General features: G+C 45.8%; 2 protein-coding genes across 19 annotated transcripts; both read right to left on the bottom strand.

Moving 5' to 3' along the window:
- Positions 1 to 2,014: 2,014 nt before the first annotated feature.
- On the bottom strand, positions 2,015 to 110,139 carry LOC130541832 (thyroid receptor-interacting protein 11-like). 18 transcript variants are annotated; one of them, XM_057307587.1, is made up of 11 exons: positions 50,730 to 53,574; positions 36,949 to 37,028; positions 24,941 to 25,032; positions 23,727 to 23,863; positions 22,948 to 23,068; positions 22,150 to 22,359; positions 20,781 to 20,903; positions 18,530 to 18,604; positions 16,946 to 17,007; positions 14,962 to 15,067; positions 2,015 to 7,587 (listed from the first exon to the last, which is right to left on the bottom strand). In XM_057307587.1, the coding sequence occupies exon 11, from the start codon at positions 7,485 to 7,487 to the stop codon at positions 6,006 to 6,008; it is 1,482 nt and encodes a 493-aa protein (XP_057163570.1). In that variant the 5' UTR covers positions 7,488 to 7,587; positions 14,962 to 15,067; positions 16,946 to 17,007; positions 18,530 to 18,604; positions 20,781 to 20,903; positions 22,150 to 22,359; positions 22,948 to 23,068; positions 23,727 to 23,863; positions 24,941 to 25,032; positions 36,949 to 37,028; positions 50,730 to 53,574; the 3' UTR covers positions 2,015 to 6,005. The 18 variants fall into 18 exon arrangements, with proteins under 18 accessions (XP_057163570.1, XP_057163569.1, XP_057163571.1 ...); XM_057307586.1 differs by lacking the exon at positions 23,727 to 23,863 and having other exon boundaries at positions 20,781 to 20,898; XM_057307588.1 differs by lacking the exons at positions 20,781 to 20,903; positions 22,150 to 22,359; positions 23,727 to 23,863.
- On the bottom strand, positions 59,899 to 67,225 carry LOC130542816 (thyroid receptor-interacting protein 11-like). Its single transcript, XM_057307539.1, has one exon. The coding sequence runs from the start codon at positions 64,233 to 64,235 to the stop codon at positions 60,042 to 60,044; it is 4,194 nt and encodes a 1,397-aa protein (XP_057163522.1). The 5' UTR covers positions 64,236 to 67,225; the 3' UTR covers positions 59,899 to 60,041.
- Positions 110,140 to 111,451: the final 1,312 nt, after the last annotated feature.

Raw genomic sequence — 111,451 nt, 5'->3', positions numbered from 1 at the left:
TAAGCCGAAGGCAAATGCCTGACTTAGCCACCCAGGCGCCCCTAGCCATCTTCCTTTTTTTTAGAAGAAATGAACAAGTTGATTCTAAAATGTACATGGAAATGCAAAGGTCTAGAATAGCCTAAAAGGTCTGCAAAAGAAGAACACAGTTGAAGAATGTACACTGCTTATTCCTGCTTAATTTTAAGACTGACAGTAACGGGGGCGCCTGGGTGGCACAGCAGTTAAGCGTCTGCCTTCGGCTCAGGGCGTGATCCCGGCGATCTGGGATCGAGCCCCACATCAGGCTCTTCTGCTATGAGCCTGCTTCTTCCTCTCCCACTCCCCCTGCTTGTGTTCCCTCTCTCGCTGGCTGTCTCTATCTCTGTCGAATAAATAAAAGAAAAAATCTTAAAAAAAAAAAAAAACTGACAGTAACGCCACAGTAATCAAAGTCTTTGGTATAAAGATAGATCAATGAAATAGAATAGAGTCCAAAAGTAGACCAATCACAAGTACTGTCGATTGATTTTTGCCCAGAGGTCAAGTCAGTTCAGTGGGAGAAAGGAAAGTCTTTTTAGTGAATAATTCTGGGTGAACTGGATATTCAGGTGGAAACAAAACGGACCTTGACCCTTAGCTCATTCTGTACACACACATTAATTTGGGATGGATCATAAACCCAAATACAAAACCTTGCACCAGGGGCACCTGGCTGGCTCAGTCCCTTAAGGGTCTGACTCTTGATTTTGGCTCAGGTCACGATCTCAGGGGGGATCGAGCCCTATATCAAGCCCTGAGTGGAGCCCCCTGTGGAGTCAAGCACTGTATCAGGCTCCACGCTCAACGGGGGTCTCCTTGAGATTCTTTCTCTAGGCCCTTCCCCCTGCACACTCGCTCTCAAATAAATAAATCTTTAAAAAAAGAAGCTAGAGCCATAAAACTTTAGTATGAAAACATGAGAAAATATCTTGACAACTTTGGGGTAGGCAAATGTTTTGTATACAGAACACAAAAAGCACTAATTACAAAGGAAAAATAGATACACTAAGAAAATGAACAGGCAAGACAGACTGGGAGAAAATATTCAGAATACGTGTTCTTTAAAATTTTATTTCGGGGCGCCTGCGTGGCTCAGTCGTTAAGCATCTGCCTTCGGCTCAGGGCGTGATCCCGGAGTTCTGGGATCATGCCCCACGTCGGGCTCTTCCGCTAGGAGCCTGCTTCTTTCTCTCCCACTCCCCCTGCTTGTGTTCCCTCTCTCGCTGGCTGTCTCTCTGTGTCAAATAAATAAATAAAATCTTTAAAAAAAAAAGTTTTATTTTTTCCAAAAGGACTTTAGATCATTACTCAGATCCATGGCGTCCTATTATTCTATTCTGCATTATCTGTTTTTTTTTTTTATTGCTTAAGACAGATATGAGACATTGTACCACAAGAACTTTCTGATTGGCTTCTCCTCCTCATCCCTCTCGTGAATGTTGGTTCTTTTTCCATTAATGTCTTCTACAGTGCTCAGAGACTACTTGCAACAGAGAGAGTAGATTTTAGATCCTGTTAATCCTTGTGAAGTAATTGGCTGTTAGATGAAGCCAGAAGGCAATTCCAGTAGCTTCCATTGGGAGGAAAAGATACCTTTGAGTCTTAATTAATTGAGGCCCAGCGTTGTTTTTTTTTTTTTTTTTTTTGAATTTTTGATTATGTTAGTCCCAGTGCTGTTTTTTGTTTTTGTTTTTTAATATTTATTTATTTATTTATTTGAGAGAGAGAGAGAAAGATCGGGATGGGGGGAAGGGCAGAGGGACAAGCACAGTCTGCACTGAGCATGGAGCCTGATCACGGGGCTTGATCTCACGACCCTGAGGTCATGACCTGGGCCAAAATCAAGAGTCAGACACGTCATCAATTGAGCCACACAGTGCCCCTGTTTTTCGTAGTGTTTTCTTTTTGCTTTTTAAGATAATTAAACACTTAAGGCCTTGCGGATCTGCTGAGGAAAGCAACGGCGCTCACAAGAAGGGAAACAAACTGAAAGTCTGTGTAGGTACAAAGTTTATTGCCCTTAAGACTTTGCTTCCTGCCTTCCATTTATAACCAAGAACGAAACCAACAAGAAATAGAAACCAAACACTGAGACTAGTCCATGCAAAAGAACAACGATAAAAATGAGAGGTAGAGCAATATCTTACAGGCCAGTATGCAGCCTGCAGTTAACATTCCAAACTTGAAAACCGATGCGAAGAGTATCGGATTGATTTTTGCAATTGCATAAATATACATCGTAGGTACGTATATATGTACGTACCCTGCGTATAAATACACACACACATCCACACAGACACCGTTTGCGCAACTGAAGTGTTGGGGGAGGGATGGAAGTCCAAGTGGGTAAGTAGGTTTGAAAAGCAATAGAATGAAGTTTCCTGCAAGGTTGCACAGCTTGAGGAAACAGCCTTGACCTCTGTCTGTAAAGCGGTGCCTTCCACATAGGCTGCTTCCGAGGGTTGTACGTGTTCCTGTTTGTCCAGCATGCGGAGTAATGCCTGGCACTGGAGTCAGCACTCAGCACTGTTGATTAGAAGTGAAATGAAGCAGCCCCAGCCTCGACCCTCACTGGCTGGGAGAGCGGGGAGGGCGCCTTCCCATTCCCTCAGACGAAGAACTGCCCGCTGGAGGGCATGTCACACCTCTCCTGGCAAGTTCCCACTGTTGCAGGTGACACTCCTGCCGATAGGGCAAAGTCAGTCAGTGCTTCTTGAATGAACAGGTGGCTGGACCAGATCCGCGTTTCCCACGGGAGAAATGTGAGATGACTTTAGGTGGCACCCCGGTAGATGTGTTACATTTTCAAAGGTATTGATTACAGGGTGTGTTAGAAGAAAATATTAGGTAGCACGTCAGAGCTGGGTGCTAAAAGAAGTGAGTTGATCTAAAGGACTATTAAATGCAGCAGGTGGTATGTGAATGTCATGAACATTTCAGGGCAATAGTGGATTGAATGAACGCTGTTAAAAGGTCTTTCTAAATCTGAAATCTTTCATTCTTTGCACTTTATTTCAATGTATATTTATTTAACTTTCTGAGAGAGAGAGTGAGAACACATGTGAGCACTGGTGGGGAGGGCAGGGGAGAGAGAAAGATCCCAAGCAGGCTCCACGCCCATTGCAGAGCCAGACATGGGCCTCAATCTCAAGAGTCTGAGATCACAATCTGAGCCACAACCAGGGGTCGGCTGCCCAACAGACTGTGCCACCCAGGCGCCCCTGATTTCTTCCTGGTGTGTCCTGCAGTCACTGGAGCATCGTGTTAGAGTTGTCATTACGTGTGCACATGGACGTGCTCAGTCTTCCTCGTGGAGTGGTTGGACTGCTGCACCCACAGCCCGTGGGTTCCTCAGTCCACGTACCATCTAGGGGCCATTTGAAGAAGGGGCACAAATCCTAATTGCTGTTCGAGAACCATCCATCGATACCTTCTGATCAGACCAAGAAAGACTCAGTAACACAGCCTACACCTGGAGGGTCAGGAGCTTGGAAAGAAATCTCAGAGCCGATGATGGCGATCTCTTCAGAAGCGCAGCCTCGCCAGTGTGCTTGGCTGCACGAAGGTCAATGCTGTGTGGAAACTCCCAGATATCCTGAAAGGGAAGACCTAACCAACCCATGTCACTCATCTTTTTCCTTTCATTCTGTTCAAATAAGTCTAAAAGGGCTTTTTCATAAACACAAAATTAGAATTCTAAGCAATAAAAACACTGGCAGTGTTTCTTCTTTTCTCAGTCTTGCAGTCGATGGTGTCTTAGAATGAAATATGACATATGGTTAGTGTAGAAAAATTTTAAACAGAGAAGTTAAAACACATATGTACACACCCCAGAAATCTCTGATGTTTCTCCTGTTTCTCTGCTGTTCTTCAGCCTCCCTGCCTGCCTTCTGCTACTGGAACATTCCAAGGCGCTTCCTGCCCCAGAGCATTTCTATCTGTTGTGTGTCCTGTCTGGAATGCCTTTTGCACAGCTCTCTCCGATTCTGTGGGGCTCCACGTGGCCTTCCCTTTTCAGGGAGGCCTCCCTTTTACCTTCTCTAGTGCAGGTCCTTCCATCCCCCATGCTGTTGTCCTTCATCTGGCATAAGCTCTTATGTCTCTTTGTGTCTGCTCTTCCCGGGCTCCCCACGGTATCCCCAATGCCTGGCACTTAGCAGACACTGGACAGGTATTGCTTGAACTGGATCCATAGTGTTAAACTGAGGGCGAATGCAGCAGCTGCTCCTTGTCATCCAGGAGAGGGCAGTAGGAAGTACAGGGAGGAGCTCCTAGAGGAAGGCAGCTTGGTCAGCTTTTCAGCAGGTAGAGCTGCTGAGTGGTGGAGCGAGTGCCTTCTTTGTGGGGCGTGCTCAGGGAGTGGCTTGGTGTTGTTGAAGGGTTCTGGCACCGGATGTCAGGGTTGGCCAGTCATTTGGAATGTTCCTTCCAACCAGACATCCATGTTTGAGGACTGTTCTCATCACTGGTCTGTGGTTCTTGCTTCAACTGCAGATGTGGCTTTTACCACTAGATGGCACTAGATGATGCCTCTGAGGACAGTGCTCATCAAAGCACCAACAGTGAGAACACAATTTTCTTTTAATTACTGAAGTATCGTTGATCTGTACAATGTTATGTCACTTCCAGTTGTGCAACATAGTGATTCGATAAGTCTGTACATTACTAAGCGCTCACCACAACTCAATACAGTCACTGTTACGGTACAGTTGTTACTATATTATTTACAATATTCCAACATCTGCTTTTGTTTTTGTGAGTTATTTCTCTAACTGGAAGTTTGTACGTCTTAATCCCCTTCACCAATTTCACCCATCCTCCCCCTTTCCCTCTGGTAACTATGCATTTTGTTTTGTTTGGAGAACAGATTTTTCATGGCACTTATACCCTGAACACACACTTCAACAAAAGCTTCAGAAAACAGTCTTTAACTCTTACAGTGTGTAATGGATACGGATATTTTCTATTTACTCTGGTTGACAGCATTTTCTAAGATGGGGATTTGCAGACTACTACGTTGATTTTATGATATGGATGGATAACAATTCTTTGTTTGAAAAGCACTGTTTCAAACAACAGAAGCTGTTCACCCGTGTAAAACTCTGTGGGTCGGTTTTCCTTGGGACAGTCTGGTCTTGTAGGTAACTGTGTCCCTTAATGCATACGCTGTGTGTTTCTGTGTTGAGTTACTGCCTTGAGTAGCCGAAGGTATGTGCTTCCTTATGGGTGTCTGTGGATGTGGGCACATGGCTGTCTGTGGGAGACGGGGGAGGACATGTTCGTACAGGATTAGCACCAACTGTACTCAAGGCAGCAGTAAGCCCTGTCAGTGGATATGAAGAGAAGATATAATATCTATGTGCTTCTGGGAGCTCAGACTGAGCTGGGTGACATCGCGCGCACACACACACACAGGCAACCTCTACCCCTTTCAGCTTACTCCTCAAGCAAATGGAAATGAGCTAATGTGCTCAGGATATCACTTAGGATGTTTCAGGGTGTAAGTAACAGAAGACCAACTCCATTTGGTTTATTACTTTTTTAAAAGGTTGATTTATTTGAGAGAGAGCGAGAGAGTGGGGGGGGGAGTAGAGGGAGAGAGAATCCTGGAACAGCCCCCTTGCTGAGTGAGGAGCATGACACAGGGCTCGATCCCAGGACCCTGAGATCATGACCTGAGCCGAAAACAAGAGTTGGCCTCTCAACCGACTGAGCCTACCCGGTGCCCCTCCATTTGGTTTAAATGGTAAAGACATTAACTCACAAGATACTCATTGAGAGGTGGAGCAGGGTCCAATGCCCACAGTGCGTTGGCGTGGCCTTGGGATCTTGGCTTCTTCCACTATTTCTCCTTTTCCGAAGGCTGATTCCACGCCTAGTTGCCTTGATTGACTTCTGAATCCAAACTGATGTTTCCTGTAGCTGGCAATGACTTCTTGCTCCTTGATAGTTTAAGTTCTTCCTCTTCTTGACTTAATAATAAATCATACTTTTTCACTTCCGTTCTCTCCAGGAAGAGGCTGACTGCTTGTGACTTGAACGTCGTCACAGTGCTCTGCTGGAATGTGCTGGCTTTTGTCAGGTAGCTGGGCTTTCATTTGGTCTGTGAGGTCCTGCAAATTCTGAATCCCCTGGTCTTTCGCTGAAAGGAGCTGAGCGCGTTCAATATGCAGCTGCTCCTGCTGGGATTGAAGATGGTCCACTTTCTGCTTCTGCTCCTGTAGAGACTGAAGCAGTCTTATCTTCCCCTGCTGCTGGTTGTGAATGATCTTCTGTTGTTCCTTTACTTCCTCCTCGAGGTCATCTTTTAACTCGTTCAGTTGGAAGACTTCACACTCCAGTTCGAGGATTTTAGGGTCAGGTACAGGGCGACTCTGTTGTCTCAGGCGCTCCAGTTCTTCTTTCAGATGATGATTTTCGTCGGTCACGGAGGTGAGACGCATGTCTTTGTCCTCCACGGTTTGCTCTAAAAGGTCATTGCTTCTTGAGGCTTTTTCTTTAATGACCTGTGTCAATTGCTTCTGCTCCTCCAAAGCAGAGGACAGCATGTCCTTGGTTTCTCTGTGGTCGGCGTCCATCTGCTCGATCTTCTTTTGGAGGTGGAATATTTCCAGGTCTTTCTCTTGCATGAGTTGGATCAAACGTGCGTGCTCTAAAGGTAACAATTTCTTGATGGTTTGCTTGTACTTCCTCTTCTCTTCCAACGCCTTCTTCTCAGCCCGACACAATTTTGCTACTAACCGCCCTTTTTCGATCTTTAAAGCCCTCACAGCAATGTTGTTTTCCAGACACTCCTCGTTGTTACGGAGAATCGATTCTTCCAGCTGGTGTCTTGCATCTTGGAGTGCCAAAACCAACTTCTGGTTTTCTGCTCTGAGATCAGAAGCAACGTTGTTCAGATTGTCGTCCAGCCGCTCCATCTCTGCAAGTTGTTGCTCCATCCTTCTAAGCTCAGTTTCCCTTTCTTGAAGTAAGTCATCTTTCCCATTCCCGGGAGACTCTTGATGTTGGAGGTCTTCGATCCATTGTTCATACTCGCATAGTTGTTTGCGGTGCCTGTCAATGACGTCTGCCAGTTGCTTCTGGTGGATATTCTGTAACACTGCTACTTCAAGTTGGTGTTCGTCTAGCTCCCTCATCCGTTGTTGTTCTAGGTCCCTGATGGTGGTCTTCAGTTTCCAAATTTCATTTGAGTCTAAGCTCTTTGGTCCCTGGGATGAAGACTGGAACAAATGCTTCCATTGTCTCACTTCAGCCTCCAGTGTTTCAATGTCCTTGAGGAGTCTATTGATTTGTGTCTGGGATGCAATGACATAAGCAAAGTCCATGTCATTGCCATGGAAAGTTCCCTTTCTCAGCACATGTCCAGTGAAAGCGATGTGGCTGGTGAAAGAAGTCTCACTGCCATCCACTTCCCCCAGGGAATGGCCTAGGCCGGAGCCCAGGCCACCAACCCAAGGCAGCATCTCTGTGGGTCATAAAACTGACCTGGTCTGCTCTGCGAAATGAATCCAGTGCAGTCGGACTACCCCACCACGTGTCCCAGTACTGCTGCCCACAGGAGGCCTAGAATCAAAAGACAGCAGGCAATTGTGGGCAACGCTCATGTGGTACCCAACCACTGCAGGCCAGGTGGCTAGGAAAGGTCAAGACCTGGGGTCTTCAGTAGGCCAGCTCTGGCCACTGGTCTTGGTCCTCTCCGCTTATCCCCACAACTTCCCATACCAGAGCTGCGCTCCTTCCCCTTCTCCCCCTGCTTGGGTGGCTGTCCCAGGTGGGCCCCAAGTGCATGCCTGCCGATGGAAAATGCACCTGGCCCTCCACTTCCCCCCTAAGTGGTATCACCATATGCAAACTCCTGTGGTGTGTGCTTTCCACACCTTATTTTTTTTTAAGTGAGGTGAAATGTGATGTGGGAAACAAAGCAGAAGAGAAATTAATAAATTTCCTACTACCTACAGCCCATTGATAACTCCTTGAAACAGGCAAGGGACATTCCTCTAGGGACTCAACTGCCTCGGTGTTGACACTTTGCTAAGGGCAAAAGACAGTCCTAGCCCAACTCCCACTCACAGGATCCTATAAGCCTATTTTAATGTATAAACATTATTTTGGAAATTTCCTTTATCTCTATCCCCCAAGATACATGTTGGGAATCATCCCTCAAGCATATGGCCCACTGATATACAGCTGAAGAGTCTCATGACTAAGGTTTTATTTGACGGTAATAAATGACCTTTTGCCAACAATAGCTAGCCCCCTCAAAGTCCTGGAAACCTTTCTTCCAAAATTCCTTAGAGACTTACACTATCCCAAACCCCCTCCCAACTTGAAAGTATGTAATGGGCCACTCCTCATGATCTCATGGCAGGTCTCTCTGCCCACGGGTCCTGTCCCCGTGCTTTAATAAAACCACCTTTTTGCAGCACCAAAGACATCTCAAGAATTCTGTCCTGGCTATCAGCTTCTAACCCTAATGTCTTTCCTACATCATATGGTGCCCGATCATGGGGCTTGAGTCCAGAGTCTCATCTTGGTGAGTACTTTTTCTTCCTTTACTCTCATTCCAGGGGCTCTTGAAGGAGTCCGGTCTTATAGAAACACTTTCCTGTCGATAGGTCCGGCTGCAATCCTCTAGCCCGTGGCTATTCTACAGGGAAGAGAAAGCCTGCCTTTTTGGCTGGAAGTTAGTACCCTGGCCGGGATGGTAAAAAGACCCAGAAACTGGATGCCCTCTCTTTATTCCCATCCTTATACCAAGTTGTCTGTCTTGTGCAGGGGACAGCCATTTAAGTGACTAGCACGGCTGCCAATCTTTTTTTTTTTTTTTTTAAGATTTTATTTATTTATTCGACAGAGATAGAGACGGCCAGCAAGAGAGGGAACGCAAGCAGGGGGAGTGGGAGAGGAAGAAGCAGGCTCATAGCAGAGGAGCCTGATGTGGGGCTCGATCCCAGAACGCCGGGATCATGCCCTGAGCCGAAGGCAGACGCTTAACCGCTGCGCCACCCAGGCGCCCCACGGCTGCCAATCTTAAGACTCCTGTGAGGTGTACTCCTGATTGATCTAATGTGATCCCCTCCACATCCCTGGTCTAGTAGCTTCTGGCCGTGGGATCTCCACTGGGAGCTGGCCGAAACCAGTAGCCGACTGAACTAAAACCCAACTGGGGACCATTTCTTAGGGAAGTTGGCTCTAAAGACCACATGTGTTGGAATGTCCCTTAGACTATGATGGATTTCTGTCTTTACTGTTTTCTGTCAATGTCCTTTATTAACGACTTAAATTACAAAATTGGGTAAGCCCCTTGTAAAACTTTTCTAGTGTTTTCCATGGGTTAAAAATGGCAGGGCAATAACACTACCTTCAGGGCACAGGACTGTAGGGCATGGTATTTCAGTCCATTCACCAGGCACCTATTGGTAGCCTAACATGCCACTGCATGGGAAGGCGAGGGACACCGGCATTCTTCCGAATGCCTTCGTGGTAAGGCAGGATGGTGATCAATAGCGATTCTTTGTTTGAGGGATGCCTCTGGTCGCTTTTGACACACGGAACCTCTGACATCCTGCGTGGGATGCCATCTGGGATGGGGGGGATTTGGTAACGGACCTTCTTTACTTTCCTGGGAGCATGGCCTCGGTAGGCTTCTTCAGTTCCCAAGGACTCTTCCTTAGGATGACTTTTAACTGGAAACAATTCAGATTGTAAAATTTAGGAAAGGACTTATCTCCTATAACACTGCATGCCCTCAGTAGGATCTGTCAGCTCTCCTCTGCAGGGAACAGGGCAGAATGTGTTTGCCCATGTCTGGCTAGTAAACTCCCTCCCAACATATTGGATGATAATTATCTGAGTACACCTAGGCTGCTGGAGGAGACACAGGCCATCCCAGACGAAGGGGACTCGACTTTCTCACTATTCCTCCTCCTAATAGATGTGGGGGCTTCTCCCTCTTTTCCCAGGTTAATGGCTGTAATTGGAGCCAGTTGTGGTTAGTCTGCCTCCGGATGGGGACTTTAAGGAACCTTCCCAAGCTGCTGCTGAAACTCCCTTTGTTTCAGGGAGATTCCTTGTCTTCTCCAGCCTGGCATGGACTGCCTGTTCCCCCTTGTTGGTGGGAAAACATGGCGTCTGCTCCTCTGTTGGAGCTGCTGAGCTCTGCAACTGGGAACCCTTTCTCTGTCTTCTGGCAGCACTTCACCTCTTCTGTCTCCCCCACCTGCCATTGCTGCACCACCTTGGGTGCAGCCTGCATAACTGGCTTCTAAACCATCCTCAGTGCCTCCAGCACCATTGGCTTCTCCTCCTACCCTATCAAGGAACGAAGAAGACCTAACATTGCCCACTCCAGATTCCCCCACCAGCGTCTCAGGTAAAAAGGGGCAATAGGGAGGATCCAGGTGGAACATAATTCAGTATTTAAGTGTGATGGTTTAATTAAGATAGACATGTCTTTAAAGTTATCAGCACTAAACATGAAACTTTTATTCTATCGAGGTTTGCTGCAGGTCAAATAAGCTCATGTTATTTGTTAGTAAAAAGATGACTAAAATGATGGTTCATTGTTCATCAGAGTTTTCATAGGTAATTGTTAAGATAGCTTTCAAAGTCTTTGGTAACCTGAAACTTTAAAGTTTTGCTTGGATGATAAATGGGATTAAATTCATTGGACATCTAGGTCTTTTCCAAATAGGATAAAATGCTAAAAAAGCATTGAGTACTAGATGTAGGTTTGTGCTTTTGACTTTTTATTGCAAAGAAACTAAGAATATTTGGGTCTGTTGGTAAACATGCTTTGTGTTTAACTGGATCATAAAATTGCCATCTAAACAGTTCTGGTGAAAACAGTTCACAACCGGTTACTACTTAGTTTTCACTGGAGACTAAGAGTGAAAAATTCTGCTAAATTAAGACTGGAAATAAGAAAAAACAACTCTCTAAGTGTAAGAAAGACACAAGGAATGGAAATGCATTTCTGTTGAAGGTAAAAGAAGGTAATTTTGTCCTAAACGAGACTGGTCATTGGGAAAGAAATGGCTTGGGACAAAATGTGAATGCAAAAGGGAAGTTGTAGGTTTATGATGGGAAAACTTTGGAAAGGATTTTAGGCGTGATCAGGATGGACTAAGATTGAAATGAATGGATTTTAAAGTATACTGGTATAAGATTGAAAGTCTGCTTTCTCTCCGTTCAAAAAGACAAGTTTTCTTAAATTGTTGGTCGGCTCTTTTTTAAACTGTATATTGGCCAATTTAGTAATACAGTCACCATTTTTAGGAATAATATTTTATAAAAAATCGTGTTTAAAATTACAGCTGAGAGAATGGCATAGGTTTAAAATCACTTTATGTTGGTCTGCTCTTGATAAGAAAATGTAGTAAATAGTTGTTTTCCCTTTGCCCAGAAAAACCAGTTTCTGTGTTATGCCTTTATCAGGTCTTTAACATCCCTCATCCTATTTAGGCATGTGCCTTAAATTTTTCTACAGTTTTAACAAACTTCCCCAAGATTTACATCGTGAACAGAGTCTCCTTGACTAATGAGGCTTGTTTGTTTGGTATACGGTCATCATCACTGGATGTTCTGGCCATTGAAGTGTTACGTGTCACAGAAATAACCGAGTTTCCTTGTCAGTTGCATCATAATGAATTCTCGGATCATTAACAATGTCCATTTCTGAGTGTTTGTCATTTATAATTGTTCTTATTCTCCTGCAAAAGGAGTTTCATCTTCAAGGAGGTTCATAAAAAGGACTTTTAGGAAAAAAATACAGGTATTCAGTATCTTTAAGATCAAAGATTTGTTCATTTGTGAACAAATTCAAGTCTTTAACTTGTCTGTCTACCCGAACCCTCTGAAATTCAAAAGGTCTCAGTAAGTTTTCTTTCTTCCATGGTGGTCATAATCATTTGCATAAATTCAGCAAGAATCTGTTCTCCTTGTAACAGGACACCATTGGAAACACTGGTTATTTTACCAAGGCTTTGACTGGAATGTCCTATCTGAGAGAGACATGCATAGACTCAGATATGACCAGACAGCTTTAAGGAATCAAGGTCGACTTTATGAAACCTGGAGCCATGAAGCCCCTTGGAACTGTTGGCCTGATACCTTGCTTACAGAGTTCCCAGCAGCCTCACCAGGTGAGTAAAGAATGTCACTTCCTGGCAGGTGCAGGAACCTCAGGATCTATTGGGGACCTCATGAAGAGGATGGCAAGTACGCGGCTTGGCTTCTGGCCTGGAGAGGCTACTGAAAGTTCAACCTAGAGATTCCTTATAAAAGTTCCAGCAAAGCAGATTCTAAAAGATCTGTATGATCAATCCTTATTCTTGCTGAGCTTATGTGAATAATTAGGCCAAGTTTGGACTTGTTTTTCAAATAAATTAGTCTTGATTTGGCTGTCTCTGGAAACGAGGGTGATTTTAGAAAAATTATGTTTCAATAACATACCTTTGCAGATGTTAAATTCTAGTTTTGATGGTCTTTGAATGTTGTTTACCTAAGCTAGACAACTTGAGGTAAACTTGAGAGAAATTGCTACAGTAGCTCATGTGTAGAGACAATCTCCTTGTTATTCTGTGGGGATAATAACAGGACCCCATGGGCATATGATTATTTGAACAGCTGAAAAATGGGATTGAGTCCCCAACAATTGTGTAACTCAGCTATCACCGTGACCAATTCTGTGTGGCTGGGATGACAAAATCACTCCTAAAAAGCCAGAGCACACCCCACTCAGCGGGGTTACTATGGACTTGTGGAGATCATGGATGACCCCACTTTCCCTATGATTGGATGGGATGATGCACTTGGGAATGCCCTTATCTCCTGAGACAAGTCTTCTCCCACTTGCCAGTGATTCCTTAGATTCCTTATAATTGGGACATTGTTAAGGCTGGACCTCAAAGAGGGCTTCTTGATGGTTTTATCCGTTAGTCATATTTATTCTAGAAGCCACCTCTTTCGCTATAAAATTGCAAGTAAAGGCTTTAGCCAAGCATACAACAGCCCTCCTGGTAAAACGAGCCTCTAAGCTCACTACGGGACAGTCCCTGACTGTAATGACTTCATATCAGGTCCAGAGTGTCTTAGAGGAGGCCGACTTATTAAATACCGGGTTATGCTTACAGATATATGCCTGAAATAATACTTAAAACCTGTCGGACTTTAAACCCATCTGCCCTTATGCCTGGACCTGACCATTGTACTTCTACAGAGCATAACTGTTCAGAGGTTATTGATCTGCTTGATTCTGGTCAACCAGATTTAAAAGATTCCCCTATCACAAATGTAGATGACAGTTGGTTTCCTGATGGCAAGAGTTTCATGGGAGAGGGAATAAAAAAAGCTGGGCATGCTATAGTGCTCACTCGTGATTGGCAATTGCCAAAGCCTTAAAAATTTATATTTGTACTGATCCAAATATGCTTTCCTAGTCCTGCATGCTCATGGAGCAATTTGGAAGAAAAGGGGATTATTATCAAGCCATACCTCCCCAATCAAATATGGGCCTGAAATTAAGGCTGTACACCTACCACCTAAGGAGGGAGCTGTACTCACTTCAAAGGATATGGAAACAATTCACTAGACCGTGCAGCCAAGCACACAGCATAAAATAAACATTAACTCTTTTGCCAGACTGAACTCCAATAAATCCCATAAGTCCGGTCTATTCAGACCAAGAAATGCACAGGATTGGCTTGTTAATAATGCGGGGGAAAATCTTTATACTCAAAAATAACCAATGGAAGCTAATACAGGGTTTATACCAAACTACTGATTTGGTAAAAAGGCCACATTGGTATGACCACCTAACATTCATTTTTGTTTCCTCTTTGGGACCAGAGGATGTTGTCTGGCACATGGAAGCTCTTTAATACGTACACGGTCAAAGCCCTAGTGATACTCTACAAAAGAGAATGGCATCAGAGGTCTTCACTGCTACACAAGGTGGCAGGTGTGCTAGCATAAAAACAGAATGCTGTGTGTACATTCCAAATTACCACCAAAGTATTTCTGCCTTTCTGACAGGGATACTCTAAACTCCTGGACTGGAGAGGGACTTTTGTCAACTATCAAAGGACTCTTATTGGGGCTTCTTTTTGTTATACTAATCGTGTTTTGCTGTTTTCTGCCTTGTCTCTCTGCTTGGTGCCAAGACTCCTTCCCTGCCATAACTTTGAGCCAACAGATATCCTTTCCACTTGGGAAGATCCACACTTGCAGTCCCCTTTGGATTCAGCTGCCTCTCTGCAATTCATCACTCCTATATCTGTAGAAGCCCCAACTGACCAACGTTGACCCACGGGTAGGGACATCTCTACGGCCCTATTCAGCAGGAAGAAGTTACCGAAGATGAGACCTTCCACCCTCAGCAACCTTAAAGGTTTAAGGGTCAAAATTGTTCAGGGGGAAATGATATGGGACACAAAGCAGAAGAGATATTATTAAATTTCCTACTACCTATAGCCCATTGACAACTCCTTGAAACAGGCAAAGGACATTCCTCTATGGACTCAACTGCCTCAGTGTTGACACTTTGCTAAGTAGCGGCAAAAGACAATCCTCACCCAGCTCCCACTCCCGGGATCCTGTAAGCCTACTTTCACATACAAAAATTCTTTTTAGAAACTTCCTTTATCTCTACCCCCGCCAAGATACATGTTCGCAATCATCCCTCAAGCATATGGCCTCACTTGATAATATAGCTGAAGGGTCTCATGACTAAGGTTTTATGAGACAGCAATCAATGACCTTTTGCCAACAATAGCTAGCCCCCTCAAAGTCCTGGAAACCTTTCTTCCAAAATTCCTTAGAGACTTACACTATCCCAAACCCCCTCCCAACTTGAAAGTATATAATGGGCCACTCCTCATGACCCCATGACAGCTCTTTCTACCCATGGGTCCTGTCCCCATGCTTTAATAAAATCACCTTTTTGCGACACCAAAGACATCTCATGAATTCTTTCTTGGTCGTCAGCTCTGGACAGTATGATGGCAAGATCAGAAACTATAAAGCACGGGACCAGAAAATGTGCCTACAAGGATATAAACACACAGTTCAAAAGCAAGCGAAGGACTAACCAAAAAAACTGCCCCAAAAAGGCTGATGAGGGACTTTTATCAAAGAAGGTATCTTTATTTTCTAAAGGATTCCTACCAACTGAAAAGAAAAACTGACACATTTCCAACGGACATTTTATAAAGAAATCCCACAGGCCAATAAAAGGAAGGAAAGCTATTCCATCTCAGTAGCACAAAGTTACTTCCCATTTAAAACAAATTCTGCCCATCTGCCAAACCTATTAATTAAAAAAATTGTAACAGCCAGTGTTAATGAGGGTGTAGGGAAAGAGAACCCTCATCTACTCTCATGAAAATACAAATTTGTAAAGAGGGTTTCAAAGAATAGTTTGGCAGTAGCTATTAGAATTCGCAAGGGACAATTCCTTAAGCCAACAAATACACACGTGTCCCTGTGCTTTCTACAACACTGTTTAACAGAAAACCATAAAAAACACAGCTATCTAAAGGACCATTGGTCCTGAATACAATAAGGAAAATGGAATTTCCAGGACAAGGAGAACTAGAAAGCCATCAGGAATAATGAGGGAGACCTATATATGACGACAGAAACACAGCCACGAGTCACTAGGACACAGAAGGAGCGAGTTAGAAAACAGGATGTGTAAATTACTCACCTTATTATAATTGCGCGTAAATCTATTTTGAAAAACATAGATTCACTCATTCAACAAATATATATTGAACTACAACCTATGTATTTATTCAGTGTGTATGTACAGTCTTTCAGCAAACACGTACCGACCCTTCTAGGTGCCAGGCACTGGACTGTATTTGTGTGATATTTATCCGTCTCTAGGTGTACTGTTCATCCATAGGAGAAAACACTCTGAACACTGGTTATCTTGGTGGGGGGAGAGATTATGCAGGGTCTTTACTTTCTACTTCATACATTTCTGCATCGATGGATCAAAGGTAATGCAAAGCGTTAGCTCCTTCATTATAGGTAATCATTCCGACACAAGTATTCACCAAATATACAGAAGGTTATGACAGCGACAGTGTGGAGAAAACAGCCAGGCCAGCACATGGCAAAGCCTGCACAGGTTCTACTTATAATCTGTAGGAGGGAAACGAAGGATGGGGGAGATGTTCTTTCTGGGAGTCTCTTCACCAGGAGCATGACTGTGGCACTGTGGTTGCACAGAGGCCTGTCTCGCTGTCTCATGTTTCCTGTGTTATCTGTGTCCACCATCCCAGAAGGCCATCCTCTCTGGGCATGTCCTCTGACCTGAATTATTAGTAAGCCCCCTGAATACTCTGCCAGACACAGACTGAAAACGATGGAACATTCTGGAAGAGGTTTACCTTGGACTGAAAGGCTTAGAGGTGAGCAGGGAGTTGCTGGAAACACTCATACTTAAAACGTGAGGGGAAACCCGGAGCACAGGGGCCGAGGAGGTGATATAACAGGTGGAGCAGGTCAGGTACAAGACAGCGGGGAGCAGTGCGGGGGGACTGGAGGATGACAGCCCCCCTCCATGAAGCAGCCACCTAGGACTTAGGGTCTGATGCTGCCAGATTGGATGTTCCCAAGGAAAGCTGGAAACAGAGATTTTCAGGAAAAAATCTATTTTGCACTGGTTGTAAATCACTGAAACCTGTTTTGTAGAGATTGAAGAACGGGGACCTATGGACATCTGTTTTAAATCCCTTCACGGTAAATGCGATGCGGTATAAACGTATCAGCAGAAGCATATGCTGTGTGACATCATGGGCGCTCACACGCAGGTGCAGACAGACACACACACACCCCTTTTAAAAGGAAAAGGGGAAAAAAGCAAAGAGTGTTCTGTAGTGCACATCGTACCACGTAGGTTAAGGGTACTTGCCGATTTGAAGTGGATCCTCCGAATGTAGTTCTGTAATGGGTTGTGATAAGAAAGGCTTGACTCTGTGGGAAGATGGGAAAGAGAGAAATGAGTCAAGGAGCTCAGTTTCAGCAGAACCGCAAACACCCACTCCAGGAACGGCAAATACATCCTGCTCCTGTTCAAAGCAAGGGCCACTCACTCCACAGGGCCTTCTGCTTCCTGACGTCTGGCCCTCGGCACACGCACTCACACTTCAGTGGATCCGGGCTCTGGCGAGGTCACTAAGCAGGACACTCCGAATCGGATGCCCACTCACAATCTCATCATGAAATACTGAACACTCAGAAATCGCTCAGGATACGTCAGCAAGGATTTTCCTGATGTTCCAGGTTTTCCAAGTCGTCTCCAGTTTTCTGCCTCTTCTCAAACAAAATCTTTAACACAGTGCTCACCGCTCACAGTTCACTGAAAAAAGGACTCCTATTCAGACTTGAAGTCAGTAACGTTGATGCGATGACTCCCTCCTCCAGGATATGCAAAAAATCAGACCTCAGAGAGCCGAATCCTCCATCACAACAACCATACACAAAGGCCAATGCGTTTTTCAGCCCAGAAGCACCTCTGGGCTTGAGTGAGAGCCCGCTTCCTCTTAGTTCACTCGGGGTCCCAACAGGCTAGGACATCGTCTGCAGAGGCACAGCCTCAGATGCCAGACGGCAACCGAACAGCATATTTTCTGTAACGGAATCCTGTATTTGGAAAGGGTGAAAACCTTGTTTTCATAGGGTAAACTAGATCAACCTCATACTTGAAAACTATTTCCAGATGATGAGAATTAGAAATCCTTGAAGGACAAGCTGAAACTTTTATGCTCACCAAAATTTTTTTTAAAGGCAATTCTTGGCATTTTATTGAAATCACTCATTTAAAAAGAAGGAAGGGAGTTCCCTTCCAAACCCTCGGGCTTGAGGCCAGGGCTTAAATCTCAGCTCCGCCCCTTCCTTCACAGGTGCCGAGATGGAAATTCGCTTCACTGCTTTGTGCCTCGGTTTCCCCACCAGAATTCACGAGGCTGCTCTGAGCACTGAGTGAGATGATGCATGGGAAGCATTGCACACGGTGCTACAAAAGCTCCCAGCAGAGATTCACAAACTCGCCCTCTACAACTCTGCAAACTCCTTAAAACCTGGTCAGCGTGGCCCCCGGAATATCTCACAGACCGTAAATGACTAAGTTCAGCCTCCCATTCATTCGCTCAAACAATATTTATGACGCATCTGCTCTGGGCTGGGCACCTCTCTATGCCCTGGAGATAACGAAGTAGACAAAATACACAGAACAATTCAGATCATGAAACTAGTGTAGGTCATTTCAAGGTTCAGAGAAATGACGTTCATGGACAGAACAGTCACAAGGGAGAGTGTACTGCATGTGGAAGACTGCTCGACAGGTTGGAATGAGGTCCCGGGGCCAGCAAGAAAGCGGGGAGGGGGTCCAAGGGGAGGGCCCCCTAAAATGAGGTCTCCAGCATGCATCCGGCCCCCTCCCGACCGCTGCCACTGACTCTGCCCGGCTCTGTCCTCTAGTCCAAGCCACACTTACTGGATGCTGGGCAGCTTTCTCACGACAATCACTGCAAAGTCGACCTCAAAAATATTTTCATGGGAGATCTTCATCCTGAGGAAAAATACACAGCAAGTTTGCTAATTCTGTATTCCCGCATACATTTACTGACCATCTTCACGTACCGAGTACTAAGCCCCAAACAGCAACGGGCTATTTCAGGGATTTAAATCAGGAATGATATGGTCAGAAAGGTACTTTTCAGGTGACTTTGGTCTCTGTGTGGAGAATGGATAGAGGACAAATGTTAGGAGATTCTCAGAGCCGTCCAGGAAGAAGGTCCAGGGAAGAAGTCACAGGGAGCCTGAACTGGGGGAGCAGCCACTGGCATGGAGGTGGGGAGGCACTGAGAGGCGCTGGGGAAGTAGGAGCTAACAGATTTTCCAAAAAGCAGACTGAGACAGATTAGAGAGGGTCAGGAAACAATTGTGTGTTTGCGGGGGAGGGGTCGGGGCCAGCATGTGCGGGATCAAATAGGATACAACAGCAAACATCACAAAGCATCCCCGTCAGTGAGGGCGAGCACTGTCTTGTGGTACATTTACGTTTTTCTGTGAGAGTCGCCTACGGTGGGTGGGAAAGGGCAGGCGTCTGCAGCCAGGGAATGGGGGTCAGATCCCATCCACCACGTGTCTGCTGTGAGGCGCTGCAAGTCACTAAACTCCCTGGGCCAAGCTTTCCTCGTGTGCACAGTAGAGAAATTGACTGCACCTCACGGGGTTGTGAGGACTCATGAGGAAATAAATATACAAGCCACACGCACAGCAGGACCTGCGCTAGTAAGCGCCAAGGGTGTGCCTTTGATTTACTGACACGGGTACACAGATGTGGGGCCTGGCCTGGGCTGTACATGTATTTTTACTGTGGGCTGCAGCAGAGAGTGTGAAAGCCACACACAGAGACACACACACACAAACATACACACTGAGTTAGACAAAGACAGTCATACGCACAGAGACGCAAAGACCCACACACAGCGGCACACAGACAGAAGAGACAGACACAGAGAAACAGAGATACAAAATACAGACATGTAGACACACAGACCCCTACACACAGACACACAGAGAGGCAGAGACACAAAGACACAAACACAGAGACACAGACACACACACGCAGAGACTCACAGAGAACGACACACACACACACACACACATAGAGAGACACACTAACGGCCCTGCTCCACCACCTGCCTCCCCAGCCTGGTCACCCTCTGGGCTCCTAGCACATTCTCTCCATCTCTGTCATGTCCACTCACTCACTCAGCCCTGAGGAGGATTCTCGAACGCATTCTCTCCTCAGCTCACCAACTGCAAGGACACCCCTTTCTGGCCTGTTTCAACCACACACTGCGTGTCTCCTGCAACAGCTCCTCACACCCCTGAGGCCTGGCAAGAAACAAGGCGCTCCACAACCTGCTGACTGTTCGGCATCCCCCCCGCCATGCATGCTTTTAACACCCTCGTGTCCACCTTACTTCTATTCCAGAAATACAGAACCAGTTGGTCAAAGGGGAAAGACAAAGAGAAACACAGATGCCGGTGTCCAGAATCCGGTGGTGGTGTCGCCGGTGCAGGCTGGGCCAAAGGAAAAGCGGGGGTCAGGATGATACCCCTGTTTCTGATGTGAACAACTGCGCAGGGAAGAGCACCGTGTATGTAGACGGTAGTATGTAGTATGTATATTAACTCACCTATGTAGACAGTCAGGAGCGATGGGAAGCAGGGATGGGGGAGGGTCGCTGTCTTAGGGGTTGGCATGATGGGGTCAGAAATCAGAAGCAAGCATTTTCTAGTAGGAGGTGATCCCTATGGGTTAAGTGTCAGAACTATAGGTCCAGCTACCCCCAACCTAGTGGAAAAATCAGAGGGTCTGGTTTGGGGGAGAGGGAGGGTGACAGAGGGACACAGGAGGAGAGAGTAAAGGACCGCTTCGTGATGTATCAGAAAAGACAGGCTCACCCATCTCAACCGTTCACTCTCAGAGCTGCCACACATGCCTGCCCGTCTGCAGAGCGCGGCGATGGACGAGCTAGCTGAGGCTACTGGGAGGAAAGGCTTAGGGCAGACGAGAACTAACTTCTGCTAGGAAACTCCACAGCACCCTTCCAGAACATTACTCCCACGACAGGAAAGGGTAAGGAGAGCCTAAAATTCCCAAAGACAATGAGAACAATTAAAAGCAGATGAAGGACAGCATACACTCCCACATCTTCTGTAGGACTTCTTACTTTAGTATAAAGAGCTTCCCCTTGGGGCGCCTGGCTGGCTCAGTCGGGTGAGCGGCCAACGATGATTTCGGTTCAGGCCACGATCTCAGGGTCCTGGGATCCAGCGCAGCATCGGGCTCTGTGCTTAGAGGGGAGTCTGCTTAAGATTCTTCCTCTGCCTCTGCCCCTCCCCCCCCAATAAAAGTCAAATCTTTAAAAAAAAAAAAAAGCGCTCCCCATGCATCAGCTACTTGACCCTCAGAAGAACTGACTAAGGGGTCACTGGGGAGGGAAAGCTACCAAAAGGCACACCTCGAGCCTCTAAGGAACAGACAGCTTTTTTCTGGGCTTTCGAAAAGGAGCTAAATGGCTGCAGCACATGTTTCCACTTTGGACTCTGGGATTCCCTGAGTCTGTCTGACACGCCACTCAGTGAAAGCTGGCGAGTCACAGGAGGCAAGAAAGACACCGAAGACAGGACCGGCTCCTGGATGGCAGCTGGGGACCGCCGTGAGGAAGCACAGCCCTTGGACTGGAAGAGGATCCCGCAGGGCCAACCGCAGCACAGGCTGCCTGAGGTGAGACCCACCCTCTGCGTCCTTGATCCTTGGGTTGTGTGAAAACAGAAGTCGGGAGACACCGATCAGCTGAGGTCCCTTAAAGGGGTTCACTGCCCCTTTATTCTGTTTCTGTGATGGTACTGGCTTTCCTGGGCCCTCCTGGTGCCCGCTGCCCGAAGTGGGGAGCCTTCAACTGCCCAAAGTCTTGGGCCCCTGAGATCAAACAGAACGAGCTCCCACGATGGTGGCAGCAAAAAGCCTGTGACCCGCTGCCTCTGCTGGTGCAGCTAGGGGAACATCCCCGGGGGAAGGTGCATGAGACAATGAGACTGGCAGCCAAAATTTTCCCTGCCCCGTTCTACAAGCACATACCTCTCAATACAGGGATTAGCAAATTTACTGTAAATGGCCAGAAAGTATTTTAGTCTTTGCAGGCCAGACAGCCTCTCTTGGAACTACTCAACTCTGCTGTCATGCTGGTAAAGCAGCCATGGAGAAGATGCAGCTAAATGGGAGTGGCTGTGTTGCAATAAAACTTTATTTACGACGATAGCTGAGTGGGCTAAATTTGGCCCGACAGGCCCAGGCTCCAAGAAGCAAAGAAGCATTGTTTATTTTTTATTATTTAAGAAACATATATATTTAAAAAAACCCTTTGGACCAATATAATTATCAAACAAAACAAAACACCTCCACAATATCTTACTGACCCTGTGCTGTTCGCCTTCCTCACTCCTGAGAGAGAACCTTTTTCTTGGAAGGGGTACCTAAGTCTCAATGTACCTTGTTCCCAGGAATAAAAATGTCAGATTTGTTCATTATTAACCCACCTACATGACAGCGGGGAGAATCCAAATGTCGGGACCAAGTCGAAACGGTGTCGGGCCGAGAGGAGGCATTTCTCCAATGCCTTCCACTCACACTGCACACGTTCTGCCACTGCCTTCTGCTCCCGTTCCTTCCACCACACCATGGTCACTGAGGTACAGACGCACCACAGCCCAACAGACCGCAGAGACCCCCCTGAACAAGCACAGGCTCTGTGTAGAGAACAGGGAAGGAACCTGGATTTGGAGGAGCTGCAGCCCATTTGGTCCCACTTCTGCCACTAACCAGACTCGTCTCCTTTCCTGTGAGTGAGCGCAGTTACACCTGTTCTTGCTCCCTAACAGAGCAGGTGAGGGACCAAATCAGGGAATAGCTGCAAAAGGCCTTTGTGTCATCGCACAATCACCCAGCCGTGTGCACCTCCAGCCTGTACCAAAGACACTAGCAGGATGACAATAAAATCTTCGTTATTGCCAATATGGCAGATGCAGGGGCTCTGGCTCTCATAATTCCACGGGCAGGGTTCTTCCACCCATGCAGAGGAAATGTCTACTAGGATTTTTATCCTAAGCCCTGTTTGTAACAGCAAAGGATGAGATGAAAGGCACCCATCCTTCACCAGAGCTCTGGGGACACTAAGTATGTGGCTGACGGGGGCAGCAGGCGCAAGCATCTGGGGACGGGGGCGCGAGACAGACCGTCACTGCATTCCCTCTGAATATATTTTAACATTTCTGAACCAGGCGGGCACCTTCACAGGTGAAACAATTTGGGAAAGAAGAGGCAGAATTTTCATTTACCTTTAATCTCCAGAGGTGGTATCCACCCCAGTCCCAAGATTTAGAATTTGACAATGACATTCTGTCTTCCGTAGAAATGCCTTTATAAGCGGACTCACGCCATGGACGTGAGCGAAATGTCCTGAGAGAGAGACAGAGACAAGCTATTGCTCAGTGAGGTGGGATATCATCCCTGCAGAGCACACGCCAGGAGAAAAGCAAATCAGGACACTTCTGCTCTTCCTCCGGGTCAGCAGGTTATTGTGGACTTCATGGGAGAAAGAGTGACTTTCACATTCTCTTCCTTTTTTAAATTTAATTCAAAGCTGCTACAAGCAAAGTAAGTACAATCTATTTAATGATTTAATGGAATGAACGATCTTACAAATAAATTGCCCCTTGGGGCACCCGGGTGGCTGTTGGTTAAGCGTCTGCCTTTGGCTCAGGTCAGGATCTCAGGGTCCTGGGATCAAGCCCTGCATCGGGCTCCCTGCTCAGCTGGGAGCCTGCTTCTCCCTCTGCCTCTGCCCCTCCTGCTCATGGTCTCTCTTTCCAATAAAGAAATAAAATCTTTAAAAATTAAAATAAAATGTCCCATTATTTTACATGGGAAAGACAAGTGTTTTACATCAAAATGTCAGATCTAAATGTTCCTTTTGGAAACGCGCTTTTTCATAGCTAGGTAAAGCTACTTAGGACTCGACTAATACTCAGAATTGCGAGATCATGACAAAAATAATATTTTGGGGTCAGGAAATGGGGCAGATAAATGTCAAAAAAAAAAAAAAAGTATTTCTTACCGTGTTCCCTTCATCTCCATTCTGTGTGGGTAAGAGCCTCTATGTTTATAAAAAGGCCTCACAGAGCACCGGTGGGAGGGGAAGCCAGGAGTAAACGTTGCCCAATAAACGGACTTGTTTAGCTCCGGAGTGGGGAGCTGGAGTAAAGGGGATGGGAAATAAAAGAGGGGAAAGGAAGATAAAATCTGTGTTCTAAAGCCTTGCGCTTAACTATTTTAAGAACAAAATTGGAGTAGCATTTAGAAACTTACTGCAGTCCTATTGATTCTGCTACTACACAATTTGAGCTTGTATTTTACGTGTCTCTGGCTTCTTATTTTTCGAGGAAATCATTTTTATTGTATGTTATAGAGTATCATCCACAACAGGCTGATTATTGGGAAAAAACTTTAAAAATGCTCACCACACGCTGTTTGGGAAGCACTCTCCTAGTGGGCCCCAGTCTGGAGATGCCAGCCCAGGCAGAGGAAGAGGCAGGCTGGCTGACATGCTGCCTCGGGCACCCAGCTCCCAAGGCCCCGAGGTGGGTCCCTGCCTCTGCAGCAGTGGTACAGAAAGCTTCCTCAGGAGCCCAGGAGGGAGGCTTCAGGCCTCTGAGCCAGGCCTGGCCCCATCTTCCTAATGCCTGGGTTCATCCTGAGCTCCAAGTAAGATCCACGTCCTTTTTCTCAGGGACCACCACGTTAAACGTTCTTTGCATTTCTTATAGAATCTACCCATAGGCTCCATCTTTAGGGCCAGGATTCCTGGCACACACAAGGACTGTGGTCACTTGGTTAATTTCTCAGTCTGGCTGAGACTGAGTCACCCTCCCACCTCAAATCCTTTCTCTGTCTTGATAGAAAGGACTTGCAGAGCCTAACAGTGTTATTACTGCTTTAATAAAGCCAAAAAAGTAATTCCTTCCTTGAACAGACAATTCACAGTGAAAGATCATATAAATGGCTCTTAAACATACAAAAATGATTTTCAACTTCACCCCCAAAATCAGAGGATTATAAAACAAAATTACTGTAAGATAACATGTTCCCATATCAGATTAACCACAATGAAAAGGTTCATAATACACTGTGTTCATGAGGATGTTGGGATAGGAGCACATTCATATGCCTGGAGAGAGTGAACACTGGAACTCTCTCTTTTTAAGCATGAATTCCTAAAACGTCAGGCCTCTGGGCTGATGAGGGGACGTTGGGAGGGAGGGGGTCACTTGCCTCTGTTAATTTCGGAGGACCTCCTCTCCTTAGACACTCTTACAATATGCTGGATGTAAGGGTCATGCCAGTAGCCAAGGCTTACTGCAAACCTGGAACAGAGGAAAGGAGGCAGATAAATAGAGGTCATTAGGTTCTGGCCCAGTTCTCAGGACCCAGGTCGAGGAGGAAAATCATCTACCTCAAAAGGCCAACAGAGGCACGTTTGGTGCTCCCTTACCAATGTCAACAGACTCGGCCATCCCTCTTGGTGCTCACATACACGGCCCCTCAACCTCCGCACAGTGGCCATTTCTTTCCTCTCTTTACTCATGCGGCTAACTCTTTTTCCAGGACCCTAGAAAGCACATAACCTCACCTCATACCTCACCTAGAAGACCTACCACCACCTATTCCCTCAGCAAACTCACTGGCCAGAGCCAATCAGACAACTCTGCTCAACCAGAAGTTCTGTGTCCATAGGAAAGGAGATCCAGGATTGTTTTGTGAAACTTACGAATGACTACCTAAGTATTTCCCCCGGCTCTGTATTAGGTACCAGTCCTTCCACATCCCTTAAGCAGGTCATAGTGGGAAAACCAGGAACAAATAAACACAACTGCTACAACCTAGAAAATGCTAGAGTAGCCTGTACTCTCTGGTCTATACAACCGGAAAATGCTATGGTAGCCTAAACTCTCCCTGGTCTACGCTACAAGGAAGCAAAGTTTTGGTGTTCTAAGCCGGGGAGCTGAAGTCCAAATATCCCTGAAGGTCTTCTGTCAAACCTGAGTGGAACTAGCCTTAGGACAACAAGACGTAGGGGAAGGAGCCTGGAACGCTAAGGCCATGCCAAGTCACTGTGGGCCTGGAGTCTGCTCTGCCCCTCATCAGTTATCTTGTGAATTAATATATATGTTTACCATTTATTTATTTTTTAAGGTTTTATTTATTTATTTGAGAGAGAGAGAGAATAACTGAGAGAACACAAACAGGGGAAGTAGCAGAGGGAGAGGGAGAAGCAGACTTCCCACTGAGCAGGGACCCTGATGGGGGGCTCGATCTCAGGACCCTGAGATCATGACCTGAGCCCAAGGTAGCCGCTTAACTGACTGAGCCACCCATGCACCCCTGTGTTTAACATTTCAACCAAATGGAGGTGTACCTGGGTGGCTCCGTCAATTCAGTGGCTACCTTGGGTTTAGGCTCACATCATGATCTCAGGGTCCTGGGATTGAGCCCCGTGTCGGACTCTGTGCTCAGCAGGGAGTCTGCTTCAGGATTCTCCCTCCCTTTGCCCATCCCCCTGCTCACTCTCTAAAATAAATAAATATTTTTTAAAAAGTAATACATAGATGGAGGGAGGCAAGATGATGGAACAGCAGGGGACCTCAATTCATCTGGTCCCTGTAATTTAGCTAGATAACTATTACGTCTTTCCGGACATGTATGAATTCAATCTGAGATGTACAGAAAGAATTGCTGGAATTCTACAAAGAGAAATGTGACCACTTTTTGCAAAGTAGAAGGTGCGGAGAAATGAATCTGTGGGGACATATGGGAAGATCATCTGCAGGGAGAGGGAGCCTGTGTGAGCTGTCCACAGGAAAGTGACATAACCCCAGAGTGCAAAATCAGACCTTTAGAAATCTGCTCCAAGTGAGAGACGTCCCTGCCTGAAAGGTGCTCAGGTGGCGAGGTGGGGCAGAATCCCAGGTGGGGCAGTGTGGTCTCAGGATCCCTAGGGTCACAGGAAAAACAGGGGTACCTGAGCCAGCAGAGTTCCCAGGCACTGGAGCCGGGAAATCTGTTAGGGTCAGGGAGCAGAGGAGGGGGATTGCCATAAACCTCAAACCGCAGCTTGGTCAGGCAACAGCTATCATGTGGGGGCCCTGCAAAGGACAGAAAAGCCGCGACCCTCCGCCTTCTCCTGGGAGGATCAGTGCAGGCATGCACTGCAGGAGACTGCAGAGTTTGGTATACACAAAAGTGAAGACCCCTTATCCCTGAGGGTTTACTGAAGAGAGGGAACCATGATCTTTCAGCACAGGGACTGGAGATCAGGGCATGACCACTTTTGTTTTCATCCTCTAAAGAGGCCCAGAAAGCCTTCAGGGAACAAAAGCCATACAGACCAACTAGAGGCAGTTTACACTGAGCCTGGCCCCCTGGAAGTGGAGGGTACAACTCCCCCCAGGCAAAGACACCTGAGAATCAGCACAGTGGGCCCCTCCCCCAGAAAACCATGTGGAAAAACAGGTGAACACCAAGTTTAGAAGCAAGCACTAGGGGAAAACAGTAAATAAAATTCAAAGGTTTTCTCGTGATTTGTTGATCTTTCAGTTTAAAATTTTCCTTTTCTTTTTTCCTTTTCAACTAGTTTCGTATATTATCAACTCTTTGCTTTTAAGTCTTTTTTTAACTTTCATTTTTTTACATTTACATTAGATATATTCTTCCTTTTTGGCTTCTTTTCACTTTATTCAATTTTATGTTTCTGTATATGTATATATACATACACACACACATTGGTGATTTTACATTATTGGGATTTAGTGTCTTTTAACAAACAGACTAAAATATACCCAAGACCAAGTGGATCACCTGTTTTGAACACCTGGGAGATTATATTCTCTCTTCTCCCCTACCCTTTTTTTTTTTTCTTTTTTGGTTTCTGACCTCTTTGGATTTGTCTAGTGTGGATTTTGCTTGGGTCGTGGTTAATATTTTTGATTTTGCTCTCCTGTTCATCCATTCTTCTGTGAGCAAAATAACTAGAAGGAGGAATTCACAACAAAAGAAAGAACCAGAGGCAATACTCTCTGCCACAGATCTAATTGATATGGATATAAGTAAAATATCAGAGCTGGAATTCCGGATAACTATTATAAAGTTATTAGCTGGGCTTGAAAAAAGCATAAAAGAGACTAGAGAATCTTAGTGCAGAAATAAAATCTAATCGGGCTGAAATTTAAAATGCTTTAACTGAGATGCAGTCTAAATTGGATGCTCTAACACCTAGGGTAAGTGAGGCAGAAGAGAGAGTAAGTGACATAGAAGACAAGTTGATGGAAAGGAAGGAAGCCGAGGGAAAGAGAGAAAAACAATTAATGGACCATGAAGGGAGGCTTCAAGAAATCAGCAATACCATAATGCAAAACAATTACTGGGGTCCCCGAGAACAAAGAAAGAGAGAGAGGGGAGACAGAAGGTATATTTGAGCAAATCATAGCTGAGCATTTCCCTATCCCAGGATGGATACAGGCATTACAAGTCCAAGATATAGAGAGGACCCCCCTCAAAATCAATAAAAAGAGATCAACACTCCAACATACAAGAGCGAACCTTGCGGATTTCAGACATAAAGAGAAAATCCTGAAAGCATCTCGAGACAAGAGGTTCCTAACCTAAAAGGGTAGCAACACTAGGCTGGCAGCAGACCTATCCACAGAGCCCTGGGAAGCCAGAAAGGGCTGGCATGATATATTCAGGGTACTAAATGAGAAAAACATACAGCCAAGAATACTTTATCCAGCAAGGCTGTCATTCAGAATGGAAGGAGGAATAAAGGGCTTCCTGGACAAACAGAAACTGAAAGAACACATGACCACTAAACCAGCCCTGCAAGAAATATTAAAAGGGATCCTCTAAGCGAAGACTGAGCCCAAAAGTAATGTAAACCAGAAAGAAACAGAAACGATCTACAGAAACTGGGACTCTACAGGTACTACAAAGGCACTAAATTCATATCTCTCAATAGTTACTCTGAATGTAAATGGGCTAAATGCTCCAATCAAAAGACACAGGGTATCAGATTGGATAAAAAAGCAAGACCCATTCATATGCTATCTACAAGAGACTCCGACACCTCCAGATTGAAAGTGAGGAGGGTACAGATCCATTTATGATGCTAATGGACTTCAAAAGAAAGCTGGGGTAGCAATGCTCACATCAGACAAATTAGATTTTAAACCAAAGACTATAGTAAGGCAGGAAGAGGGATGTTATATCATACTTAAAGGGTCCACCCAATAAGAAGATCTAACAATTATAAATATTTATGCTCCTAACATGGGAGCAGCCAATTATATAAGTCAATTGAAAACCAAATTAAAGAAACAATTGATGATAATACAATAATCATAGGGGACTTCAACACCCCACTCACAGCAATGGACAGATCATCTAAGCAGATGATCAACAAGGAAACAAGGGCTCTGAATGACATGCTGTACCAGATGGACTTCATGGATATATACAGAGCATTCCATCCTAAAGCAAAAGAACACACATTCTTCTCCAGTGCACATGGAACATTCTCGAAAACAGATCACACTGGGTCACAAATCAGGTCCCAACCAATACCAAAAGACTGGGATTATTCCCTGCATATTTTCAGACCACAATGCTTTGAAACTGGAACTCAAGCACAAGAGGAAATTTAGAAGGAACACCAACACTCAGAAGCTAAAGAGCATCCTACTAAAGAATGAATGGGTCAACCAGGAAATTAAAGAAGAATTTTAAAAAATTCGAGGCAACTGGGTGACTCAGTCGTTAACTGTCTGCCTTCGGCTCAGGGCATGATTCCAGGGTCCTGGGATCAAGCCCCACATTGGGCTCCCTGCTTCTCTGAGAGCCTGCTTCTTCCTCTCCCACTCCCCCTGCGTGTGTTCCCTCTCTCGCTGGCTGTCTCTCTCTCTGTCAAATAAATAAATAAAATCTTAAAAAAAAAAAAAAGAATTAAAAAAATTCTTACCGAATGCAAATGAAAACGCAGCTACTCAAAACCTTTGAGATACAGCAAAAGCAGTCCTAAGAGGAAAGTACATAGCAATACAAGCCTTTCTCAAAAAAAAATTAGAAAAGTATCAAATACACAAGCTAACCTTACACCTAAAGAAGCTAAAGAAAGGACAGCAAATAAAGCCTAGACCAAGCAGGAGAACGGACATTATAAAAAGCAGAGCAGAAATCAATGAAATCGAAACCAGAAGAACAGTAGAACAGATCAATGAACCTAGAGCTGGTTCTTTGAAATTATTAATAAGACTGATGAACCTCTAGCCAGACTTATCCAAAAGAAAGGGGAAAGGACCCAAAATAATAATATCATGAATGAAAGAGGAGAGATCACAACCAACACCAAGGAAATACAAACAATCTTAAGAACATATTATGAGCAGCTATATGACAACAAATGAGGCAATCTGGAAGAAACGGATGCGTTCCTGGAAACTTACAAACTACCAAAACTAAATCAGGAAGAAACAGAAAATCTGAACAGACCCATAACCAGCAAGGCAATAGAAGCAGTGATAGAAATATCCCAACACACAAGAGTCCAGGGCCAGATGGTTTCCCAAGGGAATTCTACCAAACATTTAAAGAAAAACTCATACCTATTCTTCTGAGGCTGTTTCAAGAAATAGAAATGGAAGGGAAACTTCCAAACTTGTTCTATAAGGCCAGCATTACCTTGATCCCAAAACCAGACAAAGACCCCATGGGTTTAAAAATTCTCACCAACATACTATCCCGTAGGATACAACAGTACGTTAAAAGAAGTATTCACCGTGACCAAGTGGGATTTATTCCTGTGCTGCAAGGGTGGCTCAACATTCGCAAATCAAATCAACATGATACATCACATTAATAAAAGAAAGGACAAGATGCATACGGTCCTCTCAATTGATGCAGAAAAAGCATTGGACGAAATGCATCATCCTTTCTTGATTAAAATTCTCCACAGTGTTGGGGTAGAGGGAACATACCTCAGTAACATAAAAGACATCTACGAAAAGCCCACAGCGAGTATCACTCTCCATGGGGAAAAACTGAGAGCTTTTCCCCTAAGGTCAGGAACACGACAGGGATGCCCACTCTCACCACACCTGTTCAAATAGAAGTCCTAGCCTCAGCAATCAGACAACAAAAAGAAATAAAAGGCCTCCAAATGGGCAAAGAAGTCAAACAATCACTCTTTGCAGATGACACAATACTTTATGTGGAAAACCCAAACGACTCCACCCCAAAATAGCTAGGACTCATACAAGAATTCAGCAACACGGCAGGATATAAAATCACCGCACAGAAATCAGTTGCATTTCTATACACTGACAATGAGACAGAAGAAAGAGAAATGAAGGAATCGATCCCATTTACAATTGCACCAAAACCCATAAGATACCTAAGAATATACCTAACCAGAGAGGTCAAGGTACTGTACTCCAAAATGTACAGAACACTTATGAAAGAAATTGAGGAAGACACAAAGAAACGGAAAAATGTTCCACGCTCATGGATTGGAAGAATATTGTTAAAATGTCTATGCTACACAGAGTAATCTATACATTCAATGCAATCCCTATGAAAAAACCATCAACTTTTTCACAAAGCTGTAACAAATAATCCTAAGATTTGTATGGAACCAGAAAAGACCCCAAAGAGCCAAAGGAATGTTGAAAAAGAAAACCAAAGCTGGGGGCATCACAATGTCAGACTTCAAGCTCCATTACAAAGCTGTAACCATCAAGACAGCATGGTACTGGCACAAAAACAGACACATGGATCAATGGAACAGAACAGAAAATCCAGACATGGACCCTCAACTCTATGGTCAACTGATCCTCGACAAAGCAGGAAAGAAATCCAATGGAAAAAGGAGAGCCTCTTCAATAAATGGTGCTGGGAAAATTGGACAGCTACATGAAAAAGAATGAAACTTGACCACTCTCTCACACCATACACAAAGATAAACTCAAAATGGATGAAAGACCTTAATGTGAGACAGGAATCCCACAAAATCCTAGAGAACATAGGCAGCAAGCTCTTCCACCTCAGCCGCAGCAACTTCTTGCTAGACACAGCTCCAAAGGCAAGGCAAGCAAAAGCAAAAATGAACTATTGGGACTTCATCAAGATAAAAAGCTTCCACACAGCAAAGGAATCAGTCAACAAAACTAAAAGGCAACCCACAGAACGGGAAAAGATATTTGCAAATGTCTTATCAGATAAAGGGCTAGTATCCAAGATCTATAAAGAACTTATCAAACTCAAAACTCAAAAAATGATCCAGAAACGGGCAGAAGACATGTACAGATATTTCTCCAAAGAAGACACACAAATGACCAACAGACACATGAAAACCTGCTCCATATCATTTGGCATCAGGGAAATACAAATCAAAACCACAATGAGATAAAACTTCATACCAGTAAGAATGGCTAAAATTCACAAGACAGGAAACAAATGTTGGCAAGGATGAGGATAAAGGTGAACACTTTTACACTGTTGGTGGGAAGGCAAACTGGTGCAGCCACTCTGGAAAACAGTATGGAGGTTCCTCAAGAAGTTAAAGATAGAGCTACCTTGGGATGCCTGGGTGGCTCAGTCAGTTGAGCATCTGCCTTTGGCTCGGGTCACGATCCCAGACTCCTGGGATCACGTCCCGCGTCGGGCTCCTTGCTCAGCGGGGAGCCACCTTCTCCCTCTGCCTCCCATTCCCCCTGCTTGTGCTCTCTCTCTCTGACAAATAAATAAAATCTTAAAAAAAAAAAAGAGCTACCCTACAACCCAGCAATTGTACTACTAGGTATTTACCCCAAAGATACAAATGTAGTGACCCGAAGGGGCACGTGCACCCCAATGTTCACATCAGCAATGTCCACAACAGCCAAACTGTGGAAAGAGCCAAGATGGCCATCGATAGATGAATGGAAAAAGATGTGGTATTACCATCTATACCACATCTATACCATGTGGAATATTACCCAGCCAACAGAAAGGATGAAAATTTACCATTTACATCCACGTGGATAGAACTGGAGGGTATTATGCTGAGCGAAGTACACTAACCAGTCAGTAAGACAAAGTCAATTATCATATGGTTTCACTCATATGTGGAATATAAGAAACAGGCCAGAGGACCTAGGGGAAGGGAGGGAAAACAGACTGGGAAGTCATCAGAGATGGAGAAAAACCATAGGAGACTCTTAACTCTAGCAAACAAACTGAGGGTTGCCGGAGGGGAGGTGGGTGTGGGGGTGACATAATTCGGTGATGGGCATTAAGGAGGGCACGTGATATGATGAGCACTGGGTGTTACACAAAACTGACAAACTACTGAACACTACATCTGAATCTATGGATGTACTGTAAGTTGGCTAATTGAATTTACATTTTAAAAAAAGTAATAAATAAACCAAATGGAGTTGGTTTTCTGTTATTTACACCCTGAAACATCCTAAATGATATCCTGAGCGCATCAGCTCATTTCCACTTGCTTGAGGAGTAAGCTGAAAGGGGTAGGGTGTGGGTGTGGGTGTGTGTGTGTGTATGATGTCACCCAGCTGGGTTCTGAGCTCCCAGAAGCAGATAGATATTCTATTTTCTCTTTATATCCACTGACAAGGCTTACTGCTCTCTTGACTACAGTCGGTGCAAATCCTGTACAAACATGTCCCCCCCCAGTCTCCCACGTCCATGTTCCCACATCCACAGACACCCATAAGGAAGCACATACCTTCGGCTACTCAAGGCAGCAACTCAACACAGAAACACACAAAGTACGCACTAAGGGACACAATTACCTGCAAGCCCAGATTGTCAAGGAAAGCTGACCTATAGAGTTTTACAAGGGTGAACAGGCTCAGTTGTCTAAAATGGTGCTTTTCAAACAATGAATTGTGACCCATCCATGTCATAAAATCAATGTAATAGTTTGCAAATCACCGTCTTAGAAAATACAGTCAACTAGAGTAAACTAGAAAAAATCAGTATGGACTACATACTGTAAGAGTTAAAGACTGTTTCAGGAAGCTTTGGTCGAAGTATGTGTTCTGGGTATAAGTGTCATGAAAAATCTGTTCTCCAAACAAACAAAACAAAACAAACTCTTCAAGAAAGAAAGCAAACTGATGGTTGCCAGAGGTAAAGGGGGGGGGCGAAATTGGTGAAGGGGATTAAGAGTTACAATCTTCCACTTATATAAATAACTCACAAAGATGAAAAGTACAATGTCTGGAATATGGTCAAATAAAATTGTAACAATGCCCTACTGTGTGACATATAGTGACTATACTTAATCGTGGTGAGCGCTGTGTAATGTATACAGACTTGTCAAATCACTATGCTGCACACCTGAAACTGATATAACATTGTATAGATGGATTACTTCAATAATTAAAACAGAGACAATTGCTCTCTGTTAGTGCTTTGAGGAGCACCGTCCTCAAAGGCATCATCTAGTGCCATCTAGTGGTAAAAGCCACATCTGCAGTTGAAGCAAGAACCACAGACCAGTGATGAGAACAGTCCTCAAACATGGATGTCTGGTTGGAAGGAACATTCCAAATGACTGGCCAACCCTGACATCCGGTGCCAGAACCCTTCAACAACACCAAGCCACTCCCTGAGCACGCCCCACAAAGAAGGCACTCGCTCCACCACTCAGCGGCTCTACCTGCTGAAAAGCTGACCAAACTGCCTTCCTCTAGGAGCTCCTCCCTGTACTTCCTACTGCCCTCTCCTGGATGACAAGGAGCAGCTGCTGCATTCGCCCTCAGTTTAACACTATGGATCCAGTTCAAGCAATACCTGTCCAGTGTCTGCTAAGTGCCAGGCATTGGGGATACCGTGGGGAGCCCGGGAAGAGCAGACACAAAGAGACATAAGAGCTTATGCCAGATGAAGGACAACAGCATGGGGGATGGAAGGACCTGCACTAGAGAAGGTAAAAGGGAGGCCTCCCTGAAAAGGGAAGGCCACGTGGAGCCCCACAGAATCGGAGAGAGCTGTGCAAAAGGCATTCCAGACAGGACACACAACAGATAGAAATGCTCTGGGGCAGGAAGCGCCTTGGAATGTTCCAGTAGCAGAAGGCAGGCAGGGAGGCTGAAGAACAGCAGAGAAACAGGAGAAACATCAGAGATTTCTGGGGTGCATGGGTGTGTATGTGTATGTGTGTGTTTTAACTTCTCTTTGTTTTAGAATGTTTCTACACTAACCATATGCCGTATTTCATTCTAAGACACCATCAATTGTAAGACAGAAAAAAGAAGAAACACTGCCAGTTAGTCAGTGTTTTTCTTATTGCTTAGAATTCTAATTTTGTGTTTATGAAAAAGCCCTTTTAGACTTATTTGAACAGAATGAAAGGAAAAAGATGAGTGACATGGGTTGGTTAGGTCTTCCCTTTCAGGATATCTGGGAGTTTCCACACAGCATTGACCTTCGTGCAGCCAAGCACACTGGCGAGGCTGCGCTTCTGAAGAGATCGCCATCATCGGCTCTGAGATTTCTTTCCAAGCTCCTGACCCTCCAGGTGTAGGCTGTGTTACTGAGTCTTTCTTGGTCTGATCAGAAGGTATCGATGGATGGTTCTCGAACAGCAATTAGAATTTGTGCCCCTTCTTCAAATGGCCCCTAGATGGTACGTGGACTGAAGCAGCCAGGGGCTGTGAGTGCAGCGGTCCAACCACTCCACGAGGAAGACTGAGCACGTCCATGTGCACACGTAATGACAACTCTAACACGATGCTCCAGTGACTGCAGGACACACCAGGAAGAAATCAGGGGTGCCTGGGTGGCACAGTCTGTTGGGCAGCCGACCCCTGGTTGTGGCTCAGATTGTGATCTCAGACTCTTGAGATTGAGGCCCATGTCTGGCTTTGCAATGGGCGTGGAGCCTGCTTGGGATCTTTCTCTCTCCCCTGCCCTCCCCACCACTGCTCACACGTGTTCTCTCTCTCTCTCTCTCTCTCTCTCAAAAAGTTAAATAAATAAATAGATATTGAAATAAAATGCCAAGAATGAAAAATATCAGATTTAGAAAGACCTTTTAACAGTGTTCATTCAATCCACGATTGTCCTGAAATTTTCATGACATTCACCATGCACCTGCTCCATTTAATATTCCTTTATTTTACATTTTTTAAATATTTTATTTATTTATTTGAGAGACTGAGAACAAGCAAGAACGACAGCACAAGCAGGGGGAGTGGCAGAGGGAGAGGAAAAGGGAGAAGCGTGCGGGGAACCCGACATGCAGCTCAATCCCAGGACCCCGAGATCATGACCCAAGCCAAAGGCAGATGCTCAACCCACTGAGCCACACAGGGGCCCCTCAACAGTCCTTTAGATCAACTCACTTCTTTTAGCACCCAGGTGTGACGTGCTACCTAATATTTTCTTCTAACACACCCTGTAATCAATACCTTTGAAAATGTAACACATCTACCGGGGTGCTACCTAAAGTCACCTCACATTCCTCCCATGGGAAACGCGGATCTGGTCCAGCCACCTGTTCATTCAAGAAGCACTGACTGACTCTGCCCTATCGGCAGGAGTGTCACCTGCAACAGTGGGAACTTGCCAGGAGAGGTGTGACATGCCCTCCAGCGGGCAGTTCTTCGTCTGAGGGAATGGGAAGGCGCCCTCCCCGCTCTCCCAGCCAGTGAGGGTCGAGGCTGGGGCTGCTTCATTTCACTTCTAATCAACAGTGCTGAGTGCTGACTCCAGTGCCAGGCATTACTCCGCATGCTGGACAAACAGGAACACGTACAACCCTCGGAAGCAGCCTATGTGGAAGGCACCGCTTTACAGACAGAGGTCAAGGCTGTTTCCTCAAGCTGTGCAACCTTGCAGGAAACTTCATTCTATTGCTTTTCAAACCTACTTACCCACTTGGACTGCCATCCCTCCCCCAACACTTCAGTTGCGCAAACGGTGTCTGTGTGGATGTGTGTGTGTATTTATACGCAGGGTACGTACATATATACGTACCTACGATGTATATTTATGCAATTGCAAAAATCAATCCGATACTCTTCACATCGGTTTTCAAGTTTGGAATGTTAACTGCAGGCTGCATACTGGCCTGTAAGATATTGCTCTACCTCTCATTTTTATCGTTGTTCTTTTGCATGGACTAGTCTCAGTGTTTGGTTTCTATTTCTTGTTGGTTTCGTTCTTGGTTATAAATGGAAGGCAGGAAGCAAAGTCTTAAGGGCAATAAACTTTGTACCTACACAGACTTTGAGTCTGTTTTCCTTCTTGTGAGCGCCGTTGCTTTCCTCAGCGGATCCGCAAGGCCTAAAGTGTTAATCACCTAAGGAAAATACAAAACAAAAACAAAGAGTTTTGTCAGAGTTTATCACTGACTCAATCTCTTCATAATTAATTGGCCTGTTTAAAACATCCGGTGGAAAAAAGACAGTCTCTTCAATAAATGGTGCTGGGAAAATTGGACAGCTACATGCAAAAGAATGAAACTTGACCACTCTCTCACACCATACACAAAGATAAACTCCAAATGGATGAAAGACCTCGATGTGAGACAGGAATCCATCAAAATCCTAGAGGAGAACATAGGCAGCAACCTCTACGACATCGGCCAAAGCAACCTTTTTCGTGACACACCTCGGAAGACAAGAGAAACAAAAGATAAAATGAACTTGTGGGGCTTCATCAAGATAAAAAGCTTCTGCACAGCCAAGGAAACAGTCAAAAAAACTAAGAGGCAGCCCACGGAATGGGAGAATATATTTGCAAATGGCGCTACAGATAAAAGACTGGTATCCAAGATCTACAAAGAACTTCTCAAACTCAATACGCGAGAAACAAATAAACAAATCACAAAATGGGCAGAAGATATGAACAGACACTTTTCCAATGATGACATACAAATGGCTAACAGACACATGAAAAAATGTTCAAAATCATTAGCCATCAGGGAAATTCAAATCAAAACCACACTAAGATACCACCTTATGCCAGTGAGAATAGCAAAAATTGACAAGGCAAGAAACAACAATTGCTGGAGAGGATGTGGAGAAAGGGGATCCCTCCTACATTGCTGGTGGGAATGCAAGTTGGTACAGCCACTCTGGAAAACAGTGTGGAGGTCCCTTAGAAAGTTAAAAATTGAGCTACCCTATGACCCAGCCATTGCACTACTGGGTATTTACCACAAAGATACAGAAGTAGTGAAGAGAAGGGCCATATGCACCCCAATGTTCACAGCAACATTGTCCACAATAGCTAAATCATGGAAGGAACCGAGATGTCCTTCAACAGATGACTGGATTAAGAAGTTGTGGTCCATATATACAATGGAATATTACTCAGCTATCAGAAAGAACGAGTTCTCAACATTTGCTGCAACATGGACGGCACTGGAGGAGATAATGCTAAGTGAAATAAGTCAAGCAGAGAAAGACAATTATCATGATTTCTCTCATCTATGGAATAGAAGAACTAGGAAGATCGGTAGGGGAAGAAAGGGATAAAAAAAGAGGGGTAATCAGAAGGGGGAATCAAGCATGAGAGACTATGGACTATGAGAAACAAACTGAGGGCTTCAGAGGGGAGGGGGTGGGGGAATGGGATAGACTGGTGATGGGTAGTAAGGAGGGCACGTATAGCATGGTGCACTGGGTGTTATACGCAACTAATGAATCATCGAACTTTACATCAGAAACCAGGGATGTACTGTATGGTGACTAACATAACATACTAAAAAAAAATTAAGAAAAAAAACAAAACGGGCGCCTGGATGGCTCAGTCAATTGAGTGTCCGACTCTTGATTTCAGCTCAGGTCATGATCTCAGTGTTCAGGCTCCAAGCTCAGTGCAGACTCTGCTTGTCCCTCTCCCTCTCTCCTTCCCGCCCACTCTGTCTTTCTGTCTCTGTGTCTCTCTCAAATAAATAAATAAATAAATAAATAAATAAATAAATAAAATATTGAAAAGAAAAAACAACGCTGTGCCTCAATTAACTAAGACTCATAGGCTAACGTTTCCTCCCAATGGAAGCTACTGGGATTGCCTTCTGGCTTCATCTAACAGCCAATTACTTCACAAGGATTAACAGGATATAAAATCTACTCTCTCTGTTGTAAGGAGTCCCTGAATAGTGGGCAAGACGTTAATGGAAAATGAACCAACATTCACAAGAGGGTGAAATAAGGAGAAGTCAATCAGAAAGTTCCGCGGTACAATGTCTCATACCTGACTTAAACAAACAAACAATAAAAAAAAACAGTTAATACAGAATAGAATAATAGGATACCATGGACCTGAATAATGCTACCATACTTCTGGAAAAAATAAAACACTTAAGAACATGTATTCTGAATATTTTCTCCCAGCCTGTCTTGCCTGCTCATGTTCTTAGTGTATCTATTTTTCCTTTGTAATTAGTGCTTTTTATGTTCTGTATACAAAACATTTGCCTACCCCAAGGTCATCAAGATACTCTCCCATGTTTTCATACAAAAGTTTTATGGTTCTAGCTTTTCTGTTTTTCAAGATTTATTTGATAGAGAGAGTGTGCACAGGGGAAGGGCCAAAAGTAAAGAATCTCAAGCAGACTCCTCACTGAGTGTGGAGGCTGACACAGGGCTTGATTCGACACGGGGCTTGATCTCATGACCCTGAGATCATGACCTGAGCCAAAATCAAGAGTTGGACTCAAGTGACTGAGCCACCCAGGCGCCCCCTGGTTCAGCTTTTATATTTAGGTTTAGGATCCATTCCAAATTAATGTGTGTGTGTCAGAACAAGGTACGGGTCAAGCTCCATTTTCTTTCCACCTGAATATCCAGTTCAAACAGAATAATTCATTAAAAAGACTTCCTTTCCCTCACTGAACTGACTTGACACTCTGGGCAAAAATCAATCAACAGTACTTGTGTTTGGTCTATTTTTGGACTCTCTATTCTGTTCATTGATCTATCTTTATGCCGAAGACTTTGATTACTGTGGCTTTGCTATAAGTCTTAAAATTCAGCAGGAATAAGCATTCTTCAACTGTGTTCTTTTGAAGACTATTTTGGCTATTCCAGACCCTTTGCCTTTCCATATACATTTTAGAATCAATCTGGTCATTTCTTCTAAAAAAGATGGCTACAAGTTTGACTGGGATTGCATTGTTTGCATGAATCAAGTGGTGGAGAACAGAAATCCTGATGACAGCAAATCTTCCGATGCATAAACAAAGCATATCTCCCATTTATTTCAGTCTTCTTGAATTCTTCCCAACAATGTTTTATTTTTTCTGTGTAAAGGTGTTTCATGTCTTTCTTGAGACTTATTCCTAGCCAGTTTGGTTTTCTGCTGTTGTTTTCGTTTTCTAAGTAGGTTCCACACCCAGCATGGAGACCAATGCAGGCCTTGAACTCACAACCCTGAGTTCAAGACCTGAGCTGAGATCAAAAGTCACATGATTCATCGACTGAGCCACCCAGTCACCCCAAAAACTTTACATTTTTTTTTAAAGATTTTATTTATTTATTCGACAGAGACAGAGACAGCTAGCGAGAGAGGGAACACAAGCAGGGGGAGTGGGAGAGGAAGAAGCAGGCTCATAGCGGAGGAGCCTGATGTGGGGCTCGATCCCAGACGCCGGGATCACGCCCCGAGCCGAAGGCAGACGCTTAACCGCTGTGCCACCCAGGCACCCCCACTTTACATTTTTTGATGCTACTGTAAATATTTTAAATTTTCATTTTCTTATACATGTATATTTACAATACATCTACGTGACAAAGAATTCCTATTCAGAATATATCATAAATTCCAATAAGTCAAAACCAAAAACAACAGGAACAGCAAAAATGGGCAAAAGACTTGAACTGACAGTTCACAAAAGATGTACGAATGCCCAATAAACACACAAAAAGGTGCCTAAGATCATTTGTCACCAGGGAAATGTAATGTGAAACCATAATGAGATGCTATCTCACCCTCACTGACAGCACAGAATGTCAACGAGGATGCTGAGCAACTGGGGTGTTACTATATTGCTGGTGGGAAGTGTAAACTGATAAACCACTCTGGAAATTAGTCTAGCAGTTCAATATATCCCCACCCTGTGACTAAGCAATCCCATGAAGCAATTTTGAGAGAAATCTAAGACTTCTATAAGAATGTTTATTATAGCCTATTCATAATGACCAAATTATTGGAAACAACAAAATGTCTAATCATCAGTTGAACAGATGAACAAATTGTGGTATAGGCACACTACATACAAAGGAACAAACTATTTTACACTGACAAAGACTCTCTCCTTGACCAAACTCTAGCCAGATTCCTCTGAACCCCCTTCTCGACAAGGCCTCAACCTTGGCTTATCATATGCAGACTGGGCCAAACACTAACATAGTTTCTAACAGCTCAAGACCCCAGCCCTAGGACAACGCCAGTCCCCCTTAGTCCATGACTGAGAAAACTCAAGGCATCTACTGTTTGCTCAGCCAACACTGAAAAGTCTGGCTCCTGTCTCCCAGTGAGTAAATGCAGGTGGTTTCACATGGAACAACGCCTTTCTCACTTTTTGTAATCTTTTACTTCTCTGACTTTATTCATACCTGGCCTTACTCCCTCATTCTCTCTTTAAAATGCCCTCTGTACAAACTGAGTTTGAGTTGAATTCATGCTGGACTCTTTTCCTGATTGCAGGAGTTATTGCTGATTAAAATCTGTCCTCACCACTTAAACTAGGATCTGGCTTTGTTTATCTTTGATAAGTGAACACAACATGGATAAATCTCAAAGAACACACTGAGTGGAAGAAGACAGAAGAATACATACCATTCAATTCCATTTACACGACCTACAAGATAAGGCAAATCTAATCTACCACAGATTCTGAAATCAGAAAATGACCAGTGGAGGTAAAGAGCCTAACTAGAAAGAGATACAAAGGAAACTTCTGGAGTTTCATATACAGTTCATATTTGGTTTTGGTGGTGGGGCACAGATATACACTTGACACTTGAACAACACAGGGGTTAAGGGTGCTGACACCTGTGCAGTCAAAAATTTTCATTTAACTTTCAACTCCCCAAAAACTTCACTACTAATTGCCTACTGTTGACCAGAAGCCTTACTGATAACATAAACAGTCCATTCACATATATTTTGTATGTTAGATGTATTATATATTGTATTCCTTCAACAAACTACACTAAAGAAAATATTGTGAAAATCATAAAGAAAATATGTTTACAGTACTGTACTATATTTATCAAAAAATCTGCAGAGAAGTGGACCCATGCAATTCAAACCCATGTTGTTCAAGAGTCAACTGTATACATTTCTTAAAATGCTCATCGAACTGAATAATAAGACCTGAGCATTTCATTTTACAAATTATCTCCTTTTCTCCCCTGCCCTCCCACCTCCATTTGCTTTCTTCCCTTTCACCTCTGTCTCTTAAGAATACTTGAGGTAATTTTTTTCTTTTTCTTTTCTCTCTTTTTTTTTAATAGGCTACACACCCAGCATGGAGACCAACGTGGGGCTTGAACTCAAACCCTGAGATTAAGCCATTCAATCCGACTGAACCACCCAGGCACCCCGACCTAGGGAAATTATAAAGGAAAAAAAAAAAAAGAGCCAAGAGAGATGTAGCTGACCCTTCAAATTCCCCTTTCAATATCCACCTACCCCTTCTTCCTTACTAAGAGGACCCCAATTTTGTTCAAGGTATCAATCTGCCCTGTGAGAAATTCTCCCCTCTCACACGTTCCTGCACCTAGAGGTAGGGCCACATGCTTAGTTCTGGCCAATGACATGTATGTTGAAGTCTACACCACAGGCTTCCTGAAAAGCTATTGCTTTCACAGACTTACACACATTTTGGTCAGTGTCCCTTTCTTTTCTTCCTTCCTGCAGTATAGCTGCTCAAATGAACTAAGAAAAGGGTGTTATTCCCTAGTACAAACCTATTCTTATTCTGAGAAGCAAGCTGTGGGAGCTCTCAATCAATTCACAACTAAGTAACTTTGCAAGTCAAAATGTTCATGCATCAAAATGAAAAAAAACAAATTCCAACTGGAAGTGAAGAAGACAGACACATGGCTGTGTTAAAATATATATAACAATTTAGTATCTAAGTGATGTTTCAAATCCATGGGGGATATAGACCATCACTAGATGTTGTAGGGACCAAAACTGCTACCTTATAACATACAGAATAATAAAAATAGATGAATGGTCTAAGCAGTAGGAGCCCAAACCATAAAAGTGCTAAAAGAAAATGTAGTGATTGAAAATGGTCTTTTAAAGCATTATCCAAAGCCACAAGCCATAAAGTTAGACTGTGAGATTTGGCACCATAAAGATTCAGAATGAAACGTATCATGAAATGTATGGTACAAGCTAAACTGAAAGGCAACAGTTTGAGAGAAAATACTGCAACAAATACAGAGGCAAAGGACTACTATCCTACATATAAAAAGTTCTTACAAATCAATGATAAAAATATAAATACCCAAACAAAAAGACAACAACCCAGTAGGAAAATGATAAGGAGAGAAGGCTCATGTGAAAAAAGTATCACTGACAGTGACCAACTAAAAATGCTCAGTCTTACTACTGATTATAAAAATATAAATTTAAGGGGCACTTGGGTGGCTCAATCGGTTAAGCATCTGACTCTTGATTTTGACTCAGGTCATGATCTCGGGATTGTGGGATCCAGCCCCAGTCAGGTTCTGTGCTCAGTGTGGAATCTGCTTGAGATTGTCTCTCTCCCTCTCCCTCTGGCCCTCCCCTGTGTTCACTCGTGAACAAGTAACTCTTTAAAATATATATTTGTATATGTATAAATATATATTTATATATATAAATTTAAACACATATACAAAATAAATATGTATATATAATAAATATATATTTAGATTTAAATATAAAACAGAAACATATATATATATATATATATATATATATATAAATTTAAAACAGGCATTATCTTCCCCCCCACCCCCGCATGTTGACAAAAAATTTAAGAGACTGAGAAATACTCTGTGATTAGCATCTTATTTACCATAGGTCAAAACAGAAACTGACATAATCACTCTTGAGGATCATTTTGCAGAAGCTCTTACCCTGAAATCCATCTCACCGGAAAACTCAAACACACATGCAAAAATATGTTCATCACAGCCCGATCTTAATAGCAAAATCATAGCCACCCAAATGACAAACAGAAGAATCATCACGTAAAGTACAACCACACTGTGGAATACAATTCGGCCATTAAAAAACACAAAAAACACTGTATGCACAGTATATTCAAATTAGGCTGAGTGGGAGAAATGTATTTACTTTTGTCATTTAAAAAGTTAATCCTTAAGGAGGGCCAGGTTGGCTCAGTCAGGAGAGCATGTGACTCTTGACAGGATTGTGATTTCCAGGGGCGCCTGGGTGGCTCAGTCCTTAAGCGTCTGCCTTCGGCTCAGGGCCTGATCCCTCCCTTGTGGGATCGAGCCCCACATCAGGCTCTTCCTCTGGAAGCCTGCTTCTTCCTCTCCCACTCCCCCTGCTTGTGTTCCCTCTCTCACTGGCTATCTGTCAAATAAATAAATAAAATCTTTAAAAAAAAAATTGTGATTTCCAGCCCCATGCTGTGTGTAGAGATTACTTAAACATTAAATCTTAAAAAAAAACTTAACCATTAAAAGAAAAAAAATTAGTATTCTAGATCTCAGACCACTGTTTTTCACAAATATTTGCCAAAATTTGATTTGTTCCTTATGGGAAAAATGGGGTGAGGGGACAAAAAACCCAGAAAATCCATGATTTATTTGACTTTCCCGATGAGCACGTTTGGCTGCCAATTTGTCCTCACCAGAATATTTTCATTCTAAACTGACATGTCTTCTCTGGGGAGGGAAAGCACCAATCCCCACCATCAGAATATTTCAGATCAAAAGTTCAGCCCTGCTCTCTGGGCAGAGCCAGGAAGATGCCATCAGTGAGCTGGAAAGGCCTAGCTAAGCCTTCCAGAAAATGCTACCTCTCCCAAGAGGTGATCCTCTGACCCACTTGCACCTCAAGAGTGACTTTTTTTGATGCAGTTGAAATCAGGTTAACTTCTGGAATTCTCACAATAGAATCTCAGTCTTCCAGCCCCTGGCCTGCTTTCTAAAACACACAGACCACTCAAAACCAGGGAAACAGAACATGGCAATTTTGAGTCCTCATCAGGAAATAGAACCTTGAGCATCTACATTCAGTTCCTCGTCACTCTGCTGGCTGAGGAATACTTCCTAGGGGTCTACAAGGCACGTGGCCCTGAGACACACACGGTCCCTCTTGGCACCATGATTCTCACGGGGGAGACAAACATTAAACAAGATGTCTCCATTGCGATGGGGCTGACTGCCACGAAGAAGATACATAGAGAACAGATAATGGGCTGGACCTTGTCTGCAGGTGTCAGGGGCCGCTGGAGGGAGCCGCATCCAACATGAGCCAGAAGGCTGGGGACCTTCTTTCACTCATCGGCCTCACCCACATCCAATCTGTCAGCACATCCCATCAGCTTTTTCTTCAACATGTACCCAGAACCTGGTCTGTGTTCATCACTTCCACCCCTACCATCCTGATCCAAGCCGGCAGCATCATGTCTTGGAATATTCCAGTAGCCGACTAATTGATCTCCCTGCTTCCACCCTCACTGTTCTCAACAGAGAAGCTGAAGTGATCCCATAAAACCCAAGTCAGGTCACCTCACTCTTCACTTCAAAATCCCCCAGTGGCCACCACCCCAGGTCCCTAAGACCCCATCTGCTATCTCCTCCTTCTCCCTCACTCTGGCCTCGTCGTTCCTGGAACGAGTCAGCCCAGCTCTCTCCACGGAGGCCTTCCTACTCCCCCTTCTCTGCCTGGGACACTGTTCCCACAGACACGCACAGGGCTCACTCCCTCACCTCCTGCAAGGCTTTCCCCAACGCTGTCCTCAGGGTGCTTCTCCGGCCATCCCAGCTCAGATGATAAAGCCTTCCAGCCCTCCTACAGCATCCAGCACCCCTGACACGCCGGACTGCTTGCCTCTGTGTTCCCTGGCGCTTCTCTCTCTGGAAGAAAGGCTCGCTAACAGCTCCACCATGGTCTGTCTGGGTCACATCTGGAACCACATGAGAACCGAGCCTCCGGCAACTGAGCAGGCATTCAGTAAAGACTGTGGAGTGACTGCATTCATCTAAGGGAAGATGAGAGCTCATGAGGCAAGGGGGTGGGGGTAAAAGCATCTTGGGCAGCGGGAGCAGCCGAGCCGCCCCAAGGCCGGCGGGCACACTGGAAGGACTGACCAGATCGGGTAGGGCAGGGAAGGCGAGGGGGAAGCAAGACGGGAGAAGGAGGACGGAGCAGCCTTGCAGACACAGAAGGAACATCTGGGTCTATCTCAAACAGCAACAAGAAGCCAGGAAACTAGGCAGTGACATGATCGAACGGGCCTTCCACAAACCTCTGGCTTCAGGGGGAGACAGGGATTTGGGGGAGGCAGGAGCACCTGGAAGCTCAGCGAGCAGACTAGCAGCATGGCTCAGACCACAAACGACTGTAACTTGGACTGAGAGGGAAGAAGCAGAGGTGGAGAAAAGGACGTAGATTCCAGAAATATTTTTTTTAAAGATTTTATTTTACTTTATTTATTTGACAGAGAGACAGACAGCCAGTGAAGAGAGGGAACACAAGCAGGGGAGTGGGAGAGGAAGAAGAAGGCTCCCAGCAGAGCAGGGAGCCCGATGTGGGGCTCGATCCCAGGACTCTGGGATCACACCCTGAGCCGAAGGCAGACGCTTAACGACTGCACCACCCAGGCGCCCCAAAATTCCAGAAATATTTTAGCAGATAAAGTCACAGGTCTGGGTGAATGATCGCATAAGGGGGTGAGGAAGTCAAAGCAGAGTTCCAAGATGACTCCTCCCTTTTGCACGTGGGAGCTGAAGGACACAGTGGCCCCATTCACGGAGTTGGGGAGTAGCAGTGGCAATGAGGAAAATACAGGAAGGGGATCTCAAGCACACTTTTGGAAAGAATGGGTTTGAGATAATTATGAGACATTGGAATGCAGATTTCCAGTTGGCAGCGGGAGACCCAGGGTTCCGTGAGAAGATCATGAAAAGCAAAGTGAGTCATGCCACACAGTGCAGATTCTCACCTTGCGGCTCATGGGGAATCAAAAGGTTTCCAGGAACACGTAACAGAAGATCTGGGATTCCAAAAGAATCACCTGGCCAGAGCAGGAGCACGTGGATGGGACAGGGAGCTGGACGTGAAGGACTTGTTGCAACAGAGCAGGTAGGAGAAGGGCCCTGAGCCAGAAAAGGAAAGGGGAACAGACTTTCCCTTGACTTTCCCTTGGTCACCAATGCATCTCCCACAAGGCTGCTGGGGATCCGTCTAAAGCAAACGCAGAGCATGTCAGCTCCCCCACTTGAAACCCTTCTACCTCCCGCATTTCGTTATCTGACAACTTCTCCAGAATTCTTGTTGCTACTCACTCCTCGACCCAGTGTCTTGTGCCCCTGACACAGCCCTGTGCTTCAATGTCCAGGCTAGTTTCTTCTACCTGGCAAACACCTATTTGCCTTTTGAAGACTTCCCTCCTCTACTGTGAAGGAAGGAAAAGCAGCGGTGACATCGAGGAGGTCGCCTGGCACCTTGAGCCAGGCTGCACTGCTGGTAGAAGCGGGCCTGGGGCTCACAGGGAGGCCATGTGGTTCTCCTGTTGGACACAAACCATCTCGCAGAATAGCAGCACAACGTGACATAGCCAAGGTGATGAAGGGAGACAAAAAAGGACCACTTCCTCTTGTCCAAACAGACAAAAACCAGGTTGTCATGCCAGGTAGAAAATACCAATCATTCCTCTCTCCCAGCTGATACCAGCAAGTGCCTTCCTTCTGAACGACACCAGTTGTCACACTACTCATACCTCCTTCTAGAAAAGACTGATGGAGCTACCCAATCCCAGAACTGTCTCACCTCCAGTCGGCACGCAGTCTAGAGCACAGCTTTGTGTGCTTCTTTGAAGCACACCTGCTTCTTTGAACACTCCCCAAAACATCCACCCAAAGTCCAAATCCTGTAAGTTCTTTCTTACACCCTCTTTCTTATTCACCAGCCCCACAGTTCCCCATGATGTGGGTTTTGCCTCAGGATGAGTAACGAACCCACTGTGTTTAAGGACAGGTGTGCTTCCAGTGGCCTTTCTGGAGGATGCTGACCACTGTCACAGTAGGAAAGGATGGTTCCCTTTTTTAGAGGGACTCCTAGGTGTCCTGGGAGGCCAACTGGCTTTCTTAACGTTATTTTTTAAGGGTTTTATGACTGTAACCTAGGGCGGCAGGCACCAGCCTGACCCACAGCTAGGACATAACTAGGACTCCATAACTGCAACCAAATAATATTCAGAACAGAGGGAAATCAAGAGGTGCCTAGGTGGCCCAGTCGGTTCAGTGTCCAACTTCTGATTTCGGCTCAGGTCATCATCTGAAAGTCCTGAGATTGAGCCCCAAGTTGGGTTCCACACTCAGTGGGGATTCTGCTCAAGATCTTCCCCCCCCCTTCCATCCTCTTCTGCCCCCGCCCATGCACGCTCTCTCTCTAAAATAAATGAATAAATAAAATCTGTAAAATAAATAAATAGTGGAGGGAAATCAGAAGTAGTAATAATAATTTATGGAAGGCTTCACTCTGTGCCGGATCCTGTACTAACTGCCTTGGACCTATTTCTCATTTCATCCTTACATCCCAAAGGTGGGTTACCATTCTAATCCCCATTCCAAAGAATGGACTGAGGCAGAAAGTGATTTCCCCAGGTAATGCAAGGAATCCCTACGTTATTAATAACATGACTTTCTGACAAGGCTTAAGGGTTTAACACACTACAGTGAAGATGCAGATCACAAAACTTGAAGGACAGAGCCCTGGAAAATGTCCTCAAACATTAATTTATGTAATCTCCCAATCATGTTGCATGTTGTTCCGATGAAGGAAAGCCCAGTGCAAAAAAAAAAAAAACCTTGAAGGATTGCATCCCGATGGCACACATGCCTGGTCTTTAGAGCCTGAGGCCTATCCCAGAAGATTCTGACTCAGTCAGTCTAGAGGAGGACCTAAGCATTTGTGTTTTCTTTAAAAAGCCCCACAGGCTCTGCTGATCTGCCCTCTGGGCTGGGTACAACTGCCTAGAGTCTCTGCAATTCCAAACCCAAACTTCCCTTACAATGTTGAGATGTCTGCAGACACAGGGGGGCACTGGAATCTAAGAGAAGAACAGAGAAATTATCAAAACTATCCCATGGAGAGTCAAGAAAAGGCAAGCTCTAGTTATACTACTTCTCTGTCCTTATTCTGTGTCTGAATTACTCTATGGTCAATTTACTTTTTTTTAAGTAAGCAACTTTGCAAAAACAGTTACCAACAAATATTAAATAATCAATAGTACCAATAAATTTTAAATAAACCTAATTGTAACATCGTACTGAAAAGTATTCTCTCTCTCTGATCACATCGATGGCACTTCAGATTCTCTTAGCAAATAACAGTCAATATGAGAAAAATTATTTCTAATTCAACAGTGTGACACACGTGGTCAACAGCACCTGAATGCTGGAGAAGAAATGAAGTTGGGTGGAAGCCATTAGCCTTCACAAATTTCACCACACACTGCCTCCAAGTCTTCAATACTTAGATATGTATTCATCTATTTCTTGAATCAACCACCACTAACACCTACTACATGCCAGACATGGCTCTAAGTGTTTTATTAATGTTAACTATCATTTAATCTTCACAGTCATGTGTGAAGAGGGATTATCATCATCCCCATTTCTCAAATCAGGAAACTGAGATGCAGAGTGGTTTAGTAACACAGCTCATAAGTGGCAGAGCTAGGATCAGCTTGGCTCTGGACTCCATGTTTCAATCACTACGCTTAGTGTCCAAGAACCTACAAAAAGTGCAAGTCTTAACCCCAAACATTGGCTTTCCCCAACCTACAGTCCCTACATGGCCCCAGCTTCAAGGACATTCTCTCAATTCCTTTAACAGTTCACACTCCTCTCCTATTCTAAGGGAACACTCCCCCCCCCCACATCCCTGTTTATTCTTAGCCTTCTGTTCTCAGCTTATATGATATCGCCTAAATTACAACCTCTAATGCACACTGTATTTCTCAGCACTCAAAGCAAAGCGGTAATTATGTATATCATGGGTAATTATTTGCTTCCTGTCTTTTCCAGCCAGGTGGTAACTACATCATGCACCATGCCAGTCCTATTTATCATGTGTTCCCCGTCACTGAATACCCACCACCCACCCAAAAGAAAGGGTCAACCACAAAGTACACTCTCAACAATTTCTGTTGAGTGAACCAATGAATGAAGTACACTCCAGCCTCGTGCTTTCCGACTTGTCACACTTATCTGTGCTCACAACGCTGCCCCACTAGACCCCTAAGAATGTAGACTCTTGCGGCAAACACGCAAGAGCTCTGAAAAGTACTGGCTCTGCACACCAATATTACGTGCTCCTAGGCAGACCATGACCCCCCTACACACACACACACACACACACACACACACACACCCCTTGACTGGCCCGACCTCAGGTGCAGTGGGGATCCTGACAACCCCCAATGGAAAGTAACCTATTCAAGAGGGAGAACCTGAACTCCTCCTCCCCCATCAACACCGCACTTATTTGCTTCTCCTCGGTCTTGCAGACAGACTTTAGCCCCAAGAAGGCCAAGCCCCCGTCTGCCTGGTTCAGCGCCGGAGTCCCACTCACGCCATCCCCAGGCCCGGCGCACAGCACAGGTGAGGTAATTATCACCTCCACGAATGAAGCCCCGCTCTGGGCACTTCACACGTGTGAAACCCGGGGCGCACGACTTGACGGCTACCTTCTAGTGCACAAGCGTGTTCCTGAGACACAGGCCCGCCTCCCCCCCCACAAACCCCAGTCCCCCGGGGACGCCCCCGGGGACCCCGCGCTCCGCAGGCACCTCTGCACATAGAAGCATCTTTGCAAGTGCCGCGCACACCGTCGTCGTCGTCTGTGTCTGTCGAGGAGGAAGAACAGGAGGTGAAAGAGGGCGTCCTCAGGCTACTGGCCATGTCCGTGGAGGTTCCGGGATGCTGCGCCCACCGGGAACACGGAAGAGGGTTCCGCAGGCGCCAGGGGAACCAGCCAGCCTCGGAGAAGGTAGGAGGGGTTGGTTCCACCGCGCTCCGCTGAGGCGGCTTAGGGACGCCGCATACGTCGGCTGCCCTGACAACCTTCCCGCTCATTGGCGACTCTGCCCAGACGCTGATTGGACAATTTCTCCGCCCCTCAGGAAGGGTTCATTGGATTAAAAAAATATAGCCCCGCCCACTAAATGCAGAATCTCTCTGGGGGCGGGACGTAAAGGGAAACGGACGTAAAGAGCCACCGCAATGCATTCCGGGAATTGTAGTCATGGATGCACGGGGAGAGCACCAGAACATTTTCTGTCATTCACAGGAGGGGGAAGAGCTGCAAGATCCTCAGCATTGGGGCGAGGCGCAGAGAATCCAGCCTGAGGAAACAAGTGTTAGTGTTACATTGAGTCGGGGCTCAGTCTCAACCACTGAACAAATGTTCATGGAGCGCTGACTCTGCGCCAAGAGTTGTGCTAAGTAAGGGCTTTGCGCACATAATCGCCTTTCAAATGTGGAGGAAGGAATGTGCGGAAAACTGCTACAATAGGAAACTATGTAGTAGTGAAAGCGAACTAGAGCTGCCAGTTACAAGCATCAATGGCTGAAGTTAAGAAACATAATATTCAGTGAAAGAAGGGAATAGAACATTTTTTAAAAGTTCAAACCAAGCAAAACAAATGTTTAGAGTAAATGCACATAAATGATAAAATACTATACAGAAGAAGAAAGGAATGAGGGGAGGGGAAACAATCACCACATCTGTGACATTTAGGGAATGGGGAGGGTAGAACACTGGAGGAGAAGGATTATATAGGCCCTTCAATCATTTCTCACGTTCGGGTGGTTCACATGTGTTCCATGCATATTTAAGACGTTCCTTATATATATATTTTGTACTGGACTTCTTAGAAAACATTTCCTAGAAAAATAAAGAAGTGCATTTGTATGTTCCATTTCTCTGTCAGGAGCACTGAATGGAGCTACTCAAACTTTAAGAACTCACACACACACACACACACACACACACACACCCACACACTAACAATAAAATGTCAGGGTACATATCTTAGGGCAAGATCAGATATCAAAAGCTTACTTAGTATTTAATGGAGGGACAAGAACTCATTGATACCCAAAGTAGAAATGACAGTGGAGAAGGATGAGCTTAGGGAGGCTTGCCAGGGGGAGTGGTGAGATCAAATACACCACTTTCGTTGAGTGGTCCTCTGCCAAGAGGGTAATGCAAACCACTGAATGAGCACAGTCTCCTACCTTGGCAGTGGACACATTCCATGGGTGTGAGTAAGTAGTAAGTGTGAAGGGCAAGTAGTATAAAGTGTCAATCCCATAGGTGTGGATGGTGAGGCTGAGAGTAATTGGAAGAAGGTGGAGGCAGATATATTGATGTGCCTCTTGTCGTTTTCTAAGCAAAGGACACCTCTGTTCTGCAGAAAAAAAATCTGATTCAGAGGACACTGGTCCGTTTTTCACTGAGGGCCACGCCAAAGGCTTCCTGCAGGCAGGCCCAACTCCTTTAGAAGTTGCTGATGAAGGAGCTAGACCTTTATGACATGGGAGTGGAGTTTGTTACTGGCTAGTTCAGGCGTCTCACTCAGGCTGTGCGATGCCTCCAAAGAGGAGACTATACTGGGGTAGTCCTCAACTATGTCCTGAGACAATGTCAGAGAACGTTCACTGCCAGCTCATCTGCATCCTCTGACAAAGTCAAGGAAAGAGAATCTGAAATGTAAAACCCCTGTGGACATTCATATTGGAGCAAAAAGCAGGCATTAACCATGAAACTTCTCCGCAAGAGGCTAAAGTAGGCATTTGGTGTTCTGTCTATCCAGCATTCTTTCTTCTACAACAGCCTGAGTTAATGATGAAGAACTAAACCCTCCTTTCAATCCGTGTGGATTAGATGAGGCTCCTCGCCTGAAACATGGTGAAACTTACCAAGGCCTGGCCGGTCACACACACAAACACCCTCACCATACTTTAGAGCTGGGGAGGGTGGTGGTGGGTTTGTCCAATCAGAATGAATGCCAGGGTCGAACGGGAGGGAGTGGCTAGGCTAGAAGAGCTCTCTTTTTTGCTGGACTGGAAGGATGTACTTACAGAGTTACTGAGAACCATCTTGCCACCTCATATAGGCTGACAATGATGCTAATGGGAAGGCTAATGGAGTCTGGAGCACTGGATGCTCAGTTAGGGGTGACCCCGGTTTGCAGTGTGGGAGCTGACGGGACAATCCCAGGAGCCTGTGGAATTGATGGATCAGGAGGATCTCGGCTCAGAATGATGAAAGTAACTGACACCCAGCGCTTGGAGCTTGCATCCTGAGCTGGGCACAAACGATCCCTCCTTTCCCAACAGCACCTGGTAGGACCTCAAACTACCATCTTCCTTCCCTGCTGGTGCTCTTTTCTGAGTCTGGGGCCTATGAGCTCATCACAGCTTTAAATGCCTACAGTCCGTTGAAAGGCTATCTTTCCTCAGTTGAGTTGCTTTAGCACCTTTTTCAAAATCAGTTGGATGTATTTGTGGGGACGATTTCTGGGCTCTTTGTTCTGTTCTATTGATCTGTGTGTGTGCCCTGCAGATGACACGCTGTCTTCCCAATTATAAGTATCTAATAAGTTTTGAAACTTGGTACACTGTATGTTCCCATTTTATGATTCTTTTATTAAATTGTTTTTGAAACTACTCTAATCCCTTTGTCTTTCCACATTACGTTTTTGAATAATCTTATCTATCACGACAAAAAAGGTAAAAAAAAAAGAAACCCTTACTGGATTTTACAGCAATTGCATTAAATCTCTCTATAAATCTGGAGAGAGGGGCGCCTGGGTGGCACAGCGGTTAAGCGTCTGCCTTCGGCTCAGGGCGTGATCCCGGCGTTCTGGGATCGAGCCCCACATCAGGCTCCTCCGCTACGAGCCTGCTTCTTCCTCTCCAACTCCCCCTGCTTGTGTTCCCTCTCTCGCCGGCTGTCTCTATCTCTGTCAAATAAATAAATAAAATCTTAAAAAAAAAATCTGGAGAGAGTTAACATCTTTACTACGCTTAATCTTACAATTCACGAGTATTGTGTATCTCTCCATGTATTTGTATCTTTGATTTCCTTTATCAGTGCTAAATACCTTTCAGCATGTGACTCCTGGACATGCCTTGTTAGATTTATCCCCAAGTAGAGTTTTATTACTAATTGTGAGTGTGTTTGATTGTGGTGCCCACATGTTCATATCTAGTATATAGCAGTACAACTTACTGTATGTGTTTATTCTGTGTACTGTTTCACCGTGAAACTCCGTTATTAGTTCTAAGAAGAATTAGATTTTCATACCCTCTTGTGGCATAAGCCTGAAATTAAGATTCCATACTAAGGGCTGTCTTGATGCCTGGGAAAATCAAGGAGGGGCTCAAATGGCCAAATGCAAAGTAAGGTCTCCTAAACAAAAACCCTTCTCACCACAGGGACCAGACATGGTGCCTGTTGATTTTTGAGGAGCAGCATTCAGTTCCCTAGAAGCCCACTAAATTCTTCAAGCAAGCCACTCATACCCTCCCATCAGAACCAGGACTTGCAGCCCCCCTCCACCTTTAGGACACAGTCTTGCCTTCCAAGCCCCTGCTTATTCTCTGTGTTCCCAAGAGCAATCCCTGTGCAGCCCTGCACAGTGTGGGGGATCCTACCCCTGAACTGTGAGCATATGTGACTAGTGAACTGCTGTCAATCACAGCTGTCGGGTGTCAGGTGATCCCCACAGGTTTGCAACAGGAAGCTCTCTCTCACCAGGGAACTGAGGAGAAGGTGAACAAAACAAGTGGCATCACAAACAAGGTGGCCCACCTTAACTGAGGACATGGGGACAGCGTGAACTGTTCCTTTGTTAGCTAACTAGCCTCAGAGGTGACAAGCACTATCTGGGAGGGAACTGGCCATCGCTGGCCAGCTTGTGTGTTAGCTCCTGTTCTGTTTTTCAAATGGAAGTCACCATCCGTTTCCAAACTAATGTCCCATCTTTGCCAACAAGGTGAGAACCAATGTGAACTGACTGTATCTAGGCGTGAGGTGCCATGAATGTGACCTGCATCTGGCCTGTATGGGTCTCCAAGACTCCCTGCTGAGGTCCGCAACCACACATGCTGACTGGTGTGCTTGAGTTCCACCGACTGGGAGCTGGGCCAGTGCTGGGGCAGACATGCAGATCCTGTTGGGGAAAGCGCACCCCAAGCACAGTCCTGGGGATGACCCTCTCTGGTGTTGGTGGAAAGGAAGGAGACCACGACCCCAGGGAGACATAAGAATGGCTCCGTGGCTGCCTCATGAGCACTGTGGTTCAGGCAAAGGGAGTGGCCTTGCCTGTCTCCCAAGCTACCACTCCTTTCCCTGTTACCCTGTGTCCTCCTGAGCCCTCAGAATTTTGAGGTGCACATCCATGGCAGCCCAGGGCCCAGGAGCTGATGAGAAACACAAAAGTGGGGGGGGGTGTTTGGTGTTCCACTTCTCTCCCAGTGCAACCCTCTCAGCCACACACTTGCATTTCTCTTAGTGTTGTTACTTCCCAGCCTGTCGAAGGACTCTAGATGTGATCGAGAGGCTTAAGGCTCCCACTCCGGCCACAGACAAAATGGTCTTCCTGGCTGTGGACTCCGACACTGGGGAGATGGACTGGCATTCCCACAGGAAGAGGACAGTCAGCCATGGCGCTACCCCCCAGCTCCCTTTCCCCATAAACACCCAGAACATGTGCACCATGTGTGATTGGAGACAGAACCCAAAACTCATGACTTTATGTGGCTAGAAATGAAAAACTATCCTGAGGCAATCTGCAGAGCAGGAACAGTGGGGAGGGGAAGCAGTCCACGGGAGAGAAAGGCTGTAGCAGAAGATGGTTTTGCTTCATCAGCGTCTGGGCTGTGGGTCCTGTGCTCTTTCACTGACCACTCGCTGCCCAAACCTGTTAAGCACAAGATCCGGATCCTCAGGGTTATGGGGGAAAGATCCACGGCACCCCTGTGGCACAGTGAAGGTATCAATTCACACCCTGACTTAAGTCAAGAGACTTGAAACCATACAGCTATTGCCATGACAGAGGCTCCAACCCTGATGATGCTGATTGGAGACTCTCCGGAAGAAAAAACAGGAAAGATGAGCAGCGTAAAAAGACACTCCCCCGCCCCCCACGTAAATCCAGGAATAAATAAACTGACAATAAGGAGGAATGGAACCCTCCCCCCTACCCCAAATTAATTCAACATAGTGTCACAATTTGACCCAATTGGAAATCCAAAATTTACAGGGACGTCTGGGTGGCTCAGACGATTAGGTGCCCGCCTTCTCCTAGGGTCCTGATCCCCGGATTCTGGGATTGAGCCCCATGTCAGGCTCCCTGCTGGACAGGGAGTCAGTCTGCTTCTCCCTCTGCCTCTCCCTGCCACGCCCCCTAGCTCCTGCTCTGTCACACTTCTTGCTCTCTCTCAAATGAATAAATAAAATCTTAAAAAAAAAAATCCAAATTTACTAAAATTATTTGTATGGCAAAAGATAAAAGGAGGCCAATTGGCTATTGTCCCTACAACATAATTCTGAATTAACTTTATTTTTTTAATAATAATATTTTTATTATGTTAGTCACCATACAGTACATCCCCAGTTTTTGATGTAAAGTTCCATGATTCATTACTTGCATATAACACCCAGGGCACCATGCAATCTGAAATAACTTAATGTCTGCTAAGACATGCGGGTTGGCTAACCTTCATGGACTTAATACGAGGGTTCAAACGATGGTTATACTAGTAAAATAACTGCATTCTCTAGCTTCTGTAGTTAATGCTTTGACATCTCAGGCCTTGGTGACTTTGGAGGGACTGTCCCTGACAGGCATAGTTAATTTTTGGAGATGGTCCACAGCTTGCCTCTGAGCACACCTTTCACATGTAAACCAACCAATTCAGGGCCTTTGCCCCCAACCACTCCCTCTAAGAAGCTCTTACACTCTGGGCCACCATCCCCTGCCCTGATCACCCCAGGGCAGGGACAGACTACTCCAGACACCACTGTGGCCCAGGCCCACTGAAATTATTCCAACTAACCAGTCTTAAACGTGCTCACCCTGCCTCACCTGTCCCTTCCCATGGAAACCACAGTGAAGGCTCTTGCCCACATTTTCCCTTCACTCCCTCTTTCTCCTGACTGACCCTGGTGCTTCCCTGGATGGCCCTTCATGGCTCTCATGACCTCCTTTCTTGGGATCTGTGTTTCTAAAGAGCTTCTTCCATTGTGACAGTTATTTCTATATCTTCCTTTCTTACCATACCTGATTAGAATATACCCTGGTCCCATTACAACTCTGAGACTGCCTAGGGGCAGCTGGGTGGCACAGTCAGTTAAACTTTTGGCACAGGTCATGATATCAGAGTCATAGGATTGAGCCTCTTGCTGGACTCTGTGCTCAGGGTGGAATCAACCTGGGATTCTCTCTCCCCCTGCCCCTCACCTCCCCCCTGTTTTACTCTCTCTCTCTCTCTCTCTCTCAATCTCTAAAATAAATAAGATCTTTTAAAAATAAAACTCACAAGGGAGACCAACAAATTTAAAAGTGGTAAATATTTTGCTATTATATATTTGGCCAATATGTTCTGTTCAGTGCCTATTTCAACATCTTGAATTTGAAGGCGACATGTTTTACCTTGTTATGCACAGGGCACCCAAACCACACTGTTATCACACACAATCCTTGAGGGCAGGAACTTACTGCACCCATCTTTCTCCAGGAACATAGGTATGACATCACTTTTGTGACATCCTACTGTGAGGACATTTGTTTGACACACTTGTTAAGGACATACAAGTGCAGGGGCGCTGGGGTGGCTCTGTGGGTTAAGTGTCTGCCTTGGTTCAGGTCGTGATCCCAGGATCCTGGGAACAAGCCCCACATAGGGCTCCCTGCTCACTGGGAAGCCAGCTTCTCCCTCTCCCTCTGCCCCACCCACCCTTTGTGCACTCACTCTTCTGCGCTTTCTCTCTGGTAACTAAGTAAAATCTTTAAAAAGAAAAAAGGACATACGAGTCAAACATCGCTCAGTATTTTTTGGGTTCTGGACACAACTTATTTCTTGTTTATAAATTTTACTGAAACCCATTTATGCTGTTACTTGTAAATGAGCCCACGTTGGGTGGGGCTCCCCTCAACAAAAGGCTCTAGGATCGGTCCAAGTTAAAATCCCCTGTTAGGGGGGACTGGGTGGCTCAGTTGGTGAAGCGTCTGCCTTTGACTCAGGTCATGATCTCGGGGTCCTGAGATAGAACCCCACATTCGGCTCCCTACTAAGTGGGGAGCCTGTTTCTCCCTCTCCTTTGGATTCCTCTGCCAGCTCAAGTTCTCTCTCAAACACATAAATAAACTTTTTAAAAAATCCCCTGTTAGTGCCCTAGTGAAAAGGCCTTAGCAACCTCCTCTCCCACTTTCTGGAGTCCCTGGACCACCCATGGTATCTGTAAATTGTCCATGGGTTCCCAATGCAAGAAACGGCCCTCCTTGGCCCTGGGTTATAGACCATGAAAGCAACAATTGCTGGCCAGGCACTGGGCTCTCCTGGAAATAGAGACTCTCACGGATTCTGAGCCTTCATATCCAGCTGTCTGTTATTCCGTGGGTCATGGTACCGCCCACCAGCTCAATATAGTTAGCAAGGCCTTCTTGCTACAGGCTGAAGCCAAAGTCTGCTTATCCTACCTGAGGCTGGGGGTGGTGCTTCTGTCCACAGTCCATTGCCAGACTCCATGGTGCTGGAGGACGTCAGCCCTTCCTTCTACCCTTGGACACCTAGAGATTCCCATGGGATCAACTGAGTGAACATCAATGGAATTGATACATTTGGTTTTGACGACCGCCTCTCACTCTTGCTCGGGTGCCAACTTCACTTCCTAGGGAAGCACCTGTCCTACACCTTAAAAGTCTCAGTGCGGGTTGAAATTGACATGGAGACAGCAGAATCCACTGTGACGGAAAACCTCAGATTAAGACTCAGTATTGGGGCACCTGGGTGGCTCAGTTGGTTGCGTGTTTGCCTTTGGCTCGGGTCACGATCCTAGGGTCCCAGGATTGAGCCCCACATAGGGCTCCCTGCTCAGCTGCGGGCCTATTTCTCCCTCTCCCTCTGCAGCTCCTGCAGCCTGTGCTCTTCCCCTACTTTCTGTGGCAAATAAACAAGTAAAACCTTAAAGTAAAAATGCAAAGAGGTCTGAATGGATGGTTTTCTGCATACAATGGAGCAATTAGCCTTGAACTGCAAATGAAGATTTGGAGTGGCTTTTGAGAAAATGGACTAGGCAGTCCATCATGGACATTTGGAATAAAAATCGCTTAAATCCTGATGATAGGAGCTAGTTAAATAATTTAGGGTATATCCATAAAATGCTGGGTTTTCTTTTAAAGAACAAATTGGAATTCATTCACATTTTGGAAGATCTCTAAGGCAGAGTGATTTAAAAAAAAAAAAAAGTCAGAAAATACTATACTCCCAAATAGGCAAATACACATATATTTCTAAAAGGCCGGAGAGAAATCAGGTTACCCATAGAGTGATTTCCTAGGCAACAGAAAAACCAATGGAACAAAAATTAAAAATGAAAAAAAAAAGAGAGAGAAATGGGACTTAGCGGGGGTCAAGCAAATTTACATTTTTTTAAAAATTGTATGCATCTTGTACTTTCATGCTGTTCACCTTGTTTCTCGTACAAGGTGTGTGTGTTCGTGTATTTGGTAAGTTTGGAACATTAAAACCAGTTGATGTGTTCCTTACCCAGGGTATATGTAGATACCTGCTCCTTGTGAAAACATTACAGCATTACAAACAATATTGGAAGTATCCTTGGACCACAGCCTCCAACCCCACCAATGTCTACTCTCATAAGAAGTCACCACTGTTTTCAGTTTGGGGAATACCTCTGCAGTCATTAAAAGACCTCTGTTCTTGTTACGTCATAAAAGAATATTTTTATTAAGCTGAAAGCAAAACTGCAAATACATTACGTTTTGCAAAAGGCCATTTTGGGCTAAGGTAGACACACAGAGTGACTTGCGTTCTTCAAAGCGCCGTCTCCTCTCCGGCTTGAGAATCGTCTATTTCTTTGAGGGGCCTGTGGCCGCCATTCCAACCTTCGTGGCAGGTGACAGTATTTGGGGCGTGTATGTGGGGAAAGCATCAGTGACAGCATTTAGAAGAAGGTGCTCCGATCCATCCGTTTCTGGTCCTGGGGGGGTAATGAGAGACACAGCTGTGGTGCGGGGCTTCACATCTTTTTTTCGGGGTGTGGATCCTAGGGCAGTGTTCAGATGTTGTGGGCCTTGTTTCTTAGCCACTTTTCCCCTTCCTCCTGAATCTGGGGGCTTCACGTCATGAGCAGAGGGTTTAGGTGGTGGAGAAGCTGAATGTGATTCCGCTTCTAGAAACTGGACGAAAAGTCCTGAAAAAGAATTGTTGGCCATAGCTCGGTGACTTGGTTTCCCAGGTGTGTTGGGGGCGCTTCTGGATCCAGGCCCCCCAGTCACCCAGCTGGTAACCCCACCTGGCCTTTCACTGAACAGCTGGCGCATCTGGTCTTCTTGGATCCCCAGCGTGCCTGCCATCAACCTTAAGGCTTCCTGCCGGTCGGCATCAGGTGCTTGCAAAGAGCCCACGAAGAGTCTCCTCAGGAGGGTTTTGTCCACCATGCCTTCGGACTTACTTACTAAGTCCATCAGTTTCTTCTGGGTGTCCTCCAGGACTTCCTGCTGGACCTCGTTCTGTTTCTTGACTTCTTGGAGCTGGTCTTCCTTCAGACCCAAGTCAGCCTTTGCTTTCTGGAAGCGTCCCTGCAATGACTTCAGTTTCCCTTCTAGGCTGTCTGCCTTTTCCATCCACTCGGCGAGTTCCAGCTTGAGGGCGGCTAGAACGTGACCGTACTGCCTCCCTTCCTCCTGGGAGGCTGCAAGCTGGAAGGCGGCTTCCTCTTTCTGCTGGGTGACCATGTGCAATTGCTCCCGCAGCGACTGCACCTGCACACTGGCTCGATGGCTCGCGTTTTCCAAGGCCGAGGAAGACAAAACGAGCTTTCCCTGCAAGACCGTCACTTCCTCTCTGAGCTGAGCCACTTTGCCTTCTGAGACCAAAGCTTCGCGGCGACGAGAATCTTCGGCTTCTGAAGCGACGTGACGCCGTCTCTCCAGCTCCTGGGTGAGGCGTGATTCTCTCTCCCGTAAATGGTGCACCTCCTTCTGGAGGGCACAGGTTTCCATTTGTTTCTGTGTCAGTGTCAGCAGGACTTCCTCTCTCTCCTGTGGACACACAACTGTCTGGTCCTGCACGGATGCAACTGCATCGACGAGCCGCTTCGCTTCCCCGGTCTCGCCCTCTTCTTTCCCTCGCAATACTTGCTCCAAAGCAAGTGCCTTCTCTTCCACCGCAGCGGACTGGGATTCCTCCTCTCTCGGCAGCATGGAAAGCCGCCTGTTGGTCTCTTGCAAGGCCTGATTTTCCATTTCCTTTTCTCTACACGTTTCCACGAGCTTTGCATTTTCCTCTTTCAGTTGACACACATCCGTTTCAAAATCTGCTAGTCTCTCCTTCAAATCGGTGACTGCCTGCCTCAAAAGGTCATTTTCACTCACTTGGCTACTGAACTTCTCCTGCAAAGAAAGCAATTCCTCACTTTTCGCTTGCAGTCGGAGCTCTTGATCCGGAATGAAGTTTTGCAGAACGGCCTGTTTCTCCTTCAGCGGCTCCATGTCGGAATCCCCGTGTTCCTGTTGTTTGCCTTCTCCTGGGGACGCGGCCGACACGGAATCCATCCATCTCTGCTTCTCTTCCTGGAGGGTTCGAATCATTGTATCTTTTTCTTGCATTGATTTTCTTAGCTCTTCTACCTCCTCTTGGCGCAACTGAGAAGACTGGCTCACTACGTCAGATGTCACGGCCTTCAGAGAGTCAGCTGGCTCTGAGGAGTCGGGGGAGGGCTGCAGGAAAATCGCATCCAGTTTCCCTAAAAGGAGATCCTTGGCGTGGCAATTCTCCCCGATGCTGAGCTGAATTCGAGCCAGGTCCTTCTCTAAGTGTTCTAAGGTTATTTCCTTGCCTCTGTAAGTCTGGATCAGGTCCATAGAGGTCGCCTGCAGTTTGGAATCCTCCTCGCTGCCAGGGCAAGCCTGCACCTGGAGCTGGCGAAGATCGCTCTGAAGCTGGGGTGACTCCTGCTTCATGTTTTGGACCGTGGTCATCACCTGCTCTTTCCACTCTTCCATGATCTTCACTCGCTGTTTGAACGTGTCCCGTTCCCGCAGAAGCTCCTTGAACTGATCGATGTGAACGCCGCGAACCTCATCACCAGTGCTGGAGGTCTGCAGGATGGTCAATAAAGTCTGACATTTCTGACTTAAGGCATCCACTTCGAGGTCTTTTTCTCGAATAATGTGTGATAAATTCTGAATCGTTTCTCTAAACATCTCCTGACCACTACATTCAATTCTCGGGGACAGTTTCCGATTTTCCTCTTGCATCCTCTGGAGCTCTGCTTCTTTGGCAGCAAGTCTCTCTGTCATTTTCTGATACTCCCTTGTCAGATGGCTATTCTCCCTCGTTTTCTCATTTAAGACAGCCAACACTTGGTCGCTTTTCGAAGCACACTCTTGCAATTGCTGCTGAAGTCGCTCCACGTCCACGCGCTGGCGCTGAGAAGCTGCAGAGATTCTGCTGGAAAGACCCTCGATCTCCAAATCCTTCTGCTGGATAATCTGAGTTAGTTTACCAATCTCCTCTTTGGACACCCGATCGATGTGTTCGGTCAATCGGATGTTCTGTTCAGTTAGAAGCTTCATCTCCACTTCTTGCTCTTTTATTCCTTGGACTGATCTTTGAGTTTCGCCTTTAGATGGATCAAGCTTCTCACTTCCGTTCTCTCTAGGAAGAGGCTGACTGCTTGTGACTTGAACGTCGTCACAGTGCTCTGCTGCAATGTGCTGGCTTTTGTCAGGCAGCTGGGCTTTCATTTGGCCTAATGTGTCTTGCAAATTCTGAATCTCCTGGTCTTTCGCTGCAAGGAGCTGAGCGCGTTCAATATGCAGCTGCTCCTGCTGGGATTGAAGATGGTCCACTTTCTGCTTCTGCTCCTGTAGAGACTGAAGCAGTCTTATCTTCCCCTGCTGCTGGTTGTGAATGATCTTCTGTTGTTCCTTTACTTCCTCCTCGAGGTCATCTTTTAACTCGTTCAGTTGGAAGACTTCACACTCCAGTTCGAGGATTTTAGGGTCAGGTACAGGGCGACTCTGTTGTCTCAGGCGCTCCAGTTCTTCTTTCAGATGAAGATTTTCGGCGGTCACGGAGGTGAGACGCATGTCTTTGTCCTCCACGGTTTGCTCTAAAAGGTCATTGCTTCTTGAGGCTTTTTCTTTAATGACCTGTGTCAATTGCTTCTGCTCCTCCAAAGCAGAGGACAGCATGTCCTTGGTTTCTCTGTGGTCGGCGTCCATCTGCTCGATCTTCTTTTGGAGGTGGAATAGTTCCAGGTCTTTCTCTTGCATGAGTTGGATCAAACGTGCATGCTCTAAAGGTAACAATTTCTTGATGGTTTGCTTGTACTTCCTCTTCTCTTCCAACGCCTTCTTCTCAGTCCGATACAATTTCGCTACTAACCGCCCTTTTTCGATCTTTAAAGCCCTCACAGCAATGTTGTTTTCCAGACACTCCTCGTTGTTACGGAGAATCGATTCTTCCAGCTGGTGTCTTACATCTTGGAGTGCCAAAACCAACTTCTGGTTTTCTGCTCTGACATCAGAAGCAACGTTGTTCAGATTGTCGTTCAGCCGCTCCATCTCTGCAAGTTGTTGCTCCACCCGTCCAAGCTCACTTTCCCTTTGCTCATACTCACGTAGTTGTTGGCGGTGCCTCTCAATGACGTCGGCCAGTTGCTTCTTGTGGAGACTCTGTAATACCGATACTTCAAGTTGGTGTTCGTCTAGCTTCTTCATCCGTTGTTGTTCTAGGTCCCTGATGGTGGTCTTCAGTTTCCAAATTTCACTGGAGTCTAGTATCTTTGATGACGACTGAGACAAACGCCTCCAGTGACTAACCTCAGCCTCCAGTGTTTCGATGTCCTTCAGGAGTCTGTTGATTTGTGCCTGTGATGTGATGAGGTCGGCGAAGTCCATCTCCTCGCCAGTGGAAGTTCCCTTTCCCACGTGCCCGGTGAAATCAATGTGGCTGGTGAAGCAAGGCTCTCTGCCATCCACTTCCCCTGGGGAATGGTCTAGGCCAGAGCCCAGGCCACCAACCCAAGGCAACATCTCTGCGGGTCATAAAACTGTCCTGGTCCGCTGTGAAAAAGCGTCCAGTGCAGTCGGACTACCCCGCCAAGTGTCCCAGAACCCCTGCCTGCGCGAGCCTAAGAATCCCAAGACAATAAGCGTTTCTAGGCAACGCTTGCGTGGGCCCGGCCCCCCTCCCCTCTGCAGACCAGGTCCTTAGGAAAGGCCAAGGCCTTGGTCTTTCCCAAGGCCGTCTTTGGCCACTGGTCCCGGTCCCAGCCGCTCATCCCCACGACTTCTCACGCCAGGGCTGGGCCCCTTCCGCTTCTTCCCCCGCTTTCATGGCGGTCCTGGGCGGGTCCCAAGTGCATGCTCCTGCCTCACCGCCCCCAGGTGCCTGCCCACACAAAATGCACTTGGCCCTCGACTTTCCCCCTAAGTGGTATCACAGTACACAAACTCCTTTGGCGTGTGCTTTCCACGCAACCGAATCTTTTTAATGGAGGTGAAAGGTACACAGTCCCACGCACCCATCCACCTAGGAGTGAAGGTCCTAGGTGCATTTGACAAATGTCTACACACGTGTAAGGCATGGCCCTCAAGAGACTTTGGGCATTTCCAACCTCCAGAGGCTCCAGAGTGACCTGTCCCTCCCTGCCTCGTTAGCCTGCGGGGACAGTGAGTCCCACTCCTGGGTTTGCTGGTTCACTGGCGGCCGGGAGCACTGTGACCCATCAACTGCCTCCCGCAGGTGTGCGGCCTAGACCGGGGAGGGGGTCGCGGGCGGTGGCGAAGACCGTGCTGGATAGGGGGCTCCTGGCATCTCACAGAGAGGCCTGGGGTTCAGGCCTTGGGTGGAGGAGGGGCTGGGAACCACACCCCTTGCCTGGTCCCACAAGGCCCCCCCGGTGGGCGGTGCCACTGGATGAGAGGCAGAGAGGGCGGGGCTCCCGTCCAGGAACAGCTCCACAGCCGCCTGGGCCCTGAGGTGATGCAGCCCTCTGAGCGGTTCCCAAGCTGCCCTGCCCAAGCCCCTTGGTCAGCCGCCTCCACCAGGAAGAAGCAATCCAACTGCATGAAGCAGGGGCCAGCTAGACCGCGGGTAGGCGAGTGCGCCGATCTGGGTTGGCACGGGATGAGCCGATTGGGGACGCTGGCCTGGCCGCCTCGGCAGGGCCGGCTGTTTTCTGGGCCGCGCGCTCGATGCCTTGCAGCACGCGGGATCTGGGACCGGGCTGCGCCACGTCGCGACCTGGAGCCCAGCTCTGGGCCAGCGCCAGAGCCCCCGGGGAGCAGCGGGGTGGGTCGTCATCCCGCCGCCCATTGTCCAGGCCCGCAGAGCATCGCCCAGGAGGGAGTGGACCCGAGCCTTCCCCTGACCTCCCCCGGCCTTCCCCTGACCTCCCCCGGGGTTGGCCCCGGGTGAAAACTCAGGTAACCCTTGTGCCTGAGGCCAGGCGGACGCTGTGCTCTGGGGGTGGCGTCCTCAGCCTTTCAGGTTCGCCCTGCTGCTGCGGACCCTCCACGTCCAAGTGCCTGATGGCAGTAAATAAGGAAGGGATGATCAGAGCCCATCGGATGCGCCCAGGGAGTTTCGGTGGTCCATGCAGGGGCTGTACAGGTGTTGCTGTTCCCAAACCCGGGCCCCTGTGGACCCGACTGCCCAAGTTTTTGATATTGACAAATTGGGAACTCGGTGGAAAGAATTGTGGAAACGCCTTGGGCCGACTTTTAGTTTAGCTCTTTAATAGCTTTTTAAAAAGCCTTTCTCCCTTTGGATTTGGAAGCAGATCCTTCTCCAGGTTTCTTGGGGACTGTTTTCATGCTTGACAGGAAACATTCTCCATTATGGAATGACAGAAGACACCAGGGTTTGCAGACCACCAGGCTGTTGGAACAGGAACCACTGGTGGTTTTGAGAGGTCCTGGAGGTGACTGTCATGTGCCCAGGTATCTGGGACACATCTTTCAAGGTCTTTTAGGGCAGTTAGCTGTACTGGACCTAGTGACTGTTTTTGCTGGGCAGAGACGTGAAGGTGTGAGTCTTCCACAGCTCTTGCTTCTTTTTTTCCAAAAGTTGGGTCAAAGGGGGAGTTTGACTTGGCCAGAACACGTGCGGATAGTTCCGTGTGTGTGTGTCTGTACCAAAATACTTTGACTTCCCCTCCCATTTCTTCAATTTCCTTGTTTAAGGTTTGGGTCCCCCCCACCCCACCATAACTTTTTGCTTAGTGGCTTAGTTTTGTTGTTTAACTTTGTTGCTACCCCACCCTATTACCTTAGTGTGCATTTATCCTGTTACCAGAGTTGATGCCTGTGCCCTAAGCCTAGTGCTGCCTACTTTTCTGTCATTTGTAGGAAATGATAGAAATAATGCCCAGCGGGAGGTAGACAGGATAGTAGTGATGTAGTTTTGGAAGGCAGGTGAGGTTTGGTGGGCTGAGATCTCGAGCCAACGCCCGAGAAAGAATTCTTGAGACGTCTTTAGGGCAAAATGCTGGTTTTCTTAAAGCACTGGGACAGGATCCCTGGGCAGAAAGAGCTGCTGTAATGGGGTTGTGGGGGCAACTGATTACATACTTGGGAGTTGGGAGAGGGAAAGAAAAGGGAGGGCTTCAAAAGAACTTTCCTACGCTAAAGAGGATACTGGAGACCTTGCCATTGTCAGGTTAAGGTTGTTTTCCCTTCTAGCAAGGTATTAACATTAAGATAGTTGGAAGTTTCCTGGAGGAATGTCACAGGGTATCAGCCTGTGCTTTGTCCTTCTGCTCCCTCTTCAGGAGTGGGGGCCAATGATTCAACAGAGAATCTGTAAATGAATCCTAAGATAATTCCTTGTGAGCTTTCTTACCCCTGCCTCCCTTTGCATTCTTAGTAACATGCCTTGTAAAATCAATATTCAATGACTGTCAAGACTGATTTGTCATGTTGTCATTCTGGCCTCTTTATATACTGTATCAGGAAAGGGGTGTTTGCTTTTTTTGTGCAAAGTTCTGAGGTATTTATTTATTTATTTATTTATTTATTTATTTAATTTAACAGAGAAAGAGCACAAGCAGGGGGAGCTGCAGGGGGAGAGGAGGAAGCAGGCTCTCCACTGAGCACGCAGCCTGACCTGGGGCCCTATCCCAGGACCCTGGGATCATGACCTGAGCCGAAGGCAGAGCCTTCACCAACTCAGCCACCCAGGGGCCCCAGTTCTGGGCCTTTTCAAGCTACCAAGCCAGTCGGCCCCTCTTTGGCCCCAGCTTCCTCTGTAGCAGCTTCTCTCTTCACACCTGGATTCTGGCCATACGTGCCCCACTTCTAGTTTATGGAGCAGGCCGAGCATTCTTACCTCTTAGCCTCTACCTGAGATTCTCCAGAGTTCCTTTCACCACACCAGCCCTGCAGCTGCCTCCTACTCATTCTTCAGCTCTCCAGGCCAAGGTGTCTGCCTCTAAAAGGCCTTCCCTGATGCTCCGACAGAGAATGGATGGCCCCATCCCGGGGAACGTTCCTAAGTCCACACAGCACCTGGTTTTCTATGATGCAGTGGCCTCTTTACTTGTTATTGTTCCCCAGTAAACAAAATGCCTTGAGAGCCCTTGCTGTCTTTCTCTTTCATCTCCCAGGGTCTGCTGTGGTGCCTAGCACAGGGTAGAAACTCCACAAAGACTATCAAATCCAGTATAAATCTAGTTCCTACCAGATCGCCCTGGCGGTGTGAGCCCAAGTATGGGAAAATGAAAACTGGATAGAGTCAGTGGTGATTCACACTGGGACTGTAATTCTGGCCCTGACCTTTGACTCTGTTTGAAAATCTTTATTGCTCGATGCCAGTGGAAGCCGAGGCTATTACAGAGCTATGAAGGGTGTGGCAGTTATGCTCCCAAAGTCAAAACTGTTTTTCTGGGGAAGCTTTTGCTTCACTGCTGTCGATTTCCTCGACATATCTGTATTCCTTCCACTCCGGTCATTGTCAAGGCCTCGGGAGGAAACACGGAGGCAGGAGAGAGCCTAGAATTGTGATTCTGTGTTATCGTGTTACTGACAGACATCAGAAGTGGGATTCTGGGTGCATTGCACTCAAGAGGAAGGCTAGAAAGCGTAGGTCCCCTTCGCCCATGAGTGAAGTCGTGTGTGTGAATGGCATGCCCATCGTGTGTGTTATCCATTCATAAAAGGCCATGTTGTCTTCCCAAGAACAAGGACCTTATCAGCAACCGCACAGTGAGGTTCCATGGGACGAACATGGGGGAGAATGAGGAATGGCTGCAAGGAGGGAGTTCTCATGATGTGATGTGTTTACAATGGGAGGATGAGTGTGTTTCAGAAGATGGTTTGTGTATCACAGACGTGAGGCTATGTGGTGGTCTCATGACAGGGGGGTCCCAAAGAAGAGAATTAGGATGGCTGATTCATCAAGGGGCACTTATGGAGGCCACACTGTGTACTGTTCAAGGTATTAAAGAATCACAAGTGAACACAACCCAGTTTCTGCCCTGAAGGGGCTCAATAGATCTGTGGAAGAGACAGACAAGCAAGAAATAATTATAGACCATGAGACAAGTGTTTAGAGAGGGACAGCTAATACAGTGAGCAACACTCCACTCTGAGTGAATGGACAGAGGTACCAAAACCAAACAAACAGACCAGAAGGAAATTGGAGCACAGCCTTTCCTCCCATCTGTAAGCACGACTTTCAATGTTCTCTCCTATTGATTAGGTCTCTTTTCCTTGTAAGAGAACCCAACTCGAATTGCCCTAAGCCAAGATGGGAACTTTACTGGCTCATATGTGACCCAGAGTCCAAAAGGACTATGGCTGCAGCCAGGGCTGGATCCAGGGGATCCACTCTCTAGACAGGCTGTGTCCACAAGGAGACACCCCTGCCCCACCCAGGTTTCCTCCCTCCTCAGTTCAAGTCCCAGAGGGACATAGACTACTTTTCACTGTGGCTAGAGCCCCAGGACAGACTCTGAAGATGTCTGGCTGGGTCCCATGCCATGCCCTGGAAATGCAAATGGAGTCAGCCCCACCCAAACCACAGGGAATGGCAATGGGGGAGTACTGGTCCCCCAGAGAACACTGGGTGCTGTTACCAGCAGGGGAGAAGGAGTGCTGGTCAGAATACACTAAGTATTACATCGTGTCTTTTGTAGGGAAAGAGAACCGTCATCTACTCTTGTGAAAATACAAATTAGTAAAGAGGATCTTGAAGAACAGTTTGGCAGAGGCTATTAGAATTCATAAGGGGCAATTCCTTGAGCCAGGAATTCCTGCAAATACGCACGTGTACCTGTGCTTTCTACAACACTGTTTAATAGAAAAGCATATAAAATGCAGCTATCTAAAGGACCATCAGTACTGAATACATTAAGTAAAAAGGAATTTCCATGCAAAGGAGAACTAGAAAGCCATCAGAAATAATGAGGCAGAGCTATAAATGACAATAGAAGCACAGCCATGAGTTACTAGGATCCAGAATAGTTACAAAACAGGACGTGTCAATTATTCACTTTATTAAAATTATACATAAATCTATTTATTTTGAGAAATGTAGATTCACTCATTCAACAGATATATATTGAACTACAACCTATGTATTTATTCAGTGTATATGTACAGTCTCTCAGCAAAAACTTACTGACCCTTCTAGGTGCCAGGCACTGGACTGTATTTGTGTTTTCATGTGTGATATTTATCCGTCTCTAGGTGTACTGTTCATCCATAGGAGAAAACACTCTGAACACTGGTTATCTTGGTGGGGGGAGAGATTATGCCCGGTCTTTACTTTCTACTTCATACATTTCTGCATCGATGGATCAAAGGTAATGCAAAGCGTTAGCTCCTTCATTATAGGTAATCATTCCGACACAAGTATTCACCAAATATACAGAAAGTTATGATAGCGACAGTGTGGAGAAAACAGCCAGGCCAGCACATGGCACAGCCTGCACAGGTTCCACTTATAATCTGTAGGAGGGAAACGAAGGATGGGGGAGATGTTCTTTCTGGGAGTCTCTTCACCAGGAGCATGACTGTGGCACTGTGGTTGCACAGAGGCCTGTCTCGCTGTCTCATGTTTCCTGTGTTATCTGTGTCCACCATCCCAGAAGGCCATCCTCTCTGGGCATGTCCTCTGACCTGAATTATTAGTAAGCCCCCTGAATACTCTGCCAGACACAGACTGAAAACGATGGAACATTCTGGAAGAGGTTTACCTTGGACTGAAAGGCTTAGAGGTGAGCAGGGAGTTGCTGGAAACACTCATACTTAAAACGTGAGGGGAAACCCGGAACACAGGGGCAGAGGAGGTGATATAACAGGTGGAGCAGGTCAGGTATAAGACAGCGGGGAGCAGTGGGGGCGGGACTGGAGGATGACAGCCCCCCTCCATGAAGCAGCCACCTAGGACTTAGGGTCTGATGCTGCCAGATTGGATGTTCCCAAGGAAAGCTGGAAACAGAGATTTTCAGGAAAAAATCTATTTTGCACTGGTTGTAAATCACTGAAACCCATTTTGTAAAGATTGAAGAACGGGGTCCTATGGACATCTGTTTTAAATTCCTTCAAGGTAAATGCGATGCAGTGTAAACGTATCAGCAGAAGTACACTCTGCGTGACATCGCAAGTGCTCACTCGCTGGTGCAGACAGACAGACAGACACACACACACACACAGACACAAACACACACCCCTTTTAAAAGGAAAAGGGGAAAAAAGCAAAGAGTGTTCTGTAGTGCACATCGTACCACGTAGGTTAAGGGTACTTGCCGATTTGAAGTGGGTCCTCCGAATGTAGTTCTGTAATGGGTTGTGATAAGAAAGGCTTGACTCTGTGGGAAGATGGGAAAGAGAGAAATGAGTCAAGGAGCTCAGTTTCAGCAGAACCGCAAACACCCACTCCAGGAACGGCAAATACATCCTGCTCCTGTTCAAAGCAAGGGCCACTCACTCCACAGGGCCTTCTGCTTCCTGACGTCTGGCCCTCGGCACACGCACTCACACTTCAGTGGATCGGGGCTCCGGCGAGGTCACTAAGCAGGACACTCCGAATCGGATGCCCACTCACAATCTCATCATGAAATACTGAACACTCAGAAATCGCTCAGGATACGTCAGCAAGGATTTTCCCGATGTTCCAGGTTTTCCAAGTCGTCTCCAGTTTTCTGCCTCTTCTCAAACAAAATCTTTAACACAGTGCTCACCGCTCACAGTTCACTGAAAAAAGGACTCCTATTCAGACTTGAAGTCAGTAACGTTGATGCGATGACTCCCTCCTCCACGATATGCAAAAAATCAGACCTCAGAGAGCTGAATCCTCCATCACAACAACCATACACAAAGGCCAATGCGTTTTTCAGCCCAGAAGCACCTCTGGGCTTGAGTGAGAGCCCGCTTCCTCTTAGTTCACTCGGGGTCCCAACAGGCTAGGACGTCGTCTGCAGAGGCACAGCCTCAGATGCCAGACGGCAACCGATCAGCATATTTTCTGTAACGGAATCCTGTATTTGGAAAGGGTGAAAACCTTGTTTTCATAGGGTAAACTAGATCAACCTCATACTTGAAAACTATTTCCAGATGATGAGAATTAGACATCCTTGAAGGACAAGCTGAAACTTTTATGCTCACCAAAATTTTTTTAAAGGCAATTCTTGGCATTTTATTGAAATCACTCATTTAAAAAGAAGGAAGGGAGTTCCCTTCCAAACCCTCGGGCTTGAGGCCAGGGCTTAAATCTCAGCTCCGCCCCTTCCTTCACAGGTGCCGAGATGGAAATTCACTTCACTGCTTTGTGCCTCGGTTTCCCCACCAGAATTCACGAGGCTGCTCTGAGCACTGAGTGAGGGGATGCAAGGGAAGCATTGCACACGGTGCTACAAAAGCTCCCAGCAGAGATTCACAAACTCGCCCTCTACAACTCTGCAAACTCCTTAAAACCTGGTCAGCGTGGCCCCCGGAATATCTCACAGACTGTAAATGACTAAGTTCAGCCTCCCATTCATTCGCTCAAACAATATTGACGACGCATCTGCTCTGGGCTGGGCACCTCTCTATGCCCTGGAGATAACGAAGTAGACAAAATACACAGAATAATTCAGATCATGAAACTAGTGTAGGTCATTTCAAGGTTCAGAGAAATGACGTTCATGGACAGAACAGTCACAAGGGAGAGTGTATTGCATGTGGAAGACTGCTCGACAGGTTGGAATGAGGTCCCGGGGCCAGCAAGAAAGCGGGGAGTGGGTCCAAGGGGAGGGCCCCCTAAAATGAGGTCTCCAGCATGCATCCGGCCCCCTCCTGACCGCTGCCTCTGACTCTGCCCGGCTCTGTCCTCTGGTCCAAGCCACACTTACTGGATGCTGGGCAGCTTTCTTGTGACAATCACTGCAAAGTCGACCTCAAAAATATTTTCATGGGAGATCTTCATCCTGAGGAAAAATACATAGCAAGTTTGCTAATTCTGTATTCCCGCATACATTTACTGACCATCTTCATGTACCGAGTACTAAGCCCCAAACAGCAACGGGCTATTTCAGGGATTTAAATCAGGAACAATATGGTCAGAAAGGTACTTTTCAGGTGACTTTGGTCTCTGTGTGGAGAATGGATAGAGGACAAATGTTAGAAGATTCTCAGAGCCGTCCAGGAAGAAGGTCCAGGGAAGAAGTCACAGGGAGCCTGAACTGGGGGAGCAGCCACTGGCATGGAGGTGGGGAGGCACTGAGAGGCGCTGGGGAAGTAGGAGCTAACAGATTTTCCAAAAAGCAGACTGAGACAGATTAGAGAGGGTCAGGAAACAATTGTGTGTTTGCGGGGGAGGGGTCGGGGCCAGCATGTGCGGGATCAAATAGGATACAACAGCAAACATCACAAAGCATCCCCGTCAGTGAGGGCGAGCACTGTCTTGTGGTACATTTACGTTTTTCTGTGAGAGTCGCCTACGGTGGGTGGGAAAGGGCAGGCGTCTGCAGCCAGGGAATGGGGGTCAGATCCCATCCACCACGTGTCTGCTGTGAGGCGCTGCAAGTCACTAAACTCCCTGGGCCAAGCTTTCCTCGTGTGCACAGTAGAGAAATTGACTGCACCTCACGGGGTTGTGAGGACTCATGAGGAAATAAATATACAAGCCACACGCACAGCAGGACCTGCGCTAGTAAGCGCCAAGGGTGTGCCTTTGATTTACTGACACGGGTACACAGATGTGGGGCCTGGCCTGGGCTGTACATGTATTTTTACTGTGGGCTGCAGCAGAGAAAGTGTGAAAGCCACACACAGAGACACACACACACAAACATACACACTGAGTTAGACAAAGACAGTCATACGCACAGAGACGCAAAGACCCACACACAGCGGCACACAGACAGAAGAGACAGACACAGAGAAACAGAGATACAAAATACAGACATGTAGACACACAGACCCCTACACACAGACACACAGAGAGGCAGAGACACAAAGACACAAACACAGAGACACAGACACACACACGCAGAGACTCACAGAGACCGACACACAAACACACACACACACATAGAGAGACACACTAACGGCCCTGCTCCACCACCTGCCTCCCCAGCCTGGTCACCCCCTGGGCTCCTAGCCCATTCCCCCCATCTCTGTCGTGTCCACTCACTCACTCAGCCCTGAGGAGGATTCTCGAACACATTCTCTCCTCAGCTCACCAACTGCAAGGACACCCCTTTCTGGCCTGTTTCAACCACACACTGCGTGTCTCCTGCAACAGCTCCTCACACCCCTGAGGCCTGGCAAGAAACAAGGCGCTCCACAACCTGCTGACTGTTCGGCATCCCCCCCGCCATGCATGCTTTTAACACCCTCGTGTCCACCTTACTTCTATTCCAGAAATACAGAACCAGTTGGTCAAAGGGGAAAGACAAAGAGAAACACAGATGCCGGTGTCCAGAATCCGGTGGTGGTGTCGCCGGTGCAGGCTGGGCCAAAGGAAAAGCGGGGGTCAGGATGATACCCCTGTTTCTGATGTGAACAACTGCGCAGGGAAGAGCACCGTGTATGTAGACGGTAGTATGTAGTATGTATATTAACTCACCTATGTAGACAGTCAGGAGCGATGGGAAGCAGGGATGGGGGAGGGTCGCTGTCTTAGGGGTTGGCATGATGGGGTCAGAAATCAGAAGCAAGCATTTTCTAGTAGGAGGTGATCCCTATGGGTTAAGTGTCAGAACTATAGGTCCAGCTACCCCCAACCTAGTGGAAAAATCAGAGGGTCTGGTTTGGGGGAGAGGGAGGGTGACAGAGGGACACAGGAGGAGAGAGTAAAGGACCGCTTCGTGATGTATCAGAAAAGACAGGCTCACCCATCTCAACCGTTCACTCTCAGAGCTGCCACACATGCCTGCCCGTCTGCAGAGCGCGGCGATGGACGAGCTAGCTGAGGCTACTGGGAGGAAAGGCTTAGGGCAGACGAGAACTAACTTCTGCTAGAAAACTCCACAGCACCCTTCCAGAACATTACTCCCACGACAGGAAAGGGTAAGGAGAGCCTAAAATTCCCAAAGACAATGAGAACAATTAAAAGCAGATGAAGGACAGCATACACTCCCACATCTTCTGTAGGACTTCTTACTTTAGTATAAAGAGCTTCCCCTTGGGGCGCCTGGGTGGCTCAGTCGGGTGAGCGGCCGACGATGATTTCGGTTCAGGCCACGATCTCAGGGTCCTGGGATCCAGCGCAGCATCGGGCTCTGTGCTTAGAGGGGAGTCTGCTTAAGATTCTTCCTCTGCCTCTGCCCCTCCCCCCCCCCAATAAAAGTCAAATCTTTAAAAAAAAAAAAAAAAAGAACTCCCCATGCATCAGCTACTTGACCCTCAGAAGAACTGACTAAGGGGTCACTGGGGAGGGAAAGCTACCAAAAGGCACACCTCGAGCCTCTAAGGAACAGACAGCTTCTTTCTGGGCTTTCGAAAAGGAGCAAAATGGCTGCAGCACATGTTTCCACTTTCGACTCTGGGATTCCCTGAGTCTGTCTGACACGCCACTCAATGAAAGCTGGCGAGTCACAGGAGGCAAGAAAGACACCGAAGACAGGACCGGCTCCTGGATGGCAGCTGGGGACAGCCGTGAGGAAGCACAGCCCTTGGACTGGAAGAGGATCCCGCAGGGCCAACCGCAGCACAGGCTGCCCGAGGTGAGACCCACCCTCTGCGTCCTTGATCCTTGGGTTGTGTGAAAACAGAAGTCGGGAGACACCGATCAGCTGAGGTCCCTTAAAGGGGTTCACTGCCCCTTTATTCTGTTTCTGTGATGGTACTGGCTTTCCTGGGCCCTCCTGGTGCCCGCTGCCCGAAGTGGGGAGCCTTCAACTGCCCAAAGTCTTGGGCCCCTGAGATCAAACAGAACGAGCTCCCACGATGGTGGCAGCAAAAAGCCTGTGACCCGCTGCCTCTGCTGGTGCAGCTGGGGGAACATCCCCGGGGGAAGGTGCATGAGACAACGAGACTGGCAGCCAAAATTTTCCCTGCCCCGTTCTACAAGCACATACCTCTCAATACAGGGATTAGCAAATTTACTGTAAATGGCCAGAAAGTATTTTAGTCTTTGCAGGCCAGACAGCCTCTCTTGTAACTACTCAACTCCGCTGTCATGCTGGTAAAGCAGCCATAGAGAAGATGCAGCTAAATGGGAGTTGCTGTGTTGCAATAAAACTTTATTTACGACGATAGCTGAGTGGGCTAAATTTGGCCCGACAGGCCCAGGCTCCAAGAAGCAAAGAAGCATTGTTTATTTTTTATTATTTAAGAAACATATATATTTAAAAAAACCCTTTGGACCAATATAATTATCAAACAAAACAAAACACCTCCACAATATCTTACTGACCCTGTGCTGTTCGCCTTCCTCACTCCTGAGAGAGAACCTTTTTCTTGGAAGGGGTACCTAAGTCTCAATGTACCTTGTTCCCAGGAATAAAAATGTCAGATTTATTCATTATTAACCCACCTACATGACAGCGGGGAGAATCCAAATGTCGGGACCAAGTCGAAACGGTGTCGGGCCGAGAGGAGGCATTTCTCCAATGCCTTCCACTCACACTGCACACGTTCTGCCACTGCCTTCTGCTCCCGTTCCTTCCACCACACCATGGTCACTGAGGTACAGATGCACCACTGCCCAACAGACCGCAGAGACCCCCCTGAACAAGCACAGGCTCTGTGTAGAGAACAGGGAAGGAACCTGGATTTGGAGGAGCTGCAGCCCATTTGGTCCCACTTCTGCCACTAACCAGACTCGTCTCCTTTCCTGTGAGTGAGCGCAGTTACACCTGTTCTTGCTCCCTAACAGAGCAGGTGAGGGACCAAATCAGGGAATAGCTGCAAAAGGCCTTTGTGTCATCGCACAATCACCCAGCCGTGTGCACCTCCAGCCTGTACCAAAGACACTAGCAGGATGACAATAAAATCTTCGTTATTGCCAATATGGCAGATGCAGGGGCTCTGGCTCTCATAATTCCACGGGCAGGGTTCTTCCACCCATGCAGAGGAAATGTCTACTAGGATTTTTATCCTACGCCCTGTTTGTAACAGCAAAGGATGAGATGAAAGGCACCCATCCTTCACCAGGGCTTGGGGACACTAAGTATGTGGCTGACGGGGGCAGCAGGCGCAAGCATCTGGGGACGGGGGCGCGAGACAGACCGTCACTGCATTCCCTCTGAATATATTTTAACATTTCTGAACCAGGCGGGCACCTTCACAGGTGAAACAATTTGGGAAAGAAGAGGCAGAATTTTCATTTACCTTTAATCTCCAGAGGTGGTATCCACCCCAGTCCCAAGATTTAGAATTTGACAATGACATTCTGTCTTCCGTAGAAATGCCTTTATAAGCGGACTCACGCCATGGACGTGAGCGAAATGTCCTGAGAGAGAGACAGAGACAAGCTATTGCTCAGTGAGGTGGGATATCATCCCTGCAGAGCACACGCCAGGAGAAAAGCAAATCAGGACACTTCTGCTCTTCCTCCGGGTCAGCGGGTTATTGTGGACTTCATGGGAGAAAGAGTGACTTTCACATTCTCTTCCTTTTTTAAATTTAATTCAAAGCTGCTACAAGCAAAGTAAGTACAATCTATTTAATGATTTAATGGAATTAACGATCTTACAAATAAATTGCCCCTTGGGGCACCCGGGTGGCTGTTGGTTAAGCGTCTGCCTTTGGCTCAGGTCAGGATCTCAGGGTCCTGGGATCAAGCCCTGCATCGGGCTCCCTGCTCAGCTGGGAGCCTGCTTCTCCCTCTGCCTCTGCCCCTCCTGCTCATGGTCTCTCTTTCCAATAAAGAAATAAAATCTTTAAAAATTAAAATAAAATGTCCCATTATTTTACATGGGAAAGACAAGTGTTTTACATCAAAATGTCAGATCTAAATGTTCCTTTTGGAAACGCGCTTTTTCATAGCTAGGTAAAGCTACTTAGGACTCGACTAATACTCAGAATTGCGAGATCATGACAAAAATAATATTTTGGGGTCAGGAAATGGGGCAGATAAATGTCAAAAAAAAAAAAAAAGTATTTCTTACCGTGTTCCCTTCATCTCCATTCTGTGTGGGTAAGAGCCTCTATGTTTATAAAAAGGCCTCACAGAGCACCGGTGGGAGGGGAAGCCAGGAGTAAACGTTGCCCAATAAACGGACTTGTTTAGCTCCGGAGTGGGGAGCTGGAGTAAAGGGGATGGGAAATAAAAGAGGGGAAAGGAAGATAAAATCTGTGTTCTAAAGCCTTGCGCTTAACTATTTTAAGAACAAAATTGGAGTAGCATTTAGAAACTTACTGCAGTCCTATTGATTCTGCTACTACACAATTTGAGCTTGTATTTTACGTGTCTCTGGCTTCTTATTTTTCGAGGAAATCATTTTTATTGTATGTTATAGAGTATCATCCACAACAGGCTGATTATTGGGAAAAAACTTTAAAAATGCTCATCACACGCTGTTTGGGAAGCACTCTCCTAGTGGGCCCCAGTCTGGAGATGCCAGCCCAGGCAGAGGAAGAGGCAGGCTGGCTGACATGCTGCCTCGGGCACCCAGCTCCCAAGGCCCCGAGGTGGGTCCCTGCCTCTGCAGCAGTGGTATAGAAAGCTTCCTCAGGAGCCCAGGAGGGAGGCTTCAGGCCTCTGAGCCAGGCCTGGCCCCATCTTCCTAATGCCTGGGTTCATCCTGAGCTCCAAGTAAGATCCACGTCCTTTTTCTCAGGGACCACCACGTTAAACGTTCTTTGCATTTCTTATAGAATCTACCCATAGGCTCCATCTTTAGGGCCAGGATTCCTGGCACACACAAGGACTGTGGTCACTTGGTTAATTTCTCAGTCTGGCTGAGACTGAGTCACCCTCCCACCTCAAATCCTTTCTGTGTCTTGATAGAAAGGACTTGCAGAGCCTAACAGTGTTATTACCGCTTTAATAAAGCCAAAAAAGTAATTCCTTCCTTGAACAGACAATTCACAGTGAAAGATCATATAAATGGCTCTTAAACATACAAAAATGATTTTCAACTTCACCCCCAAAATCAGAGGATTATAAAACAAAATTACTGTAAGATAACATGTTCCCATATCAGATTAACCACAATGAAAAGGTTCATAATACACTGTGTTCATGAGGATGTTGGGATAGGAGCACATTCATATGCCTGGAGAGAGTGAACACTGGAACTCTCTCTTTTTAAGCATGAATTCCTAAAACCGCAGGCCTCTGGGCTGATGAGGGGACGTTGGGAGGGAGGGGGTCACTTGCCTCTGTTAATTTCGGAGGACCTCCTCTCCTTAGACACTCTTACAATATGCTGGATGTAAGGGTCATGCCAGTAGCCAAGGCTTACTGCAAACCTGGAACAGAGGAAAGGAGGCAGATAAATAGAGGTCATTAGGTTCTGGCCCAGTTCTCAGGACCCAGGTCGAGGAGGAAAATCATCTACCTCAAAAGGCCAACAGAGGCACGTTTGGTGCTCCCTTACCAATGTCAACAGACTCGGCCATCCCTCTTGGTGCTCACATACACGGCCCCTCAACCTCCCCACAGTGGCCATTTCTTTCCTCTCTTTACTCATGCGGCTAACTCTTTTTCCAGGACCCTAGAGAGCACATAACCTCACCTCATACCTCACCTAGAAGACCTGCCACCACCTATTCCCTCAGCAAACTCACTGGCCAGAGCCAATCAGACAACTCTGCTCAACCAGAAGTTCTGTGTCCATAGGAAAGGAGATCCAGGATTATTTTGTGAAACTTACGAATGACTACCTAAGTATTTCCCCCGGCTCTGTATTAGGTACCAGTCCTTCCACATCCCTTAAGCAGGTCATAGTGGGAAAACCAGGAACAAATAAACACAACTGCTACAACCTAGAAAATGCTAGAGTAGCCTGTACTCTCTGGTCTATACAACCGGAAAATGCTATGGTAGCCTAAACTCTCCCTGGTCTACGCTACAAGGAAGCAAAGTTTTGGTGTTCTAAGCCGGGGAGCTGAAGTCCAAATATCCCTGAAGGTCTTCTGTCAAACCTGAGTGGAACTAGCCTTAGGACAACAAGACGTAGGGGAAGGAGCCTGGAACGCTAAGGCCATGCCAAGTCACTGTGGGCCTGGAGTCTGCTCTGCCCCTCATCAGTTATCTTGTGAATTAATATATATGTTTACCATTTATTTATTTTTTAAGGTTTTATTTATTTATTTGAGAGAGAGAGAGAATAACTGAGAGAACACAAACAGGGGAAGTAGCAGAGGGAGAGGGAGAAGCAGACTTCCCACTGAGCAGGGACCCTGATGGGGGGCTCGATCTCAGGACCCTGAGATCATGACCTGAGCCCAAGGTAGCCGCTTAACTGACTGAGCCACCCATGCACCCCTGTGTTTAACATTTCAACCAAATGGAGGTGTACCTGGGTGGCTCCGTCAATTCAGTGGCTACCTTGGGTTTAGGCTCACATCATGATCTCAGGGTCCTGGGATTGAGCCCCGTGTCGGACTCTGTGCTCAGCAGGGAGTCTGCTTCAGGATTCTCCCTCCCTTTGCCCATCCCCCTGCTCACTCTCTAAAATAAATAAATATTTTTTAAAAAGTAATACATAGAGGGAGGGAGGCAAGATGATGGAACAGCAGGGGACCTCAATTCATCTGGTCCCTGTAATTTAGCTAGATAACTATTACGTCTTTCCGGACACGTATGAATTCAATCTGAGATGTACAGAAAGAATTGCTGGAATTCTACAAAGAGAAATGTGACCACTTTTTGCAAAGTAGAAGGTGCGGAGAAATGAATCTGTGGGGACATATGGGAAGATCATCTGCGGGGAGAGGGAGCCTGTGTGAGCCGTCCACAGGAAAGTGACATAACCCCAGAGTGCAAAATCAGACCTTTAGAAATCTGCTCCAAGTGAGAGACGTCCCTGCCTGAAAGGTGCTCAGGTGGCGAGGTGGGGCAGAATCCCAGGTGGGGCAGTGTGGTCTCAGGATCCCTAGGGTCACAGGAAAAACAGGGGTACCTGAGCCAGCAGAGTTCCCAGGCACTGGAGCCGGGAAATCTGTTAGGGTCAGGGAGCAGAGGAGGGGGATTGCCATAAACCTCAAACCGCAGCTTGGTCAGGCAACAGCTATCATGTGGGGGCCCTGCAAAGGACAGAAAAGCCGCGACCCTCCGCCTTCTCCTGGGAGGATCAGTGCAGGCATGCACTGCAGGAGACTGCAGAGTTTGGTATACACAAAAGTGAAGACCCCTTATCCCTGAGGGTTTACTGAAGAGAGGGAACCATGATCTTTCAGCACAGGGACTGGAGATCAGGGCATGACCACTTTTGTTTTCATCCTCTAAAGAGGCCCAGAAAGCCTTCAGGGAACAAAAGCCATACAGACCAACTAGAGGCAGTTTACACTGAGCCTGGCCCCCTGGAAATGGAGGGTACAACTCCCCCCAGGCAAAGACACCTGAGAATCAGCACAGTGGGCCCCTCCCCCAGAAAACCATGTGGAAAAACAGGTGAACACCAAGTTTAGAAGCAAGCACTAGGGGAAAACAGTAAATAAAATTCAAAGGTTTTCTCGTGATTTGTTGATCTTTCAGTTTAAAATTTTCCTTTTCTTTTTTCCTTTTCAACTAGTTTCGTATATTATCAACTCTTTGCTTTTAAGTCTTTTTTTAACTTTCATTTTTTTACATTTACATTAGATATATTCTTCCTTTTTGGCTTCTTTTCACTTTATTCAATTTTATGTTTCTGTATATGTATATATACATACACACACACATTGGTGATTTTACATTATTGGGATTTAGTGTCTTTTAACAAACAGACTAAAATATACCCAAGACCAAGTGGATCACCTGTTTTGAACACCTGGGAGATTATATTCTCTCTTCTCCCCTACCCTTTTTTTTTTTCTTTTTTGGTTTCTGACCTCTTTGGATTTGTCTAGTGTGGATTTTGCTTGGGTCGTGGTTAATATTTTTGATTTTGCTCTCCTGTTCATCCATTCTTCTGTGAGCAAAATAACTAGAAGGAGGAATTCACAACAAAAGAAAGAACCAGAGGCAATACTCTCTGCCACAGATCTAATTGATATGGATATAAGTAAAATATCAGAGCTGGAATTCCGGATAACTATTATAAAGTTATTAGCTGGGCTTGAAAAAAGCATAAAAGAGACTAGAGAATCTTAGTGCAGAAATAAAATCTAATCGGGCTGAAATTTAAAATGCTTTAACTGAGATGCAGTCTAAATTGGATGCTCTAACACCTAGGGTAAGTGAGGCAGAAGAGAGAGTAAGTGACATAGAAGACAAGTTGATGGAAAGGAAGGAAGCCGAGGGAAAGAGAGAAAAACAATTAATGGACCATGAAGGGAGGCTTCAAGAAATCAGCAATACCATAATGCAAAACGATTACTGGGGTCCCCGAGAACAAAGAAAGAGAGAGAGGGGAGACAGAAGGTATATTTGAGCAAATCATAGCTGAGCATTTCCCTATCCCAGGATGGATACAGGCATACAAGTCCAAGATATAGAGAGGACCCCCCTCAAAATCAATAAAAAGAGATCAACACTCCAACATACAAGAGCGAAGCTTGCGGATTTCAGACATAAAGAGAAAATCCTAAAAGCATCTCGAGACAAGAGGTTCCTAACCTAAAAGGGTAGCAACACTAGGCTGGCAGCAGACCTATCCACAGAGCCCTGGGAAGCCAGAAAGGGCTGGCATGATATATTCAGGGTACTAAATGAGAAAAACATACAGCCAAGAATACTTTATCCAGCAAGGCTGTCATTCAGAATGGAAGGAGGAATAAAGGGCTTCCTGGACAAACAGAAACTGAAAGAACACATGACCACTAAACCAGCCCTGCAAGAAATATTAAAAGGGATCCTCTAAGCGAAGACTGAGCCCAAAAGTAATGTAAACCAGAAAGAAACAGAAACGATCTACAGAAACTGGGACTCTACAGGTACTACAAAGGCACTAAATTCATATCTCTCAATAGTTACTCTGAATGTAAATGGGCTAAATGCTCCAATCAAAAGACACAGGGTATCAGATTGGATAAAAAAGCAAGACCCATTCATATGCTATCTACAAGAGACTCCGACACCTCCAGATTGAAAGTGAGGAGGGTACAGATCCATTTATGATGCTAATGGACTTCAAAAGAAAGCTGGGGTACCAATCCTCACATCAGACAAATTAGATTTTAAACCAAAGACTATAGTAAGGCAGGAAGAGGGATGTTATATCATACTTAAAGGGTCCACCCAATAAGAAGATCTAACAATTATAAATATTTATGCTCCTAACATGGGAGCAGCCAATTATATAAGTCAATTGAAAACCAAATTAAAGAAACAATTGATGATAATACAATAATCATAGGGGACTTCAACACCCCACTCACAGCAATGGACAGATCATCTAAGCAGATGATCAACAAGGAAACAAGGGCTCTGAATGACATGCTGTACCAGATGGACTTCATGGATATATACAGAGCATTCCATCCTAAAGCAAAAGAACACACATTCTTCTCCAGTGCACATGGAACATTCTCGAAAACAGATCACACTGGGTCACAAATCAGGTCCCAACCAATACCAAAAGACTGGGATTATTCCCTGCATATTTTCAGACCACAATGCTTTGAAACTGGAACTCAAGCACAAGAGGAAATTTAGAAGGAACACCAACACTCAGAAGCTAAAGAGCATCCTACTAAAGAATGAATGGGTCAACCAGGAAATTAAAGAAGAATTTTAAAAAATTCGAGGCAACTGGGTGACTCAGTCGTTAACTGTCTGCCTTCGGCTCAGGGCATGATTCCAGGGTCCTGGGATCAAGCCCCACATTGGGCTCCCTGCTTCTCTGAGAGCCTGCTTCTTCCTCTCCCACTCCCCCTGCGTGTGTTCCCTCTCTCGCTGGCTGTCTCTCTCTCTGTCAAATAAATAAATAAAATCTTAAAAAAAAAAAAAAGAATTAAAAAAATTCTTACCGAATGCAAATGAAAACGCAGCTACTCAAAACCTTTGAGATACAGCAAAAGCAGTCCTAAGAGGAAAGTACATAGCAATACAAGCCTTTCTCAAAAAAAAATTAGAAAAGTATCAAATACACAAGCTAACCTTACACCTAAAGAAGCTAGAGAAAGGACAGCAAATAAAGCCTAGACCAAGCAGGAGAACGGACATTATAAAAAGCAGAGCAGAAATCAATGAAATCGAAACCAGAAGAACAGTAGAACAGATCAATGAACCTAGAGCTGGTTCTTTGAAATTATTAATAAGACTGATGAACCTCTAGCCAGACTTATCCAAAAGAAAGGGGAAAGGACCCAAAATAATAATATCATGAATGAAAGAGGAGAGATCACAACCAACACCAAGGAAATACAAACAATCTTAAGAACATATTATGAGCAGCTATATGACAACAAATGAGGCAATCTGGAAGAAACGGATGCGTTCCTGGAAACTTACAAACTACCAAAACTAAATCAGGAAGAAACAGAAAATCTGAACAGACCCATAACCAGCAAGGCAATAGAAGCAGTGATAGAAATCTCCCAACACACAAGAGTCCAGGGCCAGATGGTTTCCCAAGGGAATTCTACCAAACATTTAAAGAAAAACTCATACCTATTCTTCTGAGGCTGTTTCAAAAAATAGAAATGGAAGGGAAACTTCCAAACTTGTTCTATAAGGCCAGCATTACCTTGATCCCAAAACCAGACAAAGACCCCATGGGTTTAAAAATTCTCACCAACATACTATCCCGTAGGATACAACAGTACGTTAAAAGAAGTATTCACCATGACCAAGTGGGATTTATTCCTGTGCTGCAAGGGTGGCTCAACATTCGCAAATCAAATCAACATGATACATCACATTAATAAAAGAAAGGACAAGATGCATACGGTCCTCTCAACTGATGCAGAAAAAGCACTGGACGAAATGCATCATCCTTTCTTGATTAAAATTCTCCACAGTGTTGGGGTAGAGGGAACATACCTCAGTAACATAAAAGACATCTACGAAAAGCCCACAGCGAGTATCACTCTCCATGGGGAAAAACTGAGAGCTTTTCCCCTAAGGTCAGGAACACGACAGGGATGCCCACTCTCACCACAGCTGTTCAAATAGAAGTCCTAGCCTCAGCAATCAGACAACAAAAAGAAATAAAAGGCCTCCAAATGGGCAAAGAAGTCAAACAATCACTCTTTGCAGATGACACAATACTTTATGTGGAAAACCCAAACGACTCCACCCCAAAATAGCTAGAACTCATACAAGAATTCAGCAACACGGCAGGATATAAAATCACCGCACAGAAATCAGTTGCATTTCTATACACTGACAATGAGACAGAAGAAAGAGAAATGAAGGAATCGATCCCATTTACAATTGCACCAAAACCCATAAGATACCTAAGAATATACCTAACCAGAGAGGTCAAGGATCTGTACTCCAAAATCTACAGAACACTTATGAAAGAAATTGAGGAAGACACAAAGAAACGGAAAAATGTTCCATGCTCATGGATTGGAAGAATATTGTTAAAATGTCTATGCTACACAGAGTAATCTATACATTCAATGCAATCCCTATGAAAAAACCATCAACTTTTTCACAAAGCTGTAACAAATAATCCTAAGATTTGTATGGAACCAGAAAAGACCCCAAAGAGCCAAAGGAATGTTGAAAAAGAAAACCAAAGCTGGGGGCATCACAATGTCAGACTTCAAGCTCCATTACAAAGCTGTAACCATCAAGACAGCATGGTACTGGCACAAAAACAGACACATGGATCAATGGAACAGAACAGAGAACCCAGACATGGACCCTCAACTCTATGGTCAACTGATCCTCGACAAAGCAGGAAAGAAATCCAATGGAAAAAGGAGAGCCTCTTCAATAAATGGTGCTGGGAAAATTGGACAGCTACATGAAAAAGAATGAAACTTGACCACTCTCTCACACCATACACAAAGATAAACTCAAAATGGATGAAAGACCTTAATGTGAGACAGGAATCCCACAAAATCCTAGAGAACATAGGCAGCAAGCTCTTCCACCTCAGCCGCAGCAACTTCTTGCTAGACACAGCTCCAAAGGCAAGGCAAGCAAAAGCAAAAATGAACTATTGGGACTTCATCAAGATAAAAAGCTTCCACACAGCAAAGGAATCAGTCAACAAAACTAAAAGGCAACCCACAGAACGGGAAAAGATATTTGCAAATGTCTTATCAGATAAAGGGCTAGTATCCAAGATCTATAAAGAACTTATCAAACTCAAAACTCAAAAAATGATCCAGAAACGGGCAGAAGACATGTACAGATATTTCTCCAAAGAAGACACACAAATGACCAACAGACACATGAAAACCTGCTCCATATCATTTGGCATCAGGGAAATACAAATCAAAACCACAATGAGATAAAACTTCATACCAGTAAGAATGGCTAAAATTCACAAGACAGGAAACAAATGTTGGCAAGGATGAGGATAAAGGTGAACACTTTTACACTGTTGGTGGGAAGGCAAACTGGTGCAGCCACTCTGGAAAACAGTATGGAGGTTCCTCAAGAAGTTAAAGATAGAGCTACCTTGGGATGCCTGGGTGGCTCAGTCAGTTGAGCATCTGCCTTTGGCTCGGGTCACGATCCCAGACTCCTGGGATCACGTCCCGCGTCGGGCTCCTTGCTCAGCGGGGAGCCACCTTCTCCCTCTGCCTCCCATTCCCCCTGCTTGTGCTCTCTCTCTCTGACAAATAAATAAAATCTTAAAAAAAAAAAAGAGCTACCCTACAACCCAGCAATTGTACTACTAGGTATTTACCCCAAAGATACAAATGTAGTGACCCGAAGGGGCACGTGCACCCCAATGTTCACATCAGCAATGTCCACAACAGCCAAACTGTGGAAAGAGCCAAGATGGCCATCGATAGATGAATGGAAAAAGATGTGGTATTACCATCTATACCACATCTATACCATGTGGAATATTACCCAGCCAACAGAAAGGATGAAAATTTACCATTTACATCCACGTGGATAGAACTGGAGGGTATTATGCTGAGCGAAGTACACTAACCAGTCAGTAAGACAAAGTCAATTATCATATGGTTTCACTCATATGTGGAATATAAGAAACAGGCCAGAGGACCTAGGGGAAGGGAGGGAAAACAGACTGGGAAGTCATCAGAGATGGAGAAAAACCATAGGAGACTCTTAACTCTAGCAAACAAACTGAGGGTTGCCGGAGGGGAGGTGGGTGTGGGGGTGACATAATTCGGTGATGGGCATTAAGGAGGGCACGTGATATGATGAGCACTGGGTGTTACACAAAACTGACAAACTACTGAACACTACATCTGAATCTATGGATGTACTGTAAGTTGGCTAATTGAATTTACATTTTAAAAAAAGTAATAAATAAACCAAATGGAGTTGGTTTTCTGTTATTTACACCCTGAAACATCCTAAATGATATCCTGAGCGCATCAGCTCATTTCCACTTGCTTGAGGAGTAAGCTGAAAGGGGTAGGGTGTGGGTGTGGGTGTGTGTGTGTGTATGATGTCACCCAGCTGGGTTCTGAGCTCCCAGAAGCAGATAGATATTCTATTTTCTCTTTATATCCACTGACAAGGCTTACTGCTCTCTTGACTACAGTCGGTGCAAATCCTGTACAAACATGTCCCCCCCCAGTCTCCCACGTCCATGTTCCCACATCCACAGACACCCATAAGGAAGCACATACCTTCGGCTACTCAAGGCAGCAACTCAACACAGAAACACACAAAGTACGCACTAAGGGACACAATTACCTGCAAGCCCAGATTGTCAAGGAAAGCTGACCTATAGAGTTTTACAAGGGTGAACAGGCTCAGTTGTCTAAAATGGTGCTTTTCAAACAATGAATTGTGACCCATCCATGTCATAAAATCAATGTAATAGTTTGCAAATCACCGTCTTAGAAAATACAGTCAACTAGAGTAAACTAGAAAAAATCAGTATGGACTACATACTGTAAGAGTTAAAGACTGTTTCAGGAAGCTTTGGTCGAAGTATGTGTTCTGGGTATAAGTGTCATGAAAAATCTGTTCTCCAAACAAACAAAACAAAACAAACTCTTCAAGAAAGAAAGCAAACTGATGGTTGCCAGAGGTAAAGGGGGGGGGCGAAATTGGTGAAGGGGATTAAGAGTTACAATCTTCCACTTATATAAATAACTCACAAAGATGAAAAGTACAATGTCTGGAATATGGTCAAATAAAATTGTAACAATGCCCTACTGTGTGACATATAGTGACTATACTTAATCGTGGTGAGCGCTGTGTAATGTATACAGACTTGTCAAATCACTATGCTGCACACCTGAAACTGATATAACATTGTATAGATGGATTACTTCAATAATTAAAACAGAGACAATTGCTCTCTGTTGGTGCTTTGAGGAGCACTGTCCTCAAAGGCATCATCTAGTGCCATCTAGTGGTAAAAGCCACATCTGCAGTTGAAGCAAGAACCACAGACCAGTGATGAGAACAGTCCTCAAACATGGATGTCTGGTTGGAAGGAACATTCCAAATGACTGGCCAACCCTGACATCCGGTGCCAGAACCCTTCAACAACACCAAGCCACTCCCTGAGCACGCCCCACAAAGAAGGCACTCGCTCCACCACTCAGAGGCTCTACCTGCTGAAAAGCTGACCAAGCTGCCTTCCTCTAGGAGCTCCTCCCTGTACTTCCTACTGCCCTCTCCTGGATGACAAGGAGCAGCTGCTGCATTCGCCCTCAGTTTAACACTATGGATCCAGTTCAAGCAATACCTGTCCAGTGTCTGCTAAGTGCCAGGCATTGGGGATACCGTGGGGAGCCCGGGAAGAGCAGACACAAAGAGACATAAGAGCTTATGCCAGATGAAGGACAACAGCATGGGGGATGGAAGGACCTGCACTAGAGAAGGTAAAAGGGAGGCCTCCCTGAAAAGGGAAGGCCACGTGGAGCCCCACAGAATCGGAGAGAGCTGTGCAAAAGGCATTCCAGACAGGACACACAACAGATAGAAATGCTCTGGGGCAGGAAGCGCCTTGGAATGTTCCAGTAGCAGAAGGCAGGCAGGGAGGCTGAAGAACAGCAGAGAAACAGGAGAAACATCAGAGATTTCTGGGGTGCATGGGTGTGTATGTGTATGTGTGTGTTTTAACTTCTCTTTGTTTTAGAATGTTTCTACACTAACCATATGCCGTATTTCATTCTAAGACACCATCAATTGTAAGACAGAAAAAAGAAGAAACACTGCCAGTTAGTCAGTGTTTTTCTTATTGCTTAGAATTCTAATTTTGTGTTTATGAAAAAGCCCTTTTAGACTTATTTGAACAGAATGAAAGGAAAAAGATGAGTGACATGGGTTGGTTAGGTCTTCCCTTTCAGGATATCTGGGAGTTTCCACACAGCATTGACCTTCGTGCAGCCAAGCACACTGGCGAGGCTGCGCTTCTGAAGAGATCGCCATCATCGGCTCTGAGATTTCTTTCCAAGCTCCTGACCCTCCAGGTGTAGGCTGTGTTACTGAGTCTTTCTTGGTCTGATCAGAAGGTATCGATGGATGGTTCTCGAACAGCAATTAGAATTTGTGCCCCTTCTTCAAATGGCCCCTAGATGGTACGTGGACTGAAGCAGCCAGGGGCTGTGAGTGCAGCGGTCCAACCACTCCACGAGGAAGACTGAGCACGTCCATGTGCACACGTAATGACAACTCTAACACGATGCTCCAGTGACTGCAGGACACACCAGGAAGAAATCAGGGGTGCCTGGGTGGCACAGTCTGTTGGGCAGCCGACCCCTGGTTGTGGCTCAGATTGTGATCTCAGACTCTTGAGATTGAGGCCCATGTCTGGCTCTGCAATGGGCGTGGAGCCTGCTTGGGATCTTTCTCTCTCCCCTGCCCTCCCCACCACTGCTCACACGTGTTCTCTCTCTCTCTCTCTCTCTCTCTCTCTCTCAAAAAGTTAAATAAATAAATAGATATTGAAATAAAATGCCAAGAATGAAAAATATCAGATTTAGAAAGACCTTTTAACAGTGTTCATTCAATCCACGATTGTCCTGAAATTTTCATGACATTCACCATGCACCTGCTCCATTTAATATTCCTTTATTTTACATTTTTTAAATATTTTATTTATTTATTTGAGAGACTGAGAACAAGCAAGAACGACAGCACAAGCAGGGGGAGTGGCAGAGGGAGAGGAAAAGGGAGAAGCGTGCGGGGAACCCGACATGCAGCTCAATCCCAGGACCCCGAGATCATGACCCAAGCCAAAGGCAGATGCTCAACCCACTGAGCCACACAGGGGCCCCTCAACAGTCCTTTAGATCAACTCACTTCTTTTAGCACCCAGGTGTGACGTGCTACCTAATATTTTCTTCTAACACACCCTGTAATCAATACCTTTGAAAATGTAACACATCTACCGGGGTGCCACCTAAAGTCACCTCACATTCCTCCCGTGGGAAACGCGGATCTGGTCCAGCCACCTGTTCATTCAAGAAGCACTGACTGACTCTGCCCTATCGGCAGGAGTGTCACCTGCAACACTGGGAACTTGCCAGGAGAGGTGTGACATGCCCTCCAGCGGGCAGTTCTTCGTCTGAGGGAATGGGAAGGGGCCCTCCCCGCTCTCCCAGCCAGTGAGGGTCGAGGCTGGGGCTGCTTCATTTCACTTCTAATCAACAGTGCTGAGTGCTGACTCCAGTGCCAGGCATTACTCCGCATGCTGGACAAACAGGAACACGTACAACCCTCGGAAGCAGCCTATGTGGAAGGCACCGCTTTACAGACAGAGGTCAAGGCTGTTTCCTCAAGCTGTGCAACCTTGCAGGAAACTTCATTCTATTGCTTTTCAAACCTACTTACCCACTTGGACTTCCATCCCTCCCCCAACACTTCAGTTGCGCAAACGGTGTCTGTGTGGATGTGTGTGTGTATTTATACGCAGGGTACGTACATATATACGTACCTACGATGTATATTTATGCAATTGCAAAAATCAATCCGATACTCTTCGCATCGGTTTTCAAGTTTGGAATGTTAACTGCAGGCTGCATACTGGCCTGTAAGATATTGCTCTACCTCTCATTTTTATCGTTGTTCTTTTGCATGGACTAGTCTCAGTGTTTGGTTTCTATTTCTTGTTGGTTTCGTTCTTGGTTATAAATGGAAGGCAGGAAGCAAAGTCTTAAGGGCAATAAACTTTGTACCTACACAGACTTTGAGTCTGTTTTCCTTCTTGTGAGCGCCGTTGCTTTCCTCAGCGGATCCGCAAGGCCTAAAGTGTTAATCACCTAAGGAAAATACAAAACAAAAACAAAGAGTTTTGTCAGAGTTTATCACTGACTCAATCTCTTCATAATTAATTGGCCTGTTTAAAACATCCGGTGGAAAAAAGACAGTCTCTTCAATAAATGGTGCTGGGAAAATTGGACAGCTACATGCAAAAGAATGAAACTTGACCACTCTCTCACACCATACACAAAGATAAACTCCAAATGGATGAAAGACCTCGATGTGAGACAGGAATCCATCAAAATCCTAGAGGAGAACATAGGCAGCAACCTCTACGACATCGGCCAAAGCAACCTTTTTCATGACACACCTCGGAAGACAAGAGAAACAAAAGATAAAATGAACTTGTGGGGCTTCATCAAGATAAAAAGCTTCTGCACAGCCAAGGAAACAGTCAAAAAAACTAAGAGGCAGCCCACGGAATGGGAGAATATATTTGCAAATGACGCTACAGATAAAAGACTGGTATCCAAGATCTACAAAGAACTTCTCAAACTCAATACGCGAGAAACAAATAAACAAATCACAAAATGGGCAGAAGATATGAACAGACACTTTTCCAATGATGACATACAAATGGCTAACAGACACATGAAAAAATGTTCAAAATCATTAGCCATCAGCGAAATTCAAATCAAAACCACAGTAAGATACCACCTTATGCCAGTTAGAATAGCAAAAATTGACAAGGCAAGAAACAACAATTGCTGGAGAGGATGTGGAGAAAGGGGATCCCTCCTACATTGCTGGTGGGAATGCAAGTTGGTACAGCCACTCTGGAAAACAGTGTGGAGGTCCCTTAGAAAGTTAAAAATTGAGCTACCCTATGACCCAGCCATTGCACTACTGGGTATTTACCACAAAGATACAGAAGTAGTGAAGAGAAGGGCCATATGCACCCCAATGTTCACAGCAACATTGTCCACAATAGCTAAATCATGGAAGGAACCGAGATGTCCTTCAACAGATGACTGGATTAAGAAGTTGTGGTCCATATATACAATGGAATATTACTCAGCTATCAGAAAGAACGAGTTCTCAACATTTGCTGCAACATGGACGGCACTGGAGGAGATAATGCTAAGTGAAATAAGTCAAGCAGAGAAAGACAATTATCATGATTTCTCTCATCTATGGAATAGAAGAACTAGGAAGATCGGTAGGGGAAGAAAGGGATAAAAAAAGAGGGGTAATCAGAAGGGGGAATCAAGCATGAGAGACTATGGACTATGAGAAACAAACTGAGGGCTTCAGAGGGGAGGGGGTGGGGGAATGGGATAGACTGGTGATGGGTAGTAAGGAGGGCACGTATAGCATGGTGCACTGGGTGTTATACGCAACTAATGAATCATCGAACTTTACATCAGAAACCAGGGATGTACTGTATGGTGACTAACATAACATAATAAAAAAAAATTAAGAAAAAAAACAAAACGGGCGCCTGGATGGCTCAGTCAATTGAGTGTCCGACTCTTGATTTCAGCTCAGGTCATGATCTCAGTGTTCAGGCTCCAAGCTCAGTGCAGACTCTGCTTGTCCCTCTCCCTCTCTCCTTCCCGCCCACTCTGTCTTTCTGTCTCTCTGTCTCTCTCAAATAAATAAATAAATAAATAAATAAATAAATAAATAAATAAAATATTGAAAAGAAAAAACAACGCTGTGCCTCAATTAACTAAGACTCATAGGCTAACGTTTCCTCCCAATGGAAGCTACTGGGATTGCCTTCTGGCTTCATCTAACAGCCAATTACTTCACAAGGATTAACAGGATATAAAATCTACTCTCTCTGTTGTAAGGAGTCCCTGAATAGTGGGCAAGACGTTAATGGAAAATGAACCAACATTCACAAGAGGGTGAAATAAGGAGAAGTCAATCAGAAAGTTCCGCGGTACAATGTCTCATACCTGACTTAAACAAACAAACAATAAAAAAAAACAGTTAATACAGAATAGAATAATAGGATACCATGGACCTGAATAATGCTAACATACTTCTGGAAAAAATAAAACACTTAAGAACATGTATTCTGAATATTTTCTCCCAGCCTGTCTTGCCTGCTCATGTTCTTAGTGTATCTATTTTTCCTTTGTAATTAGTGCTTTTTATGTTCTGTATACAAAACATTTGCCTACCCCAAGGTCATCAAGATACTCTCCCATGTTTTCATACAAAAGTTTTATGGTTCTAGCTTTTCTGTTTTTCAAGATTTATTTGATAGAGAGAGTGTGCACAGGGGAAGGGCCAAAAGTAAAGAATCTCAAGCAGACTCCTCACTGAGCGTGGAGGCTGACACAGGGCTTGATTCGACACGGGGCTTGATCTCATGACCCTGAGATCATGACCTGAGCCAAAATCAAGAGTTGGACTCAAGTGACTGAGCCACCCAGGCGCCCCCTGGTTCAGCTTTTATATTTAGGTTTAGGATCCATTCCAAATTAATGTGTGTGTGTCAGAACAAGGTACGGGTCAAGCTCCATTTTCTTTCCACCTGAATATCCAGTTCAAACAGAATAATTCATTAAAAAGACTTCCTTTCCCTCACTGAACTGACTTGACACTCTGGGCAAAAATCAATCAACAGTACTTGTGTTTGGTCTATTTTTGGACTCTCTATTCTGTTCATTGATCTATCTTTATGCCGAAGACTTTGATTACTGTGGCTTTGCTATAAGTCTTAAAATTCAGCAGGAATAAGCATTCTTCAACTGTGTTCTTTTGAAGACTATTTTGGCTATTCCAGACCCTTTGCCTTTCCATATACATTTTAGAATCAATCTGGTCATTTCTTCTAAAAAAGATGGCTACAAGTTTGACTGGGATTGCATTGTTTGCATGAATCAAGTGGTGGAGAACAGAAATCCTGATGACAGCAAATCTTCCGATGCATAAACAAAGCATATCTCCCATTTATTTCAGTCTTCTTGAATTCTTCCCAACAATGTTTTATTTTTTCTGTGTAAAGGTGTTTCATGTCTTTCTTGAGACTTATTCCTAGCCAGTTTGGTTTTCTGCTGTTGTTTTCGTTTTCTAAGTAGGTTCCACACCCAGCATGGAGACCAATGCAGGCCTTGAACTCACAACCCTGAGTTCAAGACCTGAGCTGAGATCAAAAGTCACATGATTCATCGACTGAGCCACCCAGTCACCCCAAAAACTTTACATTTTTTTTTAAAGATTTTATTTATTTATTCGACAGAGACAGAGACAGCTAGCGAGAGAGGGAACACAAGCAGGGGGAGTGGGAGAGGAAGAAGCAGGCTCATAGCGGAGGAGCCTGATGTGGGGCTCGATCCCAGACGCCGGGATCACGCCCCGAGCCGAAGGCAGACGCTTAACCGCTGTGCCACCCAGGCACCCCCACTTTACATTTTTTGATGCTACTGTAAATATTTTAAATTTTCATTTTCTTATACATGTATATTTACAATACATCTACGTGACAAAGAATTCCTATTCAGAATATATCATAAATTCCAATAAGTCAAAACCAAAAACAACAGGAACAGCAAAAATGGGCAAAAGACTTGAACTGACAGTTCACAAAAGATGTACGAATGCCCAATAAACACACAAAAAGGTGCCTAAGATCATTTGTCACCAGGGAAATGTAATGTGAAACCATAATGAGATGCTATCTCACCCTCACTGACAGCACAGAATGTCAACGAGGATGCTGAGCAACTGGGGTGTTACTATATTGCTGGTGGGAAGTGTAAACTGATAAACCACTCTGGAAATTAGTCTAGCAGTTCAATATATCCCCACCCTGTGACTAAGCAATCCCATGAAGCAATTTTGAGAGAAATCTAAGACTTCTATAAGAATGTTTATTATAGCCTATTCATAATGACCAAATTATTGGAAACAACAAAATGTCTAATCATCAGTTGAACAGATGAACAAATTGTGGTATAGGCACACTACATACAAAGGAACAAACTATTTTACACTGACAAAGACTCTCTCCTTGACCAAACTCTAGCCAGATTCCTCTGAACCCCCTTCTCGACAAGGCCTCAACCTTGGCTTATCATATGCAGACTGGGCCAAACACTAACATAGTTTCTAACAGCTCAAGACCCCAGCCCTAGGACAACGCCAGTCCCCCTTAGTCCATGACTGAGAAAACTCAAGGCATCTACTGTTTGCTCAGCCAACACTGAAAAGTCTGGCTCCTGTCTCCCAGTGAGTAAATGCAGGTGGTTTCACATGGAACAACGCCTTTCTCACTTTTTGTAATCTTTTACTTCTCTGACTTTATTCATACCTGGCCTTACTCCCTCATTCTCTCTTTAAAATGCCCTCTGTACAAACTGAGTTTGAGTTGAATTCATGCTGGACTCTTTTCCTGATTGCAGGAGTTATTGCTGATTAAAATCTGTCCTCACCACTTAAACTAGGATCTGGCTTTGTTTATCTTTGATAAGTGAACACAACATGGATAAATCTCAAAGAACACACTGAGTGGAAGAAGACAAAAGAATACATACCATTCAATTCCATTTACACGACCTACAAGATAAGGCAAATCTAATCTACCACAGATTCTGAAATCAGAAAATGACCAGTGGAGGTAAAGAGCCTAACTAGAAAGAGATACAAAGGAAACTTCTGGAGTTTCATATACAGTTCATATTTGGTTTTGGTGGTGGGGCACAGATATACAGTTGACACTTGAACAACACAGGGGTTAAGGGTGCTGACACCTGTGCAGTCAAAAATTTTCATTTAACTTTCAACTCCCCAAAAACTTCACTACTAATTGCCTACTGTTGACCAGAAGCCTTACTGATAACATAAACAGTCCATTCACATATATTTTGTATGTTAGATGTATTATATATTGTATTCCTTCAACAAACTACACTAAAGAAAATATTGTGAAAATCATAAAGAAAATATGTTTACAGTACTGTACTATATTTATCAAAAAATCTGCATATAAGTGGACCCATGCAATTCAAACCCATGTTGTTCAAGAGTCAACTGTATACATTTCTTAAAATGCTCATCAAACTGTATAATAAGACCTGAGCATTTCATTTTACAAATTATCTCCTTTTCTCCCCTGCCCTCCCACCTCCATTTGCTTTCTTCCCTTTCACCTCTGTCTCTTAAGAATACTTGAGGTAATTTTTTTCTTTTTCTTTTCTCTCTTTTTTTTTAATAGGCTACACACCCAGCATGGAGACCAACGTGGGGCTTGAACTCAAACCCTGAGATTAAGCCATTCAATCCGACTGAACCACCCAGGCACCCCGACCTAGGGAAATTATAAAGGAAAAAAAAAAAAAAAAAGAGCCAAGAGAGATGTAGCTGACCCTCCAAATTCCCCTTTCAATATCCACCTACCCCTTCTTCCTTACTAAGAGGACCCCAATTTTGTTCAAGGTATCAATCTGCCCTGTGAGAAATTCTCCCCTCTCACACGTTCCTGCACCTAGAGGTAGGGCCACATGCTTAGTTCTGGCCAATGACATGTATGTTGAAGTCTACACCACAGGCTTCCTGAAAAGCTATTGCTTTCACAGACTTACACACATACCTTTGGTCAGTGTCCCTTTCTTTTCTTCCTTCCTGCAGTATAGCTGCTCAAATGAACTAAGAAAAGGGTGTTATTCCCTAGTACAAACCTATTCTTATTCTGAGAAGCAAGCTGTGGGAGCTCTCAATCAATTCACAACTAAGTAACTTTGCAAGTCAAAATGTTCATGCATCAAAATGAAAAAAACAAATTCCAACTGGAAGTGAAGAAGACAGACACATGGCTGTGTTAAAATATATATAACAATTTAGTATCTAAGTGATGTTTCAAATCCATGGGGGATATAGACCATCACTAGATGTTGTAGGGACCAAAACTGCTACCTTATAACATACAGAATAATAAAAATAGATGAATGGTCTAAGCAGTAGGAGCCCAAACCATAAAAGTGCTAAAAGAAAATGTAGTGATTGAAAATGGTCTTTTAAAGCATTATCCAAAGCCACAAGCCATAAAGTTAGACTGTGAGATTTGGCACCATAAAGATTCAGAATGAAATGTATCATGAAATGTATGGTACAAGCTAAACTGAAAGGCAACAGTTTGAGAGAAAATACTGCAACAAATACAGAGGCAAAGGACTACTATCCTACATATAAAAAGTTCTTACAAATCAATAATAAAAATATAAATACCCAAACAAAAAGACAACAACCCAGTAGGAAAATGATAAGGAGAGAAGGCTCATGTGAAAAAAGTATCACTGACAGTGACCAACTAAAAATGCTCAGTCTTACTACTGATTATAAAAATATAAATTTAAGGGGCACTTGGGTGGCTCAATCGGTTAAGCATCTGACTCTTGATTTTGACTCAGGTCATGATCTCGGGATTGTGGGATCCAGCCCCAGTCAGGTTCTGTGCTCAGTGTGGAATCTGCTTGAGATTGTCTCTCTCCCTCTCCCTCTGGCCCTCCCCTGTGTTCACTCGTGAACAAGTAACTCTTTAAAATATATATTTGTATATGTATAAATATATATTTATATATATAAATTTAAACACAAATACAAAATAAATATGTATATATAATAAATATATATTTAGATTTAAATATAAAACAGAAACATATATATATATATATATATAAATTTAAAACAGGCATTATCTTCCCCCACACCCCCGCATGTTGACAAAAAATTTAAGAGACTGAGAAATACTCTGTGATTAGCATCTTATTTACCATAGGTCAAAACAGAAACTGACATAATCACTCTTGAGGATCATTTTGCAGAAGCTCTTACCCTGAAATCCATCTCACTGGAAAACTCAAACACACATGCAAAAATATGTTCATCACAGCCCGATCTTAATAGCAAAATCATAGCCACCCAAATGACAAACAGAAGAATCATCACGTAAAGTACAACCACACTGTGGAATACAATTCGGCCATTAAAAAACACAAAAAACACTGTAAGCACAGTATATTCAAATTAGGCTGAGTGGGAGAAATGTATTTACTTTTGTCATTTAAAAAGTTAATCCTTAAGGAGGGCCAGGTTGGCTCAGTCAGGAGAGCATGTGACTCTTGACAGGATTGTGATTTCCAGGGGCGCCTGGGTGGCTCAGTCCTTAAGCGTCTGCCTTCGGCTCAGGGCCTGATCCCTCCCTTGTGGGATCGAGCCCCACATCAGGCTCTTCCTCTGGAAGCCTGCTTCTTCCTCTCCCACTCCCCCTGCTTGTGTTCCCTCTCTCGCTGGCTATCTGTCAAATAAATAAATAAAATCTTTAAAAAAAAAATTGTGATTTCCAGCCCCATGCTGTGTGTAGAGATTACTTAAACATTAAATCTTAAAAAAAAACTTAACCATTAAAAGAAAAAAAATTAGTATTCTAGATCTCAGACCACTGTTTTTCACAAATATTTGCCAAAATTTGATTTGTTCCTTATGGGAAAAATGGGGTGAGGGGACAAAAAACCCAGAAAATCCATGATTTATTTGACTTTCCCGATGAGCACGTTTGGCTGCCAATTTGTCCTCACCAGAATATTTTCATTCTAAACTGACATGTCTTCTCTGGGGAGGGAAAGCACCAATCCCCACCATCAGAATATTTCAGATCAAAAGTTCAGCCCTGCTCTCTGGGCAGAGCCAGGAAGATGCCATCAGTGAGCTGGAAAGGCCTAGCTAAGCCTTCCAGAAAATGCTACCTCTCCCAAGAGGTGATCCTCTGACCCACTTGCACCTCAAGAGTCACTTTTTGTGATGCAGTTGAAATCAGGTTAACTTCTGGAATTCTCACAATAGAATCTCAGTCTTCCAGCCCCTGGCCTGCTTTCTAAAACACACAGACCACTCAAAACCAGGGAAACAGAACATGGCAATTTTGAGTCCTCATCAGGAAATAGAACCTTGAGCATCTACATTCAGTTCCTCGTCACTCTGCTGGCTGAGGAATACTTCCTAGGGGTCTACAAGGCACGTGGCCCTGAGACACACACGGTCCCTCTTGGCACCATGATTCTCACGGGGGAGACAAACATTAAACAAGATGTCTCCATTGCGATGGGGCTGACTGCCACGAAGAAGATACATAGAGAACAGATAATGGGCTGGACCTTGTCTGCAGGTGTCAGGGGCCGCTGGAGGGAGCCGCATCCAACATGAGCCAGAAGGCTGGGGACCTTCTTTCACTCATCGGCCTCACCCACATCCAATCTGTCAGCACATCCCATCAGCTTTTTCTTCAACATGTACCCAGAACCTGGTCTGTGTTCATCACTTCCACCCCTACCATCCTGATCCAAGCCGGCAGCATCATGTCTTGGAATATTCCAGTAGCCTACTAATTGATCTCCCTGCTTCCACCCTCACTGTTCTCAACAGAGAAGCTGAAGTGATCCCATAAAACCCAAGTCAGGTCACCTCACTCTTCACTTCAAAATCCCCCAGTGGCCACCACCCCAGGTCCCTAAGACCCCATCTGCTATCTCCTCCTTCTCCCTCACTCTGGCCTCGTCGTTCCTGGAACGAGTCAGCCCAGCTCTCTCCACGGAGGCCTTCCTACTCCCCCTTCTCTGCCTGGGACACTGTTCCCACAGACATGCACAGGGCTCACTCCCTCACCTCCTGCAAGGCTTTCCCCAACGCTGTCCTCAGGGTGCTTCTCCGGCCATCCCAGCTCAGATGATAAAGCCTTCCAGCCCTCCTACAGCATCCAGCACCCCTGACACGCCGGACTGCTTGCCTCTGTGTTCCCTGGCGCTTCTCTCTCTGGAAGAAAGGCTCGCTAACAGCTCCACCATGGTCTGTCTGGGTCACATCTGGAACCACATGAGAACCGAGCCTCCGGCAACTGAGCAGGCATTCAGTAAAGACTGTGGAGTGACTGCATTCATCTAAGGGAAGATGAGAGCTCATGAGGCAAGGGGGGTGGGGGTAAAAGCATCTTGGGCAGCGGGAGCAGCCGAGCCGCCCCAAGGCCGGCGGGCACACTGGAAGGACTGACCAGATCGGGTAGGGCAGGGAAGGCGAGGGGGAAGCAAGACGGGAGAAGGAGGACGGAGCAGCCTTGCAGACACAGAAGGAACATCTGGGTCTATCTCAAACAGCAACAAGAAGCCAGGAAACTAGGCAGTGACATGATCGAATGGGCCTTCCACAAACCTCTGGCTTCAGGGGGAGACAGGGATTTGGGGGAGGCAGGAGCACCTGGAAGCTCAGCGAGCAGACTGGCAGCATGGCTCAGACCACAAACGACTGTAACTTGGACTGAGAGGGAAGAAGCAGAGGTGGAGAAAAGGACGTAGATTCCAGAAATATTTTTTTTAAAGATTTTATTTTACTTTATTTATTTGACAGAGAGACAGACAGCCAGTGAAGAGAGGGAACACAAGCAGGGGAGTGGGAGAGGAAGAAGAAGGCTCCCAGCAGAGCAGGGAGCCCGATGTGGGGCTCGATCCCAGGACTCTGGGATCACACCCTGAGCCGAAGGCAGACGCTTAATGACTGCACCACCCAGGCGCCCCAAAATTCCAGAAATATTTTAGCAGATAAAGTCACAGGTCTGGGTGAATGATCGCATAAGGGGGTGAGGAAGTCAAAGCAGAGTTCCAAGATGACTCCTCCCTTTTGCACGTGGGAGCTGAAGGACACAGTGGCCCCATTCACGGAGTTGGGGAGTAGCAGTGGCAATGAGGAAAATACAGGAAGGGGATCTCAAGCACACTTTTGGAAAGAATGGGTTTGAGATAATTATGAGACATTGGAATGCAGATTTCCAGTTGGCAGCGGGAGACCCAGGGTTCCGTGAGAAGATCATGAAAAGCAAAGTGAGTCATGCCACACAGTGCAGATTCTCACCTTGCGGCTCATGGGGAATCAAAAGGTTTCCAGGAACACGTAACAGAAGATCTGGGATTCCAAAAGAATCACCCTGGCCAGAGCAGGAGCACGTGGATGGGACAGGGAGCTGGACGTGAAGGACTTGTTGCAACAGAGCAGGTAGGAGAAGGGCCCTGAGCCAGAAAAGGAAAGGGGAACAGACTTTCCCTTGACTTTCCCTTGGTCACCAATGCATCTCCCACAAGGCTGCTGGGGATCCGTCTAAAGCAAACGCAGAGCATGTCAGCTCCCCCACTTGAAACCCTTCTACCTCCCGCATTTCGTTATCTGACAACTTCTCCAGAATTCTTGTTGCTACTCACTCCTCGACCCAGTGTCTTGTGCCCCTGACACAGCCCTGTGCTTCAATGTCCAGGCTAGTTTCTTCTACCTGGCAAACACCTATTTGCCTTTTGAAGACTTCCCTCCTCTACTGTGAAGGAAGGAAAAGCAGCGGTGACATCGAGGAGGTCGCCTGGCACCTTGAGCCAGGCTGCACTGCTGGTAGAAGCGGGCCTGGGGCTCACAGGGAGGCCATGTGGTTCTCCTGTTGGACACAAACCATCTCGCAGAATAGCAGCACAACGTGACATAGCCAAGGTGATGAAGGGAGACAAAAAAGGACCACTTCCTCTTGTCCAAACAGACAAAAACCAGGTTGTCATGCCAGGTAGAAAATACCAATCATTCCTCTCTCCCAGCTGATACCAGCAAGTGCCTTCCTCCTGAACGACACCAGTTGTCACACTACTCATACCTCCTTCTAGAAAAGACTGATGGAGCTACCCAATCCCAGAACTGTCTCACCTCCAGTCGGCACGCAGTCTAGAGCACAGCTTTGTGTGCTTCTTTGAAGCACACCTGCTTCTTTGAACACTCCCCAAAACATCCACCCAAAGTCCAAATCCTGTAAGTTCTTTCTAACACCCTCTTTCTTATTCACCAGCCCCACAGTTCCCCATGATGTGGGTTTTGCCTCAGGATGAGTAACGAACCCACTGTGTTTAAGGACAGGTGTGCTTCCAGTGGCCTTTCTGGAGGATGCTGACCACTGTCACAGTAGGAAAGGATGGTTCCCTTTTTTAGAGGGACTCCTAGGTGTCCTGGGAGGCCAACTGGCTTTCTTAACGTTATTTTTTAAGGGTTTTATGACTGTAACCTAGGGCGGCAGGCACCAGCCTGACCCACAGCTAGGACATAACTAGGACTCCATAACTGCAACCAAATAATATTCAGAACAGAGGGAAATCAAGAGGTGCCTAGGTGGCCCAGTCGGTTCAGTGTCCAACTTCTGATTTCGGCTCAGGTCATCATCTGAAAGTCCTGAGATTGAGCCCCAAGTTGGGTTCCACACTCAGTGGGGATTCTGCTCAAGATCTTCCCCCCCCTTCCATCCTCTTCTGCCCCCGCCCATGCACGCTCTCTCTCTAAAATAAATGAATAAATAAAATCTGTAAAATAAATAAATAGTGGAGGGAAATCAGAAGTAGTAATAATAATTTATGGAAGGCTTCACTCTGTGCCGGATCCTGTACTAACTGCCTTGGACCTATTTCTCATTTCATCCTTACATCCCAAAGGTGGGTTACCATTCTAATCCCCATTCCAAAGAATGGACTGAGGCAGAAAGTGATTTCCCCAGGTAATGCAAGGAATCCCTACGTTATTAATAACATGACTTTCTGACAAGGCTTAAGGGTTTAACACACTACAGTGAAGATGCAGATCACAAAACTTGAAGGACAGAGCCCTGGAAAATGTCCTCAAACATTAATTTATGTAATCTCCCAATCATGTTGCATGTTGTTCCGATGAAGGAAAGCCCAGTGCAAAAAAAAAAAAAAAACCTTGAAGGATTGCATCCCGATGGCACACATGCCTGGTCTTTAGAGCCTGAGGCCTATCCCAGAAGATTCTGACTCAGTCAGTCTAGAGGAGGACCTAAGCATTTGTGTTTTCTTTAAAAAGCCCCACAGGCTCTGCTGATCTGCCCTCTGGGCTGGGTACAACTGCCTAGAGTCTCTGCAATTCCAAACCCAAACTTCCCTTACAATGTTGAGATGTCTGCAGACACAGGGGGGCACTGGAATCTAAGAGAAGAACAGAGAAATTATCAAAACTATCCCATGGAGAGTCAAGAAAAGGCAAGCTCTAGTTATACTACTTCTCTGTCCTTATTCTGTGTCTGAATTACTCTACGGTCAATTTACTTTTTTTTAAGTAAGCAACTTTGCAAAAACAGTTACCAACAAATATTAAATAATCAATAGTACCAATAAATTTTAAATAAACCTAATTGTAACATCGTACTGAAAAGTATTCTCTCTCTCTGATCACATCGATGGCACTTCAGATTCTCTTAGCAAATAACAGTCAATATGAGAAAAATTATTTCTAATTCAACAGTGTGACACACGTGGTCAACAGCACCTGAATGCTGGAGAAGAAATGAAGTTGGGTGGAAGCCATTAGCCTTCACAAATTTCACCACACACTGCCTCCAAGTCTTCAATACTTAGATATGTATTCATCTATTTCTTGAATCAACCACCACTAACACCTACTACATGCCAGACATGGCTCTAAGTGTTTTATTAATGTTAACTATCATTTAATCTTCACAGTCATGTGTGAAGAGGGATTATCATCATCCCCATTTCTCAAATCAGGAAACTGAGATGCAGAGTGGTTTAGTAACACAGCTCATAAGTGGCAGAGCTAGGATCAGCTTGGCTCTGGACTCCATGTTTCAATCACTATGCTTAGTGTCCAAGAACCTACAAAAAGTGCAAGTCTTAACCCCAAACATTGGCTTTCCCCAACCTACAGTCCCTACATGGCCCCAGCTTCAAGGACATTCTCTCAATTCCTTTAACAGTTCACACTCCTCTCCTATTCTAAGGGAACACTCCCCCCCCACATCCCTGTTTATTCTTAGCCTTCTGTTCTCAGCTTATATGATATCGCCTAAATTACAACCTCTAATGCACACTGTATTTCTCAGCACTCAAAGCAAAGCGGTAATTATGTATATCATGGGTAATTATTTGCTTCCTGTCTTTTCCAGCCAGGTGGTAACTACATCATGCACCATGCCAGTCCTATTTATCATGTGTTCCCCGTCACTGAATACCCACCACCCACCCAAAAGAAAGGGTCAACCACAAAGTACACTCTCAACAATTTCTGTTGAGTGAACCAATGAATGAAGTACACTCCAGCCTCGTGCTTTCCGACTTGTCACACTTATCTGTGCTCACAACGCTGCCCCACTAGACCCCTAAGAATGTAGACTCTTGCGGCAAACATGCAAGAGCTCTGAAAAGTACTGGCTCTGCACACCAATATTACGTGCTCCTAGGCAGACCATGACCCCCCTACACACACACACACACACACACACACACACACACACACACACACACCCCTTGACTGGCCCGACCTCAGGTGCAGTGGGGATCCTGACAACCCCCAATGGAAAGTAACCTATTCAAGAGGGAGAACCTGAACTCCTCCTCCCCCCTCAACACCGCACTTATTTGCTTCTCCTCGGTCTTGCAGACAGACTTTAGCCCCAAGAAGGCCAAGCCCCCGTCTGCCTGGTTCAGCGCCGGAGTCCCACTCACGCCATCCCCAGGCCCGGCGCACAGCACAGGTGAGGTAATTATCACCTCCACGAATGAAGCCCCGCTCTGGGCACTTCACACGTGTGAAACCCGGGGCGCACGACTTGACGGCTACCTTCTAGTGCACAAGCGTGTTCCTGAGACACAGGCCCGCCTCCCCCCCCACAAACCCCAGTCCCCCGGGGACGACCCCGGGGACCCCGCGCTCCGCAGGCACCTCTGCACATAGAAGCATCTTTGCAAGTGCCGCGCACACCGTCGTCGTCGTCTGTGTCTGTCGAGGAGGAAGAACAGGAGGTGAAAGAGGGCGTCCTCAGGCTACTGGCCATGTCCGTGGAGGTTCCGGGATGCTGCGCCCACCGGGAACACGGAAGAGGGTTCCGCAGGCGCCAGGGGAACCAGCCAGCCTCGGAGAAGGTAGGAGGGGTTGGTTCCACCGCGCTCAGCTGAGGCGGCTTAGGGACGCCGCATACGTCGGCTGCCCTGACAACCTTCCCGCTCATTGGCGACTCTGCCCAGACGCTGATTGGACAATTTCTCCGCCCCCTCAGGAAGGGTTCATTGGATTAAAAAAATATAGCCCCGCCCACTAAATGCAGAATCTCTCTGGGGGCGGGACGTAAAGGGAAACGGACGTAAAGAGCCACCGCAATGCATTCCGGGAATTGTAGTCATGGATGCACGGGGAGAGCACCAGAACATTTTCTGTCATTCACAGGAGGGGGAAGAGCTGCAAGATCCTCAGCATTGGGGCGAGGCGCAGAGAATCCAGCCTGAGGAAACAAGTGTTAGTGTTACATTGAGTCGGGGCTCAGTCTCAACCACTGAACAAATGTTCATGGAGCGCTGACTCTGCGCCAAGAGTTGTGCTAAGTAAGGGCTTTGCGCACATAATCGCCTTTCAAATGTGGAGGAAGGAATGTGCGGAAAACTGCTACAATAGGAAACTATGTAGTAGTGAAAGCGAACTAGAGCTGCCAGTTACAAGCATCAATGGCTGAAGTTAAGAAACATAATATTCAGTGAAAGAAGGGAATAGAACATTTTTTAAAAGTTCAAACCAAGCAAAACAAATGTTTAGAGTAAATGCACATAAATGATAAAATACTATACAGAAGAAGAAAGGAATGAGGGGAGGGGAAACAATCACCACATCTGTGACATTTAGGGAATGGGGAGGGTAGAACACTGGAGGAGAAGGATTATATAGGCCCTTCAATCATTTCTCACGTTCGGGTGGTTCACATGTGTTTCATGCATATTTAAGACGTTCCTTATATATATATTTTGTACTGGACTTCTTAGAAAACATTTCCTAGAAAAATAAAGAAGTGCATTTGTATGTTCCATTTCTCTGTCAGGAGCACTGAATGGAGCTACTCAAACTTTAAGAACTCACACACACACACACACACACCCACACACTAACAATAAAATGTCAGGGTACATATCTTAGGGCAAGATCAGATATCAAAAGCTTACTTAGTATTTAATGGAGGGACAAGAACTCATTGATACCCAAAGTAGAAATGACAGTGGAGAAGGCTGAGCTTAGGGAGGCTTGCCAGGGGGAGTGGTGAGATCAAATACACCACTTTCGTTGAGTGGTCCTCTGCCAAGAGGGTAATGCAAACCACTGAATGAGCACAGTCTCCTACCTTGGCAGTGGACACATTCCATGCGTGTAAGTAGTAAGTGTGAAGGGCAAGTAGTATAAAGTGTCAATCCCATAGGTGTGGATGGTGAGGCTGAGAGTAATTGGAAGAAGGTGGAGGCAGATATATTGATGTGCCTCTTGTCGTTTTCTAAGCAAAGGACACCTCTGTTCTGCAGAAAAAAAATCTGATTCAGAGGACACTGGTCCGTTTTTCACTGAGGGCCACGCCAAAGGCTTCCTGCAGGCAGGCCCAACTCCTTTAGAAGTTGCTGATGAAGGAGCTAGACCTTTATGACACGGGAGTGGAGTTTGTTACTGGCTAGTTCAGGCGTCTCACTCAGGCTGTGCGATGCCTCCAAAGAGGAGACTATACTGGGGTAGTCCTCAACTATGTCATGAGACAATGTCAGAGAACGTTCACTGCCAGCTCATCTGCATCCTCTGACAAAGTCAAGGAAAGAGAATCTGAAATGTAAAACCCCTGTGGACATTCATATTGGAGCAAAAAGCAGGCATTAACCATGAAACTTCTCCGCAAGAGGCTAAAGTAGGCATTTGGTGTTCTGTCTATCCAGCATTCTTTCTTCTACAACAGCCTGAGTTAATGATGAAGAACTAAACCCTCCTTTCAATCCGTGTGGATTAGATGAGGCTCCTCGCCTGAAACATGGTGAAACTTACCAAGGCCTGGCCGGTCACACACACAAACACCCTCACCATACTTTAGAGCTGGGGAGGGTGGTGGTGGGTTTGTCCAATCAGAATGAATGCCAGGGCCGAACGGGAGGGAGTGGCTAGGCTAGAAGAGCTCTCTTTTTTGCTGGACTGGAAGGATGTACTTACAGAGTTACTGAGAACGATCTTGCCACCTCATATAGGCTGACAATGATGCTAATGGGAAGGCTAATGGAGTCTGGAGCACTGGATGCTCAGTTAGGGGTGACCCCGGTTTGCAGTGTGGGAGCTGACGGGACAATCCCAGGAGCCTGTGGAATTGATGGATCAGGAGGATCTCGGCTCAGAATGATGAAAGTAACTGACACCCAGCGCTTGGAGCTTGCATCCTGAGCTGGGCACAAACGATCCCTCCTTTCCCAACAGCACCTGGTAGGACCTCAAACTACCATCTTCCTTCCCTGCTGGTGCTCTTTTCTGAGTCTGGGGCCTATGAGCTCATCACAGCTTTAAATGCCTACAGTCCGTTGAAAGGCTATCTTTCCTCAGTTGAGTTGCTTTAGCACCTTTTTCAAAATCAGTTGGATGTATTTGTGGGGACGATTTCTGGGCTCTTTGTTCTGTTCTATTGATCTGTGTGTGTGCCCTGCAGATGACACACTGTCTTCCCAATTATAAGTATCTAATAAGTTTTGAAACTTGGTACACTGTATGTTCCCATTTTATGATTCTTTTATTAAATTGTTTTTGAAACTATTCTAATTCCTTTGTCTTTCCACATTACGTTTTTGAATAATCTTATCTATCACGACAAAAAAGGAAAAAAAAAGAAAACCTTACTGGATTTTACAGCAATTGCATTAAATCTCTCTATAAATCTGGAGAGAGGGGCGCCTGGGTGGCACAGCGGTTAAGCGTCTGCCTTCGGCTCAGGGCGTGATCCCGGCGTTCTGGGATCGAGCCCCACATCAGGCTCCTCCGCTACGAGCCTGCTTCTTCCTCTCCAACTCCCCCTGCTTGTGTTCCCTCTCTCGCCGGCTGTCTCTATCTCTGTCAAATAAATAAATAAAATCTTAAAAAAAAAATCTGGAGAGAGTTAACATCTTTACTACGCTTAATCTTACAATTCACGAGTATTGTGTATCTCTCCATGTATTTGTATCTTTGATTTCCTTTATCAGTGCTAAATACCTTTCAGCATGTGACTCCTGGACATGCCTTGTTAGATTTATCCCCAAGTAGAGTTTTATTACTAATTGTGAGTGTGTTTGATTGTGGTGCCCACATGTTCATATCTAGTATATAGCAGTACAACTTACTGTATGTGTTTATTCTGTGTACTGTTTCACCGTGAAACTCCGTTATTAGTTCTAAGAAGAATTAGATTTTCATACCCTCTTGTGGCATAAGCCTGAAATTAAGATTCCATACTAAGGGCTGTCTTGATGCCTGGGAAAATCAAGGAGGGGCTCAAATGGCCAAATGCAAAGTAAGGTCTCCTAAACAAAAACCCTTCTCACCACAGGGACCAGACATGGTGCCTGTTGATTTTGAGGAGCAGCATTCAGTTCCCTAGAAGCCCACTAAATTCTTCAAGCAAGCCACTCATACCCTCCCATCAGAACCAGGACTTGCAGCCCCCCTCCACCTTTAGGACACAGTCTTGCCTTCCAAGCCCCTGCTTATTCTCTGTGTTCCCAAGAGCAATCCCTGTGCAGCCCTGCACAGTGTGGGGGATCCTACCCCTGAACTGTGAGCATATGTGACTAGTGAACTGCTGTCAATCACAGCTGTCGGGTGTCAGGTGATCCCCACAGGTTTGCAACAGGAAGCTCTCTCTCACCAGGGAACTGAGGAGAAGGTGAACAAAACAAGTGGCATCACAAACAAGGTGGCCCACCTTAACTGAGGACATGGGGACAGCGTGAACTGTTCCTTTGTTAGCTAACTAGCCTCAGAGGTGACAAGCACTATCTGGGAGGGAACTGGCCATCGCTGGCCAGCTTGTGTGTTAGCTCCTGTTCTGTTTTTCAAATGGAAGTCACCATCCGTTTCCAAACTAATGTCCCATCTTTGCCAACAAGGTGAGAACCAATGTGAACTGACTGTATCTAGGCGTGAGGTGCCATGAATGTGACCTGCATCTGGCCTGTATGGGTCTCCAAGACTCCCTGCTGAGGTCCGCAACCACACATGCTGACTGGTGTGCTTGAGTTCCACCGACTGGGAGCTGGGCCAGTGCTGGGGCAGACATGCAGATCCTGTTGGGGAAAGCGCACCCCAAGCACAGTCCTGGGGATGACCCTCTCTGGTGTTGGTGGAAAGGGAGGAGACCACGACCCCAGGGAGACATAAGAATGGCTCCGTGGCTGCCTCATGAGCACTGTGGTTCAGGCAAAGGGAGTGGCCTTGCCTGTCTCCCAAGCTACCACTCCTTTCCCTGTTACCCTGTGTCCTCCTGAGCCCTCAGAATTTTGAGGTGCACATCCATGGCAGCCCAGGGCCCAGGAGCTGATGAGAAACACAAAAGTGGGGGGGGGGGTGTTTGGTGTTCCACTTCTCTCCCAGTGCAACCCTCTCAGCCACACACTTGCATTTCTCTTAGTGTTGTTACTTCCCAGCCTGTCGAAGGACTCTAGATGTGATCAAGAGGCTTAAGGCTCCCACTCCGGCCACAGACAAAATGGTCTTCCTGGCTGTGGACTCCAACACTGGGGAGATGGACTGGCATTCCCACAGGAAGAGGACAGTCAGCCATGGTGCTACCCCCCAGCTCCCTTTCCCCATAAACACCCAGAACATGTGCACCATGTGTGATTGGAGACAGAACCCAAAACTCATGACTTTATGTGGCTAGAAATGAAAAACTATCCTGAGGCAATCTGCAGAGCAGGAACAGTGGGGAGGGGAAGCAGTCCACGGGAGAGAAAGGCTGTAGCAGAAGATGGTTTTGCTTCATCAGCGTCTGGGCTGTGGGTCCTGTGCTCTTTCACTGACCACTCGCTGCCCAAACCTGTTTAGCACAAGATCCGGATCCTCAGGGTTATGGAGGAAAGATCCACGGCACCCCTGTGGCACAGTGAAGGTATCAATTCACACCCTGACTTAAGTCAAGAGACTTGAAACCATACAGCTATTGCCATGACAGAGGCTCCAACCCTGATGATGCTGATTGGAGACTCTCCGGAAGAAAAAACAGAGAAAGATGAGCAGCGTAAAAAGACACTCCCCCGCCCCCCACGTAAATCCAGGAATAAATAAACTGACAATAAGGAGGAATGGAACCCTCCCCCCCACCCCAAATTAATTCAACATAGTGTCACAATTTGACCCAATTGGAAATCCAAAATTTACAGGGACGTCTGGGTGGCTCAGACGATTAGGTGCCCGCCTTCTCCTAGGGTCCTGATCCCCGGATTCTGGGATTGAGCCCCATGTCAGGCTCCCTGCTGGACAGGGAGTCAGTCTGCTTCTCCCTCTGCCTCTCCCTGCCACGCCCCCTAGCTCCTGCTCTGTCACACTTCTTGCTCTCTCTCAAATGAATAAATAAAATCTTAAAAAAAAATCCAAATTTACTAAAATTATTTGTATGGCAAAAGATAAAAGGAGGCCAATTGGCTATTGTCCCTACAACATAATTCTGAATTAACTTTATTTTTTTAATAATAATATTTTTATTATGTTAGTCACCATACAGTACATCCCCAGTTTTTGATGTAAAGTTCCATGATTCATTACTTGCATATAACACCCAGTGCACCATGCAATCTGAATTAACTTAATGTCTGCTAAGACATGCGGGTTGGCTAACCTTCATGGACTTAATACGAGGGTTCAAACGATGGTTATACTAGTAAAATAACTGCATTCTCTAGCTTCTGTAGTTAATGCTTTGACATCTCAGGCCTTGGTGACTTTGGAGGGACTGTCCCTGACAGGCATAGTTAATTTTTGGAGATGGTCCACAGCTTGCCTCTGAGCACACCTTTCACATGTAAACCAACCAATTCAGGGCCTTTGCCCCCAACCACTCCCTCTAAGAAGCTCTTACACTCTGGGCCACCATCCCCTGCCCTGATCACCCCAGGGCAGGGACAGACTACTCCAGACACCACTGTGGCCCAGGCCCACTGAAATTATTCCAACTAACCAGTCTTAAACGTGCTCACCCTGCCTCACCTGTCCCTTCCCATGGAAACCACAGTGAAGGCTCTTGCCCACATTTTCCCTTCACTCCCTCTTTCTCCTGACTGACCCTGGTGCTTCCCTGGATGGCCCTTCATGGCTCTCATGACCTCCTTTCTTGGGATCTGTGTTTCTAAAGAGCTTCTTCCATTGTGACAGTTATTTCTATATCTTCCTTTCTTACCATACCTGATTAGAATATACCCTGGTCCCATTACAACTCTGAGACTGCCTAGGGGCAGCTGGGTGGCACAGTCAGTTAAACTTTTGGCACAGGTCATGATATCAGAGTCATAGGATTGAGCCTCTTGCTGGACTCTGTGCTCAGGGTGGAATCAACCTGGGATTCTCTCTCCCCCTGCCCCTCACCTCCCCCCTGTTTTACTCT

This window comes from Ursus arctos, unplaced genomic scaffold (genome assembly GCF_023065955.2).
Source record: "Ursus arctos isolate Adak ecotype North America unplaced genomic scaffold, UrsArc2.0 scaffold_50, whole genome shotgun sequence".
NCBI classification, from domain to species: Eukaryota; Metazoa; Chordata; class Mammalia; order Carnivora; family Ursidae; genus Ursus; species Ursus arctos.
Note: the sequence above shows the minus strand (reverse complement) of the source record. Positions and strands in the feature narration are given on the sequence as shown.

What these genes read in the sequence shown, in the direction of transcription:
- LOC130541832 (XM_057307587.1), bottom strand. Translation starts at nt 7,487, where the DNA reads ATGCTGCCTTGGGTTGGTGGCCTGGGCTCCGGCCTAGGCCATTCCCTG.
- LOC130542816 (XM_057307539.1), bottom strand. Translation starts at nt 64,235, where the DNA reads ATGTTGCCTTGGGTTGGTGGCCTGGGCTCTGGCCTAGACCATTCCCCA.